Consider the following 144179-nt stretch of genomic DNA (forward strand, 5'->3'; position numbering starts at 1 on the left):
CAACTCTCATTTGCAGTTTGAAAGGTATCTTCAAACACTAACAATTGTATAATTTATTACAATTCTCTGTAGTTGTTTGTTCAGAAAAGTCAAGCAACTCCACAAGCACAAAACACATTAACTAATGTCATTTCAATGCTATTTTGTGATATGGAAAAAAAACAAAACAAGCTTATGACTCCATATTGGCACTCCTTTGACTTGTAAAGCAAGTGCCCTCATAAAACTAAAAGCAAGTAAACCAAATTATTTAGAATTTGCCCAATATTTAGAGGAGCCATAGCTAATTTGGTTCACAAAAACAAAAGATTACTTTACCAATTTAGGACATGTGATTCACATGCAAAACAGAAGGGCCTCTTTCAGAGCCATACAGAAGTAGGCTTGTGTGTAATTAAAAAAAGACGGGTCTCAATAGCATCATAGTTGGAGGCAACGCCCAAGCCCAGAGAGGGGTCTTGGGACTCTAAACATGCTTAAAGGTTTATTGCGATGAGGTTTACTGCACTTTAAAAGCCACAATGGAGGAGAGTGGAAAACAATGGTGGGCTACCATGACTGTGCTTGTGTGTTTGACTGGGCCTGGAAGCTCTCTGTTGTCTTTTCTGTTGTAGTCCTGTAGTGAAGGGGAATTGAGGCATACTGATGACAAACGCTGTGGGTATGTTAAACTATGAGATGTCTATTTAATAAATCCTTAAGCAGCCATGAACCAGTGTAATTGGTGCCCTGGGTTTGACTGGGGTTTAGCAGCTGGAAAGTGGCGGCAAAGGGGAAAGTTAAGTTATTGTAGATTTACTGGTGTTTTCTTAGGCTACCTGCTACTTTTTTTTACTTTTTCTCTGTTTTTATTTTTATTTTACTTTCTTTCTTATTTACAGCTGACATGAACAAATATTGTACACAGTATGACTGCAATTCAAAGGAAGACAAAGGAAAACAAAACAAAAACTGTGTATATTTAAATTTGACCTTGTGCTAATCTTTTACACTGCTTTACACTGCATCATTTCTGACTGAAGACAATGAATTTTTCTGCCCCTTACCCCCTCCCTAAAAAGTTAGACATAATATATTTTAAATTAACACAGCTTACTGATTCCACCAGCTTGCACCAAAATTTGTGTGGCTGAGAATAATAAATTGCCTTGCCTAATGTTTGCAAATGTATCTCTAATGAGTAGTGTCCTACTTGTTCAATTCATTACAGAGATTTTCTGAGGCTTTCATCTTGTGCACATTCCTCTGTATAAGACTACAAACTGTGTTTGTGTCATATAAGTTGTCCATGCTTTGTATGGGTGTGTGTGCAAGAGAGTAGAAGTAGTTTGTACACATCCGTATTATCTCTTTCTGCTCATCCGCCTGAGAAGCTGGCCTTAATTACAACTGTCTGCTTGAGTCACTAGCATGCTCCCCTACCCACACAGACAGCAACAACAGGCAGCATCTCTGAGGAAAGGGAAGAGTGGTTTTGCCACGTAGCTGGAGGGCAACTTCTCCCTGCCAAAAAGATACAAAGGTACTGTGGGCCCACATCCAAATGGATCCCTAGACCCTTTTCCCTTGGGCCTTGTTGACTTCCAATTGCTGTGCAGGGCCTGCAGTTTGAATGGACTAAATCCATTGTTTGTTTGTTTTTTAGTCACTTGGTTAACTGGTTTTGTGCTTTCGTTTCTTTGTCTTTCTAGCTTTTTAAAATCAGCTGTATCGAATCAACTTTGAGCTTTGAAATAGAGGCTGAGGGACTGGTTAGGAATTAGGCAGTAAGTTTTCACAGAATGTACTTCTGTCTAATTCAGACAGCGATCATCCCAGAGGCATTGAGCTATATCTTTTCTGGCTGCTTAGATAGAGTCTTCATGTGTAGGCATTTTTTTTCTTAACACACTCCCACTGCCTGAAATTGTTGACTCAAATATAAAACTTAACATAGGAACTTTTAAGACTTCAATTAAACATCTGGAAAGACCAGGCCTAGCCTACATAGAATGGAAAGTTAAATAAATTCCATACATTTTCTGTGGCCAGAGCACACCCCAGCACGCAAAGAATTTCATTTGATGTTTTTGTAAAGTTAAAACAACCTTTGGACTGTTGCCAAGAAGTGGTGTTTTCTCACTACTGACAGTCTTAGCCTATGTTTTAATAGTTGGCACTGATCCACTTACAAGCAATAAGACCACCATTAAAAGGTGGATTGCAGGTGTGTCGACGAATGCACGTTAATCCAAGAATACATGTAGCTTGCCATAATTCAAAATAGTGCGTTCTGCTGACTTAAAACAAACCCACCATAAGAAGCCATATTTCACTTACAATATAGTGTAGTATAATTTGATATCTTTTAAATTATTTTTATTTTTCAGTTTTAAGTTTTTCTGTTGCACTGCCTGCCTTTGGTCAGCACTTGAGAGGACTAATGGGCCAGTTCTTGTTTTTTTACTATTAATTACATCAATTTATGTTTTTTTTTTGGATAGTCACATTGTCCCACATAATGAGGTTTCATTGAAAATATTTCAAAATGTCAAGGTGAATCTCAGTGGATAAATCTGCATCGCAGATAAGGGAAAGTTAATACAGTTAGATCTATCTAGATTTGAAAATAAATGCAGTGTCAGCTGTCTCAGCCAGATAACTACAAAACCATTCCTTAAAAATTGATAAAAAGCGAAGCAAAGTACACATTTCTGAACAGTTCTACCAGAGAGGCACAAGCAAAGCGCAGAATGGAGGGAAAAAAATGACACTTCAGATAAGAAATACGATTCTGAACACAAAATAACATTAGCAATGCCACTGCTCTGCAAGCTCAGCACAGAGAGCCACTGATGCTGTATTATTAGTGTGCATGATGGAGTTTGTTCAGTAAGTCACCCTGCGTGAGGTCGTGGCTGTCTTTGCTCGCAAAGCCACTCCTTTGCTCCTCTCTCACTGCATTCACAGCAGGGAGTCGACTCCCAAAGCCTGGAAAAGATACACTCCATTAAGTCTCCTACAGGACCCAGACACTGCTCAGACACTGCTCAAATACATGATGAAGAAAAAAAAAAAAAAAGAAGATAAAACTCACCCAGGTCAGTAGAAATGGAATGTCTTTGATGTACAAACATTTGTGTTTATGTACAGTATTGTACAACATGCTCAGTTATCACTGGAGCTCAAGATCAGACTTCACTGAGTATATGCTCAGTAAATTTACAGTTGAATGTTGACAGATGGGAATATAATGTTTATGTTTATTACCACTAAAAGGTAGCACAGTAACACATATGTAGAGAGAAAAATAAATCATGCGTAGTGGTTAACTGCAATATAGAATCCATGGTCCATAACTGTGAGTGGATAACACAGTTATTCTAAAAAAAAAAAAAGCTCTGAATAAATTTGATTTCTATCTGCATTTTAACCCTCTGTAGCCAGTAGCTGCTGCCGCTGGCCACCTTGCATTTCCCATCAGGGCGGTTTCAACTACTGTTTGTCTATAAAAACGTTTTTGTACACACTATATTTTGGCATATTTTAATAAGAAACACTTAGCTATAAATCAAAAATAAAAACAGGTATGTGTTAATTAAATATTTGAAAATATTTTACAAAATAAGTTACAAGTCTCCTCAAACACTCTGGTAGGCCTTTTTCTAGTGAGTGCGGACTTTAAGATCACTTTACCTCATGAAGTGTCCACGTGTATTTACTCTGGAGGAGGCTGTAAAACTTTATGAAAAGTGCCCAAAATGAGTCGATGAGTCAGAGAAGCTCACGTCTGTCCAATGACGATGATATTGAGGTGAATTGTTGAGGATTTTCGGGACTTCTCTGTTGGTAACCGCTGCTATTTAGTAAGCGCTGCTGATTTGCCCACTGTTTCTGCGAGGTGGATCTATTGCTTTGAACAACTCGGATAAGCAAATAAACTCTCATATGATGTGAGAATGTAATCAAGCTGTTTAACAGAGGGAAAGTGTTTTTTGAGTCTAACATTAGCTGGCATAATGTTAGCTTATAACCAAATGCTGTTGATTAGCCGGCTCCAGGAGGGTTGCAGGTCTGATCTGCTGAAAATCAGTAACTGCAATAATATTGGGAATAAATGAGCATGAGGTGATAGTAAGGTGATAAGTAGATATATCTCTCAGGTGATATGAGATACTGGTTAATTTTTTCTGAGGAATGTTGTGTTGCATTGTGTTTTAGTAGTGAAACAATACCAGACCTCTCAGGTGATATGTAGTAGACACTGATCACGTTATTTTTTCACTCAATTTCCATTTGTTTTCTAGTCAAATGTAGCTTATATGTTCATTGAAAGTACATTTTTTTATGTTCTAAGTAATTCATTTGTTTTAGTCACATAAATCATTTGATTCAGAAATAACTGTTTCATATATGCAAATGAACCAAACCGAAATTCACCGAGCCGTGGAATTTTGTACTGTTACACCCCTAAAATCATGCTTTTATGTGCAGTTGCAAGTTTGCCTTAATGTACAGAGTTCCATGTGAATCTGCATTTTGTGATTCACATTTACATTAGGCCTTCCTAACATAATGACAGACATTTACAGTTATAAAAGTATCTTAAAAGCACTGGCACAGAAGAACTGGTTTTTTGGCTTCTTGAAAAGATGAGGTTCACCCTCTAATGCTGAGTGAAGCCTTGACACGCCCCATCTCTATAGCTAATTGCACTGTTATGGGTTTGTACTTTTTGCATATATCTGCAAACCATTTAAAATTACAGAAAAATGCATTTGACTTGTCATTGCACTTCAACAAAATTAGGCATTGTGTTATGTTATCTGAAAATATTCATTTCATTCCCATTTAATGCTCTATCTCTGAACGTGTACAAGTTTCTGAACCTTCCACTGCCTCTTCCATTATACACAAACCCTACCCTTTGTGGTTTAAATAACATTTTCCTGCAGGAATACACACAATATTTTTGTTATGAGCTGATTTGTATGGATATTGATTTGTACTGTTTTGCAGGAAAGATAAAGGCAGAATCACCCTCTTTCTCATCACATGGATACATCAAAATAATTGGCAGTACCCAATTATCCAGTGATTCGTGTACAGGGGATATGACGAGTCGACTGAATTTGTAATCAGGAAGCCTTGAATATGAATCACAGATGAACTGCTAGAAGGTCAAAACATTTGGATTAAATAGGACAGTGAAAAATAGAAAAGCTGTAAAAGAGATGGGCACTTTTTTTTTTCCTATTCCTAATACTCCACATCAATCAGACTACTTGCCTTATTCAACACCAGTATTCAGTTTTATTTATATCACACAGTTCACAACAACAGTTGTTTTGAGGTGCTTTATATTGTTAGATAAAGACTCTGCAATAATAGAGAGAATATTGTTCAAGGACTGTTACTTAGATCAGAGATTTAATTGTGCGAAACATTTCACTAGTTATTTGAAGTGGTTGTGTTAAATGTCAGTGTGTGAATTACCTTTTTTAAAAAACAATAAATAAATCATAATCACTGACTACCTAGCTTAGAAGTACATTCATGGTTTTAGAAGCTGAGTAAGCCAAAAAGCTAAGCAACAAAAGTTGTGTGCCCTGTTATATCCATCAAGGTTAAGACCACACCAATTATTTCCTGCCTTTATCTTTACTAACCTGGGTGATGGACACTTAGAAAATTGACATAAAGAAGAACATGTAAAGTCAAAACCCACAGATGACATAAAAGATCAAGAAAAATGTTCAGTCACTTCATGGGGAAGGACACTGTGATAGGTCAAGCTTGAGACAAAGCACTCGGAATGAATGCCTCCTGACCATAAAATGTCGTTGCTGTCAATCTGTGGTCAAATGGGATTTAAACTTGCATCAGCCATGGCACAATGTGGATTCTGACTATGTTGTTTCACAATATAGTTAAAAAAAATACTTATAAAACAATCGGACTGGGAAGCTTTATTATCTCAACATTTACTGAGCATGCCACATAAATACAATGCCTACGGTGTGATCTCGGCCAGTGGCTTCTGTTGTTTAGGCTCTGCATCTAATGCATAATAGAACAGTTGACACAAATGCATTTAATACACAGCTACTGCATGATCATCAGTCCAAAAACATTTTTCTTCAAACACATTATAAGAACCCATCTGAGATAAATGACAAACTCAGCGGTCATGCCAGGGCGGCAGACGCTCCATCGGCTTATGCTTGAGCGAGCATGTAGGCCATACACCATGGATGCACCACACACCCTGAGGTGAGTAGGGCAATATTCACTCTGCATCCTAATCATAATTTGGAGATGTTTGCTTATATGTGTAACATGGGAAATTAGTTGCCACACAGGACACAATAACAGGGGTTCTTGTAGTGCTTTAATGGCACACATAGATCCAAACACTAAAAGACAAAAAAAATATATACAAAAAAAAAAAAGCAAAAAAAAAAAAGCCAAAATGCAGCAGTTGGTCTGACTACACAGAGAGACAAATTACTGCCAAGCCAAAACTGCCAAATAATAATAAAATGCCTACAGGTGCTTAGATTTCACAGTAGTCATGGAAACTTCACGTTTGGACACTCTGGAGACTACACACTTACTGGTGATTTATGCTTCAGTGGGAAATCTACGCCATAAGCTGCGTCGTAACCCAGAACTCCTCTGAACCCTACGCCATAACCTGACGTGCATCTCCCGAGAAATGTTCACTACATGTCAGGTTGAAGTAACCTGCAATGACTGTGATTGGCCTGTTTGGTTCCTTTGATTCCTCCTGTGCATTTCTGGCTACTTTTTTGTTGCAGTTTTTTAATTTATCAGTGAGAGAATAACAATCTTTGTCTAAGTATAAGGAATAATAATCATAGAATCAATATGAGGACTCACAAATGCCAGCAAATTCCTGGAGAGAGATTGCTGAAACTATCAGGATGGACGTGAGGAAATGAACAGAGAAGTGGAAAAACACGAACTGACAACAACAAAGAGTGAGGACCCAGGAGGGAAAAAAAGTCTCACCGTTCATTTTTTTTTTGTTTGTTTGTTTGCTTGTTTGCTTTGTTTGTTTGTTTTTAATGGGATGACACTGCATGTAAAACACCAGGACACAACTGCAACACAATGCACCTGGCACAAGCAGATGCGGACAAAATTGTTGATAGCAAGTAAGCAATTAAAGAAAGGAAAAACCCACAAAGATCACTGAAATGACTTTAAACTGACAAGAGTAATAAATAAAAGTTTACTCAAAATTACCTAATGAAAATCAGCCATTTCTTTTGAAATGTGGTTCAATAGAATTAATTTAAACAAATGAATGAAACTGGCCTGGATCAGGGCTCATCGAAGACCACTTCAGAATAGTCCAGTGTTTTGTTCTTAGCCTTGGGTGTTTTAGCTGTGTTTTTGGTCATTATCCTGTTGGAGAACCCATGACCTGTGACTAAGACAAAGCTTTCTGACAATGGGTGGCACATTTTGCTCCAGAATGCCTTGATAGTCTTGAGATTTCATTGTACCCTACACAGAATCAAGACACCCTGTGCCAGTTGCAGCAAATCAACCCCAGAACATAAACAACCCTCCTCCATGTTTCACAGTGTTCTTTTCTTTATATGCCTCATTTTTGTGTCTGTGAACACAGACCTGATATGACTCGCCAAAAAAGCTCTAGTTTTGTCTCATTTGTCCAGAGGACATTCTCCCAAAAGCTTTCTGGCTTGTATATGCATTTTTCAATTCCAGTCAATTCCAGTCTCGCTTTTTTATGATTTGCTTTCAACAGTGGTGTCCTCCTCAGTCATCTTCTATTAAGTCCACTTTGGCTCTAACAGTGACAGATGCTCTGGTCTGAGATTGTTATAACTTGACCTTGGAGTTCACCTCTAATCTCTCTGAAAGGTGTTCTGTGCTCTTTGGTTACCATTCGTATTATCCGTCCCTTCAATTTGTCATCAGTTTTCCTTTTGCAGCCATGTCCAGGGAAGTTGGCTACTGTCCTGTGGACCTTAAACTTCTGAATAATATGTGCAACTGTAGTCATAGCAATATTAAACTGCTTGGAGATGGTCTTATAACCTTTACCTTTAGAAGACACAGTCTCAGTCTTTTCTGGGAGTACAACCAAAGTTAAGGGTACCATCATTTTTGTCCAAGCCAGCTTCATTAGTTTGTTTTTTTAAATTATCCTATTGAACCACAATTAAGAAGCAACGTCTAAATTAATTTTTTAGTAAATTTTGATTTATTATTAGTTTTGTCAGTTTCAAGTTCTTTCAGTGACCATTGTGGGGTTTTCTTTCTTTAACGGAAGGGTACCAACAATTTTGTTTACGTCTGTAAATCCCAGCAGCGACATCGGCCACTTATGTAGGGCTCTACATAGACTCAGCATAGAAGTCTAAATCAGTCTTTAGCATCTTGCTACACATGCAAGGACATGGCAGTCTCTAGCCTACTTGGCAGATCACACAAGTACTTTACAAAGCAGTTTCGCATCATCGTCCTCAATGCATTTGGTACAGACCAAACACAACCCCAACATAAAACAAATATGACACCAGACATAGACCAAGATGCATTTAAAAAAAAAAAAAACTTAAAGAATCATTTTCAAAACCAACTGCTGTCTGCCAAGCTGAATGTTTTCTCAGCCCATCTATCTACCCAAGCCTCTGCTCTGTAGAGTAACTATGTCACCTCATTTCCTCCTTTGTCATCATTATAATTACTATGCTTAGTAAAGGGTGCTGTCATTGAGAAATGTAACTCACAGCCACTTAAGCCACTTGCACAAATGACCTTGGTGTGTGCTTTTTTCTTTGTTCTTTTTTTTAATGGTAGGACAGTCTTGAAATAAGTGTACTGATTGGGATGTGGTTTACTCTGCATCTGGAATGTGACCTATCAAATCCTATGACAGAAATGGGCAAGTCTTGCTAGAAATCCTCAGTGAGATTAGATGTGAAAATTTGAATATGAATAAGGATATCTGGGCTAATTATAACCCCTCATCCAGCTGCCTCGTTAGCACCAAGTAATATTCAGTGAAATCAAAAAACTCTGGGTTGAAGGGAGGAGGATGAGTAGAAGGAGGAAGAAGAAAAGAAGGAAGAGAGGAGAGGAAGAAAGGAGCGAAGAGGGAGGAGCCAAAGCATCAATACTTTGGGATTATGTGTGCTCAGATAACATCCTCCACCCCACCACCCCCACAAAGATATGCTTCTTTTCAGGGTGAATGTTTCAAGGCTGCACTAAGTGATTCACATCAACACACATGCATGTACAAAAGCACCTTCACTTATACACTGCACTCCCCATCCGGATAATGCTGCTGGCCAAGTTTGCACCTAGCTGTGCTGCTACGGTCTCCAAATGCGATTAGCACTTATCTGAAGGAAGACCAAACTACCTTCATCATCGGGTTCATCATCATCATATCCATATTCATGTTGTTCAAATCCCCTCTGGAGTAAAACTAAAGGGATTCAAGCACCTGAGAAGACGGAGTGCTTAGCGGAGGAGGAAGGCTTGCAAATTTCTCTATTGAGGTCACGGCTCTGTATGATGTATTTGAAAAGCTTTGTTCCACAAAGCGGTAGCCACCAAAACGACGGCTCTTCTCACACAGTATATTATTGTACATAGGCAGGACAGTGCCCACTGTCACAGGCATGTTGCCAGGGCAGTACCCTTTGGCGCAGGCAGGTTTAGTATCAGTATCAAGATAAGCCTTCCAGCCTGTGCTTATTCTGGTCCCCAATTTTGAAGTAAAACTATTTCAGCAGTTTTGGAAATGGTTTACACATTGAAGGATGGGCAGAGTTTAATGTTTAGTTTCAGCCCCTTCCTATTTCCAAGACATCAGACACTGCCAATTTGTCAAAGCTGCCTAGCTGTTCTGCTGCAGCTAGCTAGTTAGGTAAGGGTAATTTTTCAGTGTACTTTCAGTTGAAAATATGTTTTAACCCAAACCACAAACTTTTCCTAAACCTAAGTAGTAGAAGTTTTAACTACCTAAAGTCAACAAAGCAGCAAGTGACAATGAAAGTAAAACTCTAAAATTCCTCCAGTTTTCTAATTTGCACTTTACCACTCTTTAAAAAATGACCATTGTCTTCATCTTGTACTACTACAGCTGATATGTAAAAGCACTGAGGTACATTTCTAGGGGGGTGCACGTCAGGTTATGGCATAGAGCAGGGGTGCCCACACTTTTTCAGCTAGCGAGCTACTAGCAAAGCTAGTGTGGTTAAATGCGCGTGCGTAGGGTGGTAACGAAACAGATGGATGATAGTTTATCATCCATCTTCTACTTCTTTTAATGCCATGTGATCTATATTTTTCCCCCAACTTCACTGGGGGTTCCGTGCGATCTACCTGCACTCCTCTTGCGATCGACCAATAGATCGCGATCGACCAGTAGATCGCGATCGACGTATTGGGCACCCCTGGCGTAGAGTTTCTGAAGAGTTTCCAGTACCTATGGTGTAGATTCAATACAAAAATATAAATCCTGTGTATGACTGAAAGAGTGCCATATAAATAAAGTTAACATTAAAAAAAAAAAAAAAAAGGAAGTAAAGCTGGTGAAAAATGTACAAGGTGATGCAGACGTTTATGTGTTGGCACTGCTATAAGAATACCTGCATATTCCAAAATGAAGGTATTCTTCTTGTGTGCAAGACAGCATTAGCCTTATTGTTTTAATTGCAACCCTTGTGGTGGTAAATGACATAGGAGCAAGTAACGAAAAAAATATCAATGTATTATTCAAACCAGTAAGTAGGTTTAGTTGAGAATTTTATATGAGTTTAGCTACTTTCATTTTGTGAAATATCTTTATGAAAAGATTTATCTTAACAGAAATAGCTTACAGAACTGTATGTTTTCACATATATTCATTTAAAACATGCCAATAATCATCAACAGCGCAGATCTTTTTGTGTAATAGTCCTGATGCTTCAGTTTCAATAAAATTTGAAAGACATATGAAAATCTTGAAGTAAGGCAATTAAATAAAGCAAATTGCTACTACTCGGTATTGGGGAAGTGCCAGAAATAGCAAGAAATATATATAGGTTTAGCCTAATTTATTGCATGTATGCATATGATGGTATTCTGTCATCTTCAAGCATGTCTAAAGCTTTGTGCAAATAATCTGATTGCATGAGTCTTCAGTAGAATAGGCAGCTGTATTTTCTTTAGTCTTTTTAGTGCATTTTACGTGAGCTTAATCTTGAAAGCAGTGCCTATGTTAGAAAGGATTAAAACAGGTACTTGATAAGATGTGAATTTTTCATCATTTCACAGTAAGGTGTGTTTGACAGTGTAACTTTGAATTCACATCTAACCTTTCTGTTCATCAGTGTTAATAATGACGGTGGCCGAACAACGTTACATATAGTATGCATTTTCTTTTTGTGTTTATTTGGAGGCTCAGAAACCACAAGAAAGTAAGTAAAGTCCTAAGTAAAAACCTTTACTCTGGTAAAAATAAACAAATAAATAAATAAAATAAAAGAAGCCATCAAAATCTTGCAGACCAGCAGAGTGAAACAAATCAGGATATCATTGCAGGCAGTGCTCAGGGTTTGGGCTAAGCATAAATGACTGGAAAGCCATTGCAGAAGCACAATAGACAAAGTGATCGGAGTAAATGGGAGTGGGCTAGGATGCCACACACAACAGTGGGCTTCTATAAAATGGAAACAGGTGTATGGTGTGTGTGGGAAAGTCAAATGATAAGGAATGGGTGTTACTGCAGAGCACGAGTATTTGCATTTGAAATTACAGGGCAGTAAGTACAATACAGACAAATGTGAAATTGTGACAGCCAGCAGTACAAACACTGTGGCAGCAACATGCACCGTAACATTTTTGGTACAAATTTGAATGAAGTTTTTATGTTTCTTAAAACTGACGTTTTAAGCTTGCAAATGTATCTGTATTTGTCACGCTTTAGCTGTTACAATCACAAGAAAAAAAAATCCTCTCATTTACTGATCTAAAAGCCACAAAGTAGTATTGTAAATGTAAGTTTTCCTTTCACTTGTTTACTCTTCTTTCCTTGTCTTTCATTCTATCTCCAATAAATTCTTTGGTCTTTTTTATGCCGTCTTCCTATGCCATGGCTGAACCTCCTCTAACCTACTGTAACGAATGTTTCCCATCATCAGCCACATAGCCCTACCTTCAAAACCACGGCCTCAACGGTTTCTTACCGCTTCCACCTCCTTGTTCACTGTGTGTGTGTGTCTCTGTGTGTTTTTGTGTGTCTGTGTGAGTGCTGTATGCAGCTCACAGCTGCCAAAAAGGCAGTCGAAACCTTGATAGCATCGTCACACAGGAAAGAAGCAAGCGAGCTACAGTAGACACTAGCTTCTGCTGCTAAATTTGGAGGGAAGGGGAGAAGTGGGGTTGAGTGCTAATCTGTCTCTGTGGATAAAACAGATGTTCAGCAAAAGTGATGGGAACTCATCAACCTTCTTCATTGTGGTTTCTTTTTGGAGGTCAAGTTAGCAGCTTGTCTTTATCCAAAGTTTGCTACCACTACTAATTAGCCAAGATGGGTGTATAGTATGTGTAACCAAATATTCACACATAGGCTTTGGGCAAGTATCAAAGGGACCTGAAGATGCACCCATTTTGACTTACATCCAACTTAAACACTTTCACATTTTTGGAAGGATTTTCTCTTTGGAGGGGTCTTTTCCTTATCCATAACTATAACTGAAAACTTAACACAATGTTGCATTAAGATATGATGATTATTGACATTTTCAGCAATCAGAATCATTAGCTGTAGATATTAGGGTGTTATCTTTTACACTTTAAGAGCAACACTAATATGAAGAGCCACCATGCTCCAACAGCATGAAAAAAGAAAATCTTACACACTCAGCTTGGGACCATCAAGCTCCACTTTTCACATACCCCTTCCAGAAATACAAGCAACCCCCCCCCCCAAAAAAAAACACACAGAAGCAGAACAGTAGGAACACCACAGCGTAAGACTTTGATTATACTTTATACATCTGCAAGTCTACTACAGTCTGCTAGGGGTCCAAGTGACTTAAACTGCCATTACAATGTAACAACTGCGCATGCACCTTAGGCTGCGACTTCAAGTACACTTTAAATAAGTAAAACAGGAATGGCTCCAGCTGTCTATGTCTGTGTCTGCAACAGAGTATAATTAGAGCTTAGACATCCAAAATTTTGTGTGACCCTGTACTATTGCTATTTAGGATTGTTGCTCTTTAGTAGAGTGCTCCCTTTAGTATTCTGCCACTATAAATTTCAGTGACTTAAAAAAACAGTTGTAAATATCATGCTCCAAGTTTGCCAGTTATTTTATGTATCGTGCCTTTCTCTACATGGACCTGATGCCCAGGTGTTAAAGTGGGCTGGAACAATTTGGAACGGCATCCTGGCAGCTTCAGTCATTGACCAATTAAACCTGATATGCAACTGAACACAAAATACTGTCAAATGAGTTCATTCCTCGTGGACTGCAGCCTGGTGGTTCTTCTAGATGAAGCCATAGAAAGAGTTAAGTCACCACACAGTCCTGCCTTTTTCTTTCTTGTTTTTCCTGCGTTCGTGTGTGCAGATCTCAGTTGCAGTTGCAGTTGTATTACTAGCTAGTAACATGGTAATAACAGTACAGTTGCAATATATTCCAGGAAGACAAAATTTGTGATAATTTTATTCTCAGAGATGAAGAAAGATGCAAGAATGAAAAGGATGATCAAAGATTATTTTGAAAAAAAAAATCCTGATCAAGTGACATTTGATAAAGTGGAAGTTTAAAGCTTACATGTGTTGTCCACAATCATCTTAGATCATTTTAATCAAACAGTGGATCTGTGCATGATGTGTTGCTGAAGTTATGTGGTTATTTCTTACTGAGAAAAGTCTTTGAAACATAAGAAAAAATAATTCCATGTTAACAGTTAACAGTTTCGTGGTACTGTTTCCAGTCATGGACTATGTTGGATTCCTGCAGGGCAGACTGCAGTAGCCATGGTCACTGCTAGATTCTCGGATACAAGGACATTATAAGAAAGAGACATCAGTCAAACTATTTAGAATTTAAATTTATGAGAGAATTTTTCAACAGCATAAATGGCAGTTCAACCTCTAGTGGGGCAAGCTTTTAAAAGCATTTGTGGGCAAAGTGCATGCGTGCGTGCGTGTGTGTGTGTGTGTGTGTGTGTGCAAAGTGTATGTGTATATATGTGTGTGTGTGTGTATCAGATTTGACTGAATATTCTGTACATGTGGTTTTTACACCTGTTTAACCATTGAAATTAAAGTTAATTTATAATAATGCTTCAAAATAACTGCCCAAATAAGTGCTGTAAGTGCGTATGTACCACGAAAAAGGAAACGCTTCTGGAAGGGCTTTGGTAATCCTTCTGGACTTATCAATTTGAATTTAAGCTAATGCTGTTTTTTGCACTTACCAAATACAACCTGTTTACTTGCTTTATACAGACTAGAGGTTGTAAAGCAGCTCTTGCAACATCTGCTTATATGTTGTAAAATGTAGTTGGCTACGTGCACAAAGAGCAGGAAACCTCAGAGCACAGGTCAGTTGATCACAACTTGTACACAAAGAAACTCAACTGGAGCTCACAACAGAAATTATTTGTGTTTTAAGTGAGTCATTTCCCCCCAGTGCCTCGCTACACCGGAACTTAGGGTTCACCCATCTGCCAAATACCACTTTAAGCTCTGCTAATGCCACATTCATGAATAATTTGCTCTGACTCTATCTAAAGAATTCAAGTATTTTAGTTTACTTTTATGTTATTTATTGTATAAGTTTGCATCTAAAAAAAGCAGATTGACACTGCAACTATTATTTTCAAAGAAATGATACAAATTTAAGGCTTATAGTGCTGTCAAACTGTATGTGAGTGTCTACCCCTTAACACTTAAAATGGGGACCTTTGTGCAGCTATAGATTAGATAAACACACTTCACCTTATTGTTACATTCCTAGTTTGTTTCACAGCATTTACATTATGCAAATACATGTAAATTTGTAATTTATGTGGTAGTTCGGTTTTGTTGTTGCTTCTTTGACTCCACAATGAAAGCACTTCATTCTAAACCAAAGACATCCTGACTTCTCTCAAGCTTTAATAATAATAATACTTTTAATTTAGTTTTATTCCCAACAGATATAGATCTGTCCACAATCTCGTTTCACCAATCGCCCAGGCTAATATGCTGGAAGTAAGTTCTGTACACATCCCACGTGGTCTATCCCTGTCCCCACTTCCATACCCACTCCTTCCCTTTCCCCCTTTTCCCTTACTGCACTCCTTTCATCACTCCAGATCCACAGGGGAGATGTAAAGCTTTTGGAGTAAATCAAGGCTCTCTCCTTCATAAACGCCTGTGCAATTAACTTAGCTTTTTCTCCTTCTGATTTACGGCATGCATGTTGGAAAGTGGAGTCAGCCAGGCCCTCTGGGTTTTAAAAGAAAAGGCTAGTTGGCTAACTCCACCCCCCACCCCCACTCTCACTCACATTCACACACACTTTCAACCACAAAAATTGTATGCACGCACACAGGCTAATTCACATCTGCTTCTCTGAAAAGAAAATGATGATTGAGAAGGATAAAAAAAAAAAAGCAGTGAGTGAAATGTTCAGGCTCATGGCAAAAAAAAAATTTGATTGAAAAGGGTTCATTTGTCTGACATTTGTTAATTTGTTTTTTTTTTTGTGTATATTCATTTACATAAAACACAAGTATAGTGAGTGGGATTTGTATTAAAGACAATTGTTAAGCATTAACAAAGTAATAAGTTTGTCATTCTGTTTTTTTTTGTAATCTTACTTTAAAGTAAGTCCAAAAGTTTTGCTGAGGAATCTTTGTGGCTGCATCATGCCATAATGTAGTGATGGTACACACAATTTGGAAAAAAAAAACAAAAACACATCTTGTCATTCATCAAGTGGCTGATACAATTTGGAAAGTCAGGGTTTATAGGTTTACTCAGAATCTTCCCACACAGTTCTGGCCTCTCCCTCGGACAAAACATCTGCATCTCACAGATTTTGGGTGTCTTCATAGTAAAGAAATGTGGCCTTGGATGATGACTATATACAAGGTAAAAGTCCCTGAGAAGAAAATCAATCTATGCTGCATGAATGCTGAACAACACAGCCTTTGTACAGAAAACACCTGCAGTTTTGGTGGCGTTATTTCTTGAACTGGAACCAGCTATATGGTTTTCATTATCTTTGAAGATTCGCACTACAGTACAGTACACCACCCCTCCTCAGCCCTGTTGTACTGTGTGTAGGTACAGAAGCAGATGAGAAGATGTGGGGTGGAATTCCTTTTTACCTTCAAACAGCATTTGCTGTTTGCTTTTCAACAGCTGTGATAAACTGACTGTATCCGTTTCACATGTAATCCAACAGATACAACAAATTTAAAGCAACCATTACTAACACAGAGGTTTGCTTTAAAACATTCAGTGAGAGGTTTAGTATTTGATTACACTGTAAATATTGTGTTAAAAACAATTTGTGCACATACGCAGCTCTGTATATTATAGAAGCAATATGCCAGCCAAGGCACTGGGTGGTGGGAATAAAGGGTGGTTAGCAAAGATGGTGTTACTGTTAATCTTTCTTTTTTGCTCAATTTTCTTCCATTGAAACATTTACAGGAATAACATATCTGTGAACTCTAAGACAGACAATGAGATTAATTTTACAAATTTTGAACAGAGATTTAGTAAATATTGGAATAGTACAGCTATGACAGTTTGACTCTAAAGCATCTTGAAAATTTAAGCAAGGGAAAAGGGAAATGTTAATGGAATCACTGACCCAAACTGACTCAAGCGTCTGCTCCTTTCTGGTGTCTGGACAATTAAGGTAAGGATGGCAAGCTTTTGTCAAAAGGCCAAAAAAATGAAAGAAAAAAAAAAACAAAAAACTTAAGCTTTTTGTTTTCTGTATTCTTTTCAATGTGCTGCTCTGATCTGCTCTTTTTCAGTGGAATCCATGGGGCCTGCATTCACTTCCAGATCCCAAGCTAAATAAATTACAATATACTATTATAACAGATTACTTTTAAATGCTTAACTTGCAATAAAGGCAGTCCTGCAGCCATTAACCCACTGTGCCACAGCACCGACACCAGAGGACTACATATCAAGCAAGACTGTAGTATTTAATAAAATGGGTGTAAGAACAGGCTCTTCTACCACTGAATGCCCCATAAAGCAGGGGAGCTCAAAACAAACTTTCTGTTTCCAATGTTTCCTTCCAATGTTTATATTTGTGATTTCATACACCAGGTAGTCATACTGTCAACACTAGCCATGCTAACAAGCTGTAATGTTATATACAGTGAATAGCTCATGCGTTCCACGACACCCGTAGCAATGCTTAGATTATTATATGTTTGCGGAATTGTATTGTGAATCCAAAGCAAAGCAGGATTAAGTATATACAATGTAGTAGGAGTGTAAGCTTTGATGATTTTCAAGTGTGATACTTGAAAATCATCAAGTATCACACTTGATGATTTTCAAGTATCACACTTGTGATACTTTTTTTTTTAAACTTATTTTTATGTCTCTGGAATTACCCATTTTCTCTTGGTACTTGCTGCCAAATTTGAACATAATGCTTACCATTGTATTGATGTCTATTTAATAACCTTCTAGGAATAATTGTGCATGCTCTACCTTTCTTTTTCTGGTAGCTAAGATAGAGATCTGTGGGTATTAACTTGCTGTGTTTGCTAGTTCTGTGAAGTTCAGTGGCGTTTCAGCTGACAAGAAGGTGAGCAGAGAGTGACAGTCTTTTCTTTTTGTGTTCAGTGTTTCTTTAAAAAGGCGGCTTTCTGCTCAAATCCTTTGAGTGCTTCTTTTAGACAAGCTTCTAATTTTAGCATGGAAACATCCATGATTTTAATAATTTATTTTCAAACTAGCCTGCAAATCAACTCTCATATCCTTCAAGGACTTTGTGCTGTAGATGCAACCACAGATCTCCAGGTTTGTCATATTATGACTCCCAGAAGATCTCAGATTCTATTTGTAACTCTATTTACTTACTGTAACTGCACTGCAAATGTATAGACCAGGGCCTCTCTGAAAACTTACCCACATTTCCTAGCCTGCTGTGTCCCCAACACACATTCTTTCATACACGCTCATACACATACCCCTGAAAACCCCTGGCCCTGCCCTTGTCTGCTAGCCGCCTCACATACACTGGCTCCATTCTTCCATACCATGGATTGATGCATTGGTGTGTGTGTGTGTGTGTGTGTGTGTGTGTGTGTGTGTGTGTGTGTGTGTGTGTGTGTGTGTGTGTGTGTGTGTGTGTGTGTGTGTGTGTGTGTGTGTTTTAGGGACTAGTGGTGCATACAGTGGTCTGGAAAACCAGTGTTTATGTGTATTTGTATGAAAGCTGTGGATTAAAGGCAGCAGTTGTGTGTTTCATGTTTTTGAGTGATTATGCTGATTAGCATGTGGAAAGGGGAAAACTGCAGATGGGTGTAATTCAACTGGGAGGCTAGTGTGTGTATAACTGCATGTGACAAACGGATACATCGTGTCAAAATGAGTCCAAGTATTCAGGCAGATGACCCTCCCTCTATGACCCACTATCCCCCTAGTCTGCTCCCCCTCGCAAATCTATCCACCCCAACCACATCCCGCCTTCACTGTGCTCAGGCCTGCATGGGCTCTCATGGGAGCAGGACTGTCGTCTCCTGACGTCAGATGTTGGAATGCATGTAAGTGGTCACAGCCAGTTCCAGATTATATATTTTTGATTTTTGCTCATGGCTAGATCATGACAAAATAATGAGTTTTGTATTACACTGAAAGTATGTTCCCTCTTCCCCTGTTACATTCACTGTCGTGCAGCCTTTTTAATTATATACAGGAATTGATCACCATTTGATCCGAATGTGTTAAGAAATTTATGCAGCTTCTATCAAAAAACTGTGTCTAATTTAAACGTGGCCAATTTCTCCTTTCAAGTCTTCACCTTGTGCACCTCTCATCCCGCATGGCCACAGACAGTGCCACTAACTTTCTTCTCAGTGATCATCACTTGTGATAAGAGCTCGGTTTCCCGCTACAACTCAGAGACCAAAGAGCATTTTTCAGCCAAAGAGTCCACAGTGTTCAGTTCTGAAGACATCACATCAGGTCAGGAGCGTGTCTGTAGTGTTTTTTTAGAGAGTTATGAAAAATGAATTTGTCCCCAGGGCCAGACTGTCCTACTGTAGTGTCCTAAGATGTCCGATGAAGAACAGTCCATTGTGGGCCAGCAAAGGGTGCATGAAAAAGGCAGAAGTCTTTTTTTTTTTTTTTAAAGCTACGTGAGCACAAGCTTTACTTGAACACACATCCCACTCACCAGATTTGTGCTGTTGCAACTTCATTCTCTCCCCCAACATGAAATTCAAGTTGAAGGTGTTCCATTTTGACAATACTGAAAGCGATCCACTGCGCATCACAAAAGCACAACTACAAGTCAGAATGTGACTTTTGGGAAGCAGATGAACCAGAAAGTGTTGCACCTTTAAAGGGACACATGCCAAATTTGTATCAGGGATAGGTGTGCACAGAGGTATGGAACATGATGATGGTACTGTGGATATGAAAAAAATTAGCATTCATTCATTGATTAGTAAATCAAGAAAACATTTTCCAAAAACTATATTTCTTTTTACACAAAGGTGATCTTACCTTGTCTTACTACCTCTTAGAATTTATTTGATATTTATAAATAGAAACAATGAATAAACCTTAATGCAGCTACAAAATAATCTGCCAAGAAGACATGAGTGAAATGATAAAGAATAGAAGAAGCTGTGTGATTGTTGGTGGGAGTTTTTTTCTTGCCACAGCTAATTGCCCTTTATGCTCTCCAGCCAGATATGATCCAGTGGTTCACAATGTTCAGTCTGACATGCATTCTTTGTAATTATGTTTTTTTGATCACACACTGTGATCAGCTGCAGTAGGTTATGATCAAAACTAAAATGTAAACCATAATGTTCCATGGCATAGTGCCTAAAGCCCTGAACCTAAAAGCTGCCTTTGCTTTCCACTTCTTGCACAACTTGGGCACTAAATCACAGAGACAGGAACATAACAGGAGCTTACCTTGGTGTCAACCCAAGGCACCAAGTGCTTTCTCCCTCCCAACATTTTCACTTTGTAGCCCATGCCAAACACTGTCACCCCAAATCTCCTACAAACCTGCCTCCTTATGGCAGCGGCACTCACAAGGCGATCGTAGTAGCACGGCAAAGCCACACAGCACCATCTGCTTCAGCAGGACACGTGGTGGAGGAGAAGCATGGGTTTCCTTCTCATTTTACCCACTCTATGTTCTTTATACAAATCCTTCATCCTGTGTCCTATAACCCTCCCCTCCCAAAAAAAAAAAAAAGAATCCTCCCGATAATTTCCAAGGAATTATCAGGAGGAAAGCGCTTGGATTTATGAACTCCCTATTGTGGCCATGGCAACCACAGGCAACTTTGTATTTCAGAATCGTGTGTGTGTGTGTGTGTGTGTGTGTAAGGGGGGGGGTATAAAGAGTTTTTTTTTTCTTTTTTGGGTGGGGAGGGTGGCAATAAGATTTCTCTCTTTCTCTCTGTGTGTGTGTGTGTGTGTGTGTGTGTGTGTGTGTGTGTGTGTGTGTGTGTGTGTGTGTGTGCGGTGATAGTGGTGGGAGGTGTCTTGTGGAGAAAGAAGAAGCATTGTTGTATTGGTATTCATGGTGTCAGCAAACCAGAGTAATTGCTAGGTCTTAATAAAGGGGAAGAGGTAAAAGCTTGTCTAGGGGGTGCAACCTTCTAAGTACTCCCAGCATATGGCTGGAGAGAATAAACACTCATGCTGTTTATATTGCCTGTTGACTGATATTATTTTTTCTATCTTTTTTTGTACAACAGTGATGGAAGGGTCAATTCAATTTGTCTGGGAGCAAAATGAGACATGGCAAGGGATTTTTCTTCTTTGATAAATGCAGCCTTTCTTAGTATCCCTTTACCGTGTTCTTAGGTGCAAGAAACTTGGCCAGTCTTTTACTTTAACCCTATGCTTGGATCTCTCTGTGATATGCTACATGTAAATCCAAGACATATTATGTATGTGATCTGTTTGCTGTCTTCCTGACTGTGTATCTACAGCTCGCTCCGGGATGTATATATCTGCTTTCAGCTTCTTATCAGCCACTTGCAGTGTTCCCTGTAAAGCACAGACTCAACCACTATAGAGATGTACTCACTGTGGAAAAAAAAAAGAGAGTGAGAAAGAAAGAGGGGAGTGAGAGAGAAAGGAGGAGGAGGGGTTAAAAAAAAAACTCCTGACACCTCAGACTCCACTTCACAGCCAGTGAAGGAAGAAAGTGAGCAAGCCACTAAGCCTTCCCTCCCCACAGCCGCCTGCAAGGTGAAGATATTGCTGTTCACATTTGGACAGATGCGAGAATCCCACTGCACTCTGTGTGTGTGTGTGTGTGTGTGTGTGTGCATGTGTGATTGCAAGGTTAATGCCTTCAACTGTCACTGAAATTTTCATATAGACTAAATGTCTATGTTTGATTTTTGCTTGCATTTTTCCTGCACGGCAGCCAAAACCATGCAATCTAAAATAAAGAAGTCTTTCATCTTAAACTTCAAGAAGAATATCAATTTCTGTGCAATTGAAGTTTAAGTAATTGTTTGCATCTCCTTCAGGAGAGTTGAGCGTTTTCTGAGGAAAATGGACTGCTCCTGGGATTCATATATCCCAAACAGTCAATACAGAGAGCCTGTGAATGGTTTTGTTATTGGTGAACTTACTAAATGCACAGCAGGATTATTTGAGTGTGAGCTTTAAAAGACTTTATGATTGAATTGCCAGTGGGAGCAAAACAAAAATACTGCAGGAGACAGGGACCCTATTCACTGTAAACTGTATAGTGTAAGACAATAATAGTTTAATAAGATGTGACACGATCTTATTGCCCTTAAATGTCAACTGCTGACAGCAGAAATTGATGTAACAGAGTAAGCGAGCAAAAGAAATCAAAGCATTACAGTTTGCACAAGGCTAAAAAACTTGTAAAATAAACAGCCTGCGCAAAAATAAAAACAGCTTCAGTCAGCATATGGACGTACACAAAATGGATAACAAGGTGGAAAGTCTGAGTGACTTGTCCAAACCCTAGTCTCATGTCTTATGCACTTTCATGTTGCATTATATTTAATTATAGATCATACCGGGGCAGCCCTTAACAGGGTCTGCTTGACTCACAGGTACAAACAGCTGAATAATTCATTAGCTGGGGTGTAGGATAGGATGTGGTGTGAGTGCAGCAAGAGAATAAGCTTACTGTTATTCAACTCTCAGTTTCGTCTTGCTGCAGGACAAAATGGAGAATCAGTAAGGTTAAATGGCAGATTTATCGAGCTTGTCACCTGCACCTTACAGGTATCAAAGAGAAAAACACCAGTGTTGCAGTTTACAAGAGCCAGGCAGCACCTGACAGGTGTCTTATTTTTAATGCTATTGGCAGGCCACTTATCTGAAAATTGACTGCAACACAGAACAAATGGTAGAACTATGTCCAAGTTTATATTCTTTACAGTCTATCACAGGTTGACTGTACAGTTGTTTAGTCATTTTTAACCAAACCCATCACTGTTATCATGCTTTTATGCTGGTTGTGTTCTCAGTATCTTTTTAGACATTATTATATGATGGCAAACTGCAGATGACGGTATTAAGAAAGTATCATAGCTACAATTAGAGAGAGAGAAATTGCTATTTTTTGTAATTATTTTTCCCCACCATGAATTGCCATCTTATTGTGGTGAAGGGTTTTTTGTGTCCCAGTGATCCCAGGGGCTATGATGTCCCCCAAGGTCAATTGGTCCTGGCCCTGCCCAGAATAGGGTTACCAGGGCCCCCACTCTGGAGCCGAGCCTGAGGAGAATACTCGAGGGAGAACACCTGGTGCCCGGGTCATGGCCTGTGGGACCTGGGCGGGCACAGCCCGAGGAGGAGACATGGGCCTGCACTCCTGTAGGCCCACCACCCCCAGAAGGTATTATAGGGGTTGGGTGCAATCTGTGTCAGGCAGTGCCCAAGAGCAGAGGCCCTGGCAGACCAATGCCCACCTATCAATGCTGGCTATTGGGATTTGGAACATCACCTCTCTGGTGGGGAAAGAACCTTAGCTAGTATGTGATTGAGAGCTATGGCCTGGGCTCTGGAACCAGTCTCCTCGAGAGGGGCTGGACTCTGTTCCATTCTGGAGTTGCTCTCGGTGAGAGGCGGTGGGCCAGGGTGGGTACCCTTGCGTCCTTGCATCCCCAGAGTTTTCACTGGTGGATGAGAGGATTGCTTCCTCTTAGGTTAGGGAATGGGTCTTGACTGTTTATGCACCAAATGACAGTTCAAAGTGCACACCCTTCTTGAAGTCACTGTGTAGGGTGCTCAAGGGTGCTCCATCTGGTGACTCCATTGTCATACTTAATGTTCGAACATAAGGGTGTTCATAAATGCACATGCATTTTGTAATCATATCATCATATCTGCTGCCATATGTTCTGGACACTCGGTGCATCTAAACATACAGTGAGGGTGAGCTGAGAATGCCTGGCAGAGGCCCCAGTCTGCAAGATCTTCAACTCCCACCTCTGACAGAACTTTGACAGCATTCCAAGGGAGGATGAGGACACTCAGTCCGAATGGATCATGTTCCGTACCTCCATTGTTGAGGCTGCTAGGTGGTTGGTGCCTGTTGTGGTGGCACCACCACCTCCGGTGTCCACGAACCAGATGGTGGATACCGGAGGTGAAAGAAGCCATCAAGCTGAAGAAGGAGTCCTATTGGGCTTGGTTATTCTGTGGGACTTCAGAGGCAGCTCTGCCTTCTGCAGAGGAAGTAGAGTTTGGGGACAAGGGGAATGACTCGCCTATCACTACGGATGAGGTCACTGAGGTAGTTAGATAAGTCCTTGGTGTCAGAGCTCCTGGGGAGGATGAGATTCACCCTGAGTTCCTGAAGGCTCTGGATGTTGCAGGGCCGTCTTGGTTGACACGCCTCTGCAACATTGCCTGGAGATCTGGGGTGGTGCCACTGGATTGGCAGAGAGGAGTGGTGTTTCCCCATTTTCAAGGAGCGCTGGACCAGTTCTTTATCCTCTCAAGGATATCTGAGCAATCGTGGGAGTTTGCCCTTCCAGTTTACATGTATTTTGTGGACCTGGAGAAGGCATTTGACCGCATCCCTTGGGGTATCCTGCGTGGGGTGCTGTGGAGTATGGGGTGTCTGGCCTGTTGCTACAAGCCATTCAGTCCCTTTTGCATTGTTTTATTTTAATTTAATTTGCCTATACAGAGTATAGTATAATTATGACATATAGCAAGTGCTTTTTTGTTTTCCCTCCTTCTGCACAGCGGGCATAGTAAAATGTAGCAAACAGTACAGAAATGCCATGGTCTTTTAATTTTACAGTACAGGTACACTTTGGGAAAATAGGCTACAGACACACATCAGAATAGAAAGTATACTTGTAGCAACATTTTTAATGCTTCCAGCTGCTGCTGCTGACTGTGTAGAAAAGAGGCTTTGGATGCACAGCGGGAGAAAGGAGTGGTGGGAATGTGCTGTGCTCCGTAGTGGTTCCCTCTAAAACTTTACAATGAAAAGGAAAACTTTGGATATATGTGCCATTGTCTTTCCTAACAAAAGTGCTCACTTCTGCCATCCAGACGTGGTAACCCAAAAAGCATCACTTTGCCTATAAATCCAAGTCAGACAATGGCAGTTGAAATTTTATACTAAATATGATAACTTTTAGATAGCCAGTGGTTTATTTGAGTGAAGTTGCATCAGATTGATCAGTGAAGCCAAAATATGTTAGCCAAGCCTGTATGGTTGGGATTTAGTTGGCTGTGCTGTTTTTAAGCAAAAATCAAGTGCGTGAGAAAATAGAGATGAGTTATGGGGTAGATAGCAAAGGGAGGAGTGACGGAAAGAGAAAGCAGAGAGGGAGAGAGGAGTGGATGCAATGAACAGGAAGCATCCGGAATGAATTCCCAGAGATGGCCACGCATGGCTGGGCTGAACTGGCCTGGATCTGGGAGGTGGAGACTGGGTGGGGGGTTGAGAGTCCAGCTGGACAGAAAGCGAGAGACAGAAAGGAGACAGAGAGAAAGAGAGAGAGAGGCCCTGGGCACTGACAGGTGTAGCCCTGCACTCCAGCTGAGGCCTCACAGCTGACCTGGATCTCTGGATCTTTCTCTGTCTATGTCTCTCTCTCTTGCTCTCTCTCTTCCTCCCCCTGTCAAAACACATGCTAGTCTTCCGAGGGTTACACACATGACAAGGCACTTTATGTTTCACCATGTTCACTATTCTTCATTTAATATGGCAAGTCTTCCAACCAGGCTGCATAACATCACTTTATTAAATACTAGAAACATCTAGTTTCACGTGTAATCATGCGTATTATAGTAGATATTTACTTCTGACTAAGAAAGGCATACAGAGAACAGTGATTCTTAATAGTACAGATTAGTCGCTTACAGATGACAGGCACAGTACACATTAACAATCACATACAGTAATAAGTGGTTAGATAAATATGTCAAACTCATCAGGGCAGCTGTAGGGAAAGCAGGGTAACTTCTTTAAAGAAACAACAGAAATACATGAAGTGTCTTTGGTTGGATTTAGACCAGAGACATTATAGTTAAATGACTTGGACTTCCAGTCCAACTGAACATCAAAGAATTGCTAACAGCTACCAGCGCGCGGACATTTCAGTCATCATCAACCACATTTCGCTAACACTGAAATGATAAAAACAGAACAGCGATGAACACATTTGATAAATATCAACAAGAATTCTCAGCATTTTCCAATAGTTTTATATAAAACTGTTTTTGAAGTAAAATAATCTCAAAATTACCCATTAAACCTCACTGATAAAACAAAATGTAAAGTGCTCATTGATTTAGAGAAGTAATAATTAGCTGTCGCCAATCATTACTTCTCTAAATCAATGAGGCAATAATTATATATTCAACATATAATTTAGGTGGGCCACATCCTGTGTAATATTATATTAACATATTTCAGTAGGTTTAATTTTTGATATATTTTAAGTTATTCGATCATTTCTTCTTCTTCTTTTTAAACAATTAGTGTTTCTATCATGATCCAGACCTTTTTGTCATGCACTGTTATTTGAAACATCAACACGATTAAAAGTAGCCCAGAGTTAATTGAATTTGCCTGACTGCCTCGTTACGTGAGGCGACTCCTAACATGATGAGTAAATGAGCATTCCAATATGACAAGTTAAAATGATAAGGTCAGTGCGGCTGAACAAAGCGGAACCATTTCTGTCATTTTGCAAAAGACTAGATTACACTCATGTTAAATAAACAACGAATTAGAACAAGGGCAGATTGATTTGCAGTTAGCAGCAAAGCAATTAATCTCACACTGTAAATGTGGGTACGGGAAAAAAAAAATACAAAGAATGAAAAAAATACAATGAGCACCATTGTAAGAGCAGCATTGCTTCATGTCATTGTCATTACAGCACTGGCTGTAATGAAATGTACTGTACTTATTACAAGCTTTGTCTTCCTCTGCCTACCAGCGGTTTCTTATTTAGTCTTAAAAGTTCATATCCTAAAATGAAGTACAGCAATCTGCAAATTGGATAATTTTATTTGTTTCTTGAGCAGGTTTTTAAATGAAGCAGAGAAGTTTGTAAGCATATTTTCACTCATTTTAAGACAGTTGTTAAAAACAGGGCTATTTGCTTTGGAACATGACTCAGCTCAACATTAAAATTCTTATTTCCATACATTGTTTTTTTTTGTTTTGTTTTTTTGCAGAATTGCAATTGATGTGCATCTGTGTAAGCTGTCTTTGTTTATTTGTACAGATCGCTAAAAACAAATGCATTCCTTTGGAGGATACATATCTTTACACACTTCTGTGAACAATTGGCATTAAAACTGCAAAACTTTTAATATTTCATGGATGGGCATTTTGTCTTAGCCATGATATTTGACTATTTGGAAAAAAAATATGTAAGTGTGTGCATCCATGCATGCTTGTAACGTACCCACAAACACACACGCAACCCCGTCAACCCTTGTCAGCAAGCACCCATTCATGCAACCACACACACACACACACACACACACACACACACACACACACACACACACACACACACACACACACACACACACACACACACACTCATGTGGATATTATCAGCGGTGCTCAGCTGAGGCTCCAGGCCTGTCCGGTTCCCATGGCGTAGCAGTGACCAGGGGAGGAAGAGCTTATCTCTGCCCCAGGCCCCTCCCTCGGTCCCATGCCTTGGCTCTGGGAGCTGGGAGGCAGATGCCATGCAGGACCCCAGTGTGGCACGCTTCTGTGGCCAAAGCATATAGCGTTTAATGCTTAAGGGATAGGCTTTTGAACCAGACAGTCTATCTCATCTGTGTGTTTGTGTGGAAATGTGTGAGCTTGTGCAGGCCACACAGCAGATGGAGGTAAAGGCTTTGAGTATGACCATCTCCCACTGGCCCACCTGGACCCGTTTAGAGCATTTGGTAAGTGCACACACATACATCATGCACTTTCACACAGACTGAAATCAGCTACTTCCTGGATAATAAATGGGACCAAATTAAATCAAGGTGCTGTATTATCTCTGAAATATTTCTTTCTCTAAATTTATAAGGATGTGATTACTGGGATGTTCAATTATGTGACGATGAAGACGAGAGTAATAAAGATGATGACTGCAGAGATAAATGGGTTGACGCTGTACGAGGGAATGATGGCACATTTTCACACTGTTTCTGGAGTTGATTTCACACAACAACCATTCTCTCATGAGCAGCTGAATGAATCAATCACCTCCTCACATTTGTGGCGTGCTCTCATTGTCACGCTGCACCATCATCACCAATTATGATAAACTATTTCCTCACTAAACTGGAGAGCATTTACAGGTCTACAAAGACGAGAACAGGTGTGTTGGAATGCACAGCTGAAAAACTCCAAATGAGTTTTAAAGAGATGAGGTTAACAGCTTTGAAAAGCTCCTTTCGTCTCACTGAATTATGCTAAGTGTTCACAAAACATTGGTCTAAATATAGGGCTAGAACATGCCGCAGATTAGCTTGCACAGTGATGGGTCTATAAGACGGCAGTACAGAGCTGTCTTCCCTCTTTGACTGGCACAGCTTTGAACCCCACAGTGAAAATTCATTCCACAGTGGGTATATATATCTGCAAATGTGTGTCTCTATATTAGCCTGACAGTGTATCTTGAACCAAGGGGTTTTTTTTTCCCCCGTCTTTGGAGGAAATCTTACATTGGGCTGAAACTGTTGTCATGTATGGCATACAGTGAACTATGGTAGAATAAAAATGACGCTTCTGTAGGTTATTTTAGACTGTGAGCCCCCTCCTTTGGGCTGTTTGAAGGTATTAAAGAAAAATTCAGTTTGGCTCTCCAGGCTAACTATATCATACAAGCTCAAAACTGCTGAAAACATTCAATGGTTTGACACGCTCAAGTCCTGTTTCAGCAAAGACACCCATGCTTTAATATTGGGAGTCTTGCCTTTGATGTGTGATCACACATGCGCATGCCCACCACTCACGCACTCACACAGGCACAATACATTTGCTGAGATAAAGTGACTGCAGTGTATGACCCATTTTGCAGAGGCAGGGTTTTGCTTTTATAACGATGGAGTGTGTGTGAACACTTGAGTGTATGAATGCATAACTACTATCTTACAGCAGGATGACACTGCACAACAGGCTTTTAAATCTTGAAAAGGAAGTGCTAGGCTGGTTTCTTATGAAAATGCTCCTGTCACATGTCCGGTCATAATGCCGTTAGCCATACTTGCTCCCCCCAGGGTTTCAGGCAAGCAGTAGCTTCTGAAAGTGCTCACAAGTGGCAAGGAAAGAGGAAGCATTATTTTCAGGCAAAAAAAAAAATTAAAAAAAATTTAAAAATCTCGGGCATGGGGTGCATTGTGCAATATACTTCATGTTCCCTAAGTGTGGCAACAAGCCTTGAAATCCCTAAGCATGCTCCTCAAGCAGTTAATAATCATTGTTTCATGGTGCTGGAGGAGCAAGGCGGAGATAATGCTTTGTATAGAGATAGCGCATTGCCTTATTTCTGCCGCCTCCTGTTAACACAAGAGACAAATGGAATAGGCGCATCGCCTTGGAGCCATCCAAATGAGGGTGTCTGCTGTGGAGTGAAGTGAAGGAGAAGGTGGAAGAGGAAGAAAAGGGGGGGACGGGTTGGGGGGCACAAGTGCCACAAAAATCAGGGAGCGGCTGCTCGACCCTCGCGGCGCATTACGGTAGCAGTCAAGTGAATGTGAAAACAAGAGAAAGCTTTGCAGAATATCGATTTAATGCTGCAGCCTGAGCAAGGGAAGATGCGTGCTCCAGATTACACGCGCTCTATTTCCCACCCATACAGAATCTTGAGTTGCTCTGTCTCCACACTCCACAGATCCAGAGAGAGGCAGAGAGGATGCTCTTTTATGTCTTGTTGCCCTCTGTGAAGTCCAGCTGTGTAGAAAATCAATGTAGAAATGAAGAACAGGATAGAACAACATAAATATGTAAAACATATCATGCTGCCTTTGTGTCCATACATGTAAAAGAAAGTATTAGGGGACCTTTGTGCCATTACAACAGCATCTGTTGTATCCTTTTCGTTCAATTAGCTCCAGGTTTCTTAAATAATAGTTTACTTTTAGGAAAGTGAGAGTGAAGATGCAGAATAATTTGGGTTTTCTATGGTATTAAAACATCAGTGGGGCCCCTTGAACTCTGTTTGATCCTCCTTTTTTCACTTTTTATTATTTGCATTAAAAAAAATGTGGCATTTGAGCCTGAGTTGTACTGACTTTGCTAAGCAATCAGTAATATAATTCCTCATGAATCTGTGGCACTTCATTATGCAGCCAATTATCCAGAAATCTATGCAACAAATTGAACTACAGGGCTACAGATTTTATTCTACATTGCATTCCTGTTCTCGGATGTGGTGGTTTTTATATCACATCAGATGAAAGTATGAGAAAGTATAAGTGAAATATCAGCAAACATTCGGGTTGTGTTCCAGGGAAAATAGCTCCCTCTTGGTGACTTTGGCTGTTATGTTTCCAAATTGATACTCTTTCTTACCTCTCATCACGATGAAGACAACTTCGTGTGACATTTTTCCCTCGTTTAACGTGCTAGTTGACAGCCACTAAAAAAAAAGCTGACATGTAGACTCACCACACATTTTGATGCATTCCACTTTTATGTAACGAGGAAACAGAATGTGTGCATTTCCCCTCCCTCCTATGACAAAAAACAGCAAATCTTAAGAACAATTTGTTACTTATGCCCCCCCACCCCTCCCGCTGAAAATTATGAACACTGAGCCGCACTCACATTCTTGCGCACGGCCAAGTGAGGAGGCGCCTCCGCTCTCGTCCTGGGCCAATGGCGCACGGAGTAGCCTTATCATGCTTATCCCCGGCTGGCCAATGGCGCAGCGCACACCGGCTCACATGACGCCTTTCTGTGCGCTCCCTGTCCTTTCAGCGCTCAATCCCGGCGAGTGCAGGCATCACTGAAGACCCGACACCAGCGGACTCGGACGTTCGCTGTCCTCGGCAGGACTGACCAGGTGTTGTGTTATGCAAACTTTACTGCCATCCGATGACACTGTCCATCCCGTCGATGAGAATGACCCTGTCTTTGTCGGAGGAGCACACTTGCCCGTCTCCAAACGCAGAGACGCAGGGGCGAGACAATAACGCCCAGAAGTTATTGAAATGAATTGTAAGTATCGACAGAATTGTATTTTCCGGCTTCTAATCGCTTTTTTAAAAAAATGTTGCCAATCCTGAAAGTAGCAGTTCTGTTTATCTTCTGTTTGTAGCCGACTTCCTTTTTAGATTTGTGATTGCATGTGCCACTTTTGTGCCGTATGCTTTCTGTCCATTTGTGTTTCCAAGGAGAATTAAAAAAAATTTTTAAACCACTTTTATAGTCTTAAACGCATTTCACTTCACTTGATGCTCGGATGGTGTTTGACTTGGTTAATTTTTTTCCCCCTCTACTTAACATTCTTTGCGCAGTCTGTGAATTTGCTCATTGTGAACGTGTGGCTGTCTCAACGCAGCGCCATAGCATGAAATATAGATAAAAAGCACACGGTAAACCCGCTGACCCCGGCTAGGCAGGCAGACAGGCTGTGCAACCGGTCCACACGGCTCAATGAGGACAATCGGGGGTGAGAGAGGGGGGGAGCAGGAGAAGAAATAAATGGAGTACTTGAAGCGCACTGAAACAGTGCTGCACTTCAGTTCAGCCCGCCGGGCAGGATAAGGGTGGATCTTCAGTAACGTGTTTGTCTTTTCAGAAACTGGATATGATTGTTTAAAAATGAAAAAAACAAAACCTAAGTACCTTTTTTAAATTTTTTTTAAATTATTTATTTTTTAATTAGTAATTCTTGAACATGCCTTTCTACTAAAATTCCAATGAATTGAATTTCACCTTATGAGGTCATGTCACTCATTGAACCCTTTTATTGATTGGAAATTAGGGGTGCTGAGGTCAAGGGAGGGGGAGCGAGGAGTGCAAAATTTATGTACATGTGAGAGTCAAAGCAAAAATTGGCGCCTTCTGATTGTTTTTCATGCTTTCTGCCGAAGCAGAGGGGAAAAGTAGGGGACCGGGGCCATTTGATGTTTTGAAAGGTTTCAGATGGCTTTAATTAGGACCTATAAAAATCTGTCTGCCCCGTTCTCTTAGGTAGCGCAGTGGAGTAGGAGAAGGGAGGGGAACTGGCAAAGGAAGAAAAAAAATGAGAAAGAAAAGGCAAACCGACACAGAAAGTCGCTTCAGCAAAGGATCGTCTAATCAAATTTTTATAACCCTCCTCTTTTCTTCTCCTTGCTCCCTCCCTTGCCTCCCACCCTCCCTTCCTTGATGCTGGTGGTATGTAGGCAGCCCTCTTTGTCTGGCTGCTGTGTTATCCCCCCCCATCCTCCACCAACCTCAAACTAACTATTGCCTACAGTTGGTCCGACCCCAGACACCTGAAGGCTAGACATAATGATCAAGAGAAGTTCCAGTCTGTCTGGAGCACAGCCAGTTGTGTTTAGGTTTAGGTCTTCTTTTTCTCCTCCTCTGCCTCTTATTTTTTTCTTTTTTCTTTTTTTTTTTTTTTTTTTTTTGTGCCTGCGCTCCTTTTCCTTGCTCCTCATCCACAATCAACTCAGGATATGTTGTTTGAGAGTTTGTCTCATTGTGTGTGCAGCTGGAGTTTCATTGTTTCTTTGCTGCTGTCACTGTGTAGCCTATATGGATATTGGATTAAGTGTGGGTGACGAACGGAGCTGCAGGACTCACACTCATGAGGAAACATCAAAGAGTTCTTCTGTGTTCTATTATATGGTTGCGTGTGTGTGTGTCAGAGTGAAAGAGCAAAATTTCAGCTCTGTTGTTCAGTGAACATCTTTAAGTATAAATCTTGCTCAAATAAGTTAGATTTCATGAGTTATGTCACTTGGCTCTTTTAAAAGTATTACGTCGATTGTGCTCGATCACCATTTTTCAGTACCACCCAGAGGAATTTAAATGCGACGCATCTGTGTTTTATTTTTAATGAACAGGCGTTCAATCTTTTGAAGTTCAAAAACAAACCCAAAGCATCCTACTTGATGTTTCTATTTTTGCTGTTCTCGGAGTTTCAAATGGGGCTTTGAGACATTGTTCATGTGTTCAGCTCTGTTGACTCGAAGTAGCATCTGAAGTCAAGGAACATGTAATGCACGACACAGTTAGAAGTGGGAGTCGGTGGAAAATATTTCAATATCTTTGGCATATTTATCTTTGGAAGTGTCTTCCTTTTGTACACGTCTTTGTTTTGTTGATCTGTGTTGGTTAGGGATTATATCATGTGACTTATGCTGGCCTAACTGGATAATGAGCTAGCTCGCTCGCTTTATGGAAAATGGCTGGTTGGAGTCTTTGTTGGGCATCATTGCATTCTGATTGAACCAAAGCACTTTGAGTTGTTGTTCTTCAAAAATGCACAGTTTTTTAAAGTCGTTGGTGAGAAGATTATCCTTTTTAACAGCTGGAATGACTCTAACGGCTCCGTCTGGATCCACAGCAATGCAATCTTCTCAAACGTGACGTTTTGAAGAACAAGTGCCTGTAAAATTTACACACAGCTTTCAGTTGAAATCCTGCTACTCGTCTACTTGTTTTCTGAAAGCTGACTCTGTGTATCGTGGAATCAAGAAGATTGAGGTTGTCTCTCCTTTTGCCACCAGCCTTTTGAAGAGGGGAGTAGTAAAAAGCTCAGTGGGTACAACAAGCTGTTCTTCCCGCCCTCATTTTGAGGCTTTCTACCTGGAGATGAATAGGAGGCCCTCCATAATGAAGGGGGAGAAGAGAACATTTTATTTAAGGCTCAAGATGTAGGAGGATGTGCCATGGCTTATAGATAGTGTAATTGTCAGTTTTCAGTATAATACTCCCTACTAAATTATGATTTATTGACATATGAATAATTATTATTTTAGGTTCTCCCTGGAGGTACAATTTTTGTGGCACATCAACATGTTGATCACAAATGATGGAAATCTATTAAGCTCTAAGTAGGTCAAAAGAGTGTTATGTAAACAGCACCAAATTATTTGGTTAAATCCTGCTTGAGCACCATCCCTGACACTGACGCTGGATAACAACAAAGCCACAGAGTGGAATTTTTGGTAACCACATTTGTGTGCGAAGGAGAGAAGTCATGGTCAAAAATGGCGGAGTCATTCAATTACCGGCGTCCCCTTTCCTGGGAAAAGTCCCCAGCCGTGAAGAGGTTAATTGTTTTCGAATCTCCATCTGAGGGGAGAAAATGGGTGAACGGGAGGGATAATTGAGCTGCTGATAGTTGAGTGGGTTATGGATTACTGTGCTTTTCTACAGCAGAAAAGGGAGGTGACCAGGAGTGGAAGGGGAGAAGGAAAGGGAAGGAAGCGGCGTGAAAGGCCCTTGTTGTGCGATGCAGCCGCAGGGGTCGTCTGGCCCTTCTTCGGAAGAGGAGAACTTCAATCCTGTTTAACCCATGAGGTGACCCTTGGCCCCTCGCGTACTTCTGCCTGCACCAGGTGCAAGCCCTCACTGCTGGCAGCTCATACACACACACTACAGGCTAATTTTTCACACAGTCTGCGAGCACTGGGGGCAGCACCATATGAAAATGCGGATCCTTTTCACCTTTTTACCCCCACCCCCCGGCGCGCCTCTTTTTCTTCATGCCATTGTCAGGGGTTAAAGTTACAAACCAACTTGTCAGGATGGGGGAAGAGCTATGATGTTTTTTTTTTCTCCTTTTTTTTTTTTCCTTGTAAAATGCGTTTATAACTAAGAAAACGGGGGTAGAGATGAGTTGACATGATGTAATAATCACAAGAGTGTTAATCAGAGGGATGTCATGTATAATTACTACAGTGTTTGATAACACCACAGCGAACCACCTCAGGCCATTAGCGAAAGTTTCCCGTTATTATTAATGGGCGTTAATAAAATACAAGAAAACCAGCATGGAACAAGCCCTTTGCATGGCCCACTGGTTAAAGCACTGTAAGGTTAATGAACCAATTTACATACTTTCAGCTGCCATCTGGGTGGAGTGACAAGGCAGACGCTCCCTACTCTGCACTGTTGCGTTGTGATGTTCAATATGGAGGAATGTGTCAAGTCTACAGAGGTCGATGAGTATATTTGTTAAGCTTGGCAGTGAACTGAAAATCGATGCTCCTGTAGAATCTGAGCAGACTACTTTTGTTGCATGTGTTTAATTTAATTTAACCCATTTGCACACAGGTGAGCTGTGTCCATTATACCCTGATCCCCTCCCTTTTTGAAAGGGGGGGGGGGGGGGGGGGGGGGGAACAATCAAAAAATAAATAAAAAATCAGCGTGAGTGGAGTTTTCTTGGCTTCAGGCAATAAGAATCTTGACAGGGGCGATCCACAAAAATCACTAAAGCTGATGCTGGAGACTGGGAGGAAAAGAGGATTAGTATCTGTCCACCATTCTGCCATTTTCATCTGGACGATCACATTACAAATAGAGCCTTCTTGAAGCAGAGGAACAAAATGAGGTCTGTTGGTGATCAATAAGGCAGTGTGAAAGCAGAGGGATGTTTTTAAAAAAAAAAAAAAAAAAAATCAAAGGCTCTGGCTGGCATGGCCATCGTCTCGACCAGTCTGCTGGAATCAGATAAGGGAATGGGGGCTTGCAGGATGGGATGTTTGGCCCCAGGGCAGCTTGAGTTGACGGATATCCCTGCCACTGGCACCCAGACTGATTTCATCTGCAAATGGGCAAAATCCAAATGTTTTAGTATTTTTCTGCTTTCTCTCTGATATTGTAAATGTGAAAGAACAGCGGAAGGTAAAGATGAGTAAAAGGGAGCCCAGTATATCATCCCAGTACCTTATGTGGGGGAGAAAATTTGGATTTATAGCTGTAACTCCTCAGTTGTTCTCCTTGCATGATGGCTTTTACCTCATGCTTCACTTAAATGATTTAAAGAATATAGAATCAGTTTTGCGTTGACAATGTGGTGCAAGTGTTCGTCTCAGATGAGCTCTTTGTGCCATGAGGAGAAAGGAAAGGCAGGGTGTGGGGTGTCGTCAGGGAGGTAGGTGGTGGTGGAGGGGGGTCAATACCACCACAATCCCAGTTGAAAGAAATCATTTGCACAATTTTATGAAAGCAGTATTTGTCCGGTTGGATGGTTCTATCAAAGCCCAACAGCCACGGCGGAGCGTGATTTTAAATGACGTGGTGAGCTACAAAGCCGGCAACATGTCGGGTTAGAGTCATTTCTCAGCTGAACGCTCTCCAGGTAAATGCAGATAATGCGCTCTCGAGTTTCTCTTTCTTAAAGAAGTCTCATTTCTACAGATGGCTCTGAGCTGACACCATAGCTGCCAGAGCTTCTGTTCTCAGAGCTAAGCTTGTACAAAATTTATGTAGTGAAGATGAAAAGACCTCATGAGTACACACTCCTCGCCTGTAAATTAATCCCTGGAAAAACTAACTTAGAAAAAGCAGAGTTACTTGTTCTCAGTGTTATCAGAGTTCTTTTTTTCTATACTCACCCCACACTGTTTTCCTAAAACGTTTCAGATTCTCACTTTTAAAGTGGAATACGATGGTAGTAAACTTTCACAAGAAAGGTAAGTGTACAGGAGATGTAATTAGATAATGAGTGTCATTTCTTTGGAATTTGTTGTTCACTTGCAGTGTAGATAAAAGATGACTGGCCTCTGCCCATATCTGTTTGACTTCAGTTTCAGAACCCCCCCTTCAGTATTTCCTGGTGACTCACTTCTCTTCGAGCCATTTATGCTTACAAACTTTGTAAGGATGAACCACGCAATTCTCAAGTTTTATTGTCAACAAGGGACCATTGGGCATAATGAAGTTCTGTTTCCCAGCTTGAGTTTGGGAGGCTCATGATTACAAATGCTCCTCTCATTGTCTCCCATCATCTCTTCCCTAATTGAAGACAATATAACGAGACAATGGGGTCTCGCTCATCACTCTGCATCAATGGCATGCTCTATGGAACGTGCCAGTCTGTTAAAAGCGAGGTAGTGAAGGTGGGCGGGGCGTATGTGGATGGATACTTGAATGTGCATGAGCTTGTTTAATTTGGACCAAGAAGATGGACAATTGAACTACAGCTCCCAGCGGGGCTGTTCATTTTGGTCAGCTTCCCTACTTTGTGGCTGCCTGCCCTTGTAAACGCTCCTGGATGTGTCTGGGTCGTGCTTTAGGGGAGGGTGGAGTGGGGTTTGTGGGCGGGAAGGTCTGTCTCTGGAGGGTTGTCTCAGACGATTAGGACAGCCAAGTGAAGAGTCCCTCAGAGCCTGGCCCCCTTCACCTCCCTGATATGCTCTGAATAAGTTTGTCTATACCGTGCGTTTGTTGTGGGGATGGAGGGGCGATTGTGTGTGTGTGTGTGTGTGTGTGTGTGTGTGTGTGTGTGTGTGTGTGTGTGTGTGTGTGTGTGTGTGTGTGTTTGGGGGGGGTCGTGTCTGGCCATGGTTTAGTAGTGTTTGTCATCTGCCCCCTTGAGGCCTCTATCGCCTTCTTTGTCTGAGTTTCAGACATGCGATGTCAAATCGCACAATGTGCCTATGCAGTCAGGGTGTCTTGGGTTAGGAAGTGACACTAAAATTAATCTTTTTTTTCAGTAATGTATTTTATTATTTTTTTATTATTATTTATTTATTTTTTTAGTATTGACAAAAGGCAACTACCTACTTCTCCCATTAGGTTTTGTTTTTGTTATGCTTACTTTATGGCTAAAAATCCACAATTCACTCAAATGCTGATTTGAAACAATTTCACAGCTGCTGTTGCATCAGATTTCTTGCTCCATTCTGTAGTTAGATTATCCATTTCTTGTATTTCTGTAAATGACTTGCAAGACACAGATGTAACAGAGTAAGAGAAGATATTCTCAGAATATTATCAGCTAGCGTTACAGTGTTATGAGTAAATAGTTGGTTTTGTTATGAATCACTGAAGACAGAAAAGGGGGGGGGGGGGGGGGGGGGATTATGTTCCAAATGATGTACAGTTACAAAAAAGCCTTCAAAAAAAAGAATTGCTCAACTCTGACACCAGTAAACCAATAGTCTTCACTAATTTATGAATACTGGCAAGAGAAATTCATCAAACTCTTGAACGGCTTTTTTGTTCCTGTAATTTGAACAATAAGGCACTATGTTTTTTTTTGTTTTTTTTTTCTCTCTCCCCACTCTTAATCTTGATTTTTGTGTGTGGTTTCTTAAAAAGCCAACTGAGAGATGAAAGAAAGCACTAACTGATGCAGGCCTAGCTGACGCTGTTGTTTTTTTAGTAATTAGAAACTTACCACTAGAAAAACAACTTGTTTTTTTTTTTTTCTTCATGAATGAAGAGTTTTCAATCAGTGTTATGCATAAAAGCATTAGTAGAATTTACTTTGAATCAAGGCTCAACACTTCCTTCATAGCACTTCATATAAACAGTCCTATTGTTGGTGGCTACACAAATAGTCTGGAGACCAGTTTAGTGGTCTCAAAGGTGTCTCTATGGTTTCACACAGTGCATCTCTGTATGAAATTTGGAAGAAAGATTCATTCATCTCTGCACAATGGCTAACATAGAGGGCACTGAGTCCCAGCCAAATATCACAAGTTACATTGAAAACAAACAAAATGGCCTTGCTGTATACTGAGGAGACAAAACGTCCCAATGACTGATAACAGCTCTGCAGGATTTGGGCGCTGTGGGAGAAATGGCCTCTGTGGCTTTGCATTCGAGTCATTTGGCCATTTGGAGCACCAGGAAATGACACACATTCCTCATTTCTAGTACCAAAATAAACTCAAATCTGGCTTCCCACTATTTATACATAATTACTTTTAAAATTTCAGTGATAATGACTTTGTTAGAAAATGCGAAATTGATGTATTCCGTTTTTATCAAAACTGCAGACCAGATACAGTGGATTTTGTGATTAAGATTTATTATTTCCAGGCAGCATTCCATCATAAGATGATCATCTGTAATATATAATAATGTGGTATAGTGTGTATATAGTATAGCAAATTCATTGCACTGTAATAAACACTTGTTTTAAAAACAGTTTTTCTATCTATCTTTTTTAATGATTGAAAAGTAGAATCACAGACACACAAATCCACCTTATGACTATGGGAAAGGTCATGGTTTTCTAACGTAAAGCTTGTTACTCAGTCTGACTCAACAAGGGACCCCGCAATGACTAATCACATCACTACTTAACGTTGCTTCTGATGTGCACTTTGTAAGCGTGTACCTTCCTACTTTGCAGATGAGTAAATACAGCGGGAGTTTTGATGACACCCAGCAAGCTATACTTGATCATTTCAGCCAGTGCACGCTTTGAGTGGCAGTTTTAGGCATTTCTTTTACAATTGTTTGCTTTCACTTTTTTTTTTTTTTTAAATTGGCAGAAAAGCAAAGCTTTAAATAAAAAAAAAGAAAAGAAAATCTTAGAAGCGTTCGTTTATCTGCCTCACCTGATTGTGGAAGCTTATTTTTAACCGTCAAGCATTTTCCACTTCATTAGCCGGTGCCTTAAGGTATATTAAACCCATTTGCATATAAAGATGTGATACCTAACGGGATTTTTTATAGCAGAGAGTAAATACACACAACAGTGGCTGTGAATGTGTGTTTCTGAACAGGTGTGTGTGTGTGTGTGTGTGTGTGTGTGTGTGTGTGTGTGTGTGTGTGTACTTGATATCTAGGGTTGAAACTGACCAGTATCCCCTTGAAGACAAGGGAAGACAAGGCAGAAGTGTTGTGATACTAAATCTGACGTTTCTTCAGTGTAATTTGTCAAAATTAGATATCCTACCAGACTCTTGAAATGATGAGAAAATAATGCAATTTATTAAAATAATGCTTACACAAAAACAAATGTAATAACCCCGTTGTTTATTTTTTTTCCTCTCTAACTTTTTCTTTGGGAGGTAGAAGAAGGCAAATCCAGTGTTGATGATCTCTGTGTGGGCAGGAAGCCTTGAAGGTTTGCATCATGTCTGCCACGTTCTACCCGGGGGCATTGTAGCTTTCTTACATGCAGAAACGCACACGCACGCACACACACGCACGCAAGCTACCGTTTTTCCTCAGCGCAGCAGGAGTCTGTCTTCATCTGTCCTATTGATTAATGAAGCAGGCGCAGCGGGTGTCAGAGAGAGGCAGGAGTCTAGATCAAGGCTGTGAGCTGCATCACTGGCATAGTCACGCCACACAAGCGCGTGCGCACAGTCACACATACACACATTAACGTGCACTTTCGCTGTCTCTGTCATGTTCTCTCTGTGTCTGTCACAGCAGACACTGTAGACACAGGCGGCCGTGACACACACGCATACTGAGAGACATGACACACTTGTCATTATAGCTCACAGATACACCACACACAAACTTGCTCACACACACTTACTCAGTGAATTAACGTGGCTTGGCTGTGCTGGTCGTCTAAGCTGGAAAGGCATTTTCTATAAACATGTTTGTAGATTAGTTGGGGTTAATGATCCACAGTGTGTGTGAGTGTGTGTGCACATTTGGGTTTTGGCTAAGTGTAAAAGGTACTGCTCTACAGTGCTGTCTCCCTCACTTCCAAATGAGACATCCCCAGGCACCATTACAAGAGCAGTATTTATGCTATTAGGAAACTGGGTTTGCAGCTCCAGCAGTGGTACCAGAATGAAACGGCTAAAATTATGTCTTGACTAACCTCATTGGGCAGGACCAGTGTTTTCTTTGCATAAATGAGAAATTGCTCATTGTGTACTTTTGAAGGCTATTGAAGGCTTTTTTTTTTTTTTTTTTTTGCGCCTCTGAGCATTTGTCCCTTCAGAGTAGAATTAAAGATCAAAACATATTCCTCTCTTCTCTATTTTTACTTTTGCGTTTAAAATTATCTTCTCTGTTCAAACCAGAAATAGTCCTTTGCAAATACTTCCTGTAAGCCTTGGTCAGCTGGGATTGGTGGAATCACTGAAGGTGTGGTCCCTTCCAACCAACCTTCCTTTTTCCTCATAAATAGTCTGTTGTGTAAAGCTGAATGGACATAAAAATAAACAAATGAATAAAGAGAGAATTACTGAAGACTGACCGCCAGACCCCTACAATTTTTATTTACGTGATCGCCCCCACCTACGAACGAAAGAGGGATGGTTTATCCTCTTTCATTCCCTCCCCTTCCTCTTCTCCAGCGTTCCTGTTGAGGCATGCCTCCATCCCCGCCAACCAGCATCATTCAGGTCAGGGTGAGGGGGCAAGAAGAGAAGAGGGGAGGAGGACAAACAAAGGAGCACTGTTACTGCCATGCTAGAGAGTCGACAGCAGACTGGAGGGGTGTGGTTGGAGGGGTACAGGCGGAGAGCGAGTGTGTGACTGAGGAGGTTTATCATTAAGAAAAGAGATTAAAATGAATGGGAGGGGAGCAGGGGTGTCTGCTCAGTTCACAGTAATAAAGAGGACAAGCAGTGCCAGTCTTTTTTTTATTTTTTATTTTTTCTCTTCACGCATACACACAGTTGGCACAGTCTTAGGGGTGTGTGTGTGAGAGAGAGTGAGTGAGTGAGTGAGTGATAGGGGAGGGATGGGGGTGCATTGTTTTCTGGCTATTGTACAATATTTGCTTAACCCTTGTGTTTTATCTGTGCAGCTGCATGCTACAAATGAGATACAGAAAAGAGTATGTGCATGTGCACAATGGTGGCTGTCACAGCTGTTAGTAATTTTGTGGCACACATGCACACAAACTGTGTGAATTTTTGCAGCTGCAGTTTAGCCAGTACAGTTAAAATAAAAGAAGAAAAAAAATCCAAATTACCGGTCAGCCCAGCTAAGCCAGAAGAAAGATGAAATGGACAAAGTTAGACATCAACAATCATCATCGCATGGATTTTTTTTTTTTTTTTTTTAAACACTGGTTGCCCGTCAGTGTTTCCTGACCCCAACTTGAACCTCATTTCCGTTTACACCAAGCTTTCTTCTGACTTCTTCTTGCTCAGTGTGTCTGTTTCTCTTTTTTTTTTTTTCGGTTACTCAACACTTTGGAATTCCACATCACAAAACATATCTTGACTTCAAACATGCAGTTTTTAGGTCACGAACTGATTTCTAATCACTTATCTTGTTCTTAAATTCGTTCTGTGCCGTGAGTAAGAAAGATGGCTCAATTAGAGGCGAAAGCTGGTATTCCGCAAGGGCCACTGTACTAGTGGAAAGTATATGTTTTTTTGGCGTAGGCTGCGGGTAGATATCTCCATTCCACTGAAACAGTTTCTTAATGGTTCGTATCCCCTCTTTTGTTCTTTTGCTCTGTCAGGTCATGAAAAGAGCTGGAACAAGAAGAGGAGCGCTCACAGCAGAGCGAAGGAGGGGTGGGGGGCGGTGACAGAATGCGAGGTGAAAAAGACAAGTGAAAGAGGTAAGGGAGCTCAGTTTGCTTGCTCCAGGGGGGGTTATATATTGTCTTTGTGCTGTTCTGTTACCTTTCCACCCAGTTGCCTGAGTCACCTGTGCACCTGGGGTGAGTTTGATGTTTGCATGGGTGCATGTTTTTGTTAAGTGTTTGAATGTGTCTGCTTGTTTTTTGCGTGCGTCCCTGGTGTTGAGCCCCAGCAAACAGGTGAAGAATGTATCATCCTGTCTGAGTCATTAACTGCCTCCTGATCGTCATTGCTGTCTTTATTTTGTTTTCCATTGATGATTGTTTCTGTGTCATGATGAGACCCACCAGCGGTTCTCAAACCCATGCATATTGATATTTATAGTGGATCTCGAAGAACTGTAAAAACATCCCGAAATTATTGTTTTGCACCTATTAAAAGGTAAAAACAAACAATTTTGTTACAATTTTACAAATATTTAAAAATTGATGTGGGTCACTTTGCATTAAGGAAAATTTAAGCAAATACCATTTCAATCCACACTGAAGAAAAGTCTTATGAAATTACAAAATCTTGTGCACGGAGATTCCATTTCATGCTGGGCAGATTCGACTCTTTCTCTTCAGCATCCATTAGAATAAAAAGTCCACTTTTCAGGGATGCCACCTTACCGTCTTAACTGTGTTTCAGCTGTACCCAAAGTGAGCGGCCTCTCGGAGAGTAATCTTCTCACTCTCTCTGTGTGAGGCTGAAGGCAGCACTAAATCATTTTCCACCATGCAGTCATGGACAGAATGGCTGCCACCATGCACAGATAGGGGGATGGTTAAAGAGGAGAGGGGCTGAGAAGAGAAGAAAAGAAAATGTTGTTTTTCTCAGTTCTTGCCATCTTCCCTTCTGATGGGACTATTCTACCCCAGCCTTCCACCCAGAGTTTATAATAGCAATGGTGTGATTTTTCTTTTTTCCTCCTCCAAAGATTTTTTTGAGTCTAGTCCAGTTTTTCTTTTTCCTCCTTATTTTTAGAAAGATCCATTTCACTTGAGATGCATATGAGAATATTATTACTCCCACTATAGGTACTTCATATTTTATTATTACTTTTGCTCTTCTTGATTTCGTTTCCTTTTTTTTTTTTTTTTTGGTGACTGGCTGAATTGAAGGGAACTGAACCTTGGACTCCTCTGGAAACAGGGCACAATAGGTACCGTGTTGGTGGTGTGCCCTTCCAGTAAAAAGTGTTTTTCCACTCACTGTATTCCCTTGTCCAGCAAAGGGACAGTCATTCTAACATGACCTATCAAAAAGGTTCCCTACAAAAGGCAGAAAATTCAATTCATAGTGTTTCAGTTCATTTCATGTCAACCCAGTCCACCTTCTCTCTGATCTCTCTTTTAGTTCTTCATATGTTGCTCTTACCTACTTCTAGTCTACTCTTACATGTTCAACTCCTTTTGGTTCTTTCCTTGTTGAATTGTGTCACTTCCATAGTCCTTCCGTTCCTTTCCACGGTTCATCCACATGCAACTAGCCTTCATCTATATTTATATCCTCCCATCCCTGCCATTCTTCTTCCTGTCGGTGTCCTAGTGAAACTTGCACTGCTGCCCTGACCTAATCTATTTTCTACAACCACCAGAAAAGAGCATTCCACCATTTTAAAAGCCAGGATATGATGATGAAGATAATGATGAAAGCTATTAGTTCTAATAGTTAAGGGTGGTACAGTGATCATTTAAATAAATGGGAAGCTTTTCCTCCAAAGGGTTTTTGGAATTCCAATAGTAACCAGTTGAAATTATTGTGCTTCCTTACTTTTCACGTGTCCGTCCAAATCACTCTAGCTGGACTGGACCAAAGTGTTTTTAAATGGAAGTGGTTTTGGAACTGTTAATCTTCTGATGGATGTGCTACGTATTACCCAGCTGGGATTTTGTGGGCAACTCCATTGTTTTCGGTACTAGTCAAATGATGCAAGGTTAGCCTTGGGAAGAAAGAGAGGAAAAAGGTGGAGGATGTTTTAAGCAAATATTCAGACATGCCACTGCCCCCCCCCCCCCCCCCCCCTTTTTTTTTTCCTCCCAAGTGTGTCTGCCTTCTGCTTCCGTGGAAGAGGGCCTTTCAGGAGCAGCCGAGTCTGTCTAAGCTGGCTTTAAAAGCTGCAGGACAAGCAGCAGCATGGTTCTCTTTTTGGTGTCCATTTGTATATAAGGAGGTGGGGCTGCAACAGCGTGTCACAAGGTTTCATATTTCAAATATACGCATATTAGAAAATGACAGGGAAATGAGTCACTCCGTCATGTCATATTGATTCAATGCAGGATTCGGGGACAGCGAGTAATTGTGAGTTTCACGCTCATGCAAAATAATCAACAAATGATGGACAATAGTTTGCAGTGGGGTGGGGGTGGACGTACTGTGTCAGGGACAACCATGAAAACCTAATGGACAAGTGTCGAAAATGGTACCATTTTTGTCCGCACAAAGAACTCCTCGAAACAACAGAGTGCTCTTTTTATCAAAGACACCCCGCCACCGATACAATACAATACAAGCAACCAATACAAGCAGAGGATTTGAATAAGAGCTTTTATTGAGTTTGAATGGAGAATGCAGTTGCAAAATGAATGGCTGGATGAAAGATTGATGAGGATGATCAGGCAGCGATGGAAAGAAATTAAAATAGAAGATGGTTGGAAGATGAAAATTTATAGATGATGAATCAATACGAAAGGGAGATGTTACTGGAGAAATTTCAAAGTGAGCGTTAGAGAATTACCTTTAAGAGAGAGAGTCCAGAAATAAAGAACTGGGGGGATGTCGGGGGGCAATGCGGCAGTGCCTCTAATGTCTTTATAAGGTCATAAAATACTGCACTTCCTGGCCTCTCTAATTGCTGCGAGGAATGGGATGGAGGTGGAGGGGAAGTCTCAACTCTACCTGCCTACAAAATGAGTCCCCTAAATCCTAACTACTTGGCCTTGGGAGCCTTTTTTGGATTGCTACGCTAGCAACATGGACACAGAGGGGATAATTTCAAACAAAGTCTACGTTCTGGTAGTCTTTATTGCTCTTGTCCTTAAGATTGAAATAGAGAAAGAAAATGGAGAGAAATACAAAGGAAGACGGAGGGAGTAAAGTACTGCAGCCTGTTTTAATGATCTTTATAGAGCGATCTCGTCCAAAAATAAAAGTGAATGGAGATGGGTAGAAAAGAGAGTTAGGAGAAATATCCAAACAACTTGGAGTAAGAATGTAATGCACTTACATACACTCTTTGAGAGGAAAAAAAAAATACTTTGAAGTAAGACTGAGAAAGAACATAGAGGTGGAGAGACAAGAGCATTTTATTAACTCTGCAGGAATAGACTGTGTGGCTATATTCCCCAACGTAGCTGTAATGCTGAACTCTTAAAAATGTGAGAAGTAACCCTTAACCATCGCTGGAAACGAAAACATTTTCATTTCATAAACTGTTTGTCTAAGGGACCCTGCCCCAACCTCTAACCCACAAATGAGCACAGTAATGAACAGAGCCTTCACGGGAGGAGAAAAATTACTTATTTTACAGTCTAGTAAAAAGTACAAACTAAACTGTGTCCTAGTTAAGTTCAGATGTACTTGAAATTAGGAGCCAGTAATATTTTTCTTTGTTTTGAAGTGAGACGAAATCAATTTGAAAATGGTGCCAGCCTTGGAACATGAATAATGGAAGATTTTTTTTTTTTTTTTTTTTTTTTTTTAAGTGGTTTGTTTTTTTTTTTGTTTTTTTTGGGTGCCAAAATAAAAGCCCCAAACGACTGTACATCCATATATCTAATATTTAGGGAAACGACATGTCCACAGATGTGATGTGAAATATCAACAGGCAGAAAATTAGGGTTCAGTTAGGGTTTTAAAGACAAAAGAAACATTGACAAATTTATGTGACAGCAGAATCCCATACAGTCACAAGTGATGCATGTTTCTAACTTTTTTTTAATGTAATTTCTGTATCAGTAACAGTCATCTGTCACTGCTGTGCTACTGGCTGTCATTGAAAAGAATTTAAATTATGCTACAGTATAACAATCTGTCACCAGCAATCATGAATTTTGTGGCTTTTCTCCTTCCGTTAATGCACCCTATGTACTTGATATTTGAAATGAATGATAATTTCAGGCATTGTGATTTTGTTTTCCAAAATGTAAAATTCCAGTCTTAATCTCGGTCTTTTGTGAATGACTTATGAGTTTCTAAGCTGTGCGCCTAACTTTTGCTTATTATGACGTGGGTATGGATTGAGGGTTGTATTGTGACTAAACTTGCTACACTACAGGAGCTGTATAATGGTTGCCTTTTTTGTTATGTGGTTTTATCAGCGGGTGAGAGAATAAAAACGGAGTCAAAGGCAACCCCCTAAGCTTTTCATAATGCGTCCCGAGAGGAGACAAAGGCCCGCATTCACTGCTGGGTGTCGATAAGACCTATCATTAGTCTGCCATTGGAGGTATTACTAACACACACAAACACACTTGCACACATATACAGAGTGCAGTAGGGTGCTTACTCCTGCACCCATTCTGGTTTTTTTTTTTTCTTATTTAAACACACACATAAATATTCCTGTGCGTGCCAGAAGTTAAAGAGGCAGCCGGGCTCACGGTGAACTGAATAAAGGCAGAGGAGTGGACCCCTGCTGCTTTCCCATCACAGCCAAATTCACTCTGCCTCATATAGAGGGGGCATCCACACTCCGCTATACCTTGTCTGTGTATGCATCCATGAACCTCCATCTGCAGCTGCAATCTTGTACATCTATATACCAGATGATGATAATAATAATAAAATATATATATAAAATCTTGTAATAACTTAGTATTTGAATGTAACAACTAGGTAAAATTAGCTGTGATAAAGTAGCTTTATGTTGTAAATAAAAAAAATGGAAGGCTGTGTTATATTTTAATCATCAATTAGGCAAATATAAAATTTTGGTTTAAAAAAAAAAAAAAAAAAAAATATATATATATATATATATATATATATATATATATATATATATATATATATATATATATATATATATATTTTTTTTTTTTTTTTTTTTTTTTAACTTTTTCACTCATTATTAATGCTCTTCTGCTATATGTGCAAAGTAAATCTTGATTTACCTCTGTTTGTATTAAAATGGCAACACATTTGTCATGTTTTGTGGTGCATTTTTGTGCAACACAACTGACAAACTCAAACCAAAGCAATTAAAGGGCCACTGGAAAATGCCTGCCATCGTGATGATAAAACTCCTTGTTTATAGTGGTAATGCCACTGCTCGAGAATTAATGCGTTATTGACTTACTAATGATAAAAAGCTACACATAAGTACATTTACTTAACTAGACAGGTGTAAAATTAGGTGCTGATGAGGAGTTGGGCTTCCTATTCCCGTTTTCCTGTACATGTGTGTTTGTGTGTCTGACTCTGAGAAGGAAGATGGCACTGCTGTCTAGTTCCTAAGTAGATGATGGACCGTAGCTCGTATTCCCATTCCCTCTCATTAGCTCAGGCCCCTGAGAATATATGAGGTTACTTACCTTCCCTTGCTCTGAGTTCCCGGCCAAACGCCAAGCGTCGGATCAGGGTCATTAGCCTCGCTATTTGGAACAAATGGCCTTCGATAGTATCTCAGCTATAATACAACAGGAGCAGATTAACCCCTTGATCCTTGGAGGATAGCATGTTGAAAACATTAGGAAGAAAGCAGTGAACGAGGTGGTGAGGTTTATTTTTCCCTATTAATATTTGGCTGTTTTTGTGTTAAATTATCTTTCATTCATGTGTTCCTTTGGTTATTTTGGGGATTTTTCTTTTTCTTTCTTCTTTTTTTTTCCAGCAGATTTTGACAGTTGGAATCTCATTGCACTTCAGCTAAACATCACAGCTGTTTGCCTGAAAACAAAAACCACAGAGAGAGAAGTGGGCAGAGGATCAAAGCCCAAGGAGGATTTGTCTGGCAGATAGACGCCGGGGCTCTGCCTGTGTGGACTCTCTCACCACAAGGTTGCCCCCTCATATCGCCAGCTTGAAAATTAGAGCTCATGAAAAAGAACAGTGCAGTCACAACAACCTCCTCCCTGCTGCAGTTGCCTTCTTAATACATCATTCGTGCGTGTGCGTGTGCATGGGTCTTCTTGTCTTTCCTCCTTTACGGCTAAGTGCCTGACATTGCACAGTTTTTAGTGCAATTTCATCCCAGTTGTAGTACTGTAAACAATTCACCTGACTGATTTTGAAACCCTTCGGATTTGTTATGGAAAGAACCCTCTGCAGGAAATTTGGGATTATTTACAAGTCCGAGGGGTACAAAAGGAGATAATCCAACACGATGTTGTCTTTGAACTGCCAGGGAAAGAAATTAAATGCAGTATGGTATATGTTTATTTCTGTCTAAGGTCACCAAAACCTTCTTTCCATAAGGTTCATGGGGTTTGTGGCCTATTGGGAGGGGGGTTGTTCAGATGTCTGTTTTGAGCAGAAAGACACACCCAGAGGATGGATATAATTAAGACTAGTGCCTTTTTGTGAGTAAGGAGGGTGTTTGAGTAACTGCTCTGGGTGGTCTAGCACTACGTGTCTCTACCAGTTTTATTACAAACAGACACAATGCGGTAAGAACACAGATGTATTCAAAGAAAGCAGACAAAGATTAGCATATACTGTGCAGCGTAAACATACACGTGAAAACATAGTCATGTAGCTTGTTTCCTGATTTTTCAGTTGGTTGTTTGGGCATGGCACAGCAAATTTTTAAAAAGGCAAATTGATCAAAGCAGTTGGCAGGCATATGTGACATTCAGAGATGTGCACTTAAAATAACTCTCTTGCTTTACAAAGATATGTTAATCATGTGCATTTCATCACATAGCTAACTTTAGACTTCAGCCCCAACCATTACTTTGGCAGTGAATAGAAGCCAGATGATCCGGAAACGGTTCATTTATGTACATAAGGTACACACAAAAACCATAAATGCTACTCTGCACGAGTTTGAAATATATTTTATTTTCTTAATGCAATTATGGAGCTTAATGAACCCAAGACAAAACCTAATTAAACTGTGGGATTTTTCAGTAAAGAGCCGTGGTAATTGTTTGCTTTTATATAGTACACTTCTAGTCTTATCGATCACTCAAAGTACCACTTTTACTCATTCTTAGTGCACACATTGGGCATTTTTAGGGTTAGTACTTCGATATACACATTGATGCACTTTATTCAGATATGCATCATGTCCTTTTTTTATAATGTACTGTAACTCTAAGGTTAAGGTTTTGGCTTAAAAAAAAAAAAAAAAAAAAAAAAAAAGGACTTGTGACTTGCTTCGTCAACTATTCAATGAATTGATGTCCGGTTTAAAAGCAGTGATGCCAACTGTCTGCCAACTATATTTAAGAGGAAAATAAAGATACAAAAAAGTATTCTCAACAGTTTAGTTTGTCTGTATACAAGTTATAACATCTAATTAACTCTTTTGGAAACAAACTGTGATTTATTCAAGGCTTCCTTTTACTTTGTGACACCCCCCCCCCCCCCAAAAAAAAACAAACAAACAAACAAACAAACAAAAAAAAAACACGCAATGCCAGTCAATCCCACAACAAGGGCTTTTCCACCAGTCAGTTCTGATTAATAGCATCTTCTTGTTAACACATAAACACCCGTCTACATCAGACCCTCAAATGTCCGTTAATTTGCAGTTTTTTTCCCCCCTTTGTGTGAATTGGCTCATTTAGCCAGCAGGGAGAATGCTGATCTTGTAGCATTGGGTTTGAAAACACATGGGTGGTCCTACTTTGTTTTTTTTTGTTTTTTTTTCTCCCCCCCAAATGTACTGAGTATAAATGTGTGACTCCATATAGGGACTTTAATGATGAAAGTACTCTCCAGGGTCTCAGTGAGTCTGCTTACTGGAGCAATAAGAGGGTGCAGGCAGTGAGAGAGGGGGAAAAAATACAATGAAAAAGAAAAAGAGGGAGAGAAATGATACACTAAGTTAAAAAAAAACAAAACAAAAAAAGACTGTACGAGACAACATCCTAAAAATTTCCACACAGAAATAGTAAATTGCATATTCTAAAAGATGGAGGAACTTGAACAGAGGTGAACTTTTAGAAAGAAAAATGAGGGGAGGGGGTGTCATTTCTCCTTCATTTGTAGTGAGCAGCTTTCCTCTGCTGCACTGTTTCACTGTATTTAACATCAAAGCAAAGTATGAACAATTGAGGCAATTTTTCATTCGGCCAAGGTCAATCATTGTTCTTTTTCTGTGAATGTAGAGCCGGCTGAGAAATTCAGAGGAACCGCATTTCGCTGGGAAGTCTATTTTAGCAAGCCACCTTTTAACTAAACCATTGGACAGAATTTTTTCTTTTTTTTTCTTTTATTTAATTGTGTTTATTTTAGATTGTACATGTAATTACCAAGAAGTTTCAGGTTGATTTATTAAAAGCTGTAGTGTTTATTTAATTTTTGTAGTGTGGTTTTAATTAGAGCTGTGTCTAGACTGCTTTAAATAAAACATTTAACTTACTGGATGTAATATGAAAGGAAAAGCAGATATGCAGATAGAGCACCACTGCTTATGGTTAAGTCTCACATTTGAAAGTGGCCTTAAATTCTGCTCACAAATGTATGGGAGTCTGACCCTGGATCAGATTCAAGAACCAAATTCCAGTTGTGATGTTTACATAAACCAAAAGGGGAACTGGTTGATATATACATAATATGCTTAAACACTACATATTTAGACTTGGAGATATATTTAGAGCTAAGTTCTTGTACTTGCTACATCTAACCATGACCACACACCCGTTCTTGCCAGGAACCAAACAGTTCTTGAACCAAAGAATATAAAACTAAAAAGGACTCTGAGGGGCTGCTTAAATCTATGAACAGCAGTTAAAGTGGTTAAAAATAAATTAAATAAAAAGCATTTATGAATATTTCTTCCATGGGAACTTTGATGTGCTTATTGACCACAAATGAACAGGCAGCTTTGAGAACACACAGTGTGACTCATTATTTGTCTCAATGGTAGTCCAAATGGTACTTGAATCAAAGAAAACATCAGGGGATGCAGAGGGGGAGGTAAAAAAAACAAAACATGACTTGCTAATGAAGAAACTGAGTTGATTTGATTTTGGAAAAACTACAAATAATGTAAATTATGGTAACTATGTTTAATTTCTCTTTATTGTCAGATAGTATTACCCAGTGCCCACACATACCATAATTAGTATAGTCAGATTCTTTGAGCCTCTTCTTGCCCCGTTAATTAGACTTAATCTGCATTTTGATTTGCCAAAGGTGCAGAAAGTAATTTCTGATAAATATAGCACTGAAGCAGGAACGTGTCAGTGTTATTCTTTATTTTATATATATATATATTACACACACACACAGGAAAAATACATTTGAAAATGTCTCTTTTTTTTTTGTTTTTGTTTTTTTTTTTTTCTTTCCCTCAAATTTTCTGACATTGTTTAGAGCAAACAAACCACAAGGAGAACTCTTTAAAATTAAGTTAAATCCATGATCTCCTTTTTGGGGGGAGTATGCTAAATACATTTAGCATACATAAAAAAAAAATATATTAAATTTTTTATAGACTTAGCTGAATATTAGAAAGTCAACCCCCTCCACATCTCAGCATCTCCAGGTTATCCCACCCCTCACCCCCCACCCCCTTTCCATCTGGTCAACCTAAGATTTTCCACTCAGAAATTCTTTTTGATAATTCATTCTGTCTCGGCGCACATTCCTCTCAGCCATGGTGTGTAGAAATGTCAGACACCAAGCTTTATAACACATTACACTGCGTGCCGTCATAATGCTGAAATTCTTTCATAATCTTTCATAATCACTGATGTATCATCTTTAGTAAAACACGTGTAGGGGGCTACGCTGGCACATGACCACCAGCAGGTTTTTTTTTTTTTTTTTTTTTTTTCAAGCTCTTATTTTGACAGACTCCAAAGTGACTTCAAAGGCTTGCTCCTTATATTCATGATAGCTGAGCCCTTCAGACACAACATATTCTTTTTGTTTTGTTTTGGGTTCTTTTTCCTTTCTTTTTTTAAAGCACTTATATTCAACTCTTTCATTGTGTTTCTTCAAGATGAATCACGTATTAATGTACACACATGCTGGCTCCGTATCATTGTTCCTTAAGACCACCCAGAGTGTTTATAGGAATTGGCTTGTGAGTGGGCTCTTTTGTACATATAAAATCGTGCTCTTTTTTTTTTTTTTTTTTTAAAGTGGGGTGACGTGCTAATGTATTACAGCTAATAGTGTTGACACATCTGTCGGCGCTGTTGAAGACACATTTCACCACCACAAAAATAATCTTGGAAATTGAGGCATATATAAACTAGTCAGTGTGAAAGTATCACATTAGATAATAATAATTTGTGTGTGTGTGTGTGTGGGGGGGGCATTGTTGATTACAAGAGTGTGTGTGTCTTCTTTTGTGAATATATGTGCATCTGTTTCTTTCTGATTCATTCACTGAGATTGTATGTGTATGTGTGTGTGTGACATTTTAATGACATGCTTTACCAAACAACACCTGAATCTATCCTGTGCTTTCTTCTGTTTGTTTTCTGTCCAGGTCCAGACTTGAAGGAGGCACGCAAGCACAGAGACCAGAGACACACACATAATGGCACCTAGAGGCTGTCTGCGGTCTACCACCATCCCACCACACACACATACACACAAACACACATGCACGCCAGTTACGGTAAGAATCGGAGAACACTGAAGGGAGATGTGAGGAGAAACAAACAAAAAAAAAAGTTTTCTTCCCTAAGTAGAGACACATTGACAGCTTATATTCCAAAATGCTACAAAACTCAGTAATTTAAAAAGCTTTGCAGATTCCATTACCAGCACTATTAAAAGTTTTTTGGGGGGTTGATTTTAATAGGCCATTTAAAAAACAAAAACAATTGAGTTTGAATGTCTAATTTAAATTCTCACTTTACTTGTCATTTCATTTTCAAAAAGCATATGTCTTTGGTCATGAATATGATTTGCGATTTGTCCGTGTGTGCGTGTGCGGTTATGCCTGCTTCATTTTCCTATTTCTGTTTCCATCAGCCAGAAACCCATCCACACAAGTCAGATTTAACAGCTGCACCACATATCCCGCAAGCCCCCATATACGACGCCCCTAACCCACCCTGCACCCCTCCCAGGGTTCCTAGCATCCTGCTTTGCACACCCTCCAAAAACCCAGGCATGCTGAAATTACAGTGTGCAGAGCAGTATTGTGGGAAAGCATTCCCTCCCTCTGACTCTGTATTTGCCCTCCTTATCTTTTTTTTTTTCTCATTCTGCTACTGTTTTGGACGAGATCGGGCACGGTTTATTTTGATGTTCGGTTAAGTGTCAAACAGCCGCCCGCGCTAATTTGCATCGACAATAAGGGTGACTAAAGTTCAGAGTGAGATTAACAAGGTATGAAGACTGACTAAATAAGATTGACCTCGACGTATTGATTAGTCTATTTGTTGCTCTTTAATAATTACAGCTGGGATGTTAGTCTGTCCTATTCTGATACCAGACGGGAACCGGGTGTGTTTGTGTGTTTTGTGAAGTCGTACACACGCAGCTCATTAGCATACAAAGACTAATTAATTTAGTTTGATGTTCTGTTCAGTATGTCTTCAGAATGTCACATTGAGGTACGCAAAATACTCCGTGGTACTGTGTGTGTGTGTGTGTGTGTGTGTGTATATATACACTGAAATTTAATATGTTTTATGTGTGGAATTTAATTTGAGAGGTAAATAGAAAGTACCTCAGAACAGTGTAGAATTTATAGATTTACATGTGATCCACTGTCAGCTTGCAAATAACTGAAGTCACGAGCAGTGATTTGCCAGATAAGACAAAATGGTACCAGCTACAAAGGCTTGAACTCACATTCAACATTCAAAATCATCTGATTGCAAAGTGTAAATCAGTAGTGGCATCGTACTCTTGGTTTGCAGTTTCAGGTTAACTGAAGGCACCGCCCTTGCACCGACCGTGTTACTAACCAGCTCTAATACACTCCATCAGTTCAGCTTTGCCTGCACGGGGTTAGCTTGGTTAACAGTCGGCTGAGGTGCAGCATGTGTGTGTGTGTGTGTGTGTGCGTGCCAGCTATTAAAGCACTTCAGAATCAGAGTGGAAAGGACTCACACTGCTAATGGATGTGTCTATTGATGTTCCCATTTAGCAGCACACTGTAAACGATAGGCCAATGATTGTGTTGAAGACGGAAGGAGGTGGAGGAGGATTGAGAGCGGTTTGGCTGGGCGATGATAATGACAAAGAAGGTTATTATTTGGCGCCCCACGGAGTCTGTCTCCGCTTTGTGTGTGACAGGGAGATGCGGGAGAGGGTGGAGAGGTGCACTCTTCCTCTGTGTCTCTCTCCCTACCTACTGGCTATTATTCAATTCTTGCTTTTTTCTCCCTAGTCCACTCTTCATGACATTACTTACTGCAGTCAGTCTACATCCAGTTGTACCTGTCTCTTTTCAGCATCCGCCTTTATTTTTCTCCCCCCCCCCCCCCTTTTTTTTTTTTGTTTTTTAAATAGATGGCTGTTGTGACATTACATATAAAATACCAGTAAAAGAAGTCAAAGAAATAATAATGCAGCAGAAGGCAGCAAAGTAGTTTTTCTTCTATTAAATTTTTTAGGATAACAGGTTGCCACTGAAATATTGATTTACTCACCAGCAGATTCTTTTTTTTTTTTTTTTTTTTTTCCCCCAGCTGTGCGTGTGTGTGTGCTGTCAGTTCCAATCAGTGTGTGTGTGTGATGAATATGAAAACAGTCAGCCTGCCTGCAGGTTTGGCAGGAGACCACCTCCAGCTGGACTCAGACCCCTACTCAAGTGTGTCTGTGTGTGTTTTGTGAGCGTGGTTGTTACAAGTCAGCTTGTATCTGTCAGTGCTGTGACAACCTCAGGAGGGAAAAAAAAAAAAAAAAAGAAAATTCGTTACATAAATAATACACTGCCTGGCACACAGTGAATCCAAATCATATTAACAAATTCATCAAGTTTAAGCAGCCTTAATAACCGAACTCCCTGGTTTTCTTATTTATAATGTACAAATAATTTATACAGACCAGAACGTATTGAGATTGGATTTGAAAGGGAAGATAATTGTTGTTTTGATAACGTCCTGCAAGTGTTTCATTATCCATCCCCACGTCCTTTTTGGATTTAAGCAACCTAATTCTTTCCATTTGAGCTTGTCAGAGCTTGCAAGCTTGTTTGTTTCTTGTTTGCCTTCACACTGCCGGTGCTCGGGCCGTTAATACTTTATTTCTCTCAAAAATTGTGAAATTACTGTGTTACAGCAGCAGAAGCATGGGAAAAACAATTTACAGTAATACTATATAAAAGTGTAAAAATAACACAGGATGGGATTGCTTGGAAAGGTAAAACAAAAAAAAAACAAAAAAAAAAACACTAAAGGAGGAGCTCAATTTAAAAGAAAATACCAAAAAAGTGAAAACGTCAATAAATCAGTATTTAATAGTGGTACAGTGATGAGCTTAAATATAATATTAATGCAGATATTGTGGCATGAGGTGGTAAAGATTTTGTGTATCTGTTGTGTCATCAGAGCTGAAATGCGTGAGAGGAAGCGTTCAGCTGCATGTCTGGTTAGTGGACAGAAATATGTCGTCAGTGTAGGGAAAAAAAAAAAAAAAATCTACCATTCTGTGTGTGTACGTGTGCATGTGTCTGTAATCGCAGCAGATAAAGAGGGAGATGCCATTCCAGCTGTGAGGAGACAGCGGAAGTCAACACACACACACACTCCACACAAACACACACACTCAATCATACAGAGCCGGAGGCGCGTGAGCAGGTGAGCATTAAGTCAGGCAGCTAAACAGATCACGTCGCGGTATGATATCTGCAGACAGGCAGACAGAGGAGGCCGGTCTGTACCTGCAGGCAGAGAGCAACAACTCACAGCACCCTCGCCAGGAATTTCCTCCCCCTCCTGAGAGAGAGAGAGAGAGGGGCAGGGAAGTGAAGGTGAGAGTCAGGCATAAACTGGTGTTTCCAATTTTGTTTTTTAATACATATCCAGTTTCTGCAAGCTTTTTAACCCTAAACCTGACTCAACTTTTTTTTCTTTTTTTTTTCCACAGTATTTTAATAATTTACTGCATATCAGAGCATTCTAGAATTCTTGTACAAGGAATTTCTCCCATTAAGTGCTTTGAAAACATTACCTGACATTACAAAGCACTAACACCTTAAAGGGCACAGTACAGTACACTGTTAACACCTTTGTGTTGATAGTGTACTGAAGCAAATTGGATACTAAAAAACATTATTTTCCTTTTTATTAACTCATACCAGGTAAGAAGAATCTGAATCCAAGTGTTTATTTTACTACTTTATTTTTCTTTCATGCCTGGCTTGCCAAGGAAAAGGCTGTCACTGTTAAAATAAGTAAAGATCTTCACTCAAGAAGTGAGAAGAGTACAACTTTTAAGTGTCCCAAAATGCTACACAAAAAGGTTAGTAATATTTTGGCCCAACATTTATCTTTAATTCCATCTGATGAAATGATATCCTCAGCCATTTAAAAAAAAGAAAAATTGCATTCGCATGACTGTGGTATCGAGTACATTCAGTTCATTTGTTGTTTCAGAGTAATTTAATCACCTCTTGTACAGTATATGTCTTTCTAGAATTACAGGTATGTTTTGACAGGCTGCACAGTACCAAATGTGAAACACTAAAAGTATCCATTACACAAACTTGTTCTGCAAGTTACTGTATTCCTGGAACTTGTTTAAAGCAGTTTTGTAACTGTACCTCATTCACAGTATGTCTTCAACATATGCGGCTGTAGTCTGCGGCATCCTGTATCACATTTATACTCGAGCAGCATCGCTGATTGTGGGCTGTGTTGTTGCTCAAGAGAACATCAGCATAGTCATTAACTAGGGAGCCCTAGCTTCTCCAGCTTGTGCACAAATATAATTTTCTCTTTAATCCCCCCCCCCCCCCCTTAAGGTTTGCACGGTCTTTTTCATAGTGCTTTATAGTTAAGCTTGAAAAGAAAAACTCCTGAAATTTTTACAAGTCTCAAATCTCCCCACCACATCCACTTATCTAAAAATGTTTCGGTGGTTAAATGTCGGAGCTGTCTCTGCCATTAAGGCCAGCGCGTTTGAAGGAAGGACACCCTTGCCAGCCCTCTCCCTCCTCCCGTATCTGTCTCTTCTTATTCCTCTCTCCATTTAGCTTCCTCATAATGCCCCAGCCCCACCCCCAGCCCATGCTGGTTTGAGGGCTGATGTGCAGACCTTGTCATTCAGATTAGGGCCACATTGTCAGCTCAGGGCCCTTCTCTCTCTTTAGCTGCATGTCCCAGATCTTTCTTCCTACTGTCATCTTCATCCTGCGGCCAGAGAAGACCTTATAAAGCTACATTCCTTCTCATCCACTTCTGTCAGTTCCAACACTGTCACTCAAATCACTGTTGGAGAGAGTGAAAAGAGACCGAGTTAACGTGTCCCTCACAGCAAGGACTGTGCTTTTTTTTTTTTTTTTGCTTAGAACTTAAAACTTAAAAAGCTTTTCAAAATAATCCATTAACACGTGAGCTAAAAGAGAAGTAGCACTCGTTTAAAATTCTTCACAAATGATATTGTTTTCCTGCTTGATAGTAAGAACAGAGTGCAGTCAGTTATTTTTAACTCTCTGTTTTCTGTGTAAAAGGAGCATCTGGCAGGCGATGAGATATCCGCCACATCATCTTAGTCACTCCTTCTCCTGCCCTGGAAAAGCGTCCCAACACCGTATTTATCATCCGACCACATCTTGACTCACTGCCACAGTTGCCGTCACATTGTATCTAATTGCTCCAGCAGCTCCGTGGCATTTGATTTTTGTGCTTCTCACAAACCCTGCAGTTTTTTGTTTTTTTTGTTTGTTTGGTTTTTTTTTTTCTCTCAAGATGATTCAGCACTGTGTAATAAAGCCATTCATGCAAAATGGTGGACAGTTTCTTTACTGTTTTTAGTCTAAGAAGAGGAGGGGAGGGAAAAAAACACCCCGGTCTTTGGCCACAGTGCCACATCATAGTGAAACGGCAGCCGCTATTGATCAGGGTGAGTCGGCAGTTTCATACTTGGTGTCTTCCTCATCCTCCGGCATCTCTAGACGCCACGCCACTGTGCTTTCTATGCTGTGTGTGCCAATTTGCTGCAGCCTCTACCCAGGTGATGTATTTACCAAACCGCACTATGAGTCAGGAGTTTCAAGATGACTTCCCTCGTCTAACTGTTACTTGCTGTGAAATAAAATGTGTTCTTAGACATTCAGGAATTGTTTGGTGTAATAATGACCATGTGGCATGGAAGTCAGTGGTGAATGCAGCACTCCAGGGCCTCCAGAGGCATCGGGAAAACAAGGTCCAAAAAAATGTGTAAGAAAGCAGCTTTGTGATTAACCTTCAAAAATGTGTTTTTACAAAAAGCTTTTCATGTTTTTAGTTGTTTATATTAACTGAATTTTAACTTGGATATTAGTCATCTGATTAGTGTGTAATCAGTTTGTTATGACCTTGCCAGTATTACTAAGAGGTTTGGTGAGAGAATGTGAGCAAGAAGCCTCTCCCTCACAAAGAAGATATGCTCCCTCTGAGCAGACTGTCATCTCCAGTCACCATCAGGTCTCTGCTTGCCCCAGTGAACATTCAACGCTGTCGGTGAGTTTGAGCTAAATTGGAAAAAAAAACCATCGACCGTTGACTGTACCCTGTGGCCAGGCCTCCTCGCAAAAAAAAAAAAAAAAAAAACCAAGGAAAAAAAGAAGTCAAACATGCAGAAATCTCTGCTGCAAACCACAGCAAAGGTCACAATCAACATTCATTGCTGTCGGTGGGTTTAACTGTGTGGGAGAGCTCACTGAACGATGAATGCAACTGTGTCCCAGATTTCATCCAACCGTCACAAGGAATAGTGTCATGATATGCTGATGACGGCATTTTTTATTTCTCCGCTCGCCTCTGTCCCTTGCCTACCCTTAAGAGCAGTAAACACAGGCGGTGTGAATTGACGGGCAGTTCAGATCACATCTTAATCATTCTGCAGCAGAGCCGGGGAATGGGAGAAGAAATGATGCAAGAGCTGGTTTGGGGGAAACTCACCTTTGAAGAAACAACACATATACATCAGGGTTTATCAGTGATTTAGCTATTGCAAATATTACATAAGTGTGCTAAATATGAACATTTAAGGTTAATATAATACAGCAAGTGTTCTTGGCTACTGAACATCTATTTTTATCAGCCTTTCAAATTATCATTCATTTTCAACATTTGTTTTTCTGTCTGATATATTATGGTTCTTTATATGATGTAACTTTATTTTGCATTCCTGTTATTGTATATACTGTCATTTCCCCTGTGTTTTAAAAAATAAATTATCAATATTTCAGCCCGGGGTGATGTGGTGAGTCTTTCACATCGGTCTTGCAGTAGATAGGAAATGTGTCAGACTGGATGTGTTTTAATGAAAGAATGTACAGTACTTGATACATACATATTACACACACACACTGATTTCTCATTTTCTACTTCATGTAATAAAGACTGGAAATACACAATTTTTACCTTTTGGTTTTGGAGTGATTTTGAATCCAGCCCCCAAAGGGTTGTTAATGCCCGTTGATAAATTACATAATGTATGCCAGTGATATTTTCCATTTGAATATTTCATTCATCAGGATCCAATGTCTGATTAAGAATTAAAGCTTGCTTCTAAATGATTGGTAGTATTGCCTAGGTTAGCCCCTTCCTGGTTTAAATATGCTTATGAAACACATATGCATAACAACCCTTTAGAATGTACTCAGTGAGAGAGATCCCCCCCCACCCCCCGAGGTTTGCTGTGCTACCTTACCAGGAAAGTATTTGCTTGCTTTTTAAATGAAGAATTGAAGAGTGCTGATTCTGTATTCTAACACTTGGTGACTAGCAAAGATCGAGAACAGTACTGGTGCAACTGGAAAACCCCTCCAAGTGGTCTTTTAGTTTCATTTATGCACCACATTGGTTGCATCAGTAATTTTAAGCTTTGAAAGTATGTTAGGCATACACAAAATAGACATTTTGTGATTGCTTATATCACATACGTTAATGTCCACATTTTAAAGCTCTTTATCTAAAGAGTCAAAATTTAGAAATGTTTGCAGGAAAAAAAAAAAAAAAGCAATTACTCATAAGAGATATGCTGCCTTTGCTGTGAGCTTCAGGACTGACACTAGAGTACACTTACAGTGTGAGAAATATTGCTTAACCACTAGCAAGAAGTGGTAGATGGAACAGAATGAGTCATGATAACAGTAATTAAAGAAAATTAGTTGAGAATATTTTACCAAGAAGACTGATAACTCACTCTCACAAAATGGTCTATGCACACCATTAATGACTGTGTGTGTGTGTGTGCGAGCACTTGCATGTGTGTAGGAAAGCGGCAACTGAAGCCTTGATGATGAGAAAAAAAAATAAGGCTACACATTTGCTTAAACAGTTTCTCAGTAAACATTAAAATAAACTTGTAGTTGTACAAATAAAGGGGTATCCGACTTAAACAATAAACCAATACAATGGTCTCCATTAAATGTTTGCTACACTAAAAACTACCTTCAGTGAACTACTGTAATTACGTCCTTTGTCCACTAGAGGGACACCAAATAATGGGAATAGAAAAGAACAAATCAGTGAACTGGTTCAGGGGTACATCTTACGTTTCTTTTTCCCCCTTAAATTCACAGAAAGTCAAAATAGAACATGTGATCACACATTTACAAAGGTTATGTGATTTTTGTGTATGATAATTCAAAAAGCACTGACAAATATCACACAGATTACAGAGAAGAAGCTTTATTTTTCAAAATAACATGAAGGCTGAATATGTCTCTACATACATTTCTGGGCTGTTACATGTTTAAAATTGTTGAGTTTTGTTCATATTCCACTAGTATAAAAATTAAAAGTTAATGCTCTTATATATCCAGTGCTTTATTCTCCCATTGCAATATTGAACCTTGATTGGGGGGATTTGGAGGGTAAAAATCTATTTTTCTAAAATGCAGCTGTTAAAATTAATGTCCTTCTGTCATATAAAGCAATGCCACTGTGATACTGAAATGATTTCACTACTTTGACCAACAAGTCTCCATTTTTCACATATTTTATGAGATGATTAAATTATCTGGATCACAGAACCAAATAACAGCTTCAGCCCCAGAGATCCAGCCGGCATTCTCAATATCGTGGCTACAACATAAAATCCTGCTACTAACTCAAAGTCCGCTGAGCTTTACATCTTAAGTGCTGATATACTTCCTACAAGCTAAAACATCTGTGCACTTCCTGAAACGGGTCAGCCACACTCAAGTGGCAAAACAGGGTTTAACCTGTGTAACGCAATATAATTTTACAGTAAATAATATTTTATGAGTTTGTGTTGATGATATGAAGATGGTGCTAGTGATGAAGTTCATCAGGTTTTGATTGCAATCAGTGAACATAAATTGTTTTTTTGATCTATGAATGTAAATACCTCCAAATTATGATGCAACACATTTGCATTTCCTCTAATAACAGTTTTTAAATGCTACATGTTTAATGCTTTTTCAGTTTTAATATTCAAAAAAGATAAAAAGTTAACGCTGCTATTTCTGCTTATTTTGCAGACTGAAGGGTGACAGGTAAGGCATTTTTACCTGCTCTGCAGCCATTTTTCACAAATCCACACTAACTTTTTTCTCTTTAACTCTATGAGCATTCAGGTTTTTTGTTACCAATTTTTATATACATTTTTTTAATTATTTGTTGTAATATTTATCTTTATTATATATTATTCAGAGCATATATGTATGAAGGACACTTGATGTTATGTCCATAACAGTTCATAACTTGAGTGACAAGAAAAAATACCATACTTATTCATAACTTCCATATATCCCATACATATGATATTGCTGCAGGCATACGGATAAACTATGTTACAGTCTTGTGGAAAGCTTTTTGCAGCATGTTGCAGACTGTAATGTCTGCGACAGTAAATGACATCATTTTGATACATTTTACTCAATTTTATGTCAGATTTAAAAGTACAAATGAACTGATCTTCAGTAAACTTTCACTTATTCGTGTGGACTTGTTTTCAATAAAATGTTAACCATCTGATGTGGAACACGACCATCTTTTTCATTATTCCAACATAATGTCCAAATCGTTGCTGTCTTATTTGACATTTACAGAGGTTTACAGGGTTAAACTGCAACAGATGGTAACTGTAACAACCATTCTGTAGTGTCCATAGTGGAAAAAAATTTCAGTGATTCCCTTCAAAGCTGCATGCCTTTTATTAATTGTTTATTTTTTTATTTTATTAATTTCCAATAATTCACAGCTTATGGCTGTTTGACTGTAGCTGACCCGTAAAGCTAAAGCGTCCTGCTTCTACTTCTGATTATATCAACACTACACTATATCAATGTACACTACTGGGCATGTTAATATCAGCAGTTTTATAACTTTTTTTTCACAATAAATGAAATGCTATATTTACAAATGACAGTCACATTTTAACACACACTGAGTTTCTGTGAAACCTATCATTAAAGGATTTAAGTCAGCGATTCAAAGGGATTCTCTTAATGGTGGATTATGTTAACTTTTGAAAGTTCTGCTTTTAATGATCAGGTTTTTATTTGTATTTTTTAAAGGAATGTAAATATATTGCTCCATTATTTTAACTGCATCTGGGCAGACCGAACAATGTATGCTGAGGAAACAGCTCTTGCAAAAAGAAATGAATGCAAAACACACATTTTCAAAAGTGAAATCCTCAAACACTCTTTAAAATAAAACAAGCAAAATGACCTCAACTAAAAATGATGAATTGTGTGTGGATGGGTGACTAAAAAGCCAAGTTAAAATCAGTTTGTACAGCAGAATATAAGATATTTGCTGACTGGGGTTCAAATCCATTTTTCTCAGCTTATGGCACAGTGCAAAATATGCGAAGAATATAAAAAGATGAACATGATATAGATTTAAGCTGATATGACCGAGCACTAATGTCACATTTGTCAAACTGCAAATTGCTGAGTCTGGGGATCAGGGTTAATTTAGGAGCAAAAAAAAAAAAAATTGATTCTGATAACAGTTCCAGAGCTCTAAATTTTAAAGACATTTATCAATTACTGTAATATCAAGGATTGCTCTGTGTTCTGAAGTAGTGGTATATCCCCATTTCTGCACTGACGTTTAGCTCTTCATACCCTCTGCCAGTGAGTGTCTTTACTGTCTGATGTCAGCTGGTCTAAGCTGCCTTTCACCCTCAGCCAGGAAGATCTGCATGGCGCGGTAGAGCAGGTGGATGCCGAGCTCCCGTTTCCTCTTCGTGTGCCAGTTGGACACTATGCCATAGAAATCTCCTCTTTTCTGATTGGTCAGCATCTTCAACCCTGGGACAATTGAGAAATTAAGTTACTAACAGCTCTAACAATGTTGTCAAAGTGTTTGGAATTTGTGTATAACACTTTTTGAAAAGAAACTAAGCAACAGCCACATGGATTTAAACAATAAACCAATAGTACTGCCTTTCATGTTCTTTGCAATAACAGCATTTCCCTGTGTTTTCTCAATTGTTTCAATATCTTAAAATAAGTACAGCTTCAGCCTTGTTTGCCTTCTGCTTTACACTAAACCCATCTATCCATTTCCATTTTCTTAACTGCTTAAGGCCCTTTCACATAGGAAGCAGCATGCACTGCGCTGTGCACTGAAACAAATTATTGCCCATATCTTGCACTGCACAATAACAGCTTCCCTCTGTTTCGAGCAAAGCGCAGCACAAGCGCACAAGCCAGGGAGCACTCGCACGCGCCACAGGGTGGTGTGACGTACATTCACATGACCAATAGGAATGCAAAATGACATGGAGCAGGCACATAGCACAGGTGAAGACCATGACCAGAGGCAAAAAAATAACAGGCAGAGCGCCGCAGCCAGCTCAACACAGATTTTGGGCCATTCACTCAACCTAGTGGTCAGGGCAGCGCATGCCGCTTCCTATGTGAAAGGGCCTTTATCCAATTTAGGGTCGCAGATGACCATTTATGCTCACATTCACACCTATGGCCAATTTACAATCACTAGTTAACCTAACATGCATGTCCTTGGACTGTGGAAGGAAGCCAGAGAAACTGCCATGTGGGCACAGGGAGAACATGCATCTCCACACATGACCCCCACATAAAGGAAACCTGATGGGACTCAAACTAAACTTGAATTAAAAGCCAAGGGCTGCAACTGCGAAAGTCCAATTCCCCTCTACGCTTAAATCGAGACCTACGCTGCACTAAGAACATCTGGCTAGATGACCTCAATGCTCTTTTGGGGTTATACAAGTCGAGCAGCTTGGTTGAATAGCTGGGTGCCATACCATTTTAAACTTTAAAAGAATCTTAAAATCAGTACAAAAACAGACAGGGAGCCAGTGTAAACCTGCGAAACCTGGAGTGATGTGATTATGCCTTCTAATACCTGTTAAAAGACATGCGGTAGCATTCTGGACTAACTGCAAGCAACGAAGAGATGACTGTTCAAGACCCAAACACAGAGAAATACAACACTCCAAACAATCTATGATGAAGGCATGAATCCATTTTTCAAGAGCTTTTGGAGGAAGAAAGGATTATGCTTTGGCAATTACATGTAACTGATTAAAACTGGTCTTCACAACTGTGGTCACTTCTCTAATTTAAAAGAACTTTCTGAAAACACACTCAAAATTTCAGTCAGGGAGCAATGAAAAGTAAGAGGGCCAAGGGTATCAGTTAACTTAACAAATATAATAGTTTCAGTGTTTTTCATTTACAGTAAGAAAATTCTGTGTTGACCAGTCTTTGACATTGTAGATAGTTAAACAGAGGATGCAATGGTCCAACAGCATCAAATCATTAACAAGTTCTGCCCACATAGTTTTGGGCTAATCCACCACCGTTCTCATGATCATCCTCACCCCCATGAGGCAAGCTCTTGCATGGAGCTCCAGAATCATCACCTTCTCTCCAAGATTCTTGCTGATGGTCTCGCAGCCTATTCTAGCCCTGTGCAGGTCTACAGTCTTTTCCCTAGCATCCTTTGACAGCTCTGTGGTTTTGTTCACGGCTGTGGAGAGTTTGGAATGGAGGAAATTGATTCTGTGGACAGGTGTGCTTTACACACATAATGAGCTGAGATCAGGAGTATTTGTAATTGATTGATTGATTGATTATGGAAGCCAGAATTCTGTCTGGGTTGTAGGGGATCAAATACTTACTTCACTCAATGACATGCAAATCAATTTATAACTTTATGCAGTGTGTTTTTTCTGGGGGGGTTTTGTTATCTCTATTCATTAAAATGAAACTACCATAAAAATTTGAGACTGATTTCTTTTTAAGTGAACAAACTTACAAATTCAGCAAATAATTATTTCTCTCACTGTATGACTCTTATTTTTTTTTTCCACTTTTTTCTCCCAGTGTATGGGAGAGCCTAGATTAATGATTGGCTCATGTTTGTGAGGGTGGTTTAAGACTCGGTCACGATCTTTTTAAGTATCAAAGTATTTGGTTGTTTTTTGTTGTGACATTTATGAGTTTCACCGCTCGTGCACTCACCGAGCACCTCCACCATGCAGGCCTCTCTTGTGTAAGCCTCCACTGGAATAACATTCTGGAAACAGTGCAGAGAGACCACACCCTGTTCAGCATTCCACACCTGAAGGATGTGCTGGACTTTGGGGCACAGTTTCTGCAACAAAGAGAGCAGAATTAAACTACATTACATCTTAATTAAAGATGATTTCACTATAATATATTAAGACAGATGCAACCTTACCTTGGAGGTTTTGTCACCTTTATAGTATTCCAATGCTTCATAGAGGTGACTATAGGGGCGGGAGCGTTTGCCTTTGCCAACATAAAATATAGCACGGATAAAAGTCTGGAAACACTCCTTTGGGGTCATGGTGTGACTGCGGAAGGGGAGGTTTTTTGTCACTCTGTCAAAAAGAAAAACAAGATCTATTTATTTTTTAGGGTTGAGAGGTATTTATTATTATTATTATATTGTAAGTCTATGTTTAGGAAAGACTCTAATTTAAACTGAGCTAGAAAAAACTGGTTAAGTTAGTTTGCCACATAACAAGTAATATGAATAAAGATTTGCAGGAGTGAATTTAACACGTCACCAGAAAACATGTTGCTTTATTTTTCAACTTTTTGATCCACCCGTGGGCCTCATTCATAATAAAGTAAAACTAACAAATTCACTTGTTAATATCAATGAGGTCCCACAGCGTTCACTGATGAATCAACATTGATTCTCACACACTGCCTTTTACACCAATCTGCCATACTAAAAACAGTGACAGGTGAAGTGAGCATCACTGATTAACACACAGTGACAATGGCTTGTTGGTACAGTGTGTACCAACAAATCTGTGCATACGAATGTTTGGCATACAAATCAGTGATTTATCAATATTTTTGTACCTGAATTTGTTTATACTTTACAAATTTAGAAATTCCTATGATTATGCGTACTAACAAATGAAGGCCTCTACTACTACCAATATAATATTATTATATATTATATATCCATCCATCCATCCATTCTCTTCCGCTTATCCGGGCCGGGTCGCGGGGGCAGGAGCCTAAGCAGAGAAGCCCAGGCTTCCCTCTCCCCAGCCACCTCCTCCAGCTCATCTGGAGGGACCCCAAGGCGTTCCCAGGCCAGCCGAGATACATAATCTCTCCAGCGTGTCCTGGGTCTACCACGGGGCCTCTTCCCGGTGGGACATGCCCGGAACACCTCACCCAGGAGGCGGCCAGGAGGCATCCTAATCAGATGCCCGAGCCACCTCAACTGGCTCCTTTCGATGTGGAGGAGCAGCGGCTCTACTCTGAGCCCCTCCTGAATAGCTGCACTCCTCACCTTATCTCTAAGGGAGAGGCCAGCCACCCTTCGAAGGAAACTCATTTCTGCCGCTTGTATTCGCGATCTTATTCTTTCGGTCACTACCCAAAGCTCGTGACCATAGGTGAGGGTAGGAACGTAGCTCGACCGGTTAATCGAGAGCTTCGCTTTTACGCTAAGCTCCCTCTTCACCGCGATGGACCGGTGCAGCGTCCGCATCACTGCAGAAGCAGCCCCGATCCGCCTGTCAATCTCCCGCTCCCTTCTCCCATCACTCGTGAACAAGACCCCGAGATACTTGAACTCCTCCACTTGAGGCAAGAACTCGTTCCTGAGCCGGAGATGGCACTCCACCCTTTTCCGGCTGAGGACCATGGCCTCAGACTTAGAGGTGCTGATTCTCATGCCAGCCGCTTCACACTCGGCTGCGAACCGTTCCACTGCGAGCTGGAGGCCCCCCCCTGATGAAGCCAACAGAACCGCATCATCTGCAAAAAGCAGAGATGAGACTCTGAGGCCACCAAGGAAGAAGCCTTCCGCCACCTGGCTACGCCTAGAAATATATATATATTATATATTATAATATTATTATTATAGCTGCTTTTTGGTCATTATTTACAGTTTTCAAAAACACAATGGCCAACACCAAAAACAAAAAGAAAATACAATAAATAATTACAAATAAATAATAAAAAAAAAAAACTGCATGTTAAACAAATAAATAAATAAAAATGCTAATGGGAATGATGGAATATTTTTATCACCCCAATGCTGATGTTTAAAGTTATTATTGCTACTTCTCCTTATTTGCAACTAAACTGCTTTCTACACTGTGATAAAATGCATATTGTGTGTTTAAAGTAGCAGGAAGATTTGAGGCCTGTCTGAATTGCTCTTATTTGTGTTCAGGGCACCAGAAGCTCTGCTACCCCTCTCTAGCAGTCTGCTCTGGCCTCTCAGATCATCCCCAAAGCATACTCGTCTTCTGCTCTAGCCCAGTGTTGAACCTGTTGCTCATTCAAATTCATGCTTAGGGGTCTCAGCTCATAAAACCACCCTTTTTGGGTTCATGTATAGGACACCAGTCATCCTGTTTGCCCATTGTTCGATTTATACCATTTATAAAGATAAATCTGTCCAGTAGACCTAGCCATAGGCTACCTTGCCTATGTAGCACAGCCAAAGATTTTGGAAATGCAAATCAAAAAAGTGTAAATCTGTCCAAGCAACAAGTCTAGGGGCAAATTGGGCCCCACTTTCTCCCTCATATCTGGTCTGTGTAAGTGTGAGCAGCTGTAAATCCTTCTCCAGGAGTACTGTAGGATGGCCACAAGGAGGTTGTTTCTGACAATTATTGTGATGAATTTTTCTTACTGTCTTGTTGATGAATTAAAAATGCTCTAAAAGAGCACAAACAGAAGAAGATTACATGAGAACATGAGAAGATTAATGAGACCCCGTAACGTATGCTTACAAAGTGCAGACTCAGCACAAATCTTACACAAAGAAAGGAAAAGAGTATACGGTAAATACCACAGTTAGAAGAGGAGAAAGAAAGAAGAGAAGATGTAGCGAAAGTCTTTGTTGTCTGTTTTTCCAGCAACTACTAAGGCACAACCTCCCAGGAGGGCTTCTTGCTTTCTGTCCTCTGTTTTTTTGTGTTTGTATATTTCTAAGTACTAGTAACTTTTTGCAACAGAGCTTGCTCATCGCCATGAATCATTTGAACAGTTTGATTTTATTTGGACTCATACTTAATCTCAGCACGGGCTTCCCTCAGTCGGAGGGTGTGATGAGGAAGCTGGGGCATGATCAACAGGTTCTTTCTTCTTTTCTGTTACTCTGTGTGTGTATATCTCAGTTTTCACTATGCTACTGTCTGTGTCTTTTTAACTATTTGTGTGCTACTAAGATGTCTAATAAACAGCCTGCATCGGAACCTGCTGTGATTTGTTGGTAACTATGGTTTTAATTGGGTTTTAATTTGCAGTCAAAAAGGAATATGGAGGCCCCTAAAATGTAACCTACAGGAAAGGTGTAGGCTTCAACCTTTTAATATAGATATATTCCAGTATTACTTATCTCATCTATTTTATCTTAAATGAGATTATCTTTCATTAAAAATTACTTATATCATTGCTGGATGTCATCACTTGCAGTCTAATATCTGGACACTATCCCACAGACGGTGGAAAATATGGAGGGTTTTTCTTTTCTTTTCATTGCTGTTAGTTTCCCATCTTGAGCTGACAGATCACGTGCTCTTTGTCCTCCACCATTTTTCTTCTTCTTGTAGTCTGTTAATCTTTTTTCATATCAACTTTGATTCCAAACTTTTTTTTTTCTTTTTTAATTTTGAGCCACAGTGAGTGTCACAGGGGAAATTACATTCAGCACCCATTATTTCAGCCTCAGCGTCACTTTTTATTTATTTATTTAAATGTTTGTCACTTGGGAAAGCTGCCCCTTTTCTGACATCCTCCTCAGACCTTGGACATTACAATTAAAGTTTCTCCAGTCAGACTTCCTCCTTTTTATTGCCTTAGCTATGCACGCTTCTCTCTACATCATAACTGCTCTTTCCACTTCAGCTTCAGCTAAACTGATTTCCTTACACAGAGAAATGGAGCTGTCGCTGTATGCAGATTGAAGGCAGCGAGCACGAGCACGCTAATTTAGAATGAGTCTGATTTATTAACACACACACAGTGGTAGGAACAAAACTGGCCGGTGCATATGTGTCATAAATCTACAGTGATTTTGAGTGCAAGCTCATCTTTTGCACAGGGCAAGAACATTTCCTCACACATATTAGTCAATGAGGGCCAATGCTCTTCAGGAAAATGCTGGTGCTAACTGATGCATAGTCTCGTGAGTTATACAGATCTTTTTTTTTGTTTTGGCAAAATAAGCAAAAAAAAAAAAGAAAAGTTTTTTTTAGCATTACATTTCTGCACAGTCAGCAACAACTTCTCATTAGAATGCATAGAAGAAAAGAAAATATTAATCAAAATGAGAATAAGATCACCTTGGGTCAAGCAGCAGGTAGTTGAAGCTGGACTTGATTATGCCCTCTCTCCACTTCCTGTTCTGATCTGGTTGGTCAAACTGCTGGCACAAAGCCTGCTCGTCAGCCTGGCAATCAGGAAGATTAAACGTCTGCAGGACCTTACACAGTTCTTGGCTATAACCTACAGCTACAGAAATAAAAAAAACAAGATGGCAGTGGCAGAGATGATATGTAAAATAATGCTAAGTGTATGAATACCTCATTTGTTCAGTGGTTCTCATCTAATCATTAGCTTTTGGTTATCCCTTTCCTTGTTCGTATCATCCACCCACAAAGTGACGTGGTCTCTCAAATATTGATGGTGAGCTTCAACACCAAGTAATAGTTTTAATATTAATATCCATTTGTGTTTCTTTAAGAGTAGTTATTATATTTAACTAAATGCTACAACTTCTGAAACATTTATTTAGCAAGCAGCACTATGAATTTACAATATACATCTTAACAGAAACATCAGCACATAGCTGCTCATGTCTCAAAACACAAGTCCAAAGCTCAAGTTAGGTTAAGTTAATTGAGAACTTCAAATAAAGCATTACCCGTTTGTGGTTGGTCTAACTTCTTCTGGTGATGATATGACTGGCAATTTGTCTCCTGTACCAGGCGGCACAGTCTTCGCATGTAGGTGGGCCTTGTACGACTGCTGATGGGACCAGGACTCTCCCCCAGCTCCACCAGCCTCAATCTGAGCTCCTTGTCAGTGAGCCCTCTGATTTCTGGCAACAAGCTTTCCACACACTCCTCATTTTCCTCTTTCTGTACCACCATCTGGGGTTTCTGATTCTCTTTTCCGTTGCTGCTCAACATGTCACTCTCCAAAGAACGCCAGTCATAAATTATGGTCTCCTCACTGCTTGTAGTGCTCATGCTGGAACTGAGTGAGGTGTCTACTGTAGGTGGGACATGAGTCTCAATTAGTTTGTGACCTTGTTCGGTATCTGTGTAGAGGTACTCCACTGGCTCATCCACATCCTGAATGTGTGGACGTCCTCCAGGGGTGTAAGACAAGTTAGCCAGGTGCTGTGGCCTATGGCAGCTTGAAAGCCTGCTCATGCTGTACCTTGGGGTGCATCCGGTACCTGGGGTGCAAGGAAAATCAGAGTCTTCCCTGGATCTCCTTGGAGAACAATAGCTGGAGGTGGATGATGACGAAGCAGAGTCTGTCTGAGAGGTAAAGTCGTCTGTGATCCAGAGGTCTTCATTTTTTAGGCTTTCTATCTGGTCCTCATGACTGGCATCGTTTACATTTCCCCTTGCAGTCGTCTCATCTGAACTTGTCAGATCGTCAGTCAGAAATTCCCGACCTTCAGTGAGATTACAGTTCTGTTCCTGCATAGCAAGAGCAATTTCTGCAAGGTTTCTTCCATAAGCATCGACTGAATTATCATTATTGTTCTCCAGTACAATTGTGTCACACAAAGTCTGTGACCGAACAGCAGAGTCTGTTGCACTTGTAGAGAGGATAAGCGTATCAGCTTGGCTGTTGCTAACACTTGAGCCTCTAAGAGTACTGGACTGTGTCTCTTGGCAATCCACAGGCAAGGACTCTCCTTCTGTGTGTCCCCCTGAATAGCATGGTGCCTTGGATGGTGCGTGTGGTGAGTTGTAAAACTTGTCACTGCTCGGAGACCTGGGAGTCTGGCGGCGTGTTCGAACTGGTGTAGGCAGGGTATCTTCAAACAGAGAAGATGCGAAGAAGAGGCTCTCGGGGGTTTTGCTTGTTCTCAGTGAGCAACGACTCATTCTTGAGCGTGTCCTGCCTGTTACGAAAGGACTGGGTGTGAATGGATGATCATTTTTTTCTTCTAAAGCTGCGACTGCAACAAATCCAGTGTCTGCCACGGGATGGACAACAATTCCTTGATTTGAATTTTCTACATCATTACCACTACAAGCCTCAAAGATGTCATTATTTGGATGTTTTACTTCAGACAAGGTCAGTTTATCGAGTATACCTGATAATTGTTCTACAGCTTGAGGTTTTGAGTCTGTATTAGGTTTAGTCTGAAGGTACAAAAGCTTCCCATCGTGCTTTGTAATTTCACAATCTGAATTTGTAGAAATCTGAGTCCTTTTGTCAAATGCAGCCTTAACAGAAACCTTATCTGCTGCACTGAGTGAAAGATGTTTAGAGTTTACAGAGGTATCCAGAGCACTGGTGTAATGGTCACTCTCACAACTACTATAATGACTACTACTAGTCCCACTGCTGCTGCTGCCAACGTGGAAGTGTACTTCCTTTTCAGAAGTATTCCCCTGATCATCTTTTACATTCTCCACCTTCTGTTCATCATCACTTTCTTCCAAAGCACAGTGAACGAGGACTGTTTTCTCAAAGTCCTCTTCTGTGCTTTCACTACTTTCCCTACAGAAAACATAAACATGATCTGGTGATGTGACATCAATGCCCTGCTTGTCTAAGACAGTAGCCATGCGTTCTGAATCCAGGAAATCAGGCCACTCAGACATGTCAAAAGGTAAGCTGCACTGGCTGCCATCAACAGCAGGATTCTGTTGGGGAGATTCAGGACTGAAAACAGGGTAATATTCATCTACATCATCGCTGAAGCTCACGCTCTTCCGACTTGCTCGAATGGAGGAAACTGGAGGGAAGGAAGAAGAAGGTGGGATTATGCCATCAGGTGCAGCAGCACACATGTTGCTTTCTGACGTGGAATCATCGGTACAAATGTCATCTTCTTTAGGATTTAATACTGCAGCTGTAGGCTCCACTGTAGAGATTCGAGTGCTTGAAAGTATGGACGGATAAGACAGTTTGTGATATGATAAATCTCTACAACCTGGTCTTCCATTAATGTTAGACAGGTTAAAAAATGATGAGCGTCTTGTGCTGCTCAATGGGTCTTCTCCAAAGTCACTTATTATGGATGTTTGGGAACTGAAGCTGTAGTCTGATGCAGGATAACTGGACATGTCTGTCTGGTCTGAGAAAAGAGCTGGGGGGAAACAAAAATAGATTATAAATTAACACAGTTCAACTTTCAAAACATAAAAAAAATGATCTGTCTTTATACCCTGCTGAAGAGTTTTGCAGGTCATGGGTCTTGTATTTCTTCATTATTTGATAGTGAAAACAGGTAATTTTAGTGGCAACAGAAAGTAAATTAGATTCTGATGGCAGGCTCTGTCTGAGAATTTTTTTTTTTTTTGCCTTGGTTTCACACACTACTGAAAATCAATATTAGCAGATTAGCAAATTTATTTATTTACTGGTAGTCTTTTTGTAACCACTTTTTAATTTTTTAGCATTTGTTCTGGAGCGTCCATAAGAATTAACTACTGTTTAGTCTGTGCTATGTTAAATGTGGAACTGCAGTATATTTTTCTTCATGGAAAATCAAAGTTTAAGTCATAAAAAAGAAAATCAATATTAGCTCAACATCCCTATAACATTGCTTTCTGTGTGATTATGAAACATAAAGATTTGTAAAATTTGTAAAAGAAACTATCTTACAGTATTGGAACTGAGGGATGTCATCGTCCTCAGGGTCTGTTGGTCTAGCCTGGTATTCCTGAAGGAGATGGGCACATTTTCGATTTTCCTGTTGCTCTGCAAGCTGCCCTGGTGTGTTTCCTTCCTGCATGAATAAAAAGAAACCAGGAGTAAAGCAAACCACACATTCAAAGCAAAATATTAGAAATTTATAGCACCTCAGGTATTCTCTAAATTGTTAACAATAGATCAACTAAATGTTTATTGAATGTATCTCTTAACTGACAATGAATTGATTCTAAAATTAGCCTAAAACTGCACAATTAATAATTCCTAAAGCAATTCATACATTATCCTTGATATTTGGGTTCCCTCCATTCACCAAGAGCAGCTTGAGATTTTGAAAACATCCCCACAGTGCAGCAACATGAAGAGGAGTGAGGCCCTCTGATGACCTGGAAATAAGAGAGAAATCCAAAATTACACTGTCATTAATATAAAAAGTTATTTTACTTTCAGCTTTGATTCAAGGGGTTTAACAAAAGTACTGCACTAACTGTTTATACACATTTTTATACACACGCTCCCATTTCCAGAGGCTCAGAAGTAACTGGACAATTAACTGGCAAGCACTTTGTCGGGTGAGGGTCTGTTCCCTCGTTATTACATGATAAAATATGTTAATAAATAATCTGAAGTCTAAATGTTGACCTTGCATTTGGTAGCTATTCACTGAAACTCCCAATATGAGCTCCACAGACATCGTGACACATGTGAAGGAGGCTGTCAGAGTGAAAAACCAAACTAAACTTTAGGAGTGGTCAAATCAGCAATCTAGTAAGTTTCTGAAAAGAGTGAATGCACTGGCAAGTTCAGCAACACCAAAGGGCCTCAAAGAGCACAGAAGACAAAGTCGATAAAACATCTAGCCAAGTCAAGTACACTCTCAAAGAGGTAGGTGTGCTATTGTCTACAGACAAGACATGACTTCATGCTTTTAAATACAGAGGATTTACAACAAGGTTCAAACCACTGGTTACACTCACGAACTTCAGCTTCAGCAGAAAACATCTTAAAAAAAGCCCGCACAGTAGGGGTGGGCGATATAGACACAACATTATACCACAATATTTCAAAAAATATTAGTGATAATGATATTTATAACGATATAGGAAAATAAAACACTGAACAATGTTTTATCAGCAATTTTATCTGCAGCAGTACTTTTTAGCGCAAACAAAATGAAAGCTAACTAATTAACTAAAGTAACTTAACCTTGTAACTCTGCAGGAGCCTGCACAGTCCTGTCACATAACTCAATGCATATTTTGCAAAGAACTCTGCTTTGTTGGGGGTCTAACCTCTAGTAACCAAACCACTTTCATACTATTGAAGTCACTCCTTTTATAGCTACTAAATCATCACCATTGACATGCTGCTCTCACTCAGATATATTTGGGCTTGTGTCATTGTACATGCTAGGGACACATGGTGTCGGTATTTCATTGATATAAGATGACATTGAGATGATACTTTTTTTAAATTTTATTTTAGAGATTTCTACAGGCATGATCTTGGAAAGTATGCTACGGCACAGCCCTACTACTCAATTCTGGAAATGAACCAAAGCATACTGCAAAAGTAACCTAAGTGCTTGTAAGGACAAAGAAATGGGATATTCTTCAATAGCCAAGTCAGTCACCTGATCTCAACCTAAAAGAGCAAGCTTTTCAGTTACTGAAGACAAAGCAGAAGGCAGAGAGACCCACAAACAAGCAGCAACTGAAGATAGCTGCATTAAAGGCCTGTCAATAAAAACCTGCAAAACATTTCAGCGGCGGAAACAGCATATCCATGGGTTCTAGACTTCAGGCAGTCATTGAGTGCAAAGGATTCTCATCCAAATATGAATTGCTTTTAGAAAAACTGTATATGATGTGGGCATAAGAAGTCACTGTGGTTTTATTTAATATCACTGCTTGGAACTATACCTTATATTGGGGTCAGCTCCATATTGCAGCAACATTTTCAAGCATCGTGTATTCTTCTCAGTTTCTTTGCCAACCGCTAAGTGTACTGCGGCCACCCCTTTAGCACACACCATATTGGGGTTTGCACCTTGTAAAAGGAGTTGCTGCACAGCCCTGTCAAAAAAGCGAGATGTGTTAGATTCAGACAAAAACTGCCATAATGTTAATTTCAAATATTCAAAATGAAAACACTAGTAACACACTAGTAAGAACTGAACTGTGGATACTGTAAATGTGAGTTTACACATTTCATTTGTTCTAGGAAAACCGATATAGTGGATAGCTGTGATTAAGCATATTCACAAAGCCATTTAATGTTAAAACGCAAATTCCAAATATTAGCTTGCGATGGCTGGTTGTCGTATGCTTGCAACGCAAGACATGTCTGGGCAAAGAAAAGAGGGGATGGACGTCACCTAGGCTCTCCTTCGTTCACTGCTTTACACAGCTGACTCCCCAGCCTCTTCTTATGTTGATCCATGGCCAAAGTTATTTGTTTGTAAGCTGTCTAAACTATGCACATCTTCCGAGAACCGTACGGCAAACTACGTATAACTCTTGATTGAGGTTTACATTAGCTAGCAGAGCTAACAGCGACCAGCAAGCTGCAAAAATCCAGCTATCGCTTGCGCACATTAAACCACGTTTTCCTGTACAATAAGCCGGTAATACGTTCATGGGCTTTTTTAAGCAACCTAGACACTCGGAGGAGCGTTCTCAGACTAAAGCATTTAATGACGGTCTATCCACATTTGTCTTTGTTTTACTTTTCGATGAAGCTGCGCAGGATTGTTTTCAGACTTCCCTCCAAGCACTGACATGCATACGTAGGATACGCAGACGCGGCATTGAGCGCTGAATCGTACGTCAACGTCGCCGCCATATTGGATGTGGCAAACATTAAACACGAAGATGCCTCACTCTGGTGCGGCGTGGAGTTGTTCGAACCGTTTTACAGTCGAAACTAGATTACATAGAATTACCTTTCACAGGTAAGCGTGGACAGTTGTTTTTTGTTTGTTTTGTTTTTTTAATCGTATTTGGCCATTATAAAAATTTTTTAAACAGAATTTGCTGACAATGCAAATAATGCTATGTAGTCCCGAGGTTAAACCAGCCTCGTCAATCTTACTTTACTAAATTGCCCCAAATAACTACTCTTATTGTTGTGAGGTCCTTATCTAACTTTTTTGATACTATGTACGGGGTTCCAAAGATAAAGGTCTGTGAAAGCAGTGGGAGGTAGCTCTCACAAGGAAAGCAGCTTCTGCTAGCCGTCATCCATACTGTGCAGTGAGCACTTCAGACCTGAGGACTGACAGAACAGATCGGTCAGTATCAGAATGAGCTGCTCCTTCACTCTTTTGTTTCCCTGCTCATCTTCAAATAGTAGGTGTATCACTAGGTTGCAAAGATTACATAAGTCAGTGCCACACTTTGCTGAAAATATTGAGTATCATGCCTATGGTTATATTCAAACCTCTTATCACCCCTTCAGCCACCTACCAACCACCCTCTGTCACCCTCTTTCAGACATACTTATGCATACACATGGAAACATGTCAATATTGAATATGCACTCAAACTCTGTTATGGACTGTGACTATAATATTTTCATCCTTGTTTCTACTAGGACCACTCCTATGCTCTGCCTTCGTGACCTGACGATCTGAGATCCAGGCTCAGTTTTTGGTTTTGAAAAAGCCACACATAACATGGTAGTTTGGTGACTGAAGCTGTACCCGCTACATTTGATCAAACTTAAAAAAAACAAAAAACAACAACAAAGGGCTGGTGATTCCTCCTGAGGGCACAGTAAAGGTGATCAGAGCAGTTTTTTATTTGCCAGTCAGCATCAGGGAAAGCTGTTAAAGTGTCCTTGATCTTTGGCTTTTGGCTGGTTTGGTGCCTGCACCCTAAACATTTATAATTATCAGAGAAAGCTACATACGTTATTTTTGCTGCCTATTAGTTTCCCAATATATATTAGTGCATACGTGCATGTTTAAATGAAGCATTAACTTCAAGAACTTAGTAGAAAGGCACTTTATGAAGTTTAGTCTATTTACTTTACAGCGAAGGTCTGCCGCATCCAATATGGCGGATGCGCTGACGTATCACAGCAACTGCCCAACTCGCTCTACGCATGCCTCCAAGCGCTGTGGTAAACGGAGGTCCCGCCCACAGACAACTCCGATGGGACAAGATTATCCAATCAGGTGGCAAAGCAATTTAAAGTAAGGCGCACAATTTATATTCCACTGACATAACTTTTAAGATATATAGTCACAAAAAGATCAAATGGTCAAATTCTTGGTGAGGTTTATGAACACACTGATCAATAACCCATTAAATGCAATAAATATTTGCATAAAATGGTGTTTCTTCCCCTAAACATAACATAAATTAGCTTATACAATTTTATTTGTATTTAAAATTTACACACTAAAAGACAAGAGTTTAACACAAATAACAATAAATTGACCAACATTGATAAATGTGCAATTACAAGATAACCAAATGTAGAACAACAGCCAAATAGAAAATAAGGAATGCCAAATGTGCAAAAGTTATAAACTGAATATAAAACAATAAAATACAGAGATATAAATAGCAAAAAATGCAGTAAGAAATAAATGTTTTAAATAGCTATATAAACACACAGAACCAAGCTGAAAAAAGGCTAAATGTGCAAACAGTATATAACTGTATCCCTCTATACCCCCAACAGAGAAAGGGGAAATCTGATGACCACTTTAAACACCTAAATATAGCTGGAGAAAAAAAAACTGCTGTAAACTGTCAGTTATAATTGAGTTTAAATTTAAAAATCACAAGTAGCTCTTTTAAATTATACATGGCAATTTAACATTTGTATATTTCATCATATATTTCTCATTAACTCCCTCTCCTTCCTTTCTTCCTCCTCACTTCAAGCCTCATCTCTTGAACTGAAGTCAGGGCTCTAACACATGTATCATCATCTAAACATGCTTATTTATTCCCGATATTGTCGCAATTACTGATTTACTGATTTTCAGCAGACCCTGCAACATTATGCCAGCTAATGATAGGCTGAGTGTCCTAAAAATCCCTTATCCTCTGATAAACATTCTCACATCTCACAGTTTATTCCCTCACACCCCGAGTCTGACAACGTCAGATCCACCTTGAAGAAAGTTTCAGCAACACCGTGTGCGGCCAAAACACCAGAGCTTACCAAAATAGGACTTATGATGGAAAAATCCTGGAAATCCTCAACAACTCACCTCAGTATCGCTGTCATCAGACTGAAGTGAGCTTCACTGACTCGTCGACCCATATCAGACTCCTTTCAAAGTTTTACAGCCTCCTCCAGAGTAAACGGTTTGGACTTCTCCACAGCCGGCATTATGAGGTCAACAGTGGTCTGACAGTCTGCACTCTCTAGATAAACGCCGGCCACAGTGTTTGAGGGGACTTGGGAGTAAAAACGCAAAATATTGTAAATATTTAATTAGCACATATTTATCATTTATTCCTGATTTATTACTATGTTAATATTATTAAAATATGTCAAATAAAATGCATACAAAAATGTTTTATACCTGTAAGTCGTGGCAGTGGCGCAGTGGGTAGGCGCTCGCCTTGCAGCCGCCTTGCAGCCGGAAGGTTGCAGGTTCGAGCCCCTGTCGTTGGGCAAGACACTTAAACCACATTGCCTAACGGTAGCGGCAGTCTCTGGCTGCATGACCGCAGATGCTCGTCTCTGGATGAGTGATCTGGAACGATCATTTCGTTGTGTGCCTTGTGCGCACAGTGACAATGAGTTGAATCTAATCTAATCTAATCAAAAAAGTCAGGATCTGCTGATCGGGAGGTCAGTAGTTTGATTCCTGGCTCCAATCTACCGGAATCGAACTACTGTACCTCAATTTACTCTCTGGTGTGTTCACTGGAGTGTGAAGGTGTGGGAATGTCATATAGAAAGCACTTGGGTGTAGGAAAAATATGAACGGGTGAATGAGGCATGTTGTAAAAAGTGCTTTGAGTGCTCAAGTAGAGTAGAAATGTGCTATATAAAAACCATTTACTATTTAGTAGAAACATGCCAGCAGCCACGCCTGTACAGGGGGATGTACATAAATATCCAAAGAAGCTTACGAAAATGTACAAAAACTGCAAAGAAAAAGATGAGTCACTTGAGTGAGCAGTGTTTCCTGAGTCTGTCATTCACGCGGTTCAGCTGAGTCCTAGGCATGGAGACTGCTTCTACAAACATTTGTGAAAGAATGGGTCGCTCTCAGGAGCTCAGTGAACTCCTGCGTGGTACCGTGATAGGATGCCACCTGTGCAACCAGCCCAGTCGTGAAATTTCCTCACTACTAAATATTCCACAGTCAGCTGTTAGTGGTATTATAACTAAGTGGAAGCGATTAGGAATGACAGCAACTCAGTCATGAAGTGGTAGGCCACATAAAATCACAGAGTGGGGTCAGTGGCTGCTGAGGAGGCGCATAGTACGCAGAGGTTGCCAACTTTCTGCAGAGTTAGTCTAGAACCATGCTTAATCCATGACTGGGAAACTGGCTGACTATGTGTGTGAAGGCAGACAAGCAAATATTTTGGGCAATATAGTGTATGATAGGGAACTGAGGACAACAGCCTCTGTACTAGCTAATAAAAGTAAAGTAGAATCAGGCGGCTTAAAAAGATAAAAGGAGACTGGAACAAAAACAAAAAAAAGACTCCTTTTGTTGCAACTTGTGAAAAACATGCATGCTTTGGGAGATCTTAGTGGAAACATGAACAGAGTCCTTGACAGTGATTAAAATATTTGTCAAGATCATCTGGAAATCTCTTGTTTATTGAATGCATTTCAAAAATAATTACAACCATATTTTTATTTACAGGAGATCAACACAACATTAAGTCATTGATTTATGCAATAATTTCACAGCAAAGTTGTCTAAACAATATAATATGTACTGTATTACATACAGTACAGTAAAACATAATTTATTCCTCAACCAGATTGTCAGATAGCACTGACATTTCCAGGGTCAGGATCTCAGACAGAGTTGAACATAATGAAAAGAAGGCTCATCAGAAGAAGCAGCAGGCTGGAGTGGTTTGCTACAGCATGGCTGAGTTCAGGTATTTTGCAGTCAGTGTAGGGCTCTATGCATGAAGCATAAGCCATCACATGAGCAATGTAGCTCTGTTCCTGGACTCCATCAAAAAGGTGTGCCATGGGACCTTTGGCAAAGATGGCTACATCCTCTATGCCGTGGGTCTCTGAATCAAGAGGGACAGCAGCCTGCTGGAGGTAGTTGTCATCCGCTGAAGGAAAATGGGACAGATTATTAGATCAGAATTTTCTGCCACATAGACAAAAAGACTTGCAGTTGGCACACTGATGGGTTACTAAACTAAAATTAATTGTATTGATGGAATCCAGTAAAGCTAAACTGCAAACGACTGATCAGAATAGGCTGTTGCATTGTTGCTGCCCTTGTTTTTTCTTTTTGTTTTTTGGCACTTAATGGTCATTAATAAGTAAGGCAGTCTGTGCAGTTCTTAAAGGAAAAGACAAAGTTTCTGACAGACTACTGGGCCATTAATATTTTTTCTTCCTCAGTGGGTCATGATAATACTTCTGGTGATAATGTTACATAGTATTGTTTATTGCTCTTAAAGTACTGTGCATATGATATGCTGTTTAAAGCTCTTGTTTTAAATACTGCACTGTCAAAAATCAAAATTCATCTATAAACTGCAGTGTACGATTGTACATTCAATGAAATGTCATTGCTGTGAATGTTTGTGTATTTCTTTGTGCCAGTGCAGTTGGTTTCCTGTTACACCACAAGATGGGGCTATTATATTGCTTTGTATTTGATAAAAAGCTGCTCAGCGTACGCTTACTTGAAACTGATGCATTCACATCTGGACGAGTTCCATTGGCAATCTGGTATCCTGGTCCATTCCCATACACAGCAGTGGTGAAGTGTTTTTTGTCTTCAGCCAGGCTATCAGAGACCCCTGTAAATCACAGGCCAAATTGTCACTGACTAGTTTGTTCAATCTCAGAACATCAGATGATATTGACTTGCTACTCCAGAGCCTTTTCCAGATATTATCCCTTTCCAGAAGCGCATTTTACCTAGAACAGGGTTTCCTCTGGGAGAATAGCCTCCAAAAGCAAAAACGTGAGAATGGTCTGCAGTGACTACAGACAGAGTGTCCAGCTCACTGGTGAGCTCAGCAGCTCTCCCGATTGCTCGGTCAAACTCTACAGCTTCATGGAGCGCCTTTTTGGCCATCCCTCCGTGGTGAGCATGGTCAATTCTCCCCCTTAAAGACCAAAAGAAATTCACTAGTACAACCTCAATGCAACAAAAATGACTACAACTGTGAGCAATGCATCAAATGTCAGTTTGACTGACAGTGTTGCAACAAAAGTGATTTCCAGTTGTGAAACATGGCATGAACCTAGGAAAAAGATTATATATGTCTATACTAATGTTTCATTCTTAGTAGTGGGGTCCAACATGTCTGACTTGGAAGCATGTCTGTGTGAACGATAAAAATGGACAGCGATATACTGTTGCATCACTGTAAATGTGTGGGGGGGAGATGGCATTACTTGATGACACCATGGAAGCAAATTTGTAAACCCAAATAGAATCATATAATAGATGAGAGAAAAAACATTAGAATCCTGTTCTCCATCTGTACTATGAACCAAAATGCTCTAGTTTTTCAAGAGGAGGGTAGCATAACAATGTCCTTCAAGCTAAAAATAAATACATAAGAATGAAACATCTGCAAAGAAAGGCAGACAACCTTTTCTCAGCATCATCTATGGCCAGTAGAATCAAATCTGTCATCAGAAATAAAGGTGGACTTCGCAAATAAACAAATAGATAATACATAAATAATTAAATACTGGTGTTAACTGCTGCCTGGGATTAAGATTAATCAGCACTCAGACAGCCCTGATTCTGTTTGGTGCAAGCTGATGTCGATTTTTCCATTGTTTCAATTAAATATGGGAATAACAAGAAAATTAGTCAGAGTTTGTATTTGCTCTTAAGTCGTCATTTAGACGTTTGCATCAAAAGGTCAACTTTGATTTGACATTCAGTGAATTTTCCTGATTTATTTCCCTGCCAAGTACATTATACTTATCTTCCACAAAGAGGAAAAATCCTTTGGGGTTCTTGCTGAGGATCTTAATAGCTTTCTCTACCATCTCTGTAAGGGATGGGTCCATTGCGGGGTCGCGCTCCAACTCGTAGCGGCAGTCTTTGGGCTCAAACAGACCTAAAAAGAACAAATTTACAGGCTTCAGTTTTGACCTGTTAACGTGTGGCATCATTCTTGAGAAAAAAAAAATCTAAGGTTTCATATTGCATCTAGAGCAGGGATCCTCACATCCAGGCCTTGAGGGCCGGGGTCCTGCAGGTTTTAGATGTGTCTCTGCTTCAACACACCTGAGTCAAATACAGAAGTCATTAGCAGGACTCTGGAAAACATGACTGCATACTGAGGAGGTAATTTAGGAGGTCCTGTTGGCTAAAGTAAGGCCCATTCTCTTTGAGCAACAATTTGAAAATTTAATTTATGCTTTTATTATTTCCCACTTAGACTATTGTAATGCTCTTTATTCTGGAATTAGCCGGTCATCCATAAAGCGTCTCCAGCTGGTTCAGAATGCTGCTGCTCGGCTACTAACCAGAGTTAAAAAGAGAGAACATATTACCCCTGTACTGGCTTCCCTGCACTGGCTGCCAGTCCATTTTAGAATTCAATATAAGATCCTTTTATTTGTTTTAAAATGTTTACATGGCTCTGCTCCTTTTTATCTCTCTGAGCTACTTGACCCATATACTCTGACTTGTTCGCTCAGGTCAGCTGACCAACTACTCCTGAGAATACCAGGTCAAAACTTAAACTCAGAGGAGAGCTTTCAGTATTGCTGCTCCTAAACTGTGGAATAACCTTCCATCATATATTAGGAGTGCTCCTTTACTATCTACTTTTAAGACTCCTCTTAAGACCCATTTTTACCGTTTGGCTTTTACTCCGAGTTAAGACTGTTGCTTTTAGCCTGTTGTTCTTGTTATGTATTTTGTGTTTTATGTGAATGTGTAACTGTATTGTTTGTACAGCAATTTGTTACAGTTCCTGTGTTTAAAGTGCTCTAAAAATGTAATAAAGTAAAGTAATGCAGCCAGTTGATTCAGGTGAGTTGGATCAGGGACACATTTAAAACCTGCAGGACACCGACTCTCGAGGCCTGGATGTGAGGATCCCTGATCCAGAGTACTGAAGCTCGTGATTGCATTTTAAAATTTCTTCTCTATTTGATGCAATTGTAACTGATGGACCATACAGTTCTTCTTACCCATCAGAAAGTCTGTAGTTGAAGGATTGACAGAATCAAGCTGGCTCTTGTTCCAAACATATTGAGCATTCTGTAGGTGGGGAACAAAGACAAACATGTAGATAAAGTTAGAAAAAAATGTTTTTTGATGAACATCAATATACACATTCAAACTTAAAACTGATGAGCAGACTTGATGAAGGTACTGTTTACCTCTTTGTTCTTTAACCACTCTTCAACAAGATTTTTTCCATCCTGTCGTTCTCCTGTCCTGCTTGAATACTCGGGGTCTTTAGTTGTTTTGGGAAACATATAGGTGCGACCTCCACCAAGAATGACCTGCATTTAGAAATATAATTGAGAGAGATTTTAGCTCTTTCTCTCTTTCATTAGGATGGTCGTATACTTCAGCTACAGTATGAGGATTTATTCACTAAGTGCTGATGAGGATCAGATTAAAATGAGGTTCTGTCTTCCATGTTACACAAAACTGTGAAGAAGTCTGGCTTTGATAACATTTTACCACACCACCTTATCTGCTTTATTGATTTACTGAGAGACCTTGATTTTTTTTGCTATTTATCATTTGTATGAGTGCCCTGATAATTTGCCTGCTTACATTTATCTCTGTGTTGTAAACCAGCTGGTAAGCAATATCACGGCAGCCGTTCTGGACAGCCTCACTTGTGAGATCAGCGTCAGAGTACCAGCCTCGGTCGGCAGTATGAGCGTAGCTTGCACCGGGGGAGGCGTGTTGCACTCTGGTTGTAGTGACAATGCCAACTGATTTTCCTAAAACAAGCAACACAGTTGTCATAATTTTAACATATTTGTTGACTTAAACTTAGAGAATGTACAGTTTATGGAGCATGATTAAGCTCTCAGAGGTTAACAAAAAATCTAAATTTTGGTTGACACTGCAGGATACATTTGCATATGTAGATGTAGACACTTGATATGAGTTTTGCTACAGTAAACATGCCTGCTTAGATGTAAAATTATTTTATTAATTGTATAGTGGTTAGTGACCCAGTTAGTGAGCTAATATTGTACACTGAACAGTAAATGTACATAGGCTATTTTTTTGGGATGCGTCCTTGACTTTTACTAATTGATTACTTTGTAGCATCATTTTCATGTGCACCAAAAATAAACAACATATAAAAAAAAAATCAAAAGCAGCTGTTTATCAGTCTTACTGTGTCACATTTCAGGAATTCCTACAAATCACAATTTGTTACAGAGTTTCAGACATTAAGTCAAAGCTTTGTAGATGTGGGCCCACCTGCTTCCTTGGCGCGGTGAAGAACAGATGTGACTTCCTGTCCAAAGGAAGCCTGGCAGTTGTACCTTGGGGCAGCAGCGGTGAGTCCCAAGGTGCCATAGTTAGCTTTCACACCACACTGGTAGGCTGTTGCTGTGCCAGCACTGTCTGGCATCTGCCTATCTACATTGTACGTCTGCAGAGATCCAATGCAATTACACACATCAAAATTGACATTTATCATCTTGAGCATGTTAACTTACATTTGCATTGGCCACATAGAATGGTCACTTTCAGGATCACACTAGGCCCATCCTTATGGCGTATGGCATCGCTGGATTATTTGATGAATATGAAAGTATCTCTGTATATGATAGTATGATGATAGTATCTCTGTATATTTGCAATTTGTATACTTGTATATTGTCTTATAGTTTTTATACTTATTTGTTTTTTTTCTGTAAGCACGAAGTACCGCAGCAATTTCCTAATGCTGTGAACCTGTTCACCCATATGGCAATAAAAACCTTCTAATTCTGATTCTGATTCTGATTCTGAAAAGCATGTATATTATGTGTTATGGCCATAGACAGCATAAAACATGGATACAGGAAAAATGAAGTGAATGCGGAAACCTGCATTCTGTCTGACCAGATGGCGATAGCTGTGGCCACAAAAAGAATTGCAGCTCTATAGAAGTCTATGGAAAACAGCTTTCTGTCTTGATTTCTGTAAACAGTTTCCTGCTGAATTCATGGGCTCAGTCACTCATTGTAGCTCATATTGAATAAAAAAATTAAGTCTGTTTTCTACATTTTTGTCATCCTATATTTTAAAAAGTTGGATTATCTCTGGAATGAAACATCGCAGTCATTGGTTAACAACTAGTCAGTCACAAGTCACCAGCCAATAAGTGTGTGGTTTCACTTCCAGAAGTCTGTTTTCTTGCAGCCAAGATGGCAATGGCAGAAAGGCTCATCTGGAGGCTTCAAAACTGGATATCAGAAACTATTGGTTGATGTCACAGTAGCTATGTCCATCTTTAATATATCTGTGGCTCTGGCCTCAGCAATCACCAGTTAAATATTAGGTTTTTTTTCTCTGAAGCCCTTAAAAAAAAAAAAAAAAAAAAAAATATATATATATATATATACATATATATATATATATATATATATATATATATATATATATATATATATATATATATATATATATATATATATATATATATATATATATATGTATATATATATATATATGTAAATATATATAAATGTAAATATTAGTCATTGGTCTCTGGTCATTGTTTTATGAGTATCATTTAATACCATAAAAGCACGTGTGATACAGTTGGGTGTGTTGATCAGAGTATTCTGACCTTGGACAATGCCAGGTGGGGGAAGGAATCCATAACTAGACTGGTCTCCTCCCCAGATCTTCCTGCCAACTGACCTTTAAGGATCCGGGTAGCAGTCACTGTTGATATGCCCATACCTGGAAGTAGGAGGAAGAACAGTAGACAACATTAGGTAGGAGAGCTAGGCTGCCACTGTGCCCTTTGAACTAATTAGGCACAGCTGATATTAGAGTTTAAAGGGCAGAAAGATGCTGAAGTTTGATCAGTTCTCCTAATAAGCTTAATCACAATTCATAAAACCTCAAAGGGGAAATGAAGCACTACATGGTTGGATATGCTTAGGGGAATGAGACTTTTATAGCACCAAACAGAGCTGATCACATCTTGCTTTGTCAGCTGATTGGTGTGTACACCCGACCTGATGAGAAAAAATCAAACAGTGTCTGACTCTAGCTTGTTGGTCCAGTGAGCCACTGGTGCACCTGATTCATCCACACAGTCCTCATTTGTAAAGTGCCTTACAAATGAGGTCTTTACAAAGCGATTATCTTAGACTGCTTTTTAGTTTAAGTTTCCTTGTTTTCCACTGAGTTATCGGTTCTCACTTTTCTTACAAATTCAGAGGCACTTGCTAATTTCCTTTCAACAACTTTAATATGTGTAAGAAACCCATGTACAGTAAGCCACGGTCATCATCTCATCAATTTCCTGCTGGCTGTTAAAACACACCATGGTCATCAAATATAATCTTAAAGCCATCTAACATATTACCAATGGGTCATTGACTACAAGAACTTTGCAATTTATTATCATTAACACATCACTTCTTAAGATATTGCATGTTACTTATCAGAGTAAGTTCAAACATGAATGATGACTTCAAAATCTTTCTGATTTACTCTCTTTTTTGGTATTTAACTTGGTTAAGGCTACAAGAGGAAATATTGCAACTCCACATTCACTGTGGGCTTTGGTGAACCTCAATTCATTTTGTTATGCCTGGCTTTCTGAGCAGGTGGTTTAGAAAGAACTTATGTCTCGGTGAGTTACACCACAGTGATGGCAAGACTCAATTTCTTTCACCTGAATAAATGAATTAAGGTACAAGAGGAAATACTTGATAATTCAAAGACACTTAAATGGTAGGAAAGTTTCTTTCTTAGACTTACCGTCGCCCAGGAAGAGAATAACATTCTTGGCTTGGTGTACATTACGTGGGCTATTTAGGGCCGCATGAAGAGCATCCCTCCCTTTTTTGTTCCAGTAGCTAGCTTGGAGCTCATCCTCTGAAAGCAAGACAAAGTTGACGATGGGCTGAAGCATCCAGATGTGTTTCTGTATGTTTGTTTCATGAATTTAACTGCACAACAATCACTTTTTGCAAGTTTATATATATATATATATATATATATATATATATATATATATATATATATATATATATATATATATATATATATATATATATACACACTTGCAAAATAGATGCCATAATAGATGTGGTTTTTCAACACCAAATTTTTTGTGCATTGTCTGTCACTGTCTTTGCTTTGAACTTCAAATTGTGTTGTAACCTGAAAGCAATATTCTTAGTTTCTGAAGATACTGACATGAGCAATATGTAACAAATCCTTACCGTCAACACACAAAGTCCACTGCACTGAAATGGAAATCAGTAATCCAATAAATAATAGATAGTGTCTGCTGGCCATAGTGCTGACTCTATGTGAATGCAAAAAGAGAACTCACTCTGAAGCACTTTTATGTATTCGGCCAAGGAGCAAAGGGCGCATGAAGGCACTTGCAATTGGGGGAAAACGTTTTATGGAACCCACTCTGTCTCTCGCACACATGCACAGAGGAAAAAAGGCAGTAAACTGCACACTGGCCGTACAAAAGAAGCTCTAAATTCTCTTCATAGAAGTTAACATTTATGGGCCGTGGTGAAATTACTATGGTAGCTTGCTGCAACATATCTCACACAACAATGTTACAACAAAGTTGTCAAAATTTTTCAGAGGATTTGAGAGGATTTTATCACACCAGCTGCTGTTAGCTTTATATCTGTCTCATTTCATCCCATGTTTCATGTCTCATGTTTTGCACTTGGTACAACTGAAAAAAAAAATAATGTAATAATTTTTATACATTAATGTATGTGACAGTGCAATAAATTTGGAATGAGGGTGTGAATAAGGCTTATTAAATATTAGGTTGCTTATTAAATATCTAAAGGGTCCGTTATCGTTATTTCATTTTTGTGTTTTGTGAGTTCAGGCAGCTGCAATAAAGAACACTATCTGGTGAATATTAACCAGCAAGAGCTTTAATCACTCTCGTCTATAGCTATCATAAATCAGTGTGATGGGGATAATAATTACAGATTTTTAAAATCTTGTATTGCAGTGTTACAGATCTATTTGTACCTCATAGTCAAGTGTGCCAGAATTCACAGTTCAGCCATTTATTTTAAGTTGTGGTAGAATTAACTGATGATCTGCGAGTATGTGTGTGTGTGTGTGTGTGCAGGTGTCTCTAACCGCACAGCTGGATTCTATTTTTCAGAACATGGTTTAAAAATCTGTTCTTTTATATCTACTGGCTTTAGTGGTTTGGGCAAGGTTTTTGTCAGTGTTAGCATTTGGGCTCATTACAGAAAATTATTTTATTAAAGAAGGGGAGATTTTTGAAAGACTGTGGAAAACACGCAATGTCAAAATTTCATTCCTTACAGGGAAATAAAGTGCATGTGTAAATGAGCCAGATAGTCTTATCATTATTTCACAGACTCTGCTGCAGGGCTAACCAGGAGATCGAATTTCCAAATGCAAAAGGTCAGCGTCAATATCTTGACTGTTGGGGCGACATTGTAATAAAGCAGGTCAAATGGCAGACCCTTCTTTAAACAGTATGACTGCATGACAATTGAAGTCATGAACTGATGTAAATTTGCACTTTTTTTGGTTTGGACTTCTGTGTTTATAACAATATTATCAGATTTTTTATTTCTTTTTCTCCCATTGTGCAGTTCTGTGATATGCTGTCAAGAGTTTACACTAATAAGTCACCTATCGAGATGTAATGCCTGACCTGTCATGCTTCTATTAGGCAAAAATGTGGTAAGCCCTCTTCAGGATTTCTTTCTAGAGAAATGACCCAGACCAGAAAATGTCCCCAAACAACCTTTCTTGGCAATGTTTATTAAACTAAACTACCCATAAAGTCAGGAGTTACCCAAAATAATTTCTATCAAATGGAGAGACAAAGAAAAACAGATGTTTTATGCTTATACACCTGCAGGAAAAAAATGGTATGAAAATACATATGCAGCTTGCCTATAAAATACATTCATTTACAATTCAGATAGATTACATATTGTATCAAGTGACAGACAATTTAACAGAAAAACATAAATGGTTAGGAACTAACAAGGTCAAGATACATACTTAATGAAGAGTTAATATTTTCTACACCTGAAAGACTCAGAAAGACAAACACAGTCTTTCTGAAATTTTGAAAGGTCTGACAGCGTTGGAACTTATCGTGACATGACTGCTCATAGTTCAGGATTACATCATAGTAATTTATTCTACCTGGGCAGTGATGAGCATGTACAGCAATGTGTCCTGCAGAAGTGGCCAACAGCTAAACAAAGAGCCCAAGCCTGCTTGTTTCAAGTTATGCTGTCCAAAGCCTCAGATTACAGTTAATGTATTTAACTTGAGAAAAGAAGAAAAACGGCAAAACTCAGACTAAATACTGAAAAGACAAGTTAGTGCGAGTTAGAGGTCACATATGCAAGTGTAGGCTCGAAATAGCTTTAATAAAATTTTGCAAGTGTTGATGGATCTGCAGTGGAAACAATCGCAATAGCTGACTTGAAGAGCTGTTTATATAGGAATTACTGCCAATCTCATATCTGCATATATACTAGCTTGAAGTGCCTGCATAACTGTTAGTATGGACCTGAATAGAGTTTGCACATGCAAGTTAAGCCTCCATTTACATGCATGTTACAACTGTGAATGTAAATGTAGATGAACAGAGTGTCTAGTTTTCTCTTAAGAAATACAGTACTGTGTATTTTTATCCCTGGATTCTAAGTTGACAGCCTGTGTGCATACAGTGCACATGTGTACCCTGTGAGTGTTAAGTGCATATTGCTACAAGCATACAAAGTAACGTGTAGGGGTGGGGTGGGGTCATCTGAACAACAAGAGTAGGCTGAGAACAAAAAACAAGAGGCTGGAGGGTGTGTTCACACAGTGAGATGAGGAATGACTGTGATGGTGAAGGTGAGGAGGGCAGTTTGTGTAGGGCTCCAAACAGGCAGCATAGGCCATGACATGTGCCACATAATTCTGTTCCTTCACGCCGTGGAACAGGTGAGCCATTGGGCCTTTGGCATAGATGGCCACGTCCTCTCCACCATGTGTCTCAGCATCCAGTGGCACAGCAGCCTGCTGCATGTATTCTTCATCATCTAGACAGAAGCAAACAGAGTGCAGAATGTCACAAAACACCTTTTAGGCTAGACAGATGGCTTTGTACACCACATTTTTATAACTCAACCCCAACACTGCACCTTATATAAAAGTCCTGGGTTTAAGTCCTTGGAATTAACTGTGTTTTTAGTATTGGTATCACAAAAGATTGCACTTATACCATACTCTGCAGAGAGCATACTGTAAAGCTGCATTCACTTCCTATGTGTTTTTGTGGGATTGTTGCCCCCCAAAACTGTGTTTTTCAAATCCTCTATAATTTATTTAATTAAACTTAATAATATAATTTTCAAAAACCAGAAGGGAATCTAAATCCCTTTGACTCAGTAACTAATGTTTAGCAAACTATGCTGAAAAGCAAGTGGGATAATAAGGTATTTGTAAATTATGATGTATGATGTATTTGGAAAAAGACTGCTTTGGTCTGCTATGGATAAAGGGGCCTTTTGAAGTATTATGCATAGATTGAAGTTTTATTCTCTTTTACCTCTACTTCTACCCCCTCAAACTGTTGCAATTACATTTTGGCCTCATAGTCTTCAAAATATGGTGTAGACACTGACTTCACATTTTTAAAAAAAAAAAAAGTCCCTCATTAAGAGACTTAATATCTCAAGTGGGTTGAGTGCACACTTTTGAGACACAGCTACTGGTTCCCAGAACAATGACAGTGTATTAAAAAAAGATCAAAACATTTTCCCACCTTAAGGTATACACACTTATGCACTGACTAAACCATATGCTGCAGAACAAGGAGAAATATCTGGATCCTTGCTGCTAAATAAAGAAGACACACGTGACTTTTCAAAGCACTTATATGATGACAATGAGGCCAGCGCAACAAACTAAACAGAAGACAGAAGCATGAATACCATGAACGTCATAATTTATCTTTGCTTTCCAGAGAAACAAGCACGAGCCAACCACGACCACATCAGTTCAAACTGCCTGGCTACACATCAGCGCAGATGAGTGCCACAGCTGAAATACATTAATTTGCACTTACAGTAATCCACCAGAGTGATGTTCTCTCGAGTTCCATTTATATGGATGTAACCGGGGCCATTGGCATACAGGATGCTGGTGAAAGGCATTTTGTCATCAGCTTTCTTTGGTGCTAGTCCTGAATAATAATAATGAACAGAAATGTAGGTAAAGGTGAGTCATTCTATATCCTTGGCTAGATCCACTATCCTTCACATATGGTCTGTCTACACCCTGTCTTTGTTTTTCATTTTCTCCCCTTCTGCTTTCAATTTCAAGCATCTGAGCATGATTTTCATGTTCATTTTAACCCCGAGTGCATTCACGTGGTCGTGCTTTGAGTCATACCAAAGATGGGGTTTCCTCGAGGCGTATTACCACCAAAGGTGAAGACATGAGAGTGGTCAGCAGTGACCACTGTCAGGGTATCTGGTTCTCTGGTGAGCTGTGCAGCACGCTGAATGGCACGGTCAAACATCACAGCTTCTGTCAGTGCTAGTTTGGCAATGCCATCATGGTGGCCATGATCAATTCTCCCTCGTAAGAGAAGATAACAGAAAAGACATTCAGACATTTCATATTTATTTCAGCATCTTGAAATGAAATGATTGGATATTTAATGTTAAATTTTTGTTCCTTTAAATGTAGGTTGGTGTGCCAGAAGTTTTGTAAGTTCATGACTTGGAAACCACACGTAACTGCCAATTAGAATGTGAATGTTGAGATCTTTGATTAGGAAATGGTTTTGTGGCACTCATCTTCCACAAACAGGAAATATCCTTTTGGATTTTTCTTGAGTATTTGAATGGCCTTTTCTGTCATTTCCACAATGGATGGATCACGCGTGCTATTCCGGAAAACCTCAAATCTCATGTCTTTGGGCTCAAACAGACCTAGAAACACAGACAAAAAGAAGGACATTTTCCATGTTGGACCATGGACCACAGCAATGTTGGGATTAATCCAAACTGGAAGCTAGAACAGATTCAATTAAAAAAAAAATTGGCAACTGAAATTCAAATGCAAAACATGTTTGAACTGAACAGCTTAAACCTCCTGACCTCGTCTGCAGCTACAAACTCTTGCTGGTGTTCACAGTTAAAATCAATGCTGCAATCCCACACTGTGAATGGGAAAATCTATCAAAAATTGATACATTTGCTAATTTAATTTATATTTTTAAAAAGTTTAATCCTGTTAAGACTTTCAGTAAATTCAGGTTTTCCATATGATTGTGTGAAGACATAACAGTCTTACTCAGGTCAACCATTTTAAAGACATAATTTCTAGGTGCTGGTAAAGCATTCTCCATTTCTCTGTGACGACTTATTTTTAATGTAAGAACACTTTTGAATCCAATTTTTTTCATGCTATAAGTGCGTAAGATGCACAACACTGATAACAAGATGATAACACCTCTGAGCTGTTGGCAGCTACAGTTGTATGCTGTCATACACACTATATCAGCAAGGACTATAACCCCTTAGTTTTTATTGCTGCAGCATGGCGGTAAGTGAAAATACTAGTGAACATCATGAGTGATTTACATGGCTGTAAAGATGAAAACTGTTCCAAGCCCTTTATAAATGGTCATAACGTAGATAAGTTTATCTGTAAACACAGAGAAATAAACTAGATGTCTGCATGGGTTTTTTCCGTACCTTTCTACCAGTGTTAATATACCACAGTGAATTTGTGTCTGCTTATGAGCATTACCCATTACATGTTACTCACCCATGAGACGGTCAGTGTTTTTAACATTTATCTCATCAAACTCCTTCCTGTGCCAAACATAGCGTGATATCTTGTTCTGAAACACAAACCAGAGGACACATGAATCTGTGGGCAGCAGTGGTGGAAATGAGGAAATATCTCACAATGATCGACAATAATCCTACAGGTTTAGCCTTCAGCCACACATCAATGAGGTTCCTCTTGTCTTTGCGCTCCCCCTTACGGGAGTTGGAGGTAGGGTATTCTGGGTCTGGGGTGCCTTTTGGCGTCATGTACATCCTGCCTCCACCAAGAATCACCTTAAACAAACAAACAAACAAACAAAAACCGCCAAGCAGAATGTAATCATTATATATAAATTTTCCATGTATTTCTTTGTATTAACCTTACATTTAGCGTGAATTCTAATATGATTGGGTAGCTGAAATTGAACAACACAGTCATGAGTTCCGGGTGTCACAATAGAAAATAATTGGGAGTACAGAGTGCTCATTTGTACAAGGCTGTGAAAGATAGGCCAAAATATCAAGACCAACATCCCATCACCACCACCGCACACACACACACACACAAGTGTGTTTTGCTATCTTTGTGGGGAATTTCCATTGACTTCCATTCATTTCTACAGCCTAAACCTTACCTTTACCCTTTTCCTAACCCTAACCATCACATACCTAACCCTAACCCTAACCTAAACTCAATTCATACCTTAGCCCTAACTCTGACCCCTGACCCAAAAACAGGGTTTCCCCTTGTGGGGACAAGGTTCCAGTCCCCACAAGGAGCAATTGGTCCCCACAACGTAGTATATGTCAGGAAAATTGTCCCCACAAGGTATTATAAACATACGCACACACACACACACACACACACACACACACACACACACACACACACACACACACACACACACACACACACACACACACACACACACACACACATCTGCTAATCGAGTTTAATAATATTTGGTTTTGTAGTATTTGTGCAGAGCTGCTGGTACGGTAAACAAACAAACCTCATGTGCAGTCACGTGAAAGTCAAACTACACCTTCTTTCAATTCTAAGGCGTTACATACCAGGACACAACACATTACCCATAACATGCTGCAAAAACTAAGTGCTAAAACTGACTATTTTCATGGGAATTAAGCGAGTAAGTAGCAGCCAGGTGCTGCTAATCAAATCCACTCGATTAACTAATCATCAGTAAATGTGAGGACCTCTATAAAAGCAGAGGTTTTGGCAGTTTGCTGGTCTGGAGTGTCCAGAGGTGTATACTGCAAAGCAGGATTTTATCTTATCCAGGTAACTTCCGCACCTAATCTGCTCTGGAGCAGGTTGGATTCCAGATTCCAGATCAACAGATGTGAAATCACTGCCTTCTGACCAATCAGGTCGCCCGACTTCTGTGTGCAAAGAGTAGGAGGGTCTAAAGTTTTTTTTAACAGTGTCTTAAGTCTCTGTTTTTCCCTGATAAATAAGAAACAGATTCTTATACACAGTTTTTTTTTAACCATGATTCCTGTTGGCTGCAAGCAATTTTAAAACAATGTCATTGTTCTTTAAGAAAATGATCCTAAAACAGAGCACCTGTTTGTATTTGCTGAGCTTATATCAAATGCATGTAAACTAAGCTTACATTTGAATTCTGTTTTTACGTTTATGGTTTACACTAAACACAACTGAGGCTGCAGCTGAGAGAATTAAAACTAAAACTGTCTTCTAAACATTAATTTAATCAAATACGCAATTCATCAGATTCTCCTGTGTCTAGAGCTGTGTAATTGATAAGTCTGTTGACTCACACAGTCAGCAGTCTTGTCAGCATTTATTTCTGGCTTCAAATAGTCTAAACTTTATTAATATAGCATCTCTTTTCCAGTCTTACTGACCAGAGTGCCTGCAGTACACACTTAATACTACACTAAAGTCTACAGTGGAAGTGGAAAACATTCTGTATCTTCCCAGGAAAAAAAAACGAACTACATCTCTGATTCTACCGGCCTCAGTTAGCAAGTTAACTGTTAAAGTTCATGACAGTACAGTTAGATAAAAGCTGAACACGTATGGGTTTTTTTAAAGAGTTGCAGAAGAAAGTCTCTTCTGTCTAAAAAACATGGCAGCGTTGCTTAGATTTGCAAAGTTGCAGCTGAACAAACCACAAGACTTCTGCCACAGGGCCTGGGTACCTTACAGTCATTGAGCTGATCATGAACTCCTCTGTATACCAAAGTATTCTAGAGTCAAATGTGAGGCCGTTTAATGCACACCAATAAATCTACAAGAGAATGGCTGAACAAGAATCAAGGTTTTGCAATGGCCCAAAGTCCAGATCTCAACCTGATTGGAATAACTTTATTTATTTATTTATTTATTTATTTATTTATTTATTTATTTTCACATGACTGCATATATCATAAATGTAATCTAAGTATGTCTCGACTGGATATACAAGGTAGAGTACTTGTATGTCCAATAATATCCAACAAAGAGTGTTTTATGAACAGCAGTGTGTTAAGATCTGGCTTTTTTCTACTGAAAAACATACTGCTTGTGAGCTCATCAATAAAGTGTTCTAGCGGATCAGCGCACCATTAAGATAGGTGTTAACTGTTTACCCAGAACATATTTTTGTGTTATAGAGATACAACATGTTTTCTGTAAATGTACAAATATAATTCATTTATTTTTCTTTTTTTGTAAGCTAGTATATCCATCGGAGATGCTGTGATTAAATAGCTCATTCCCAGGCTAATAGATCAAAACATGCACTGGACTTCTCTGAGAAGTCAGAAATGAATCAAGCTTAACATTCAACCACTAAAACAAATTTTTCTGTGCAGGAATGCAAGTCAATAACTGTAATTTGGCATCTTAATTTAAAAAAAAAAGTGTTTTACTATTTTTATTTATTTTATTTTTATCTTTTTTGTAAAACAGTATGCTTGAACATTCATGAATAAGAACAATAATTATCTTCATTTAAGAGCTTACACATACTGGTGGATTAATCAGAAACAAAAAATGATTTTGGTAATTACAATACTGTTAATTTAGGGCAGCTGTAAACCTTACATTGGGTAGTGGTCTAATACATTTGTTAAGCATTGTATATAAATTCAATAGGAATCCACTTATAATAATATCAATATGAAAAAAGAAGAAATCTGGTTAATTTAAAGATAGATAAAATATGCACTCATCGTTTATGAGGCTCAAAGTCATTTCAGCAGTCATTGCGCTTTACAAATAAAATTAGTTATGTTCCAGTACATTCCCTCTTTTACTGTTTAGCAGCATACTGTAAGGTTAAGTTGCAATGCTCCTTATAAATATGCAAACATTCATAAAAGGTCGTGATATTACTATGATAGGCTGCGCTCAGTCCTTTAAACATATGTCATATAATAGTTACAGTAATAATTAATGATAAATCTTATTTGTTGAATTAAAAGAGCCAAGCAATTTTTCTTTCTTACATCAATGTCAACATTGGTGACTAGCTGGGTTGCAATGTCAACACAACCATGTTCGCGAGCACTGGAAGGAAGATCTGCATCACTGTACCAGCTCCGGCTGACAGAGTGGGCATAGGCGGCTGCTGGGGAAGCGTGCTGGACCCGGGTGGTGGTCACTATACCCACTGATTTACCTGGACAACAAGAGACAAAGCCAAATGAGAAAGAAAGGGAATGGGATAGAGATTTGACTTAGAAGATTCTATTCTATTCTATTCATGTAAAGTCAACGTGCTTTAAATTGGAAGATCAAAATTAGACATACAGTACAGGCATAAACATGAGAAGACAGACAACAGAACTATAAATATGATATAAGGTGAAATGAATGGCTCCTGTGTTTTGTCAATCTCCTAATACAGACCTTGTAACTGTATAAGTATTTCATATTAATATCTGCGCCCTTAATAATTATAAGTTGACCAAATGGTGCGGTCATAGTTAAATACAGCTGTTGATTTAATTGCAGAGCTGATTAAAAATTAAAGAACTCTCATGCTCAAAGCGTTCTGTTTTACTGGGGATAATGAGGATATGTTTTTGATAGAAGGAGTCGAGCAGCACGGTGGTGGTTAGCACTACTGCCTCACAGTTAGAATACCATCTGGAAGGCCTGGGTTCAATTCCACCTTGGCCCAGGCCCCTCCCTCTCTCTGTGTGTGGAGTTTGCATGTTCTGTCTGTGTCTGTGTGGGTTTTCTCCAGGTGCTCCGGTTCCCTCCCACAATCCAAAGACATGCACTTACTGGGGTTAGGTTAATTGGAAACTCTAAATTACCCATAGGTGTGAATGAGGGCATGAATGTGAGTGTGGATGTTGTCTGTCTCTCTGTGTTGGCCCTGTGACAGGCTGGCGACCTGTTCAGGGTGTACCCTGCCTCTTGCCCCATGTCAGCTGGGATAGGCTGTAGCCCCCTACAGCCCTGAACAGGATAAGCAGAAGTGAATGGCTGGATGGATGTTTTTGATAGAAGGAGTTGAGACTTGTTGTAGTTACTGTTGTCAACACTACATTTGCAAAAACTAAAATAAAATTTGGGCCTTTATATCTGAAAGGTGCAGATGTAATGACATAATCTGGCTTTTTTAATAATTATAGAAGAATTTTTTTTTAAAAATTAATTTAAAAGAACAGTCCCCTCAATGAATCTCCACCTTTTTATTGTGGAGGAGTTTGTATGGAGTTATGCTGTTGGAGGCAATTTGCCCCTGGTAGTATCTCCCTAGGCCAGGGCTCTTCAACCCCTGTCCTGCAGGTTTTAGATGTGTCCCTGATCCAACACACCTGAATTGTATAAGCGCTTTGAGTGCTCAAAACAGAGTAGAAAAGTGCTATTTAAGAACTAGTCCATTTACCATATTTGACTCAGGTGTGTTGAAGCAGACACACATCTAAACCCTGCAGGACAGAGGCTCTCGAGGGCTGGAGTTGAAGAGCCCTGTCCTAGGCCAGTGGTTCCCAAAGTCAAGAGTGCTGCGGCCCACTTAAAAACCAGAAAATCTCATGAGGCCCCCTCTCCCCCCAGCTGCCTGATAGGACCGGCCTGTAAAATTTTCCTTGCTATAAGCTTGTCTTCACTCTCATCAAAATACAAGAGAAAGTTATTGATTTCCTTGAAAATTTGATTCAAAAAACATAAACAACACAGGCTGTTGGCTATAAATTGCTAATACTACCCAATCACATGTAAAGTGCTAATGCCAATTTGTGACCCATTCACCACTGGGACAAAACCTTCAATGCAAGAGCAGTAAATTTAGGTCCTGAGTACTGAGTAATATCACCTCCTATTACCAGTTTTAATTCACTTTTTATATAAATATGTTACTATGCATACTTGTGAGTAATTTCAAACTGAATTTCTGTTATTACAGCGGCCCCCCCAAAGTACCTTTACGGCCTACCAGGGAGCCACAGCCCACACTTTGGGAACCACTGCCCTAGACAATTTGGTCCTGGTTGAGGGGCAATAAATGCGATTCAGAAGACCTCTATGAAGAAAACATCAGTGTACTGTGTTATATCACCTCTATCTGACTTATCAGGGGCTTACCCTGGAGCCAGGGTGGCACTCAATTATTTAGTACATCAACATATGATGCAAATGTAAGGCAAACTTATAGCAAACACAATCTAATGTTGTGACACACAGTGGAAACAACTTTGCAAATTCACTACAAGCACAAATTGCATGTTGTAAAATGACAACGAGCAAAAAAGTCAAGGCAGATCAGTGTGGCAGGTTGTCATAACTACATATAGTGTGAACATTGAACCATAACTAGTGATACGCAAGTAGTAGGGAACATGCTTATCAGTTAATTGTTTTATTTCTCACATTTTATTTTAAGGCAGTTATGGCCCTCATATATCTTGCGATAAGAATGTAATGCACACTGGTTGACCTGTTCTGTACCAGCACACCCATTACTTAGCTAAGCCATCTACTGTCTTTACCTTGTGCTTTAGCACGCCGTAGTACTGAGTAGACCTCGTTACCAAAGGTGGTATTACACTCGAAGGCTACCGCCTTAGCGCTGAGTCCCACTGTCTTTGCATTGGCCTTCACACCACAGTGGTAGGCTGTAGCCGTGCTAGCACTGTCTGCTACCTGCTTGTCCACACTGTAGGTCTAAGGAGTAGAAACAGATACACCATTAAAAACAGGATAGTATCAAACACAGAGCTGGAATGCTTCATTATTTAAAAATGTAAAACTGGAATCTGCACGTAAGCAGTTAGGGGGCTGAGAGGTTTTATGCATTCATTGCATACTGAAAGGAGCATTTTTGTTTCTCCCCTGAAAAAAAAAACTGAGTTGCTTAATGTTCTATTGTGCTCAGTAGAGGTGGCTGTGACTCAGGCAGCAAATCTTTCTGGGAATGATCTACAAAATCAAGCCAACTAGAATGTGTTATATTAAATATTTTCTTTTTTTGATTATATGTTGTGACACCAGAGACACCAAAGATTCCTTCTTTCAGCCATACAGTGATTTAGGGATGATGTTCAATCCAGGATGATGAGTTTAAATCTGTGTTCACATTTTCTACCGCAGTGTCAGCATTTTCAGTTCGGTTGTTGTTTTTAGCAAGATCTCTTAAAATGTTTTTCACACAAGAGTTTGAGGTCCATTTGAAATGTTAAGGGAACAAAGCATGTGAAACAAACACATGAATTCAACCCCCTGAGCCACCTTTCATTAAAAAGGGATATTCATCTTTCCCTCTTTGTCCCTCACTGCTCTTCTTCATCTCTTTCTGTACTGATTTACCAGGCAACTAGCAGCACATGCACTTCTCTCACTTACTTTCTCTTTCTCTTTCACACACACACATGCATGCACGCACACACGCATGCACACAGTTTGTTTCACATGAATATGTGTGTGAGAATGTGTAGAGGAAAGAAATTCAAAGGTCAGAGAGAAAAGACATATTTTTATGATCTGTTGCTAACTTATAATGTATTTTGAAAAATACATGTGTGAAAAGTGTCCTCTATTTTTCCCCCATTTCCCCACTTTCACTTATTTTTAGGTTAATGTAACAGTTAAATGCAATCATATCCAAACACTGTAATAAATGTTTAACTGCAACCAGGTCCAAAAAAATGCAGAGCTACTGACTTGTTACTGTGTATTATAACCTTCCAGGGGATAACATAAAATACATTTTCTTGGCCACCAACTGTAGAGGAAAAAGTTAAAATAAAAGAGCAATAAAATGTCACGCGAGTGGATACAGTTATATCCATCAAGCCACAGCAGACACAAATATACAGTACCAGTCAAAAGTTTGGACACACTCACCCATTCATATGAATGGGTGCATTCCAAGAGTTGCTTTCTCCACTTGTGAGAAGCAAGAAATTTTTGCTTTCTATGCATTAATAATTTATTGATGAATAATGACTGATGACCTACAGACTAGCAGTGGTGTTTTGTCACCTTAGAGAGGGCCACATATGGAAAGGTGTCCATGGCCAGCACTGTTTCTTCTCCAGACCCACCATCCATCTGACCTCGCAGGATTCGAGCTGCTGACACTGTGGACACGCCCATTCCTGTGAGACAGTGATTGAAAACTGAAGTCACTGATGTGGTCACGCCACAGTATACACACTCACTGGACACTTTATAAGGTACACCTTGCTATTATGGGGTTAGTCCCCCTTTTGCCTTGAGACCTGTCTTAATTCTTCATGGCAGAGTTTCAAAAAGGTGCTGGAAACATTTCTTGGAGATTTTGGTCCGTATTGACATGATAGCATCACACAGTTGCTGCACATTCATCAACTGTGGAGGCCATTTGAGTACTCATTGTTATGTTCAAGAAACCAGTATGAGATGATTTGAGCTTTGCATTATCTTACTGGAAACAGCCATCAGTTTATGATTGTAAAGAGATGGACACGGTCAGCAACAATACTTAGTAGTCTGTGGTGTTGCCCACAACACCACAGCCACAAACAATACCCAGTTGGTACTAAGGAGCCCAAAATGTGCTAAGAAAATATCCCCCATATGATTACACCACCAGCAGCCTGAACTGTTGATACAAAGGCAAAATTGAGCCTTGGTTTCACGGCATTTTTGACAAATTCTGGCCTACCATCTGAATATTGTAGCAGAAATCGAGATTAATCAGACCAGGCAATGTTTTTCTAAAAGGTTCGATTCAATAATTTTCTAAGTAAACAAAGTCACTGCATGTGAAGTCCATTAACTGTGGTTTTGTAGGAGAGCCTCATTTTCTAACAAAGTCATCACACAAACCAACTCTGACTCTTCCAAGCAACTATTTTGATCCTACTGCAGTGTTTCTACAGGTAACAACTCTCTGTGATAGACAGTCACTCAAAAATCAATTAGAATAAAACAGGCAAGAAGTAAACAGTGTAAGTCAATCATCAAACCAAATGCACTGGTAACTTGCCCAGAAAGCTGGATTCCCACCACCTCCTACACCCCTTCACAGATTACAGAACTATAAAACATGGCCCTTTGTACACAGTAGCTGACTAAAGTAAGGTAACTTCCACTAAAGGCATATTCTTTCTGAGGCTGTTAATGTACTCGGTCTTTCACACCCTTCTCTTCCTACCAGTTAGACTGAGTCACAGAAACAGGTGGAGTTAGGCTTTTGTTAGTGGGGGACCCCTGAAGATGGGCAAACTGATGGACTTACTTGCTTGCTATGACGCCTCCACTTTTTTCTGCTGCTGTGGGTGCTGTAAGCTCTTTGCCATTGTATTAAAAAACCCTGCTGTGGTGCATTTAAGTCTCCCTTAAATGTCACACTCATAAAATTGAGAACAGGCTCTGGGCAAGGCAGGGCAGGACAGACACATAAAGAAAACTCAACTCACCGACCACCCACAAATGCCACTTGATGGGTATGATTTAAAGCAGATGTTAAAGACAAACAATATCTGCTTTAAATCATACCCATCAGCTTCTCTTACCTAAACTGATTTAATCCTCACTAGTCATAAAAGTAACAATTAATGGTAGAAATTTCCCAGTCAAATCTAATGCAGATGGAAACTTTTCTCAACTGGCAATAGCTGTCTCTAGACATTGCAGTGTGGGACTACAGTGCTAAAGAAGGATGCATTTAGCATTTAGGATGCAGGAGAGGATCAATAAGGTTATCTTAGAAACTGATGACCACCAACTTTACAGGGCAACAAATGTAGCGAAGATGTACAAAGACAACTGCTAACAAGAACAACTTGTGTGTAAACCTGCATGAGAAAATAACAAAATAAATGGCCCTGTAAGTGCTTTGTAAGTGACAAAAATATACACAAAACATTTGTTAGAGCTCATACTTCTTTTTTTTTTCTAATTAAATAAATTTTTAATTGCATTAAACCCAGATGAAGCAGCACTATACCACTAAGTCAATAATGGTGCATTCCATTTGAAGTCAGTAGTTGGAATTTCCAAGCTCCTCATTTTCAGTACTCCCGTGGACTTTCAACTCAGAAAGTTGGACCAGCCCCACTAACCCCAACTTAACAATCCAAAAAGGCTGCAGTGCATGTAATCATTAGTAAAACCTGCAATCTGCAAATACACGATTGTGTATTTGTGATTCAATAAATAAGCCATATGCAGAGCATTGACCAGGCTCTATCCATGAATGTACTGCAGTGTTTTAAAGCAAAAACTAGCATTGCAAAGTATAGCTAGTGATCAATGGCTTTACCTTGCTGAGGAGCAAAACAAATCCCATTTTCCCTTGCTTTTCTGACTTTAACACTCTCACTTCCAGCTCTGACATTTGACTTCCGAAATAAATGGAATGCAGCATAAGTCGAACAAACACAGTTCTGTATCATTTTATCTGGGTTTGGATACTCTAACCCTAGGACAACACTGCCACAATGAGGTCAAACTGGAAGTTACAACATTGTTAATACTTGTACTATTATTAAAAAACAAAACATTGCACTGCGAGTGCTTCCCCAGGGTCATACTGGTGCCAACGCAGCGCTCTACTGTTTTAGATCCTAATGGTCTTTCAGTGAAAAGGCAAAGGAGCTAAACTGTGACACATGTGTGCCCTTTCACAGCACACTGGAAAGAGGAGTTTTTGCCAAACCAACATAATCTTTGCTAACCACCAGCTATTCTCAAGATGTGGATCTCTATGATTCTGTTCTTTTTTCCTTAAAATGAAATCAGAGTTGAAAAGTTGGCCTTACTGACACTGGAGGATATATGAAAATAGCTGGAGTTCTAAAAGTGGTCCAGAGTTTTAAATCAGATAAGGTTTTCATGGGCAGAGTCATGGAAATTTTCATTGCACCCTGTACAATATCACGTATCAAAAGTATAACCACAAACAGGTCATACACACCCCCACCTGCAGCTGTCCTATGACCCAGTCTCTGACCAGTGGTGCCCGCTCCACAATCTGGCAACTACATCACTACTACTGCTACTACTACAAGATGCCCTTCCACATTGCAAAGAATAAGCTCAGGAACAGCTCGTGAAGAACGTCAAAAAGCCAAAGGTTTCTAATCTCCAGTGATCTTAAACCTGATCGAGCATCTCTGGGGCAGACCGGAACAAGCCTGATTAACAGAGACCTCACCTGTCAACCCACAGGAATGAAAGGATCTACTGCCAACATCTCAGTGCAAGAACACAGCGTCTGACCTGTCAGAGCAGGTACTTTTAATATTGCAGTTAACCTGTGCAATTACTGTTTCCATCTATTTGTTCCATATTTTTCCCATAAAGTGGCAAAACACCACTGTAGAGCATATTTTTGCAAAATATTTGAACCAAATTTGATGGCAATTGCCGAATCGTATTCAATTCTTCTGTTTAGTAAAATGTCAGTCCTCGCAAAACAAACAGAACCTCACATTGTTTTCCGGTTTCCAAAAACTGCTTCTAAAGAAGTTTTATGATTATTCCTAAATACTGTTACATCATCCTACTTTGCATATTGAGTCATGTTAGTCAGTAAAGAGGAAAGTAGTTCCTTTTCTAGAAAGAAATTCAACCACAGCTATGTCAGCACTGAATGTTGGCTAGAACGAATTTCACATGAACTTACCATCACCGAGGAACAGGATGATGTTCTTGGCCTGGTGCTCCCTAGGACGGAGTTTGAGTGCAGCATCCAGCGTTGCCCTTGCTTGTTCATCCCAGTAGCCCGGCTCTTTCTCAAGCTCATATAATGCTGCTCCATGGGAACACACACAGAAAAAATAATGAGATGCGTGTAGTGGATGGATATGAGTAGATCCCAGAGATTTACAGGTAAAGAAGAAGGTATGTGTGTGGCATGCTTAGTATTTGTGTGTGTGGCGTTTCCATGTGCAGAACTATCTCGTAGAGAAACTTCGCTTAAAATCATGTGTGCGAGTGTGAGCACATATTTTTTCTCTCTTTGCCATAATTTCCTGACACATACATGTACTTCATGTACTTTCTTAGTGTGAATGACACTAAGAAATGACAGAAACGGCTGTGAAGACAGTTTCATTTCTGTCCATTCATGCCCACAGACAGCCTCACAGAGAAAAAAACTAAAAAAGAAAATTCCTCTGGCCACACACCAAAACAAGGGAAAGACAAACAGTCCATCCCAAAGTTTACACAAACAGGTAGACACAGGCATAAATATACTGACACAAGCTTATGTTCATCTTCACAAACACAGCCCCTCTTTTATACGCACACACCTGAGTTTTCAAAAGGAGTCTGTCTTCACTCACATACCCTTTCCCAGTTTGAGGTTACCTGCTTGAGCCCGTATGTCCGTTTGTCTGCCCACAAAGTGCTACTAATATCCCAACCTCAGACAGCAATAATAACTCTGACGTCTCCTCACCTTGGCTGTCCATAGCGGCCCGGCTGACAGCCATCAGGATGGGGCCCAGCAGGACCAGGAGACTGGGGACCCTGTAATGTGGTGTCAGCATGTCTGTTCCACACGACCTGGAAGCTGGAGAAATTGACACAGCCGGCTTTCAGTACAGACCCAAAGGCAGAGGCACAGGCAGAGAGTGTGGCTGCTGAGACCTCCGGCCCTGCCTTTATAAAGCCCCACTGGGTGTGTAGTAAGGAAGGGCCCAAGCCAGCTCATAGGCTTAGAGCCACAAAAGAGGGAAGAGTGAGTGTGAGAGAAGGAGGAAGAGCAGGAGGAGAGACAGAGTGAGAGGACCACACAAGCATCATTCTCTACTACTACTCATGTTAGTTCCTGAAAACCCATTTTATTGATTTTTAAATGTTACATAATTTTTCTCTCCTCTTCTACTTTTCCCCAGCTTCCCTATTCTGTGTGTGATAGAGATCTGAATGATTTGCTGATGTGGTATGTGCCTTATGGGTCTTTTTAAGCAGTCCCTTTAACAAGGAGAAAAAAATGGCTATCCAATTTATGCTGGCATTCATCATTTTACAAAATCATAACCATGTCTCTTTCCATTTCGTTTCCCCCATCCCTTGGACAAACAGACCACAGACACAAAGGGAACAAAGTCCAGTCTATTCTTAAGAATATCATGATTGAGGCTTGATGTGCTCTGTTTTTTATGTCAGGAAAATGGTCATATTTCCATTTCCCTCCCCTGAATATTTTGCATTTAAAAGACCCCAATATTTTCCCTCTCTTGCTAAGTCAACTTGGCCCGTTTTTCTGTGGGAAATGAAGCAGGGTTAGCATTTTTCTTCTGTGAGGTAGTGGAGCCCGCCTGCAGAATGAAAATGTCTTCTCTCTTCTATGCAAACACAACAGTTAACGTGTGAAACGAAGTGAGGTGGGCCAACTTTGTTCCACATGGCCAGAAGAATCAAATTCCTGGTGAACGGCTCCCGCCTTGTGAACCCAATCTTGTTACAATTCAGAGCTCTGGAAGATCTCTGCTTTCTGCCAACCGCTCATGCGTTGCCAACAGGGGTTTGCAGTTAGTCACATGTGCCTAATCAAGGCTGCAATAAAATCATAAAAGCAATCTGGGTAAAGAGGCCTCACATGATGTAGCCCACACCACACAAACTGGAAATACCAGTGGCATGTGCAAAAGCAGGAAAACTTGTGGGAGCATGTCTGAGCATTCATTTGTTATGGGTTTGCCCCCGAGAGAAAGTCTAGCTGGGAAAGTCAAATTAGTGTAAACACCTGGCGGCTGTTTTAGGTCTCAGCATGGATCATCCATGCACCAAATGGTACTTTAGCCTCTTTTGTAAACAGAGAAACAGACAAAAGCACAACAACAACAATTCACTTTAGTAGGAGAATGAATTCTTTGACATGCAGCGTTCTGATCCATGTTCTTCTGATGTTGCACATAGTGTTTTTTTAAAGATATAACCATATACAGAAAACGGAATTATTTGCACTACTCACTACCTTCAGAGGTAGAATGTCTGATATGTTTAATTTACCCCAAGTAAAATAGTCAACTTAACCTGGCTTCTGTTGGAGAGGGAGCGTATATGCATGTGATATTTATAGTGCAGCAGATGGTGACTTGTGCACACCATTGAGATCACGGATCAGCGGAAACCGTGCAGCAGGGTGGCCGTTCTCCATCATGTGGTTTGTTTAAACAGACCTCCTATCCTTTCTGAACAAGGAAAACAAATGTCCACAAATCTAAAAAGTCTCCATCTTTTGACTAATAATCTTTGTCCAGGAGGATATCTGTCTGTTGCTGAAACAGCAGCATTATTTATTTTGAATTTATGGCAACTCTCACACATCTTTCTAGTGGAAGTATTTCTGGTTTTCTCTAGCTGGTTGTCTTCCCAGATAATGTAATGGGGAGAGGGGTATAAATTTATAATCTCTTGTGACACTGTCCTTACCAAACGTTTACGGCTGATAAATAATGGACCTAAAACAATCCCCTTTTTTAATGCAGAGAAAACATGTAGTTTCATGCACACCTCTTCACACACACACACACACACACACACACACACACACACACACACACACACACACACACACACCACTCTTTCATTTCAGCATCTGGATCCTGGGTCAGACTCCCCTAAAAGTGAACAAAAATACCACACTCCACTCTACTTCCCTTTCCTCTGCTTTCAACACGCTGGGGTCTTTTAATGTATAGATTGCGTAAATTACAGTGATTACCTAGATTTTGCGTTCAGATTACCACTCAAGGGGGGAAATGTTTAGGTTCAGGTCATCGAGGCGAGGATATACGTGTAGGTGGTGCCAGACCACACAGCCGCAGTTTCAAAGAAAGAGCCAAATCGTTTTCCCCTGACTTTTAAAAGATAGCATTTAAAAGCTATTTTTCTAATGACAGTGACAGAGGAAAAATAGACTGAGTCAAGGATATTGATGGTGAAAGCTGTTGATGCTTGAGAGGGTATCTAAAAAAAAAGGACATCCAGTTGGAAAAGATGGAAAAGACAGACTGACTGCCAGATCTTAAAGAGAACAAAAACAGAGACAGCACTGGTGGAACAATTAAACTATGTCTGCAATGATGCTTGTGATCTATTTTGGCCGTGTCACAAATATGACACCCCCCCCCCCCCCCCCGAAAGCACATAGTCATAGAGTGACATGCACAAAACAGATGAAGAATAGATCTGGATCAATTTAAGAAGCAACATAAATGATGTAGGCTACATTTCTGAGCAGAGCTGGTGACTGAGATCCTATCTCAGAGTACTTGGAAGGCTGGTCATAAAATGTTTTATTGCTGGCATGCAACTCAACTGGGGTGGGGGGGGGGCAATGAGAGGTAAAGCCCCCCAAGACCTGGGTCCAGGCTCAAGCCAGCCACTCACATCAGCTATGGCAAGAGGGTGCTACTTCAACAATAAACAGTTTGACAGCTTTGAGAAGTGGCCCCACTTAGACTCATAAAAGGAATATGGCGCTCATCCTAATTAGGTTATAGTTCGTGCTAGCATGTGTGTTTGTTCATATGTTGGCAGAGTACATTAAAGAGGCTGCTTTAGCAAGAAGGAGTGAGCATCTGAAACGTGTGTGTGTGTGTGTGTGTGTGTGTGTGTGTGTGTGTGTGTGTGTGTGTGTGTGTGGTGTGTGTGTGTGTGTGTGTGTGTGTGTGTGTGTGCCACTCTCTGATGTCTGACCAAAGAAGTCATAACATGGAAAAAAGTAAATGACTGTAAACCTATTCCCAGGCACATAGCGCCACTTTTACTGCGTGCACTGAAAATTATATTGCATCATGTCATAAAATAATGCTTTCATGGGCTCGTAGTGACCACATCAAAAATGTCCTAATGATCGCTTGTTTGCTGACCTTTGCTCTGCTTCTTGCTCCCTTAGCAACATCACAAATACAACAAAACCAAAGCAAAAGTCTTACCTGTGCAGCCACACCTGTGGAAGAGAAGTATGATTATAAACAGTATCATTTTGCCTCAGAGCTTCAAAGCATCTTCAGCTCTCAGGTTTATTTTCCCCCCCAACAGTGCCATGGTTTTCTCCACTTACTTCTTCTTGGCGCTCCACTTCTTTGTCTTCTGCTCCTCTCACTTTCTTCAGTCCCTAAACACCTAGTGATTACAGTCTACCTTTTATGCTACCTTCCGCAACCATGGCTGATGAACTTTCTCACTGCCAAGATATCCAAAGAAATAATAAATAACTGATGTGAATTGAAAAGCTATTTTCCAACACTACCATTTTATAGCCTTGGCTTGAATCTTTTTGTATGAGACAGATGCAGAGCAGGATAAGGAAACACTTATTTGGACAAACACCCATAAATGCACCAGCAGCAGCACTCACCTTCTTACCAGTTTACGTCAGAAATATCCATCAAATCAGAGAGCAGGCCCATTTCCCCCCCCCTGCACTTCCATCTTTTCCATCTACAATGGACTGAATCAAAGTGTTTTTCTCTTTGTGTCCTCTGTGGACACATGTCTGTCAGCAGCTCACATAGGTTCAGGCTTTGTAGTTGGCTGCAGCAAGAGTCTGAATTGGTTTCAGAGGAGTCAAACTGGGACAAAGGGTTTAAAGAATACTCAAATAAACAAGCGTGGAGATAGTGTACATTACAAAGACAGGCGTGTGAAGAATATGCGTTAATGAGCTAAATGTTTGATTAAGGATGAGCATTATCAAGGAACCCAGACAGCGCAGAAACCCAGAGAGAAATATTTGTATTCAGGATGGTTGAGCAGGTCTGATGGGAGAAAAGATGAGTTCTAATCAACACAACTGTGGTGTAGACTACCTGCCTCACATTCCTTGCCTCCCACTCAACTAAGCACTCTGCTTACCCTAGATTGACTCCACATCAAAGAGTCCTCATTACAGAAGCTATCACACATGCAGGGAAAGATTCAGGGTGCGAGAACAAGAGAGCTGAGAGGGATGGAGGAAAGGGAGGTGGGAGGACAAAAGGGGTGAGGAAGAGCAACAGCGGTCTCAGAAGAAGTATCATTCAAAAGAAAAAAAAATCAATTCCAGCTGCTATTTTCCTCAGTTGGCAAGACCTTGCAAAAATACAACAAACAGCTGCTGAGAACAATGTGCAAAAACCTCAACCAACAAACAGATAATAATTATTAAAAAAAAACAAACACAGATTCTCTTTTTATTCAAGCATGAAAGAAAGTACATGAAGGCCAGGAAGATTCATTTTAATAAATCTCGAGTCCAGTCAGCACAGTCAAAAGCATAAATTCAAAGTCTAGCTGCGGCTCCTTGAAGCTTTTGTTTTCTCTTTTGAAAGTATGCCAAAGAGAGTTCCCTTTCCCCGCATGGCCACCCAGGCGTGATGCTTGTACTTGTGGGAGAACATTGTGTCAGTTGGTTGGGTCAGGCGACTCCACGACTGGCGCTTGAGGTCAGACGTAGGTTTATTTTTCTGGGCAGGCCTCTGCCAAAAAACATCCTATGCAGTATCCTCAATATTCTCCAGGTGCTCACCAGACAAGGAATGTTGGCAGCACAGGAAGTGACTGCTTCTTTCATTCAACTCGTAAAGAGCTTTTCATTTCTGTTTTACACATTGGCCAGTTCGGTTGCATGCTCACACATGGATTACAGTGGTATGTCACCGGCATTTCTTCAGGTGCTCACTGACTCACCCAGGGGACTTAATGAACTGTGGATAAATGTGTAATTGTGTAGATTTTAACTGGAGCTTCACTACTTTAAAGCAACCCCTTTTGCTTCTCTTTTGTAGAGTTAAGTGTTCTGTCATGTATTTGACCAAGGCAAGTAATGCAGGGAGTGTAACCTTTTTCCCCCTGAATAAATGTTGTAGAGACCACACAAAAGTTCTCATAACACACCTGATGGTATGATTCTCTCAGATCCTTTCCTGGTATTCATTTTGAACATTAGGAAACCATATCTTCAGTCTACTATTCAGCTAGGCTGAACAATCCCGACTTTGACTGACATTAATTGTGCCCACTATCTTCACAGATCCTGTAACTTTCAGTGCAGCATTTTTTTTTTTTTTTAGTGCTGCACCGTGAAAACTACTGAGTGCATTGCCATTAGAAGTCCTACCAGCACTCATCCATCACTGATCCACTTACTTTTCAGTTAGCACCACTAACATGCCAGAGTTTGCAGTTATTATCCAGAAAAAAATTGCTTTCTACTATACGCTGTAAATGCAAAGGGAACAGGCATTTAGCTAAAGCGCTCTTCATCAAAAAAACAAACAAAAAAAATCAGCCTTAGAAGGAAAAAACAGCTCATACTCAAACATCCAGCTGCCCCCAGCCCAATTTCCAGATGCTTGCTGGGGTAACATAAAACTAGGTGACAACAAGTTTCTGGTTGGGGGGTGGCGGGGCTGGAGGGGTGGGTGGGCTCAAAGAACCACCGCAGTACTTTGTGTAAGGCCACAGTTTGAAGCTCGGTCTTTGACTTGTGTTTGTGCCACAAAGACATGAATAATGAATCTGAATGCATGCAAAAGCTGGCAGACAAATCCCAGTGTGAGTGTCCCAGTGGACAAATTGTTTCAGTGTTTTGTTTTCAGCTGTGCTCATAAACCCGCAACATATTGCCAAAACTTTTCTAATGAGTTCATAATGGTGCGTGCATAAAGACCCATTATTCATCTCATTTGGAGAATTTCATAAAGAGATGGGAATGAAACTTTTTCTATTTCTGCACGTTAACCTGTTGCACTTTACTTTTTTTTTTTTTTAGTTCAGTCATTTGTGTGTGTTTGTCTATTTGCCTTTTTTGTGTAGCTGCATAATTGTTGTCACTGGGAATGTTTTGCGTGCGCTGCCACTTTCAGAAAGCTGAAGGATATTCCCACAAATTATCAAATTGTATGGTTTCCTTTTCCTCCCATTTTTATTTATTCTTCGTTTAATAGTTCATAAGTGAAAATTTGTTTCCATAGAAAAATAGTGTTTTCTTTGTTTCTTTCTTTTTATTTTAACAAAACTCAGTGATGAGGTGAATGATGAAACATAACTACCTCCATGTTTATATTTGAACACAGATTCTGCTGAATACATGAAATGCAATAAATCTTTGAAGATGGATGAGGTAAATAATTGATTTTAACTGGAATACTTTTATCATTCTCATAAGAATGTTACAAAGTACATGTGGAATAACAGTTTCATATTAACTGTCTTATATAAAAGTGAATCATACAGTAAATTAATAGCCAGTAGAGGAGTCCCTCATCTGTGACTTTATGGTTTCTTCCAGTGTCTCAGTGTTAGCAATTATAGTATCAATTTACTGAGTATGTGTTTCACAGTTTCTCTTTATTGTGCAATTAAATCCTTCGACCCGAGTACTTATGCATTGCACTGGGTCATTTACTCGTTTAGTTATCTATGTCCTCAGCATCGCTTTCCATTCAAGTAGACTCCAAGAGTCATTTCAGATTTCATCTTTGCCTCTAACTAAATTCTTTGTACCTTCCAGTGGCTGAAAAGTCTGTTTACTGTAAAGTTTCTCTACAGGTTTGATCTCATATAGCCTTTGTTTAAATCTCTCACTTGAGGCAATAAAACCAAAAGAGATAATGCATAATCCTTTGATGTGTCTTAGCCTTGCTAAATAACTGATGCTTCTTAGCAGCAAACCATGAAAAGAATCACTGAGGTTTGATATAAACGCTACACTTAAAATGAATATTGTAATGCTACCAGATGAGACGAAGCATCATTTTTTTAATGCAATTTTTAACATGCCTCTAACATTTTCATAGGCACAGCTGTCATGTGATGTAAAATACAGGGCCATGGGTTAATTTTTTTTAAGTATATATAACATGAGTCAGCAGCAAAATGAGTCAACCAAAACAGAAATTGGTCTGAGAAATAAAGAGCTTTCTGCTATTTCTGTTTGACCACAAGATGGTGTCACTCCTTCCATTTTCCCCAGACTTTGGCAAACTCTTCATTTTAAACAATGTGTAAGAGTCTCCGTTGCTAGCTTATTATCTGTGGTGGTCAGCCATTGTTTGTATTCTTGTCAATCAGTCTTGAGTAAGTTATAATGTAGGTTTTGGTTTCTTTCTTTTTGATGAGTATGCTTATTTAACTAGGAAGTCCCATTGAAATCAAATCTCTTTCACAAGGGGCACTTGGCCAAAAATGCAAGATATAATTTATCGTTATCGTTTACCTAAAACAGACATTTCTCAATCTTTTCAGGTCTCATCAAAAAATCAGGCTTGATAGGACTCTGAGAATAGCTATTTGGCAAGATTGTATCAGTATCCTCTAGATCAGGGGTGGGCAAACTACGCCCCGTGGGTGACACCCGGCACATTGGTCTTTTTAATCTGGTCCGCTGAAGATTGGTACAGAATTGCCCAAACCAAATCATATCATAATGATGACTGAAGTCGAGGATTCTGAGAACTGCTACAACAAAACTAAACCAGACTCTGATGCGCTGGCAAAAACCACCCTGTTTCCACTAAAAGTAAATGTAGGTATTAACACTGTAATGCCTTTTTAATGTTTATGTTTGATATGTATGCATCTGGTGCTGGCTCAGCCCGTCTGTCAAATTTCAAAAAGTCAATGTGGCCCCAGAGCCAAAAAGTAAACCCACCCCTGCTCTAGATTAACATATTTGTCATGGAGTGGGAGTAATTTTAATGTTTTATTAGTTTGGTTTTTATGTTTGTTTTCTATTTTATGCATGCCTTTATCTTTAAAATATATTACTTCCTACCACAGCTTCCTAATCAAGGAAATAAGCAACACCTGGTCAGTGGGAAAGCAGCAAAATGGACATTGGAAATGAGTGTAAAGGAAACCTGGGTTCAGCCATGGGATTTGTAGAACTGGTGTTAAACTGGTGATTTTCATTTTTGCTATTTTTTTAATGCCCTGGGCTTATTTTTATTGTAAATTAATGGAATGATCTTGACTGCTGGCCTGAGCCTTGTACTCCTTGGTTACTACCTTCGTTTTTTTTTTGGCTGCTTGCCACCTGATGGAAAAGGACCTTCTCTTCCCTTTTCTATTTTGACATATTTTTACTTCAAATAATGGTCCCTCTTTTTTTAGGGAAATAAATAAATTCAATTAATTACTGAATTTATTTATTTCCCTAATTTTTAAATATCTGAATAATCCCTTCTGTACAGTTGTGCTCAGTTTCAGTGAATGTTTTTAGATTTCTGGGCTTTGTTTATTTCTTGGAGATGCAGCATTAAAAGCTGATTCTGAGTTTAGTCCATGGATCCTGCGTCCTGTGTTTGGGTGAACCTTTGACTGATAACAGCTGAATATATGACAGAACAACATGACCAAGAGATGGACCCAGCAGACACAGCTATCTAGGCTAAGAGCTGGAGTGCTCTAGGCTGCTTACCCTTTCCAGCCACCTGGTTAAATCTATCGATACCAGAGTTTGGTTAGTGGCAATTTCAGCGATCAAAGGCATCATTTCCAAGAACCCTCAACTGCTTCAATCACTAGTAATCTCTGGAGTCTACTCTGCGCTTTTGCATTCTCTCAGTTAAGATCTGCATTTCTCACTGGGTTCGAGCCAGCGTCTTCATACCCACAGGCTGCTTTTTCCTTGTCTGGTCCAGCTTCCCTGTTGGTAGATCTATGCTCAGGGGATGAGGAGTCTTCATTTGATACTCCTCCCTCCACAGTAAAGAGAGGATGTCACACTCATCTTCCTGAGCAAGTCATTCCAGCCTTGACAGCGCTGTCCAATGCATCGGAATCATGCTGCCAACCTGTTGGAGGTCATGTCAGGTCCAGCCTCCTCTTCCAAGAAGAAGCAGGGCACCCTGTGCACCCTGCACAGCCCCAGCCTACGCCTGCCTCTCCGCCTGCATCTAACAAGTGTGTGCTGGCATCTTGTCATCTGAGATTACCGCCACAGCGAGTAAAACTGTTTAATTCCCTGGTGTTCTTCATCTGGCCTGAACTGGCTTTTTTTTAGACTGTATCCTCTGTTCTCGTACCAGCAGATGATGAGACTGTGTCCTCTGTTTTAGAACTGGCAAGTTTTGAAACTGAGCTTGAGTTGCTCGTTTCCAAACTGGTCATATCAAAAAGTTGCAGCTTAAAAGACATGAGCCAGCCAACAATAAAACTGAAAGTTTTGTTTTGTGTTTCTGAGCCGGCCAATTCTGAAACTATGTGTTGTGATCCTGAGTCCTCCAGCCAACTCTGGGCCCCCCCATGTTTTCTGAGCTTGAGCTAGAACTACCGCAGTCCCAGTCAAAAGTGACTGTGTGCCCTGGTGAGCAGCACCAGTTGTCAGAGTTGGCCGCAAATCCTGCACCTCCTGCACATCCTGAGCCTCTGTATCCTGAGTTTCCTGTGGCCCCTCAGTATCCTGAATCTTCAGTACCAGCGGACTCAGAATCTCCAGAACTCCTGGAGCCTGCAGAGCTTGAGCCAGTGTTGCTGTTGCCTGATCCAGAGGGTCTCTGCCTCCAATTGGTTTGGATGATTGCTGGTTGAAGCAGTGTGTAACCAAGCTGGTGTCCAGCATGAGAAAGAGGTGCCATTTGGTGGCTTTGTATGGTTCTTCCACATGCTACTGAGGCCAGTGTTTATTAAATGAATAAACTGTTAAACTGACAGTATGTCTTGTTTCTTCAGACTTGTTTCTTCAGGCATCCAATCCAATAGACAACACCAAACAAGAGTCAGTAGCAGAATAAGGTGTTTGGCATTGGCAGAGAAGATTTGGCAAGTTTTTCATGGGTGTAATCGACATACTCAACTCTGCTGCTCGACCCACAAATGCATTTCCTTACAAATGTGGCATCATTTAAGGGGAAATAAGCAGTCTTTCCAATGATATAAGAAGAATCATTGTTCCAACAAAGAAATAATTGTCCAAACACAAATTTAATTCCTTTTAGTGCTAAGTTTAGATAGGTGTAAAGCATGTAATCAGCATTTAAACAAAGAGAGTAGTATCTTTAGCCAAGGGGCAACTAAAATTAGTGTGGAGTTAAATGGGGCAAGTTCATTTTCAACCTTCCTGTACTCATTTGGAAATCCTTCACTGTGTTTTGTTTTTTTGGGTCTCATATGTGGTTTTCATTTTTGTTGTTGTTGGAGACTTGTGCCTACAGAAGCTAAGTCCAGGTGGTCAAAAATGCTCACTAATAACTGATTTGAGGTTGATAATTACATAATAAATTCTTTTTAGCAGTATCTGGCAGTATCAGTCATAATTTTATTTCTTTTAGTTTATAATTAAGCTGATTATGGATCATAATTTCTGCTAGTTGTTTATGTAACAGCTTGGCAGTTTTGGGCTCGTTTTTTCCCCCCTTGTTTTAAATATCTCACTTTTGGGTTTTTTTGTTTGTTTGTTTGTGTTTGTGGGGCCATGTGTTTTTTAATTGCCTACAAAAGCATAAAAAAAATGAGGTGCAAAAGTTCTTTGACCGAGATGAACTGAGGCAGAAGAGCTGTGAGGCATTATCTGCATAGTTGGAAACAATCTACATTTCTATTGTAAATAAGGTGAATTACACCATTAAAACCAGCCCTTGCTGAAGCACATGGCATCATCAAAAGATCAGGTCTGAGATTGTTTGCGTGTATGTGCGTCCACGTGTTTGTGTCACAGACACAGACGTGATGATGACAGCATGTCTGGGGGCCATGCATCTGTCAACATTTTCCATCTGCCAGTCTGACTCTGGCTGCCTTCAATTAACCCCTTACGAAAACCACAACTGACTTTACTGGCAAAGCAGTGCAAATATTGGTGCATAGTGCAAATATTTCTGTTTTTGTTTTTTGTTTTTTTTTTTCTCATGGCATGATGACGGGCAGATATTCATGTTCACATAAGTATAAACGGACAAAATAGAACATTAGATGCTCTAAGGCTTTAAATTTTTGTTTTTTGTTTTTTTTAGACTGGCTTAAAATGTTTCTGTGAAGTTTTTGCTAATGGAAGAAATCCTCGGGTAGAACCATGTGTCTGCCGCTCCAACTCCTGCCCATTTGGTGGCGATAATGCACCACTAGTGTGGTTTTCCTGCCGTTAGAGAGGAGAGGGAAAAAAACAAGAAGAGATGCAAGGCGGAACGCTGTAGTTTCTAGAACAAATGTTTCCTATCGACGTTGTTTGATGTGAGGACGCAGTTGGTGCGCTTAGAGCCTTAGAGCGCTATAACAACGACAAGTTTTGTAGTTTTTCGGCTTTGTTGTGAGCAGTGTAATGGCTACACCAGGTGGGCTTGATATTTTAGATGTTTAACTTATTTAACTGTAGTTTCTGTTGTATTAATCACGTCGTTTACTCTGAAATTGTGAGAGCTGGCAGGGTAGCGCACGGGTTAAGTGGGGCTTACGTTTATGTTAGCTTAACACAGACCCTTTGGTGTGTGTGTGTCTGTTTTAAGTGTTCTGAATTAAAGCTGCAATGACTAACTCAGCGAGAAACTTTCCTCATGACAGTGTAGTGTAGTGTATGTATTTACGAACAGGTTTCTCGTCGATTGTTGATGTAAAGCAGAGCGATATGTACCGGTAAAAGTCCAAAAATACTCCACATGAGCAGTTATGGATTGGATTGTGGTACTTTTGGTTCGGGTTAACTCTTGTATAGTATGTAATTAGTATTAGGCCTATCACCTTTTTGATAGATCATAGAGAGTTCAAGAAAATCAATATTCAAATAATAATATATCAAACAATGTTCTTAACGGGCCAGTCACTTTATTAGGTACAGCTGTGGGTATTTGCATTAACAAGCATATGCTGCACACCAGTTACCACTCCTGTCAGCTAAGAACAGGAAACTGATACTACAGTTCACAAAGGTTCACCAAACCGGACAGTAGAAGACTGGGGAAAATGTCTCAACTCCTGCTGTGACATTTGGATGATCTGGTCAGAATTTGGCATGAACAACATGAAAGCATAGGTCCATCCTGCCTTGTATCAACAGTTCAGGCTGCTGATGGTGATGTAATGGTGTGAGGGATATTTTCTTGCATGGGACACTTTGGGCCTCTCATTACCAAGTATCGTTTAAATGCCACAGCCTACCTACCTGTTGCTGACTATGTCCATCCCTTTATAACTACAGTGCACCCGTCTTCTGATGGCGGCTTCCATCTGGATAATGCACCATGTCATAAAGCTCAAATCGTCTCAAACTTGTTTCTTGGACATTTCTTGGGACACCTTTGGGATCTGCATCTGTCATGTCAGTGTAGAGCAAAATCTCTGAGGAGTGTTTCCCTCACCTTTTTGAGTCTGTGCCATGAAGAATTAAGACAGTTTTGAAGGCAAAAGGTAGTCCAACCCTGCACTAGTGGGGTGTACCTAATAAAGTAGCTGTGACTGCATAGTGATGAGGTCATTCTTTATCAGCCTTTCGGCATTTTATATAGAGCCCAACCAATACTGAATCAGACTCAGCTAACAAACGTGAAAGTCTACTTAGTCTGCATACTTGCATGAAAATCATTAAAAAACTCTTTATGATCTTACAGGACCTAATAAGGACAACATCAGAGCTGGGTGCAAGAAGTGTGGATATCGTAAGTAAAACTAACCAACAGGTTCTATTACAAGCTTAAGGTACGTGTGGATGCTGTGCTTGTCGTCCATATTTACTCAGTGAAAATGGGCTTTACAGAGTTGGGATGGAGTCTGGTGGATCTTGCGCAGCATTCTCAGCCAGATTTTTTTTTAAATAAAATGTCAGCATTTTATTCTTTTTTTTTTTTTGACTGATTCATACCAGCTACAAGGTTGAGGTTATTATTCAGAGATGTTAATTAAATTGTCCCGAGCATTCATCACTGCTCTCTTTGTCGTTAATCTTTCAGCGGGCCATTTAACGTTTGAGTGTCGAAATTTTGTTAAAGTGGACCCTCAGAAGGACATCGTTCTGGATGTAAGCAGCACCAGCACTGAGGAGAGTGAAGATGATGCACCTCAGATTCAGCGCAGTGAGAAGCGAAGCAGCCAGCATCAGAAAGGTCAGATTTAATGCGAATGTGCAATAGTAGATAGCAATGCAATTTGCAATAAATACATAAATTTTGCATAATCCAGTATCCACAAACATCAGTGTAGAGCCTGAGTTAAAAAAGTGATTATTTTTATCACTGGGCAGCAGGTATTTTAGGAGCTCTTGTATTTCTTTTTTGGTGAGGCTTTCTATTTATGATATTAAAGGTGCTGCTTCACTTTCAATAGGGACAGCTCTTTTTCAAGTTTTTGACTTTTTTTTTTTTGTGTGTGTGTGCGCGGTAGGTTCCCATGACAGTGATGATGATGACAGAAAAAGAAGACAGAAACAGAAGAAGAGCAAAGACAGAAAATCAAGAAAGAGGTAATTTAAATATTTTTCTGGTGTCCTGATCAACCTGTATGCAAATGTTCACTGTTTGGAGCATTAAAGGAGAGCTGCAGTTGTTCTTGTACTTGCTGTTTTTGGGTATCTACTAGCAGTACCTGTGTACTTTTGTAAGTCAGGTTCAAAATATATATATTGCTTTTGAAGTTTATATACCCACTCTACAGAAATGAAAGACTATTTGCCTTTATTGATTAATGTAACAGTTTGTATGGATTAGTTTGATTACTTTTTCTTATTTTCGTAGATCTGATTCGAGTGAGGAGGGGATTTCCAAAAAAAAGAAGAAGCGCAGCAGGTCGTGCTCGTCCTCTGATGAGGACCATAGGAGGAAGAAAAAGAAACTAAAAAGCCATAAGAAGAAAAGCAAAAAGAACAAAAAGGAGCACGTCAAGCATCACAAAAAAAGACAGAAGAAAAGGAAACACGACTCTTCTTCCTCTTCCAGCTCAAGTGACTCCTCAGAAAGTGACTGAGCCAATAACTGTGCAGCTTCTGGATGCCCATCATATTTATTCTGCACTTCACAAACAGTGGTATTTAGTAACAGTCTTAAACAAGGCACCTCACAAGTGTTGCATGACTAAGATGACAAATTAAAATGTGATTTAGTGGCACCATTATAGAAATTAAACAAAACCTACCCACAGTTCTTTAAAGCATTCAGAAAAAAACATGCACAAAGCAGGGATCATGTTCTGCTGTAGCTTCTCTTTGTGTTTCCAGGCTCTCTAATTTCAGAATTGTCATTTTTGTTGTTGAGATGCATAGTTGTAGTCATAAAACATACTAGTGGAAGCTTTTCAAGTCCAATCAAGACATTTCATGCATGGATGAAATTCTGGATCCTTTTGGTGTGATGGGTTTCTATAAGTTTCCAGCTGTTTCTGTTCTTATTGTCTCTTTAACATTTCTATAAAAGAGAGAGGAAAAAAACACATTTAATTTGGCTGATATATGTTCATATTTCAGTATTGATAGTCAGCCCACTTCTTTGTACTCTATTTGAGTACAGAAATTAAGAGTTCATTCCAAAGCATCACAAATGTCAATTTTGTGTACTGTCATATACTGAGCCTCTTTGTGCAGCTTTGTTACTTTGTTATTCACCACTTACTTCTGTTGTAATAAAACTTTATATATGTTTATGTGACTGTTTTCTTCTTTCAAACAGTTCTTTGTCTAGAAAATGAGTTGATCACAAGAGAAAAGCCTGTTGCAGCTTGGTTAAAAAAAAAAAAAACAATAATAGAGAAGGTACAGTACAGGTCTGTTTCAGGTAGAGGGCAGCAACACACTTAAAATGTAAAATAAGTCCACTGACCTGCTGAGGAATGGTCAATCTCAGTAATCTTTCTGACATTAACCTTCAAGCAAATGTGGCTTTGATGCTGGTATTTTTGTTCTCAGCATGGCAGTTTGCTTAATATCAAAACTTAAAGAATTTTTCAGAAATAAAAGTAAACATTAAAAAATTAAATGTAAATGGCAACAAGGAAATCAAAAAAAATATATTAAAGCAAGTCATTCGTTTTGGTGATTAAAAATGATTTAAATTACTCAATCTTCAATCAGATGGTATATAAAGTGTAAAATAGATCACAATACACATTTCATAATTATGTGAACATTCTGACACTGAACTGAATCACCTCAAGGTCCTGGCAGCAAGTCTTTTGATACTATACAGTGGAGCCAGGCAAAAAGACTTACTGACATGTTACAAAACTTTCTAACTCTGGCTTGATTTGCCAAATAATCATGAAGCAGCTGAGTAACAACACTCCTTGGCATGGCTCCTCGGCGGAAGAGGCACCTGTGTCAGTCTCACTCAATGCAGTAAATGTTTAGATGGTATTCGGTACAGAAAGGGAGTCCTGATGTATATCATTGGCTTGTCTGTCACAAGGAGACTCATTATATGTGCTCAATGGATTCTATTGAATCTATACACACACAAACAAGCATGAGTTTTATTGGTGGAATTGCTCAGGAGGACCTAGGAGGACAAACCTTTAACATGATGATGGGGCAACTTATGGCTCAAGCAACACAGTCACTCCTGCCATTCTTCTTCTTCCATGGTGATATGAGACAGTAAAAAGATCCACAGAACTTTAAAAAAAACAAGTATCTTAGAAGCCCTTCTGCTTTGCTTAATCTGGGCGGTGTGGCAGGTGTTTATAAATAGGCCATTAATTTCATCTTGCCTTGGGGGAACTGGGGGGTGGGGGCATATCTTTTTTAACATCTGCAACATCCTGACAGCTACATACATGGCTGCTGATCACAGCCCGATGTTATGACATATCCCGACATTATCTATTTTGAGGTCTCAAGAGCATTTTTTTCCCCCTAATAAAAACAAAACAGCCAAATGATGTTCAGATGCCGCTGACAACTCAGTGAAGACAGACGAGCAATCAGTGGAGTTTATGGGAATTTGGGGTTTGTCATGTTCGATTCCCGAGGGAGCATCTAAGATGATAGAGTTGCTGCTTAAAACATGCCACAAGCTCACTCTGTGTCTTGCAAATGCTTAGAAAATCTTTACAGAAAACAGGTTGTGAAATAGTCTGGGAGCTTTAGAATTTGCGGCCTGGCAGTTGACTCTGGAAAATATCAAACCAAACTTTGCCATTCATCCAAGAATAAAGGACAACAGACAAATAATTGGTAATGTGTTCAGAAGTTATAAAATAGAAACTGAAATGATTATTAAAGAGTAATGCCTGTAGCTTTCACTGTCATAATCATTCTTCCCACTACATACACTCACACACACTAGCACATACACCCAACATGTTGGGTGGGAGGAGGAGATGGGCAGGTCTTTCCACACCCCAGTTTCCTGCACCCTGTCTGGGGTAGGGTCTGGCTAGTGGTTCGGGGGTGGGTTGGCTGGTTCCCTGGGTTGCCACTGGCTCTGCGCTGATACCCGCTCGTCCACACTTCGTGTCCATGTAAGGTCTGTATGTGCGTGTATGAGTGTATGACTGATATATATGTGTGTTTGTGTGTATGAATATGTGGCCTGTGTGTTTTGGCGTGTGTGCATGTGCACAGTTGGGCCTTGGCCTGTGGTTTACGGAGCCTCTGCCCCTGTGGGACATGTTAACCAGGAGTTGGCCCTCCCTACCGCTCCCTGTTGATCGTTGCTATCTCCCCTGGGATGTGGGTGCCTGTAGGTCCCAGGGTGCGTGGCTGGATGTCTTGGCATGGCTTTTAGCCTGGGGGGGCTGCTCATTACCTCTGGCTCTTTGGGGCTCTTGCCCTTTAGCCGTGGGAGCTCCAACTAGGGTCTCCCTCCTTCCTCATCTGGGGTGTGTGCACGGTTATTGTCAAGATGTGTGGCCGCAGGTCTCCTGACCTCCAAGTGGGCTATAGATGGCCCGGGTCCCCTGGGTCTTTCCCTGTTTACCTCTCACCCTCATTAATGAGTATGTTTCATGACAGAGACACACGCACACACACACGCACACACAATCTGCGTTATGTTGTAATGTATGTGTGCGTGTGTGTGTGTGTATGTGCATGTATATATGTGTATGTGTGTGTGTGTGTGTGTATGTGTGTGAATATATGTATGTATGTATACCTAGGTCTGTCCCCTTATTTCTTCTGTTTTATTCCCTCCTTTTTTTCTCTCTCGCTCTTCTTCTTCTCACTCTTTCCTTCCTGTCTGTCAGACCTCGCAGTAATAATAATCAATAATAATCAAAATGAATGAATAACTAAAAGAAACGACAAACATTTACAAGAGTAACCTATAAGGAACTTATAGGACTCTTCTTGTAAAAGCAAATATGTTTGGTACAATAATGCATTTGGATCATGATTCTGCTTGCAAAAGCTGCCAGACATGACAGTCAATTAAAAAAAAAAATGTCCACACGGTCCTTATAATAATACTTCTATTAATAGAATCAAGTTATGCATGTTGGAAATATTCAAATGTGACACCTGAATATTGTCCGTGTTGTCTTGAAGGTGCTTTTGCAAAAGAAACTTAGAGTGCAAAACTTCATAATTGCACAGATGGTAAGAGGACAATTTAAGGAGTGCTGCCTTGTGCAGCCGCACGGGGCAAACCATATGCTGTTTGTAAAAGACTACAACTAGGTTTTCCTATTTTCATCAGCTCATTGGTTTTTAGTGAGCCTGTTTGGCTGTAGGAATGCAGAAAGCAAATGGGACTCCGCTAAGCCATTTAAATGAAAATGAGATGGTCAAAGTCATCTTTTAGAGAGTTTAGCTGCAGCAGAATGATCATTCAGCCCCTGTGCAAACATCTTTGAGGCATTGATCTCAAACTTTAATGCAAATCCTTCTTCGAAATGGCTGGCCTGAATGATTGCAGTGGTAGAAAATGATCTCTCATTAACATAAGGTGTGTTTCTCAAATTGTTTATATAAGTTTTTGTAGCTTGTGTGGGCGGCCTCGAAGCATGCATTACATTTGTTCATCCTAGCAGTGCCCAAGTGTGACCACAGGCTTCTAATGAAGCCAGTACACAGCTCCACTGGAGATGCTGAAGTGAAGTGCCTGAGTTAAAGACACTGCAATGGTATGCTTTGCTATTCAGCTCGGAAATTAAAACATGCAAACCTTTGGTTATGAGTCTGCCTCTCTTAACCTTATGATCACCACCCCATTCACAGCAAAGCATAATATCTTTCCAGGAATAAAATTAAAATCCCTTATGCTGCACTTTGGTGGGAGCAGCCCAAGCTGAGAGATGGCGCCGGTTTTGCATCTGTAACCACTGTTGAAATATTATTTCAGAGGCAAGCCGTCCCCGCATCTTGGAGCATGGCGAGCAGAGTGCTTGAGAAATGCATTACGGCCAGTGGACGCAGAAACTAAATTGGTAGCAAATGTATAGCTTCCAATTTAGTTCCTGCATCTTAGATTTCGTTCCTGTCTTCCTCTCCTGGCCCCCAAACCAGTAGTAAATGACCTCTAGGATAAATAGACAGCAGGCTGCATGACCCCAGCCATCAAAAACTGAAGACTGTAATAAATACTACATGCTTTACAGGAAGTGTGTTCGACATTTTCCCAAAACCTGCAGGGAAAGAAAATGAGCAGGCGAATGGGGTGAGTCCCTGTTCACTGCTCTCTCTTTGGTCAAAACTTTTTTTTTTCCTGAGGTCTGTTATTACCGGCCTAGTTCCTGGGTTCCCATTCAAAGTGGAGCTTGTTCATATAAACCTTGAGGTTTTGAGGCATCACTGGACTGACTGGGTGGCTTTCACCAGGGAATTAACACTGGGTCACATTGGATCATGACCAGCAGGCTCTCTATAGCTAACCTGCGTTGGATGGGGTTGCCTGTGGAGGTGGTGGTGGTGAGGACAAGTTTCCTGGCTCTGGAATATGGGTCAGTCAGACCCTGGATGTGTACGCCCTGATCCTATAAACCATGGATCCTTCTGATGCTTCTCTACTCACTGTATTACTTCTGCATCATTTTATTTCTGCACAGTTTTCTAAATTAGTCCTGGTATGATTTGGAATCTTTTGTTTTTTTGTTTTTTTCTTGGTAGCCTTAACAGGTCCTGTTAAATATTGTATAATATACAGTACTTAAAAAACAAGCTCTCTTGTGATTTCTCTCATCTTAACAATTTTAGGCCAAATTTAAACTTTTTGTTAGCTCAGGTTCTAGAATAGGTTCAGATCAATGATGCAACAGGGGCAATGCTACTTTGCAGTGGTTTAGATTCAACCTGAAAGACAGGAGTATCTGATGCTGGGTCAGCAGCAACAGGAATTTACTACAGGGTTCCCCATAGATGGTTATGTTTAGTTCTGATATGGGTACCGATCCTAATTTGCCTTTGCATGCTCCTTCTCTGTCACTTTATTAGACATACTATTAGCCCATCCATCCATTCATTCTCTTCCACTTATCCAATTCAGGGTTGAAGGGGGGCTGGAGCTTATCCCAGCTACCACAGGGCCAGCCTGTTGCAGGGCCAACACAGAGAGACAGGCAACCATTCACGCTCACAGGCAATGTAGAAGGAGGAAGCCAGAGTACCCGGAGAGAACCCATGCAGACATAGAGACAACCCTCAAACTCCACACAGGAAGGCCCCAGGATTCAAACCCAGGACCTCACACATGTGAGGCAACAGTACTAACCACCACATCACCATGCTGCAAAATTCCCAGGACCTGGTATTCCTAGGCAGTCACCCACCCAAGTACTAACCAGGCCTGATCCTGCTTAGCTTCCAACATCAGATGAGATTGGGCAAGCTCAGGGTGTCATATACTATTAGTACAGCCATATACTACTAGTGTCCATTTCAATTACTCCAAGCTATGAACCTGCTGTTGCAATGCTGAGCTGGAATGACAACATCTGTGAGTGGACGTCACAGAATTTCCTGCGATTAAATACAGACAAAACAGAGATATTGATCACAGATAGTGTAAATGGTCTCATTTTTGATCAAAACTTTAATTTTGATAAAATAATTCTACTTCGGGTTTCATCAAGAAAGAAAGAAAGAAAGAAAGAAAGACAGACAGACAGACAGACAGACATTGGATTTGAATCAGGAATAATGTCATGTTGCCTGCAAAACTGATAATAAGCTATCATCAGTTACTTGCAAAGCCCTGAGTCCTCTTACTCCAAGTTATTTCTGTGATCTTTTATTCCACTATGTGCCTTCCAGGTTGTATAAGATCCTAGGATATATCATTCCTTGTCATTTAAAGGTCCAGATTGATAAAGAAAGGTGACAGGGCATTTGCAGTAGAGTTCACAGACTGTGGAATAGCTTTCATGAGAAGGTTACAGCTGCAATGTTCAAATCTTGAAAATCCCTTTTTTTAACTTATACTTTCTTTGTGTTTTATAATGTAAGTTTCTATTTAAATGAAATACATTATTATTATTATTATTATATTATTGTTATTGTTATTATTGTTGTTATTATTATTATTATTATTATTATTATTATTATTATTATTATTATTATTATTATTATTATTATTAATCAGCAGTCTTCAAGAGAATGCAGTCTGGATGGGAGACAGTAAATGCAAGTTTTCTTCTTTTCTCTTCCTCTTCATCTGATGCATCTGTCCCAAAAAAAAGTCCAGAAGGTGGCAGGAGCAGCACCCCAGACATTTACCAACAGAAAAGAAAATGGTAACAGACCCATCAGCTTCAGCACCACAGATCCTTTCCTCTGCACTCCTCGAATGACGATAGATGTTTTACACATCCCCAACATCAGACACATGTGGCTTTTCCAACACCAGTGACATGGTGTCATCTCTGTGTTGGGCACATCTGCTCACTTTTACATTGGTTTTAGTGTTCTTTCCACTCCGCATTTATATGGAAAGTCTTGTGTGCCTTTGTTCTGTTCTGTGGGGGGTTTCTGTCCATTTGTTTGAAAGGGCTGTCAAACAAGGCCAGAGGGGCGCATGATGGCTTGAACATGATCAGGATGGTTATTCTTAGTTCTGCTACATTGTCACCATACATCATAAGACACAAAAAAAGGACTCTGAGACAGATGTCATTTCTTTCTTTCTTTCTTTCTTTCTTTCTTTCTTTCTTTCTTTCTTTCTTTCTTTCTTTCTTTCTTTCTTTCTTTCTTTCTTTCTTTCTTTCTTTCTTTCTTTCTTTCTTTCTTTCTTTCTTTCGTTCATTACATATTTCAAGTGACTTGCAGAGTATTTAGTCTTGGAATACTATTAATATTAATTCAAAGAAATGAAGTGTACAAAGAATACATGTTTCTTACCACATCCATGTTTAGTGTTCTCAGAAAATTAGGATCTATTTTTTGTTGTTGATTAACTTGGGCAAGTGAAGTGATTTTTTAGGCAAATTCCAACTTCACATACTTGCCTGAAACTTTTGCTGGTTAACTGGAGCAGCTACAGGGTTCAGTGCCTTGCCTTCCTGGCAACTTAACTGTGGTTTTTGAGCATACAGAGCATCTTATTTTCCCCTGACAGTTTCCCAGCTGGTACAGGGATACAATCCAGAAACCCTCTTGTCACAGTCTTTTCTCTTTGTGTCTTATGAGCAACTAGAGACTAGAGAAGTGCCAAGCTCATGCTCCCACTTGTATGCCTCATACACATAAACTGTTTGAACATACACTGAGTACATGTAAGTTTATACACTTACATATTGCTAAAAAAAAAAAAAAAAAAGTAACACTTTTTAATCAGAGTATAGCGTCAAGTCAATTAAACCTCTGGGATATTGATGTGGTCAGTTAAGTAGCAGAGGGGGCTATTAATCAGTTTCGGCTGCTTTGGTGTTAATTGAATTAACAACAGGTGCACTCGAGGGGCAACAATGAGACAACTCCCAAAACAGGAATGGAGGCCAGTGATATTTTTTCCCTCATCTTTTCTGACAGTTTTTCCACTAGTTTTGCATTTGGCTAGGGTCAGGATGACTACTAGAAGCACGAGGTGATACCTGGGCTGTCCAGAGGTCGCACAGGTAGTCCAACTCCTCCAGGATAACACATCAATAGTGCCATTGCCTAGCAGAGCTGGAGAGGGCCATAGAAGGTCCTTAATCCATCAAAAGGCCCCGCATCAAAATGACTGGTGTGAATGTCTCTGACCAGTGCCCAGCGTACTCTAGTGGGCCCCGTGCTTACTGCCCGGCACTGTGGAGCTTGATTGGCATTTGCCATAGTCTACCAGAGTTGGCAGGTCCACCACTGTCACCCAGTGCTTTTCACAGATGAAAGGTTCACAGAGAGCAGGTTAATCCTGAGCACATGTGACAGACATGAAAGGGTCTTGGGAAGCCATGGAGAACATTATGCTGCCTGTAACATCATTCAGCATTACTGGTTCAGTGGTGGGTCAGTGGTGGTCTGGGGAAGCATATCCATGGAGGGATGCACAGACTAGCCAACGGTACCCTGACTGCCATTAGGCATCGGAATGAAATTTCAGACCCTGCGCTGGTGAAGTGGGTCCTGGGTTCCTCCCGGTGTATGTCAATGCCCGGCCTCATGACTCGAGATTATGCAGGCATTTCCTGGAGGATGAAGGAAATGACTGGCTCCCGCGCTCACCTGACCTAAATCCAATAGAACACCTCTGGGACATTATGTTTCAGTCCATCCGATGCTCCCAGGTTGCACTTCTTACTGTCAAAGAGCTCAGTGATTCCTGGTCCGAATCTGGAAGGAGATCCCCATCTGTCACCTCATTAGGAGCATGCCCCGACATTGTCAGGCATGCATACAGACATTTGGGGCCCATACAAACTACTGAGTATCATTTTGAGTTGCTGCAATGAAATTTGGTCAAAATCATGTTTTCACTTTGATTTTTCACTTTGAGTTTTAAGTTATGTTTTTTTCACTATTTAAGATGATTTTTGGGAATACAGTTGGGTAAAAAAACAGTGAGAGAATCTATAACTTAAACCTCTCCATTTCCCATTTTCAGTAGAGTGCCCTCTGGTGGTATTAATGTCTGTCTTGATCTCTATTGGCTTTTTACAAAGTCTTATCATTAATGTTGCACAAGACCAATATTCATAAATAGAAAAAAGGTAAAAGGCTGACCATCTACCTCAAAAAATAGGGTCTTGCAATATATCTGCAGTATGTGAAGTGCTGTTTTATGGTCAGCTCTTTCTGCTCTTCCGCGACTGTACCAAATTGTTTCTTCTAAAGTGCCGTATCTGGCCCATAAACTGCAAAAAGTTCCCAAGGCAAAATGAGCAGACTCTGTAATTGTCTACAGTAAGTGGTTGGGTGTGTGTATGTGTTTGTAAAATTGGAAAAAGAGAAAAAGAGGACATGGTAACGCAGAAAAAGGGAAGCTTATTAGACAGTGGGGGAAATTAAATCCTGCGTGGGTGTAGTTTTAGTGTGGGGTTGTTTGCTAATGTCTTATTCAAACGGTCATTTATTCATTCAGGCCTGTGATGTGCTTAGCTTTGTAATTCTGAACATCAATAGCTTAATATACGGGCAATTAGTAGACAAATTCTGGGCTAATCACCTTTTTTTTCTTTGCATAATGCGAGAGCAACTCTGTTGGACTATTCTTTAGCAGAGAGAGCTGGTTTTATCTTCAACTTCAGTGGGCTTCTTCTATCAACAGTGGCTTGGGGAAATAGTCACTTTCAGAGAGAATCACAAATTCAATTACCTCAACCTGGAGGTGTCTCACAATGTGTCCCACCGCCTGAGGAAAGTGGTCCATCATTTCATTGTCATGAGTAGTCCCAAAGTCATTTGTATTCCAAAAGTAGATTCATACTGAAAAGGTGAGTATTTGCACTAACTGTACACTTTATAAGGTACTCCTTGTTAGTACCTGGTTGGCTCCACTTTAGCATAGATTCAACAAGGTGCTGGAAACATTCCTCAGAGATTTTGGTCCATACTGACATGATAGCATCACACAATTGCTGCAGATTTGCCAGCTGCACATATGAGCCCAATCTCCCATTACACCACATCCCAAAGGTGCTGTGTTGGACTGAGATTGTATAGTGTGGCATTTAAATGGTGCTCATTTGGTACTAAGGGACCGAAAGAGTGCCAACAAAATATCCCCCACACCATTACACCACCAGCAGCAGCCTGGACCATTGATAAAAGGCAGGATGGATCCAGGATTTTATATTGTTTTCATTCAGTTTTGACCCTACCATCTGATTGCAGCAGCAGAAATCAAGACTCATCAGACCAGGCAATGTTTTTCATATGTTTTATTCTCCAATTTTGGTGAGCCAATTTGAATTGTACCCTCAGTTTCCTGTTCTTAACTGACAGGAGTGGCAGGTGTGGTCTTCTGCTGCTGAAGCCCATCTACTTCAAGGAACAATATGTTGTGCATTCAGTGATGCTCTCCTGCTTACTGTGTTTGTAACAAATGGTTATTTCAGTTGCTTTTGCATTCCTATCAGCTTGAAGCAGTCTGGCCATTCTCCTATGACATGAACAAGATGTTTTGACCCAGAGAACTTCAGCAGATCGTCTTGACCATGTCTACATACCGAAATACATTTTGTTACTGCCATGTGATCAGCTAATTAGAACTTTGTATTAAGAGCAGTTGAACATGTGAATCTAACAAAGTGACTGCTGAGTATATATGTTAAATGTCTGCCCTGAAATGACGCACCGTGTTTTTTAACGATGGCACATAAAATTTGGTTGTCTAAAATTATAGTCTGTTTCAGTCATGCAATCTTCCCCACTATTTTACCTTATATTTTATACAGAAACAGTCCCAGCTTTAAGCAGCTGTTACAACAAAGCAATGTAATTAAAACAGTGACAAATTACTAGCTACATTAGTACCATGGACAGCACTTTACATCAAACAAGTAAGTCTACAAAAGCATGCAGCTAAAGGGAGATTTTTTTCTACTATTGTACCTATCTCTTACTTGATACTGGCAATCATACGATGAAAAAGACCCAATATTTTTAGATAACTAGATGACTAGAAAAACGTTTTATTGGGGTTTATTTACTACACTGAGTAGCAGTGGCTCAGAAGAGCCGAACTGGAAAACTACTTGTGTTTATCCACTTCAGCTTCATCTGGAATTAAGTGTTGGATTCCTTAAAATGGCAGTTGGAATAGAGGTTGCTAGCAGATGCACAACTGTACAATCTGTCTTGTTTCCTGGTGGTGAAAACAGCATTTTGGTGTTGGTGGAGGAGAAGGAAAAAGAGGGAGTGGGAGAAAAGCATTGCATTTTTATCCTTCAGAGCAGCACGTACGAGTTCTCTCATTTGATGCTCATATTAACAGGATATAGTAAAAAAAAAAAAAAAAAAAAAAAAAAAGGAAAAAAAAAGAAATCACAGCTGCAAAAATAAAACAGATTTCTGATCTTACAAAGCTATGTTTAAGATTTGGAGAGGTTTAGGGAAACATTGGTTTCGGTTAAAATAACTACTTGGGTAAGGTTTGGGAAACATCTACAGTATGTTTAAGTAATTCAACTTTGTTAAGGTCAGGGGACCATTGTTGTCATGGTTACAAAAATAACCACATGGTTAAGGTGAAGGTACATTAATTAGGTTAAAGTCGACTCTGATATTTGTTGACCGTTCCAACCGCTTTGTGGCTTTGCAATAACATTACCCTATTTCCTCTTTTGCTCCGGACAACCAAAAGTCATAACTCCTGCAGCCCTCAGACATCAACATTTAAATCAAGCTAATTTTGAAAAGGTGTATTCTAGCAATAATTGCAAAAGCGTTTATGATCTGACATAAAAGCATCCATCCATCCATCCATCCATTCATTCTCTTCCACTTAACCTTATGTAAATGTGTTCAGTGTTTATAGTCATATACAAATGAAATTTATATTAGGACAACAACACTTTTCTCATTGAGATTTAGCAGGTTTACCATTCTGTGCCATCATGGCTTCATATTGCGAGGACCTCTGTGTTTTGAAAGGTTATTGCAAAGCCTTGATTGAGGCTTTTGATCATAGAATTGCAAAGTTTGAAGACTGAATACAACCCACTGTTTGTGTCCAGTACTTCTGTCACCCACTAGAGAGAGTTGTCATTTTTCATTCATGTCTTCAAATGAACCTGTTGTAACAACTGGTAAGGGGCATAGCCAAGGAGATGGTGGTAACCAGAGATGTTTTCTCAGTAATTCCCCTTTGGATCTGGGTAAAACCATGCCAGAAGTGTATGAGAAAAGCTCCCAAAACACTGCAGCAGTGAAAAGAGGAAAAGGAAAGTGAGAGCGACAGAGAACGGCTCTACCTACAAAGAATATAAGTGAGAATTTCGATAACAAATACTGAAGTTAGGCTGAAATCCTATAATAAAGTTCTGCTGTCTAACAATCCACCTCTTTTTAAATTCTATATAGTCTGGAAGACATGAATGAATCAGACTAAACTGTCTGTTGTTAATACTTTTTGTTAATTTTGAAAGTGTAATACTGCTGCAGTTAGCTGAATTTGAGAAAGCACTGGTGCAGAACAGAATTAACTGAACAGACAACCCCATGTGCAATTGTGAAGTTTCACCCTCCTGGTTTTTCCACTGATAACTCTACAGCACTACTGCTTACTTGCATGCAAATGAAGCCTGCTCAAGCGTGATTGCTTAATAGAAATCAGTCCACAAATGAGGTCTTTTTGTGGTGAGATATATTAGGGAGCAAGTGAACATTTTGTCCGCAAAGCTGATGTATTTGAAGCAGGAAAAATGGGCAAGTGTAAGGATTTAAGTGAGTTTGACACAGGCCAAATTATAATGGCTAGACAACTGGGTCAGGGCATCTCAAAAACTGCAGCACTTGTGAGGTGTTCCTGGTCTGCAGTGGTCAGTACGTATCAAAAGTGTTACAAGGAAGGAACAGTGGTGAACCAGTCACAGGGTCATGGGTGGCCAAGACTCACTGATGCACGTGGGGAATGAGCGGGGCTGGCCCATGTGGTCTTATCCAACAGACGAGCTACTGCAGCTTAAATTGTCAAAAAAGTTAATGCAGGTTCTGATAGAAAGGTGACAGAATATAAAGTGCATCGCAGTTTGTAGTATATGGGGCTGCATAGCTAGAGATCAGTCAGCGTGCCCATGCTGAACCCGTCACCTGCCAAAAGTGCCAACAATGGTTACATGAGCATTAAAATTGGACCACAGAGCAATGGAAGAAGGTGGCCTGGTCTGATGAATCATGTTTTCTTTTACATCATGTGAATGGCCTGGTGAATGTACACTGCTTACCTGGGGAACATCAGGCACCAAGATGCACTATGGGAAGAAGGCAAGCCAGTGGAGGCAGTGTGAGTCTTTTGCCAAGGTTCCGCTGGGGAACCTTGGGTTCTGCCATCCATGTGGATGTTACTTTAACTCGTACCACCTATACCTAAGAATTGCTTTCGTGTAAATGGTATTCCCTGATGGCTGTGGCGTTTCTCAGCAGGATAATGCACCCTGCCACAAAGCAAAAATGGTTCAGGATTGGTTTGAGGAGGTGTTGATTTGGCCTCCAAATTCCCCAGATCTCAATCCAATTGAGCATCTGTGGGACATGCTAGACAAACAATTCAATCCACAGAGGCCCCACCTCGCAACTTACAGGACTTAAAGGACCTATTGCTGATGTCTTGGTGTCTGATATCACAGCAGACCTTCAAGGGTCTAGTGGACAGCTGCTCTGCAGTGGAACCCCATTCCATGAAGCTCCCTACACACTGTTCTTGAAAAAACCCACATGAAGTTTGTAGGTCTGTAGCAATTGACTCTGCAGAACGTTGGTGACCTATGCTCACTATGCACCTCAGCATCCACTGACCCCACTCTACGATTTTACATGGCCTACCAATTTGTGGCTGAGTTGCTGTCACCACTGTGGTTCCCATTCACTTCCACTTTGCAATAATACCACTAAGAGTTGACTGTGGAATATTTAGTTGAGAGGAACTTTCACAGCTGGACTGCACAGGTGGCATCCTATCACGGTGCCATGCTGGAATTTATTGAGCTCCTGAGAGCGACCCATTCACAGTCTGCTTGCATAGGTGCTTAGTTTTATACATCTGTGGCCAAGAGACAGATTGGAACACCTGAATTCAATAATTTGGATGGGTGATTGAATACTTTTGGCAATATAGTGTAGATTATGTGCACACATGAGTATGAATTGTAAAAAGAAAGCTACTGGATATATATTTTGGTAGTTAGATCATTATATCATGTTTGTATTGACTATCATGGTAATCCATCCATTAGTTGTTGGGATCTAGAGCTGCTAGCATGGCTGAAAAGTGTTCTCAACAAAAATACCCTTCCCCATGTTGGCATAGTCTTTGATTCATTCAATAGTCTGCTCCTTGACTTTGTGAGATATGCTGTTTTAAGGGTTGCTTCCACAGGATTTTATTTTCAGTGGCTGGAGTTTTATGTGTTATGTGTGGCAGTTGTTGATAATGCCATTGCCAGTATGAACTGAAGTAATTCTCCATTCTCCTCCCCTCACCATAAAATCGGGAACTATGGTGGAGAACAAAAAAAGCGTGAGAAATGAGGAAAAAAGCAGGAGGCAAGACTGAATAATAAGACTGGGGTAATGGATAGCTGTTTTTCTAGTGTGTGTGTGTGTGTGTGTGTGTGTGTGTGTGTGTGTGTGTGTGTGTGTGTGTGTGTGTGTGTATTTGAAACTTTGACAATGGAGGACTATGTTTGCTTTCACCACTCTCCTGAAATTGTGCTGGATGTCTGAGATACTCCCAAAATTGACATATCACACAGCAGATGTTTAAAGCTTTGTTGTTGTAATTTCTTTTTTTTTTTTTTTTTTTTATGGAAGTTGTGTTTTTTTCCTTTCTTCTTGATTTGGTTTTCTTTGCACATTTGCATTGTGTTATGTGTTAACCTGTGTTTCTTCTGTTGAACAAATCATATATAATCATCTTTATAAGTGTAGCAAAGACTACAAGAGAATTGTTTCCAGGTGGCACAAAAAATGTGATGGCCATAACTGGGACACAGTTGTTGTTGCAATAGTTCATGACCCATGAACTATTCAGTTTTGCTTCCTCTTTTTTGTTTTCTCCCGATTCGTTTCAGCTGTGTTCCCTTGTGTTTTCCATTTTTCCCATTACCCCTGTGTGTATCCTCTGTTCTTTGTTGTGTCATCCCTCATACCCAGTGCTGTTTTTGCCTGAGTTCCGTTTGCTCAAGTTCCTATTTCGTATTTCTTCATTTCAGCCCAGCTCTGTATATTCTGTTTGAGTGAAGCCTTCAGCACTGAAGCTGCTTTCCTGTTTTGCAGTCATTTTGTTATATTGAAGTTGACATTTCTGTTTAGGTTTTTTTATTCTCCTTATTATTTCAATAGTGAGTTGATTTCTTGTTATTGTTGAGTCCTTGATTTTTTTTTTTAATGATAATTTTTCTTTAGCCTTTTTTATGATAGAAAAGAGAAGCCAGGGAAGCTGGGAGAAAGAGCAGGGGAAAGACATGCAGTAAAAGGCCTCAGGGCAGATTCAAATTCAGGCATGGATAACATTCTCAGTCCAGTGGTTTACTAAGTTTCTATTTTATGACCCTGTGTTTTTGATTCATATTTTCATTGTGTTGTGTTCTGGAATGTTGAGCTTTAGGTGTCTCTTAGTATTAGTATTTCAGTTCTGGTTTGTATATAGTTTTGGATATCTCTTGATGGTTTATGGCTGTAGTGCTAGTTTTGTCTTTTTGGTCTTTACTCGTGTTTGGTTCCCTCATGTGTCCTTTATGTGTCTTTTTTCTTTCCTGTTTTACTTTGTTGGAGTTTTGCTTCCTGTCTGTATCCCTGTTATTGTCCTGGTTGTCGCACGTGTGTCTCATTTCCCCAGCTGTGCCTTATTTCTAATATGTCTTCCATATGTATATATACTCCAGTCCTCCCTGTGTTCTTTTTAATGGCATATGTTATGCAACCCTTGGTGTGTGCTGCCCTGCTCTCTTGGTTTTCCTGGTATCACCTAGTTCATTGGATTTTCATTTGTTTGGATTTTTTGTATCACAGAACTCAATAAAGTCTTGCCTTTTGTTTAGTATTCTGCCTGCAGCATTCTGCATTTGGGTCCTCCACCTCCACACTACAATCTGCACAAGACTGTGACAGCTATATCCTGAAAGAAGGTAGATTAGAAATGCCTGCCAGATGTTTCAGCCTTTTTTCATTTTCAGATAATGTCACGGTAAAGCTGCTCACGTCTTGTCTCACACATGTGCTCGAGGTGTCCTTTAGCGTCAGCACCATGATGCACTGGGTTTATGGCAAAAGTGAGGCAATTTGAACTCCCAGCTCGTCACATATTGAAGCTTGTAAACAACCCTTTCATCATGTTTCAGTGCGCTGGGTGAGCATAATTTTCCAACATGCAAGATTAATGTTGTAAAGCAGCATAACCCAACCCAACCTTTTAACCCAAACCAGAGAGAAGAGATTAAAGAACGACTGAGCAACTAGGCCTGTGATGTCACCAAAAGTGCCCCAGACCAAAACTAGCATCCGCCATATTTGTCTGTTCAGAGCTGTGTTTATAATTGCCGCAAATCTACACACGTGAGAGATCCACTCTCAATAGAGTAAACGATTCATTTGGGTCATATTTTTCCTTTTATCGGGTATAAAGAATTGAATCAAGAGAAGCCTGGGGGAATTTTTTTTAAAAAGTCCACTGACAGCCACCTGTACTAAGACTGCATGTTTATTTATTTATTTTTTTTAACCTCTCTTGTCGGCAGCTTAAGCAAATAAAATTATTGTCTTCATGCTCTGTTGTGCCAGTGTATATTTATAGCAAACTGTATATATTTATAACAAAAAAAAGAAAATTATAAGGATAAATATTATAATTGTGATATTATAACAGTGATATAATTTGAGTGCTCATATCTGAGTAGAAAAGCGCTATATAAGAACTAGTCCATTTACCATTTACCATTTACCATATAATTATGACCCTCTGTACCCCACAATGGCTGCGGCCAGTTGGCCTGTTTCAACAACTGTTTGTGTATAAAAATGTTTCTGTACACATTTTATTTTAACATTGTAATAATATCAACATGAATAAATAAATCAGGAAGAAAAAGGGGATATGTAAAAATTAAATATTTTGCAATATTTTATGTTTTTACCCCCGAATCAAACACTCTGGCTAGTGTAATGGGCAGGCAGTCGATCAGTGTTTACCTCATAGTGCTGGCAGTGGAGCATGCATATCTATTTAATTTGGAGGTGGCTGTAAAATTTTATGTAAGGTGTCCAATACAGATCAATGAGTGAGAGAAGCTCACCTGTGTCCAATGACAGTGATACTGAGGTGAGTTGTCGAGGATTTTCAGGACTTCTCCCTCAGTAACACTGCTTTTTTTTGCACAGTTAGCTGGTTAGCTGTAGCTAACTGGACCTTTCTTCGAGGTGGATCTAATGTTTAATAATATCTCAGATACTAAACTCTCATATGATGTGATAATTAGGACACTTGAGACTAGTGTTAGCTGGTATGCAGTTGGTTTATAACCAGCTGTTCTTGTTTAGCAGCTTCTGTCAGCTGTCAAGAGGGTCACAGGTCTGATGTGCTGAAAATCGGTAACTGTGACAATATTGGTAATAAATAAGTATCTACAGTACCAGTCAAAAGTTTGGACATACTCAAGGTGAGGTGTCCAAACTTTTGACTGGTACTATATATTTGTATGTTTTATGCTAGAAGTGAAATCAGCAAACACCCATTTTGATTCACTGAGATTCACTCAGATTGAACAGCATTGATGCTCACCTTTTTGTCAATAGGAAAGTGATGAAATCTATACTTCTGGCCCATCTTGGGGGTCAGTGGAAGTCTTGCTTTTATTGCTGCAGTTGATGGCAAAATTGAGCACCTATGGTGGTCATTCTCACAGACATTCAGGAAAGTTTTGGACACACCCTGAGCCTAACCCACACAACATACGGATACAAATGGAAGTCTCAAGATTTGCCGGGGCCATGTCGAAACAAGAGTTGATCAGTCTCCCTTAATGTCTTGTCTTTGACCCAAACCACTATTGTTTCCAAAACTTAACCATGTAATTTTTAATGCCTAAACCTCACTGGGAAAAGGACAAAAGGCAAACCTCCCGTTTGCACCCTGAGACTTAGTTCTTTGCCCTTTCTACCTTCTAATGTAGACTTTAACTATCTGCATTTAGTATTGCATCAACAGCAAAGGACACCTTTTGTGAAAGTATTTGAAGCCAGCTGGATCTGATAAAGTGGCATCTTTTGACACCCTGGGATGAGAATACACTGAATGAATAGTGTAGTTAGGTAGAAGTGGGAAAGCCCCCTGGTTCTGTTAGACTTAATCATTTTAGTTACAGAAGCTTTTCCTCTTCTGCTCATTATTGCTAATCTCTTTTGAAACAGTTTTATTAGTGTAGATGGTGTTTTCATTTTTTTAACAGCTTTTTGTGGCCACCTTTTAGATGCTTGTTATAATTATTTGAAATGTTGGTTAATCATTGTAATGAAGTTTATTATTCATTACTTTCAGTCTTATCCTGTGGCCATGAAAGACATACTTGAAGACAGTCCAGTTTTTTTTTTCAGATTGATGTTTGGCCTTTTAGGCCACACAAGATGACAGCAAAAGTAACAAAACAACACATTAAATTAATTATATTTTGGGTGGAAGTTGATCCAAAATATACTGTATTGTTGATTCATCTTCAAAGATGTCAGCCTGGAAAAGGTCACATTAATTGAAAACCAAAGCGAGTCAACCTTGAGTTTTTTCCCTATTCCGGTCCTCCCAAAATCCATTTAAACAATTTTAAATTGATGATGTCACTATTTTGACCACAGCAACAGTTTGATCTTCAGGCGTCATACTGCCAACTCATACTTTAAAGAGAGTTTTGTGCTCAGTGAGAGGCACTTATATGAAAAGATTAAACCTTATTCCCTCTAGACCCCCAGTCTGAAAGATTGAAGTAGATTTCAAAGTGGTTGGTTGAAGCAATCACTTCCCTTTGGCCAGATTGGAAAAAATGAAAACCTGCATTACCTAATTGGGATGTCTGATCTCAGTTCAGGTGGTGGCTACTGCTGGGATCTTTGTATCGAGTTAGCTATAAACAGAACAGTTCAAACAGAGGCCATAAAGAGCCAGGCTTTTGCAACAGAGTGGAGAGCCTTGTGGAGATAAAATGTCATCCACTTCTGTATCACTGTTACTCAGCCCTGAATTAAGTTTCATTCTGTTATTTTAAAAAAAATTACCTGGCACTTGTAAAAGAATATTTTGTGAAAATACCCAAAGTTTCAGAGTTGAGCTTATGTTATCCAGTTTCTGCCAGTCTGGGTCAAGGAGCAGCAATCCAAGCAGAGAAGCCCAAACTCCCTCTTCCTGGCCATCTCCTCCAGATAAAGGGGGGTCTCACTTGCATGTCCTCACATGCACATTTCACCTAGGACATTCCCAGGAACCATCCTAGTCAGAACTACCTAGTGCCTGGACCACTTAAATTGACTCCTTATGTAAATAAAATGACGAATTTTTTTTTACTTTTAGTAAGCTAAAACCATATTTTGCTATTTTAAAAAGATCAATATTTATATTTGTTTGTGGGGAACAATGGTAGAATAAATTCATTAAACTTAGTTTGGGGGATTGTAAATCTGGAACTGCAGGTTAATTCAACCACTGTACTTTTTTTCTGTTCCTGTCATAATCTCTTACCCTGGCAGGGAGTTTACTGTAACTCCAAAACTTAAAAAAAAGAAAGAAAAAAAAAAGAAAAATCTAGTTCCTGTTAAGAGGCAAGAAGGCCCTTTTAACTTCTGCCGCCTTCCACCCAAATTGTTATGGTGTTGAAGGGTGTGGGTTTCAGGAAGGGTGGGTTGAGATGAGAGAGGTTAAGGTAGAAGTCAAGGCCATTCTCTGATGCTTGCATAGCAGAGCGTTTGATCTGCCTCTTTCAAAGACAGCTGACTCATATTTAAGGAAGTTGTGATTGATAAAAATGCACAAGGAGGGCAAACAAGGGCAAACAATGCCTTCATCGTTGGAAGTGGCTCTGTGACTTTAACCCAATGTCAAAGGATGTAATTCAATTTAAAAGTCTGTTATTTTAAGCAAAACAACAAAGGAAAAGACCAGTGAATAGTCAGCATCCTAAAAGTGACATCAGCGCTGCAAGAAGAAATAGAAGTAGTGATTAGTCATTTAAAAAAAAAAAAATCTATACTAATAGAGTGAACTTCATGTGGAGAGAATATGGAATAGTATTTAAAGGTCAGCACTGCCTCACTGTTTGGGACATCTTGCCATAAAATAATTGGATATTCATTTTGTTAATTTTCCCATCTCCATCTGCATATAACTGTCTTTACTCAAGGTGAAGTCAAAGCAACACAGACATTAAAGAACAAATTTTTTTTCCTGTAGTACTGGTGCTGAAGAACAGCTCCACACCATCCAATGGCCTCTAACATGACACACTAGGCGAGTCAGGTCCTTCTCATTGATTTTGTTCTTAATAGGTCAACATTGTATAAAAGATCAAGGTGTACCAGAAGAAAGTTGCTACATCAAAATAATTTGTATGAATAATCAATAAGAGTGAAAACTTTCAGACAGAACTGCAGGAAAATTTACTAACCACTTCTGTTGTAGGTTGTTTTAATCCTTAAACTGCTGAAAATAAAACTCTACTTTGGCCGAAACTGTAGCTACTTGTATTCGGCTCAGTGTTTTCACAAGCTTCTGGGCTGAAATCCAAGGAAAAGGCCCACTCTTCCTCCACCACAACAGCGGTTTTATGAGTTTTTAACAAACCTCTATATGTTTTATGTTTTATTTTTTTAGTGGATTGTATGCTAAGAATGAGTTAATTGCATTGGACTCTCTCCCACAATCCTTAAACTGTGTAAAGAGATCTTATACAAATCTTAAATCCACCAGTCTGCAACAATTGTGCCACTGTATCAGAATGATGGATAGCTGTTTAACATATTAGCTTAATTTTGAGATAAACTATTATGTAATAAAAAGTCTGAATCATAACACTTTGATTGCCCCCTCTTTTCTGTATAGTTGGTGTTTCACCACCCCCATACAATCGTGTTCTCATTAACCTGGGGCCTCTAAGTTAGCGAAGTCAACATCTGTCCAGCTTTCCACCTAGATTGCCAAAAACAAAGGCTTTTCCATTACTGCCCTGGGAAAGTGAACAATTATAGGCACCAGAAGTACACATAATTGTGAAATTTCATAATGATACTTTGGGCTGTGAGAACTTTTTTCATATATGCCATTTTATTTACATTAAAATGTGAGATTTCATAATGCTGCTATAATCTTGAGAACTTACCTAAGTTTCTTCAAATCAAAATGTTGTTTTTGGACATATGCTCTCAAAAATCCAACTTATTAGCATTCCTTCCCTTTCTCTATTTTTATTCTCTTATCTTACTACAGGCAGTAGAATAAGGTGCCAACAAGCTAAAGATGCACAAGGCTTTCTATTTTGTAAAGGAGATTACACAAACGCCCTTGTGACATCCCCTTGAGTGATAAGTGACGTCACTGGTTATATTCTGATGACTGTTCAGTCTGACAGATGTACTTATATAGAATTGTACTCGTCAAGGGTCCCTTTCTAATTATAGTGGTGTATTATCATGACTGTCATGTGTGATTTCCAAATGCTATGCCGCATTAGCTAGCTCTTAACTGAGCATAAATCCATACCATTCTTAAATGTTTCCACAGTGTTCATGCCTGGAAATATACTACAGGTACCATTCACTTTTCAACCTCTCCAGGGTCCTCACCCAGGGTAACTCACCAGATGACCATTTGATTAATCCAGAACTGATTAACCATGGAAAGAGAAGAAGAAACCATGTCATTTGAAATGAGTTACAAGTTGCTGACTGGGATGTACCAGTGGTCCGTTAAACTTCAAGAAAGAAAGAGAAATACATCAGCCCAAACACAGATATGCATGTCTGCAGTGGGTGTGCTTCTATACTTCCTGAACAATGGGAAAGCCCCCTCAAACTATGAAACATCCTGAGGATTCCCTGCTAGCATTTACCTGCCCAGCACGTTGCTGCTTCAGGGAACTGGACCTGGTTTTATTGTGAGAAACTACTAAGCTAGATCCCTTTTTTTTCTTTTTCTTTTGCATTACGGGCTGGATATTGCAATGCTGTGACCAAAATAACTCAATAAACTTTTAGTGGGAAAGTTTAATACCTATGCAGCTCTTGTGTGGTCTTCTTTTCACGATAAAGGCCTCATTTTCCACTCAAGCTCTGGAAAGTCAAGCTGTAGACTAAATCAGCAGAGTTGCTTGGTCTTGCATAGAGGCATTTGATGAGTTTCTTTATTTGCCTGCTCCTCACCGTTCCAAAGCTTGATACTGTTGTTGCATGAGAATAAGCTGTACCATAATTGGTTAATTTCAGTAACATAGCTGAAATTAGAATTTTTCTTGTCATATATTTGCATTTGATTTTTCAATGTGCATTGCAATGTGCAACCTTTTATTTCCAGGCTAAATGCATAAGTCTGCAGAATTGTGAGAGCATCAAAACATTTTTTCTAGTTTTTGTTTTCAAGCAGGTGAGAGAAAAGTAGAAACAAACATTAAGTAAATAAATAGATGTAATGATCTGCATCCCTCAAAAGTCATTAAAATGGTTTAAGACACACTTGAACAATCAAAATCACACAGTGTGGGATTTTGACTGGAGACAATGATTTATAGATTAAAGTCATGCCACCTCGATGTGGAGATTAGACTTGTAGCACTGTTTACTTTAACAAATAAACATGAAATCTGTCAAACACGTCTTTACCTGCCTGGCATAACTGCAGATGAGAGGAAGAGGTTGGAAAATGCCAAATGAGGTCTCAGATGAATGCAACACTTATCATCAACCACAATTTGGCACCACCCACGCAGGAGACAAACTTGCTCTTTGTACGATTTCCCTGACAGGTATAATTATATTACGGTGTATTTATCGACCACAAAATAAATGGAAATACAGTATGTTCATTGCAAGTTACTTCTTATTTTATTTGCATGAGTTGGCCAAGAAATTGGCAGAGGCGATAAATGACCTTGGTGCTAAAGGTATCTGTGTGGTGAAGTTTATCTGAGTAGCATTTGTGAGTGGCTGTAGCTCAGGAGGTAGAGCAGGTCAGCTACTGATTGGAAGGTTAGCGGTTTGATTCCTGGCTGCTCCGGGCTGCATGCCAAAGTATCCTTAGGCAAGATACTGAACCCCAAGTTGCTGTCTGACACAAATGTCGGAGTATGAATGTGTGTGAATGTTAGACTGTAAGCACTTAGCTTAGATACATATGGAAGTGCTTGTAAGAATGAGTAAATGTAAACATGTTGTATAAGCACTGTGAGTGCTCAGACAAAGTAGAAAAGCACTATATAAGAACTAGTTCATTTAGTATCTAAAGCACATGCATGAACAATTCAAAAATTCACATGATGTGACTCTATAAACTTTTAAAATACATTTCAACTGAACTTTTTAATGTGTTGTTTTGTTTTTCTTTTTTGCTCTATCATTATACAAAGCCCAACATTTGCTCACCCATCCATTCACCCTTACATTGCTCATGTGTTGTATCCACATTTCTGTGCTATCTTCATTGCTCAGGTCATCATTACTTTGGCAACTGGAAGGTGCTGTCATAATTAAATGTGGATATTGGCCTTAATACAGTGTATCACAAAAGTGAGTACACCCCTCACTCATCCCACACTGTATCCACAACAGGAAGTGTTTGAATCAAACAACTTGATTGGTTAGAATTTTTTGTTTGTTTAGATGTTAGTCTCATGTCTGCCTCTAGCCTGCTAGCGCCA

At 39.8% G+C, this 144179-nt stretch overlaps 4 protein-coding genes and 1 long non-coding RNA gene across 6 annotated transcripts; 2 read left to right on the forward strand and 3 right to left on the reverse strand.

The window, feature by feature from the left end:
• Window positions 1–30698: 30698 nt before the first annotated feature.
• LOC115779652 (uncharacterized) lies at window positions 30699–53034 on the forward strand. The gene is made up of 3 exons (XR_004019911.1): window positions 30699–30916; window positions 42051–42152; window positions 52766–53034. It is a non-coding gene; the product is annotated as an uncharacterized LOC115779652 (long non-coding RNA).
• Window positions 53035–61108: 8074 nt separating this feature from the next.
• LOC115779163 (serine-rich adhesin for platelets) lies at window positions 61109–76532 on the reverse strand. Its single transcript, XM_030727677.1, has 9 exons — window positions 76149–76532; window positions 75694–75846; window positions 74052–74157; window positions 73724–73847; window positions 70788–73205; window positions 70207–70375; window positions 66099–66261; window positions 65879–66011; window positions 61109–63676 (listed from the first exon to the last, which is right to left on the reverse strand). The coding sequence occupies exons 1-9, from the start codon at window positions 76211–76213 to the stop codon at window positions 63510–63512; spliced, it is 3498 nt and encodes a 1165-aa protein (XP_030583537.1). The 5' UTR covers window positions 76214–76532; the 3' UTR covers window positions 61109–63509.
• A 4101-nt stretch (window positions 76533–80633) lies between these two features.
• On the reverse strand, window positions 80634–88057 carry alpi.2 (alkaline phosphatase, intestinal, tandem duplicate 2). 2 transcript variants are annotated; one of them, XM_030727534.1, is made up of 10 exons: window positions 87897–88057; window positions 86749–86864; window positions 85389–85563; window positions 84723–84895; window positions 84317–84442; window positions 84125–84194; window positions 82906–83040; window positions 81878–82069; window positions 81640–81756; window positions 80634–81054 (listed from the first exon to the last, which is right to left on the reverse strand). In XM_030727534.1, the coding sequence occupies exons 1-10, from the start codon at window positions 88048–88050 to the stop codon at window positions 80783–80785; spliced, it is 1530 nt and encodes a 509-aa protein (XP_030583394.1). In that variant the 5' UTR covers window positions 88051–88057; the 3' UTR covers window positions 80634–80782. The 2 variants fall into 2 exon arrangements, with proteins under 2 accessions (XP_030583394.1, XP_030583395.1); XM_030727535.1 differs by lacking the exon at window positions 87897–88057 and adding an exon at window positions 87028–87047.
• A 1889-nt stretch (window positions 88058–89946) lies between these two features.
• Window positions 89947–105993, reverse strand: alpi.1 (alkaline phosphatase, intestinal, tandem duplicate 1). Its single transcript, XM_030727437.1, has 11 exons — window positions 105832–105993; window positions 105052–105177; window positions 101421–101536; window positions 99929–100103; window positions 97433–97605; window positions 94115–94249; window positions 93951–94026; window positions 92975–93109; window positions 92565–92756; window positions 92239–92355; window positions 89947–91210 (listed from the first exon to the last, which is right to left on the reverse strand). Exons 1-11 carry the CDS (start codon window positions 105920–105922, stop codon window positions 90930–90932), a joined length of 1617 nt encoding a protein of 538 aa, XP_030583297.1. The 5' UTR covers window positions 105923–105993; the 3' UTR covers window positions 89947–90929.
• Window positions 105994–117501: 11508 nt separating this feature from the next.
• Window positions 117502–120929, forward strand: srek1ip1 (SREK1-interacting protein 1). The gene is made up of 5 exons (XM_030727694.1): window positions 117502–117640; window positions 118910–118957; window positions 119249–119401; window positions 119679–119757; window positions 120029–120929. Exons 1-5 carry the CDS (start codon window positions 117628–117630, stop codon window positions 120255–120257), a joined length of 522 nt encoding a protein of 173 aa, XP_030583554.1. The 5' UTR covers window positions 117502–117627; the 3' UTR covers window positions 120258–120929.
• The last annotated feature ends 23250 nt before the right edge of the window (window positions 120930–144179 follow it).

Source organism: Archocentrus centrarchus, chromosome 4, assembly GCF_007364275.1.
Source record: "Archocentrus centrarchus isolate MPI-CPG fArcCen1 chromosome 4, fArcCen1, whole genome shotgun sequence".
NCBI lineage: Eukaryota > Metazoa > Chordata > Actinopteri > Cichliformes > Cichlidae > Archocentrus > Archocentrus centrarchus.

Bases quoted from the DNA above. Each gene is read 5' to 3' on its own strand.
- LOC115779163 (XM_030727677.1), bottom strand. From the start codon at position 76,213: ATGGATCAACATAAGAAGAGGCTGGGGAGTCAGCTGTGTAAAGCAGTG. The intron at 74,158-75,693 runs GTATAGTTCCAA...TCTTATTTCCAG, and splicing joins GGAGCTGACCCCAATATAAG to GTCATCAGAGGGCCTCACTC. The intron at 73,848-74,051 runs GTATGAATTGCT...TTATTCATGCAG, and splicing joins ACCCAAATATCAAGGATAAT to GAAGGAAACACACCAGGGCA.
- alpi.2 (XM_030727534.1), bottom strand. From the start codon at position 88,050: ATGCTTCAGCCCATCGTCAACTTTGTCTTGCTTTCAGAGGATGAGCTC. The intron at 85,564-86,748 runs GTCAGAATACTC...GGATCTCTGCAG, and splicing joins CCCACCTGGCATTGTCCAAG to ACGTACAATGTAGATAGGCA. The intron at 81,757-81,877 runs GTAAAATGCGCT...TGTGATTTACAG, and splicing joins CAGAGGAAACCCTGTTCTAG to GGGTCTCTGATAGCCTGGCT.
- alpi.1 (XM_030727437.1), bottom strand. From the start codon at position 105,922: ATGCTGACACCACATTACAGGGTCCCCAGTCTCCTGGTCCTGCTGGGC. The intron at 94,250-97,432 runs GTAAGAAAGAAA...TGTTTGTTTAAG, and splicing joins TCACCAATGTTGACATTGAT to GTGATTCTTGGTGGAGGCAG. The intron at 93,110-93,950 runs GTGAGTAACATG...CTGTGTTTCTAG, and splicing joins AAACACTGACCGTCTCATGG to GTCTGTTTGAGCCCAAAGAC.
- srek1ip1 (XM_030727694.1), top strand. The intron at 119,402-119,678 runs GTCAGATTTAAT...TGTGCGCGGTAG, and splicing joins AAGCAGCCAGCATCAGAAAG to GTTCCCATGACAGTGATGAT. The intron at 119,758-120,028 runs GTAATTTAAATA...TTATTTTCGTAG, and splicing joins GACAGAAAATCAAGAAAGAG to ATCTGATTCGAGTGAGGAGG.